Source organism: Mauremys mutica, chromosome 6 (genome assembly GCF_020497125.1).
Source record: "Mauremys mutica isolate MM-2020 ecotype Southern chromosome 6, ASM2049712v1, whole genome shotgun sequence".
Taxonomy (NCBI): Eukaryota; Metazoa; Chordata; order Testudines; family Geoemydidae; genus Mauremys; species Mauremys mutica.
In genome coordinates, this window is record NC_059077.1 from 131,016,970 (window position 1) to 131,159,330 (window position 142,361).

At 52.4% G+C, this 142,361-nt stretch overlaps 2 protein-coding genes across 8 annotated transcripts; one reads left to right on the forward strand and one right to left on the reverse strand.

Annotated features, from left to right (window-relative positions):
• Window positions 1-39,818: 39,818 nt before the first annotated feature.
• On the forward strand, window positions 39,819-76,644 carry HEMGN (hemogen). 7 transcript variants are annotated; one of them, XM_045020332.1, is made up of 4 exons: window positions 39,819-39,999; window positions 71,814-71,904; window positions 74,398-74,636; window positions 76,417-76,644. In XM_045020332.1, exons 1-4 carry the CDS (start codon window positions 39,918-39,920, stop codon window positions 76,524-76,526), a joined length of 522 nt encoding a protein of 173 aa, XP_044876267.1. In that variant the 5' UTR covers window positions 39,819-39,917; the 3' UTR covers window positions 76,527-76,644. The 7 variants fall into 7 exon arrangements, with proteins under 7 accessions (XP_044876267.1, XP_044876269.1, XP_044876272.1 ...); XM_045020334.1 differs by having other exon boundaries at window positions 39,820-39,999; window positions 71,814-71,892; window positions 76,417-76,643; XM_045020337.1 differs by lacking the exons at window positions 71,814-71,904; window positions 74,398-74,636; window positions 76,417-76,644 and adding exons at window positions 49,368-49,402; window positions 49,938-50,050; window positions 51,677-51,865 and having other exon boundaries at window positions 39,874-39,999.
• A 38,224-nt stretch (window positions 76,645-114,868) lies between these two features.
• Window positions 114,869-116,063, reverse strand: FOXE1 (forkhead box E1). The gene has a single exon (XM_045022002.1). It carries the CDS (start codon window positions 115,790-115,792, stop codon window positions 114,869-114,871), a length of 924 nt encoding a protein of 307 aa, XP_044877937.1. The 5' UTR covers window positions 115,793-116,063.
• Between the last annotated feature and the right edge of the window lie 26,298 nt (window positions 116,064-142,361).

Genomic DNA, 142,361 nt, shown 5'->3' on the forward strand with positions numbered 1-142,361 from the left:
AGGGCGTCCAAATAGACGTACAGTTGAATGCCAGTAACTGGGGCATGTGGTAGTTACTGTTAAAAGCAGAGAGTTGGGGAAAGGTGGAATGTGAAAGTGGAGAGAGTAGAGTGCTGACCCTTGTGGGACTCCGTAGATGGGGCAGATGAATTGTCTCTTCAGAGGCAGAGTAAGGCCCAAGGACAGCAGCAGAGAGCCAGGTACCTGCTTGGATAGGAAAACAGCCAGGGTGATGGACTGGGCCAGTGTCCCGGCCATGTTCGTTCACTGCACACACAGGAGTAGGCTGCAAGTGAAACCCTTTTGGAAATATATTGGCGGGTGAGAGAATTCAGCCGCTTTGCCTTTATTGCATTAATAATGCCTCCTTCTGATGTAGCGCGTCTCATCGATGGAGCTCAAAACACTTCACAAAGGAGAGCAGTGTCGTCATCCCCACTGTACAGTTGGGGAAACTGAGGCACGGAGGTTGTTTTATGTGAACAGCGATACATATTGGCAGGTGAAAGAGAGTTGGGAAAGCAGTTGGTGATAAGAGTGATAACAAAGGGTGCAAGGGTGTGGAGATGGGCTCAAGCAGTAGGGGAAAGAAGAGGTCAAGGGAGGCACTGAGTAATGTCAGGCAGTAGCAGGAAGGAGGCCAGTGTGGGAGGCAGACTGCAGTGCTTCAGGGAGGAGATGTGATCAGATAGACCAGGCGTTCTCAAACTTCATTGCACCAAGACAACAAAAATTACTACACGACCCCGGAAGGGGGGACTGAAGCCTGAGCCTGCCCGAGCCTCACCACCGTAGTCGGGGTGTGTGTGTGTGTGTGTGTGAAGGCCAAAGCTGAACAGGCAGGAGGCCTGTAACCTGAGTCCCGCTGCCCCAAAGCAGATTGTGAAGAACTTCAAAAAGATCTCACAAAACTAAGTGATTGGGCAACAAAATGGCAAATGAAATTTAATGTGGATAAATGTAAAGGAGAGCATACCTGTTAAAGTTGAAAGTTAGAAATCTAGATCTTGGAGAAATGACTCTAGCTTTTGGAGGGAAGGGATAGCTCAGTGGTTTGAGCATTGCCCTGTTAAACCCAATGTTGTGAGTTCAATCCTTGAGGGGGCCATCTAGGGATCTGGGGCAAAAATCTGTCTGGGGATTGGTCCTGCTTTGAGCAGGGGGTTGGACTAGATGACCTCCTGAGGTCCCTTCCAACCCTGAGATTCTATGATTCTAAAGTAATGCACATTGGAAAAAATAACCCCAACTATACATACAACATGATGGGGGCTAATTTAGCAACAACGAGTCAGGAAAAAGATCTTGGGGTCATCATGTATAGTTCTCTAAAGATGTCCACGCAGTGTGCAGAGGCAGTCAAAAAAGCAAACAGGATGTTAGGAATCATTAAAAAGGGGATAGAGAATAAGACTGAGAATATATTATTGCCCTTATATAAATCCATGGTACGCCCACATCTCGAATACTGGGTACAGATGTGGTCTCCTCACCTCAAAAAAGATATTCTAGCACTAGAAAAGGTTCAGAAAAGAGCAACTAAAATGATTAGGGGTTTAGAGAGGGTCCCATACGAGGAAAGATTAAAGAGGCTAGGACTCTTCAGCTTGGAAAAGAGAAGACTAAGGGGGGATATGATAGAGGTCTATAAAATCATGAGTGATGTGGAGAAAGTGGATAAGGAAAAGTTATTTACTTATTCCCATAATACAAGAACTAGGGGTCACCAAATGAAATTAATAGGCAACAGGTTTAAAACAAATACAAGGAAGTTCTTCACGCAGCGCACAGTCAACTTGTGGAACTCCTTACCTGAGGAGGTTGTGAAGGCTAGGACTATAACAATGTTTAAAAGGGGACTGGATAAATTCATGGTGGCTAAGTCCATAAATGGCTATTAGCCAGGATGGGTAAGAATGGTGTCCCTAGCCTCTGTTCGTCAGAGGATGGAGATGGATGGCAGGAGAGAGATCACTTGATCATTGCCTGTTAGGTTCACTCCCTCTGGGGCACCTGGCATTGGCCACTGTCAGTAGACAGGATACTGGGCTAGATGGACCTTTGGTCTGACCCGGTACGGCCTTTCTTATGTTCTTATGGTGCTCGGGCTATGGCTTTGGCCCCGGGCCCCAGCAAGTTTAAGCCTGCCCTGATGATCCCATTAAAATGGGGTTGCGACCCACTTTGGGGTCCTGACCCACAGTTTGAGAACCACCGATATAGAGCAATAGACCGCAAAGCCAGAAGGGAACCATTGTGATCGTTATTGTTTATTATTGTAGCACCTAGGAGCCCTAGTCAGGGCCTAGGACCCCATTGTGCTGGGCACGGCACAAATACAGAACTGAAGGACAATCCTTGCCCCAAGCCTGATCAGATGGGAGCTCACATAGGCTTGTTTAAGGTCCGTAATTTGTAGATGTTTGTCCCCGAATGGCTGCGTCAGGACATCTCATTTTCTGTGGGGTCCCCTCCCGGGTCCCCATATCTCTGTCTTTGCACCCCACCCTCAAAGACTCCTTCCAGGTGAGAAGAGCAGATGCAGCTCCTTCTGGAACAAGCCAAACCCTTCTTCATCACTTGGAGTAGCTCTGCAACCAAGGCCCTCACCTGGCTGGAAAATGGGTGTTTGCAATAAAGCTTGACAATTTTGAAATTTATTTTTGTTTACAAATTTCAAAAATGAAATTTTGTTTATCTTTTTTTTTTAAATGTAGAACTTTTTCAGTGTCAATTCTCCCTACCATTTCTCCCTTTCTTCTTTCCTTTTTTCCACTGAAAAGGGGAAAACAAGAAGGAAAAGGGGGGGAAAACAGAATAACAAACTGCACATTTTTAATATTGAGGATTTGTTAAAAGAACAAATTCTTGGAAAAATCTTTTTTTACATGAAAATTTCAGTTTTAGAAAAAAGATCACTTAGAAATGAGAACAATAATTGTTTGAAATATTTCATCAGCTATATTGAGCATGCTGTTGCAGCAGTGTTTCCTGTCTCTGCTCACCAAGGAACAGGGCACCAGGCTGAAATCCTGAACTCAGATACCCCAGACTCGGGTAGTCAATAGGTGGATGATGGGCCAAATCTGGACCGCCAGAAGCTTTTGAATGGATCCAGAAATCTTTTTATTTACTAATTGTTGTTGGGTTTTTTATTATTTTCTCTGGAGTCTGGACCTTGATTATACCTTGACCAAGAAATTTGGACCTTGGCAAAAAATAATTGACTATTCCTGGCCGAGAGGGTGATTTATTACACTACCTTTGGTTGCCAATCCAACCCAATTCTCTTTCCTGTAGTGAAAGACAATGCCAGCAGCCTGCCAGCTAGATCTGGGTGAATTTCTTTGGATGAATAGTTTACTAGCAGTTTCAGTCAAGCAGAAAATTATTGCTTAATTTGATATGAATCCGCTGAATAGTTTTAGGGAAAAAAAAAAAGAGTGAGTGAGTGTCCAACCTTCCTGGCAATAGAGTTACTCTCATGCTCTCTCTAGCCAAATGACTATTCACAGTCATTCATAGTGGCAATTCATAGTCATTCACGTTCAAGTACCTGCTCCACCAAAGGAAAGCAGATTTAAGATTCTGTGATGGTTCTTTATTCAAAAAACAGTGATCAGAACAGTAAGTCATTTTATGCCTTCCATTTTTAGGTAGAAATGGATGGCATGAAATGCCCCAGTGATTGTAAAATGCCTCAACAATTATCACTTCATGTAAGTTCTCAATATTTTCTCTCCTTGACATTGATGCATTTCATGTTTACACACTTGACAGATTTTCATCACAAGTTATGTAAATAGATTACTCAGCCTGATCTTCCTTCGCAAGATCACCAGCACACTGGTTAAGTACCCAGCATGCATCTTTCTCCATCCCATAATATCATCCATATCCCATAATTTTCACACTTTTTTTTTTCAAAATTCCACAAACCCATGCAGCATTTTTTGGTGGTTGCCAACTCTAACAGAAGCATGGAGTCTGCAGAGCTCTGCATTAATCTCATGAATGTTGTAAATACAGAATGTATGATTCTCTTGTATTTGCAGAGTCCCAGGAAGTACCACAGCAATGGGGGACATGATGATTTCTTCAAGGACAGTTTGCTGAGGGACATAGCAAATATCAATTCAGGATGGTTGTTGTGGCATTCACATAGCTGTAGATGGTAGAACGCTGCTTCTGGCCCCGAGAAATGAACACTGAGTAATGGGATTGCATCATAATGCAGGTTTGGTTGATGAGCAGTGGCTGCAGAACTTTTGGATGCAAAAGGCCAGATTCCTGGATCTGCGCACTGGGCTCACCCTAACCCTCCAGGACAGGGATACCAGAACAAGAGCTGCACTGACAGTGGAGAAGCAAGGGGTGATCGCACTGTGGAAACTTACAATGCCGGATTTCTATTAGTCAGTGGGAAATAATTTTGGATTTGGAAAATCTGTTGTGGGAGACGTAGTTATGCCAGTGTGTGAGGCCATTAATCATCTCCTGCTATGTGGGACCGTGACTCTTGCCAATGTGCAGGATATAGTGGATGGATTTGCAGCAATGGGGTTCCTGATCTGCAATGGGGGCCATAGATGGCATGCATATCCCTATTTTTTCACCAGACCACCTTGCCAGAGAGTACATCTACAGAAAAGATTAGTTTTCTATGAAAGCAGCAAAGAGTCCTGTGGCACCTTATAGACTAACAGACGTATTGGAGCATGAGCTTTTGTGGGGGTGAATACCCACTTCTATGGTTAGGCAAGCGGTGGTGGATCACCAGGGATGCTTTACTGACATCAGTGTGGGTTGGTCAGGGGAGAGGTGCATAACGTTCGTAACTCTAAGAACACAGGACTGTTCAGAATGCTGCGATCAGGGACTTTCTTTCCTGACCAGCAGATTACTGGCAATATTAAAATGCCAGTAGTGATCCTGGTGGACCCACCCTACCCCTTGCTCTCCTGGCTCTTGAAGCTGTATGCCAACCACCTCAACAGCACCCAGGGAAGAGTCAACTACTGGCTCAGCTGGTGCAGAATGGCAGTTGAATGTACTTTGGTACAAAGGTTGCAGGCATTGTTTACTCACTAGATTGGACCTCAGTGAGAAAAGTATCCCAATGCTGCTGCTGTGTCCTGCATAATATCTTTGAAGCAAAGGGGGGAAAGATGCTGTCAGGGTTAAGGTGGAGCGGCTGTTGGCTGAGTTTGAACAGCCAGATGCAAGAGCAATTATGAGAGCTCAACATGGAACTATGCAGTTGAGGGAGGCTTTAGAAGAGCACTTTAACAATCAGCCTCAATAGAGTTCCAGGCTGATCAGCTCTCTAGGCCTGGAGCTCTGGGTGCTGTTTGGAATCGTGTCATTCCTGCTGTACGTTTATAAATAGGATGGTGTGTTTTCTGGAAGCAATACATTATATGGAGCTTCCTGTACATTTATAGAAGTTAGACTGTGTGTTTTCCTTGACCTATGAGCTTTGTGGTTGTTACCCAGGGATTTTTTGATGCCAGCTGGCAGAGGGCACAGGGAGTGCATAGGATTTTACAGGAATCCCCTGTGTCGGATAGATACCTACTTCACTAAAGGGGAGTCCTGTGAGGTCTCTACTGAGAGTCAGTTGCCCTCTGGTCCTCATAATCCCTGTGAAATGTATATAAGGATAATATTTAAGGACGAAGTGGGTATTCACCCATGAACGCTCATGCTGCAAAACATCTGTTAATCTATAAGGTGCCACAGGATTCTTTGCTGCTTTTACAGATCCAGACTAACACAGCTACCCCTCTGATATTTAAGGAGTTGTGTTTCTATACTGAAAGTTATATTCTTAAGGCAGGTAACCAGGAGGTGGCATGTCTCAGACAGGTTCCCTTCAGACAAGGGGTAACAGACGCTTATCTCCCTGTCTGGTCATTGTGTATTGTGTCTCTCTCAGTGTATGTCTATTTGCATACTGAGTCAGATGCTGATTAAGAGATTGTGAAATTTACAAAAAAGGGGTATACAGGAAAAATCAGCAGGGGGCATCCTGCTTATGAATAAAGACTGGATTGTTCTGATGTCTGTAGGGTGCAAACAGATCTGGGTTCTTTTACCGAGAAGGCAAGCTGGCAGCATAACTTGTCTCATGAACGGCCACAATCACAGCCAAGCCTGGCTGTAAGACGCTGGAAGGACTTTGGGTGAACTTTGCTTTATAAGACATGAAAGGATCTAATTCAGTAAGTCCAGGCTCTAGAATGTCTGCTATGATTTTACTTTGTGTAACCATTTGCTTCAAATACTTTTACTTGCTACTTCTTGAGTCTTTATACTTCGTTACATCTGTACGTGATTTGACTCTGAACGTATCTAAATGCTGTGTGCATAGGCGGCAGGTTTGTATAATTTTTGGTGGGGCCCAAAATGGTGGTGCCCCCCCGCTCCCGCTCTGTAAGCCGATATAAAATGAAGCTATAACGCGTCAGTGCCACAAGATTACAAGGGTCAATTAAAAGTGGAAAGTCAGAAGCAGCACTTGCCTACTTCAATATACAGTATTATATTTTGTTGCACCTGTTGTGATGAAGTGGGAATGTTCTTAATATTTTCTCTGAATACTTTGTGGGTGCCTCAGTTTCCCCTGCAAGATGCCAACTGAAGGTGTTGGGGACAAAGAGATCAGGTGGCCTCCTTGTCCGGAAGAGACACAGAGGCCAGAGGAGGGAGTGTCAGTTTGGAGCTGGCTGGGGAAATGGGGAGAGACCCAGAACTTGGTTCTGGGCTCCCCACCCCCCAAGATGGACCTGACAGAGGGGTTCTGTTTTCTGTACCAACAAGCTCTGTTTAAACTGTGTTCCCGTCATCTAATAAACCTTCTGTTTTACTGTCTGGCTGAGAGTCACATCTGACTGCGGAGTTGGGGTGCAGGGACCTCTGGTTGCCCCAGGACCAGCCTGGGCAGACTCGCTGTGGAAAGTGCATCATGTGGAAGGGCATGCTGAATGCTCTGAGGTCAGACCCAGGAAAGTGTAAGCTTCTTGCCCTGGAGACAGTATGCTCCAAGAGAGGAGGCTCCCCCAGAGTCCTGACTGGCTTTGTATGGAGTTGTTCCAAAGCATCACAGCATCCCCTTCCACACCTTGCACTTCCCAGAAGTCCGCACAGGCACTGACACTCCCTCCTCCGGCCTTTGTCTCTTTTCCAGGCATTAGGAGGCCACCCGATCTCTCTGTTCTCCAACACCTTCAGTTGGCACCTTGCAGGGGAAACTGATTTGGGAGAAATGAAGTAAAAGCTGCCCAAACCGAGCTTGAGCACTCCTGAATTTTGAGGTGTTCAAATCTGGAAGGCAGGTGCTGGGGGTAGGAGAGGGCTGTGGGCTCCATGGGGGAGCATGGCAGCAACTGTCTGGAGCTGCACGGAGCCAGACACGCTGGTCTGAGTGGCACAGTAAGCGGTTTGGGGGTTGGAGAAGAGGTAGGGAGTTCCGGGGGGCAGTCAAGGGACAAGGAGCAGGGGGGGTTGGATGGGGCAGAGGTTCGAAGGGGCAGTCAGGGGACAGGCAGCAATTGGATAGGCATGGGAGTCCAGGAGGTTTATCAGGGGACAGGTAGGGGGTGCGGTCCTGGGGGGGAAGTTGGGTGGGGTCTCAGGAGGGGGCAGTTGGGGACAAGGAGAAGGGAGGCTTAGATAGGGGGTCGGGTCCCAAGGGGCAGTTAGGGACAGGGGTCTTGGGAGGGGGTAATCGGGGAACAAGGACCAGTGGTGCTTAGATAGGGGGTGGCGGTCCTGGGGGGCAGTTGGGGCAGGAGTCTGGGGAGGGGGCAATCAGCGGCCAGGGGCTGGGATTTAAAGGGCTCTGGGCTGCCTGCAACCGGGGGGGAGCCCAGAGCCTTTTAAATCCCAGCCGCGGCCAGGAATCAGGGCTCTGGGCTGCCCGCTGCGGCGGAGAGCCCAGAGCCCTTTAAATCTCAGCCGCGGCTGGGATTTAAAGTGCTCTGGGCTGCCTGCAACCGCGGGGAGCCCAGAGCCCTCTGATTCCCAGCCGCGGATGGGATGTAAAAGGCTCTGAGCTCCCCGCGGTTGCAGGCAGCCCAGAGCCCTTTAAGTCCCAGTCGTGGCCGGGAATCAGAGGGCTCTGGGCTGCCCGCTGCGGCGGGGAGCCCAGAGCCCTTTAAATTTCAGCCGCGGCTGGGAATCAGAGGGCTCTGGGCTCCCCGCCGCAGCGGGCAGCCCAGAGCCCTCTGATTCCCGGCCGTGGATGGGATGTAAAAGGCTCTGAGCTCCCCGCCGCAGCGGGCAGCCCAGAGCCCTCTGATTCCCGGCCGTGGATGGGATGTAAAAGGCTCTGAGCTCCCCGCCGCAGCGGGCAGCCCAGAGCCCTCTGATTCCTGGCCGCGGCTGGGATGTAAAAGGCTCTGAGCTCCCCGCCGCAGCGGGCATCCCAGAGCCCTCTGATTCCTGGCCGCGGCTGGGATTTAAAGGGCTCTGGGCTCCCCGCGATTGCAGGCAGCCCAGAGCCCTCTGATTCCCGGCGGCGGCTGGGATTTAAAAGGCTCTGGGCTCCCCGCGGTTGCAGGCAGCCCAGAGCCCTCTGATTCCCGGCGGCGGCTGGGATTTAAAAGGCTCTGGGCTCCCCGCGGTTGCAGGCAGCCCAGAGCCCTCTGACTCCCAGCTGGCTGGGATTTAAAGGGCTCTGGGCTGCCGGCAGCGCAGAGCAGGGGAGAAACCTAGCTCCAAATATTGCTGGAGCAGAGCCCCTGTCTGTGAATATTCCTGGGGCTAAAGCCCCAGGAGCCCATATAAGTTGGCGCCCATGGCTGTGTGTTATGCAGAATGATGATCTGAGGTGGAACTGGCAAGCTGGGGTGCCCTGTTTCTTTGGGAGCAGCAAATCTGTGAATACTGTGGGTGTTCAGTGGACCAGGGTCTGGACACTCCAGGGAGACACAGAGGACTCGAGGGCTGGAGTGTCCCAATCTCTGATCTGCAGAGTGACAGATAGGCCTAGAGGGCAGCGCTTGTGTTGCCGGTGGCTGTTATGGAGTTGGGGTGCTGATCCCTGGCAGGCGCAGACAAGGCTTCCTCATGTCAGGGAAGGTGGTAGCAAGGGGCCTCGCTGGCCTGGGAGCCCCCGGGAAGTGTCATAGTGGTGCTGTACAGTGACAAGGACGGTGTTCTTTGGGTACTGCTCTGCATTCTGCACTATGTGTTGTGAACTAATAAAGAAAATTTCATTTTAAGAAATTGTTTTTCTGCACAGTTTTTGCTACTCAGTAATGTGCAAGTAACAGGCAATGGAATGCAAACTTTTAACATAGATTAACGGAACAGAACCTGAAAATTGGCAAGAGGGCAAACATTTCAGTGCACAAATGTAGTCTATTGTGATTCTCACAGGTCAGTGGATGTAAAGCTGTGGTTTTCCTTTCTTTCCCCCGATGTGGAGGGGTAGGGGTACGGATGTGACCCAGGATGCCTACATGGTATGTTGGGGAGCATAGGGAGCTGCCAAGTTCTCTAAGAACTGTAAAGAGTGGAGAGTCCGGACCTATATGTGAACCAGGGTCTGCAGCGTGTGTGTTTGTGCCTGAGCAGACCCATTATGTCCCGGTGCATCTTCCTCTCCAATTCCTGCAGGGCCATTCTCCTGTCTGTTAGGTCTTTCTCCAGGCCATCTGCCTTGTCCGCCCTCCAGGCCCTTTGTTTGTGGTCCAGTGCAGCACTGGCTTGTAGGATGTTACTAAACATACCCTCTCTAGTCCTCGTCAGGGTCAGGGGTGCTGCGGGGGCAGCACTCAAGGCCGCAATGCCAGAAGTTGCTGATGTAGCCTTGGATTTACAGTCACAACAGAAATGGGGATGGGATAGCTCAGTGGTTTGAGCATTGGCCTGCTAAACCCAGGGTTGTGAGGTCAATCCTTGAGGGGGCCATTTAGGGATCTGGGGCAAAAATCTGGCTGGGGATTGGTCCTGCTTTGAGCAGGGGGTGGGACTAGATGACCTCTTGAGGTCCCTTCCGACCCTATGATTCTGTGAAAGGGAAATACACATTTCAAAACTCCCTTCACTTATTTCCACAAGACCATGCCTATGCACATGTCACCTTTGGAGCACCTCTGCGCTGAACGGCTCTCCAGCCCCAGCCATGGTGAGTTGGGCACCAGAGGCAAGGTGGGGGGGAAGGAATTTCAGTTGCATGAAACAATAAAATTTTGGTCCCTACTCCATGGGGGGAAGGCACTGAATATTGGCGCTATTTTCCACAGGCGGTGGTGGTTTTAGCCGATATCTCTTGAGGGTCGCAAAGGCACAGAGAGCACAGCTGCTACTGGTGTCCTGGACTTGCCTGGGCCCATATTTTGTTAGCCTTTTTACTGTAATGGTGCCAGCTGAACTCACTGTACAATGGTGACCTACCGCAGAGGAAGAAATAAGGCCCTCTCCCTAGAAACCTTCGGGAGAGGAACGTAGGAACGGCCATACTGGGTCAGACCAAAGGTCCATCCAGCCATAAGTGCCGACTCTGTAGGTGCTCCAGGGCTGGGGCAGGGTTTGGGGAAGGAGTGGAGTTAGGGTGGGGCTCAGTGGGGGTTGAAAATTAGAAGCCGGCACCTGTCCATCTAGCCCAGTATCCAGTCTTCCAACAGTGGCCAGTGCCAGGTGCTCCAGAGGGAATGAACAGAACAGGCAATCACCAAATGATCCATCCCCTGTCACCCATTGCCAGCTACTGGCAAACGGAGGCTAGGGACACCATCCCTGTCCATCCTGGCTAATAGCCATTGATGGACCTATCCTCCATGAATGTATCTAGTTCTTTTTTGAACTCTGTTATAGTCTGTTATAGTCTTCACAACATCCTCTGGCAAGGAGTTTCACAGGTTGACTGTGCATTGTGTGAGGAAATACTTCCTTTTGTTTGTTTTAAACCTGCTGCCTATTTCATCAAAAGTTTCATCAAGATCTCTCAGGAGGATACAGGGGACATCCCTATGTATATAAACTGCTCAGCATGCTCCCCCTTCCCACAACCCAAGAGGGGAGTGAAAAGCAGATCACCAACTCTACCTCTGTTTGTTTTACTGCTATCTCTTCTTATACAATAAAACAGTGAAAAGTAGATTTGTGCGTCTTGTTAGCTTGGGGATGGGCCATGCGCTATCTTTACATTTAAGTGCTGTAAGGGGAAATGCATGCGTATCCTTATCTGAGGTCCCTTCCCCTTCATTGGGATCATCCCTGTTTGGCTGGTGAAACAGGTAGACTGTGGCTGAGTCTCAAGCAGGTCCTGGCTCACGGCATGGCTGGAGCCCCTTACTATTGTGACGTTGCACTCTATGTGATTTAAAAAAATATGCTAATGAGTGTGAATATAATGTAACTGGAATATGCTTCATGCAAAAGGTCTCTTGTAAGGTATCATTACAAAGCTTATAATCTACTGAGTGTGGTTATCCAATTTGTATGTATGTATTGTGATAGACCCAGGCCAGTTGGGAACAGCAGAGTAGCAGAAGGCAGATATACTGGCCACTGGATTAACAGTTTTCTGTTCCCTGAGTGACCAAAGCAGGGGCTGTTCCAGGCTAATGAGAACACCTGACTCCAATTAACCTGCTAAGAGTCAGGTGAGGCCATTAAGCTAATGTCACCACCTGACTCTAATTAAGGCCCTGCTGGTACTATAAAAAGGGCTCACTCCAGTCAGGCAGGGGAGAGCCAGGGAGCCAGAGGAGAGGAAGTGCGGCTGAAGGGCTGGTTACTGAAGACACCCTCAAACCATCGTTAAGGGAGCCCTAAGGTCAGGGTGAAGAAGGGAGAAGCAGAGAGCTGTGGGGAAGTGGCCCAGGGAAATGTAGCAACTCTGGCAGTGGAAGGTTGGCTGCCAACAGCTGCTGCCATTAGGGTCCCTGGGCCGGAACCCGGAGTAGAGGGCGGGCCTGGGTTCCCCCCAACCCACCACTACAGGAACATGTCCTGGGAGGGGAAGACAGGCCCCTGTCAGGACAGGAGGCTAAACTGTTTTGGTACCAGGTCGTAGGAGCAACAGAGACGGTGGGAGTTCTCTCACCAACCTCCTTGCTGGCCTGTGATGAAAAGGGCTCAGTAGACTGTAACCCTGGCCCTAGAGAGAGAAGGGCTACGTGGAGGGTCACAGTGAGCCCCTGAGGCTAGCGTAAACCGCCTGGAAGCGCGGGACCCACAAGGACAAGGTCAGAGCTCTGCTGCAATATCATTCTTGTATCTGAAACTAGAAATATGAAATATAACTCTGAGGTCCTATTGTAATTGCGCAACATGTGGGCCATTAATGGTGGTTTGGAATCTTGATGGCTCCCATTAACCAGGACAATTGACTGCAGATGGCTCTGTTTACTTGTAAGCCTCTCTGTAGACGTGTGTGCTGGCAAGTGGGCAATGAAGTCTTACAGTGACATGTGATCATGTTACCAGAACTGGAATCCATCTTTAACCTGGTGCCTTTCCATTGAGAAGGAGGGGTGGGAACCCAGAGAGGGACAAAGGATTCCCGCCTTGTGCAAAAGATGTATAAGGGGGTGGAACAGAACAAAGGGGGCTGCAGTCATGAGAAATCCCCTAGCTACCACCTGAGCTGGAACAAGGGCTGTACCAGGGGAAAGGATTGGGCCCTGACTAGGAAGGTGTCCAGTCTGTAAAAGAAACTTATTGAAACATCTCTCAGGGTGAGATTTTATCTGTACTCAGTTGTATTACTGTATTAGGCTTAGATTTGCGTGTTTTATTTTATTTCACTTGGTAATTCACTTTGTTCTGTCTGTTATTACTTGGCACCACTTAAATCCTACTTTTTGTATTTAATAAAATCACTTTTTACTTATTAATTAACCCAGAGTATGTATTAATACCTGGGAGAGCAAACAGCTGTGCATATCTCTGTATCAGTGTTATAGAGGGCGAACAATTTATGAGTTTATGAGGGATAGCTCAGTGGTTTGAGCATTGGCCTGCTAAACCCAGGGTTATGAGTTCAATCCTTGAGGGGGCCACTTAAGGATCTGGGGCAAAAATTGGTCCTGCTAGTGAAGGCAGGGGGCTGGACTCGATGACCTTTCAAGGTCCCTTCCAGTTCTAGGAGATTGGTATATCTCCAATTATTACCTAAGCTTTATACAGGGCAAAACTGATTTATTTTGGGTTTGGACCCCATTGGGAACTGGGCAGCTGGGTGTTGGAGACAGGAGCACTTCTTAAGCTGTTTTCAGTTAAGCCTGCAGCTTTTTGGGGGACGTAGTTCAGACCTGGGTCTGAGTTTGCAGCAGGCTAGCCTGTCTAGCTTAAACCAGGCAGGGCACTGATGTCCCAAGCTGCCACAGAAAATGGGTTCAGGGGTAGTCTCAACACATCAGGTGGCAATCCCAAAAGGGGTTTCTGTGATCCAACCCATCACAACTATATCTCTCCCTCCTCATCCTTGCTATTCACAGCAGGGGTCTCTGTCTCAGGATCCTCCAAGGTATCCACAGTGGTCTGTGGGGTGCTGCTGGAGACTACCCCAAGGATGACATGCAGCTCAGTGTTAAAGTTGGTTGTTGGCCTCCCTGGCCTTGTAGTATGTCTGCCACAGCTCCCACGCAGCACTGCTGCTGGTCCCTGTTGTACCCCTTCACCTGTCTCCCCCAGGCCGTCTTTTCATAGACGTTCATGTTTCTACAGCTGGTCTGTAGCTGTGTTTGCACAGCCTCTTCTCCCCACAGGCGCAGGCGATCAAGAACCTCCTATCTATGGCAGGCAGGAGCATGTCTCGTGCACGGAGTCATGGTCAGTTGGGCAGTTGCATGCAACAAGGGACAGTTGTGAGGTGTGCTTGCCAAGGTGGGCAATCGGGAAAAGGCATTTTAAAATTACAGAGGAGGTTTTAAAGCAGGGGGAGGTGGTTTCTAATCTCCATGATCTCTGAGCAACGGAGTTTACAATTGTGGCCAGAGCGATCACGGTTGCAGGGAATGGGTCATTGTGGGACAGCTTCGGGAGGACTGTTAGTGCTGACACAGGTCATGCAGTGTCTACACTTGCACGGTGTCAACCTCAGTAGGTTGACACCAGAGGTCTCCAACCTTTATATGCCCAAGATCACTTTTTGAATCTAAGGGCAACCCAGGATCTTCCCTGAGGCCCCACCCCTTCCTACCCCCGCTCAATCCACTCCCCCCACCCGTCACTCACTCTCCCCCACTCTCACCAGGCTGGGCTGAGGGGTTCGCAGTGTGGGAGGAGGCTCTGGGATGAGCCTGGGGCAGGGATTTCGGGTGTAGGAGGGGTGATGGGTGCAAGCTCTGCGAGGGAGTTTGGGTATGGGGGGGGGCTCTGGACTGGGACAGTGTTGGGATGCAGGAGGGGGAACAGGGTGCTGGCTCTGGAAGGGGGATCCCTTAGGTAGGGGCTCTGTAAATATGGCCCCTGCCTAAGGACACTGCAGTGCATGCTGGGCGTGCGGGAGCCGACCCGCTCTTGCCTGCTGTCATGGGCAGTGGATGAAGCTGGTTCTTGGGGAGGCAGCTCCCCAGCCCCCCTCTTCTGCCTGGGGCCCCGCCTCACTGTCTCCTTCCTCTCTTTTATATCTTACTAGGAACTGATTTTGCTGGAGGGTTCTCTTAAAACTAGTTCATCAGATAGTCAGAAGTAAAGAAAGGGAAACGTTGTCCAGCTATCTGGAAGGAAAGGGGTGTTGTCCCTTTAAGGGCTTCCTTCAATGGAGTGGGAGGGTGGTGAAGGGAGAAAGGGAAGGACAGGAAGACTTTGGAATAAATTTTTTTTTTAAACTATAGTAGTTAAAATTTAAAATGTGTATTTTAGATAAGGGTGATCTTTCAAAGGATTTATTTAAAAAACTATGTCTGAAGATCCAAGTATTTAAGGCTAAAGATGATTGTGCATTTAGAAATCTATGTAAGGATTTTTTAGAGATGTGATTTTATAATCTTCCCCAACTCACTAATGAAATATTTTTAAAGCAAATTTTAAACTGAAGTCCTGTAGACTAATATGTTCTGACTAAAAATTTTATTAAAGTTAATGTTTAAAATCAAATTTACACAAATTACGAGGGAAGGTACTGTACATCTGGGGTCGGGTTTGGGTTATGGGGGACTGCAAGTATCGGTTACAAGGTTCACGAGGTACATACATATCACATAACCAGCATAGATCCAGATTGGGGTGTGAAGTTTTTAAAGCGAGAGTTTTTAAAGTTGTGCAGTAACGCACAAGTGCCCCACTCCTGAAGAAAGGGGTTAAAAGCAGCCACCTGATTGGGGAGGCAGCCACAGTGGTGGCCAGCTCGGTTAGGGCCCAGCTGGCCCTGATAAGAGGGCTGGGGGCCAGGAGCTGGAGGAGAGAGAAGGGCCTGGCTGCCTGGGAGGAAGGTACCTGGAGCTGGAGCAGTGCTGGAGAACAGGGCAAGGGAGCTGGGGAGCTCCAGCCTGGTAAAACCCCAGGCTGAGGCCTTGGTGAAGGCCTCCAGAGGTACTGGGTCTGCAGAGATATAACCTGGGAATAGGCAAAGGCAGCAGGTCCTAACTCCCTTGCCAGTGAGGAGTGGCCATTACAGACTGTGGGGGCTAGATGGTGACTGGCAGTAGCCATTAAGGCAAGGTGGGTTTAGAGGGTTGGGGGTTCCCCAGGGAGGGGAGACCCAAAGTGTGGGTTTCTGCTGGGGCAGAACCCAGAGGTAAAGGGCACCGGGGTCTGGAAGGGACACGGGGCCAGTGGCAGGTGAGACACCGGCCTGCACAGGGTGCTCCATAGGCTGGGAAAGAGCTAATCTCCAGATGACCAGCAGGAGGCACTGCACCGGTGAGTCGTCGCTTCACTGCAGTCAGTAAATTCAGAAACTGACAGTATCTACCTGGGGTTGGCAAATGCCTGTTAAATGGCTTCATTCCCACTTGAATGGCTCTTTAACTCTTTCAGTGTTGTGCTAATAGGGCTGCCAGGCTGGAGGCTTTTTCACTGTTAAGTACTAGATCCCCTCCATAGTAGGAGTCACCAGGCTGCAGCCGCCAGCTGTGGGAGCCTGCAGGAAGGGTAAGAACAGGGTTAGGAAGAGGCAGGAGGGTGGACACTAAGACCCAGAGGTGCCCCAGATTTTTGGGTGCCCTACACAGCTGCATATGCTGCGTATGCCTAAGGACGGCCCTGCTGCCGTCCCATTGGGAATGTGTTCACGCACAGGGGTGAGCTGCAGACGGTTCGCAACGGTTCGCGCGAACCGTTGGCTAAAATTAGACGCCAGACAGAGAACCGGATGCTAAAGTTCTCTGTCCGGCGTCTAATTTTAGCAAACGGTTCGCGCCAACCGTTGCGAATTCTGCCTCCACCTCCTGCCATGAAGCTCCTCCTGGCTTCTCCTCCCCCACGGCTTCCCGCGAATCAGCTGTCCGCGCGGGAAGCCTGGGAGGGCTGAGAAGCAAGCAGGCTTTCCCGGCCCAGGAAGACGACGCTGAGGTAGGAAACGGGGGGGGGGGGTGTGCCCCGGCCGGTTCCCGGCCGCGGCCCGTCCCCGCCTCCCCGGCCGCGACCCTGCCCGGCCCCCCGGCCCCCCCCCGTCCCCGGGTCCCCCCGCGTTCCCGGCCGCCACCCGGCCGGGCCCCCCCCCCCCGTCCCCGGGTCCCCGCCCGACCCTCACCGGCTGCGGCACGGCCCCGCGTCCCCCCCCCCCGTCCCCGGCCGTGACCCTCCCCGGCCCCGCGTCCCCGACTCCCCCCGAACCCCTCCCCGGCCGCCCGGCTCCGGCCGCACCCTCCCTGGGTCACCGCCCGACCCTCCCTGGCCGCGCCCCCCCCGCCCCCCGCGTTCCCGGCCCCGCGTTCCTGGCCGCGACCCTGACCGGCCCCCCCCATCCCCGGGTCCCCGCCCGACCCTCACCGGCTGCGGCACGGCCCCGCGTCCCCGACCCCCCCCGAACCCCTCCCCGGCCGCCTGGCTCTGGCCGCAACCCCCCCCCTGGCCCTGCCGTGCCCCCACCTACTGGGATGCTCAGCTCTGGACACGGCCCCCCACCTCCAGCCCGGCCTGGCCCCGTGGCTCCAGCCGCCCCTGCTGTTTTGCCAGGGGGCCGGGCTCCGGCAGCGCGGGTCTGGGCATGGCGGCGGCCCCGGCTGCCCGGCTCCAGCTCTGGCCGCAGCCCTCCCTGGCTCCACCCGGCCAGCCACCTGGCTCCGGCCGCTGGGCTCCCGCCGCATCCTCCGGCTCCGGCCGCGCGACTCCTGTCCCGGCTCAGCCACGTCCAGGCAGCGCGGTAAGGGGGCAGGGAGGGGGTGTTGGAGAGAGGGTAGGGGGTGGGGGGGTCAGAGGGCAGGGAACAGGGGGATTGAATGGGGGCAAGGGTCCCGGGGAGCAGTCAGGAAAGAGCAGGGTTGGATGAGGTGGTGGGGGCACTCAGGGACAGAGAGAAGGGGTAGTTGTATGGGGTAGGGGTTCTGGGGGGCCATTGAGAATGAGAGGAGGGGTTGGGTGGCAGCAAGGGGCAGTCAGGGGACAGGGAAGGGGGGGATGGGTCAGGGGTCTCGGAGTGTGTGTGTCAAGGAACATGAGGGGTTGGATGGGGCACGACCCCCCCCCCCGGAGGGGGGGGGAAGGAGGGAACCCGTTGTTAAAATTTTGGAGGGAGGAGGGAACCGGTTGTTAAAAATTTGGCAGCTCATCACTGAGAGATGTGGCTGTTCTTGTATCATCCTCTCCAGTCAGGAATGTGCTTCTTGGTTAGCCAATGCCACTAGTGATAGGCCTCTGCCAAGGCCAGGCCTAGGTTGATTCACAGCCTTTGGTTCATGCCCTTAGTTATGCCTGGGGATCCAGCAGGGCCTACATTCTATCCCACTGAGTGGCAGACATTCTAACAGGTTAGCCATAAATAACGCACTATTAACCCTATATAACCCTCGACTCCTGGGGGAATTCTGCACCACAAAATTAAAAATTCTGCGCACAATATTAAATTCTGCAAAATTTTGTATATTGTATTTGTCAAAATAATACAATAGACTCACACCAGTTTCAATTATTTTGGTAGTTTATTTCAAAATACCTGTCAACAAGTATGTCTGTAACAATACAGACTGAAAAAGATTCAGCAAATGATTTTGACCAATAAATTCTTACTAGGCATATTAATACAGAAATCTGAGTGATAGTTCATTTAAACAATAGGGAACCATATTTCCCACACCCCTTAAAAGCAGTATAAAGGCTTACAGGAGTCGGGGGTAATGGAGGAGCTGAGGGAGAGGGAAGTAGTTGCTGGGAAGGATGCTGGGAGTGAACCTGGAGGGTTGTTGGGTGTGGGTGGGAGACGTATGGAACAGGTTTTTTGGGTGGGGAGGGATAGTTGGGAAGCCTCCTCCATGCAGACCCTGGCTGACCTCTAGCCTCCCCCATTCAGTCAGGCACATCTGCCCTTGTCCCTGTGTCCTTGCACCCCCACTCAACCAATGCGATGTGTCCCTGCATCCCTTCTCCCCAGGCGTTTCTGCACCACCATTCCCATTCATCCCCTGCCCCAGTCTGTCCCCCCCATTAGATTGGGGTTCAGAAGGGCTATGTGATGCCCCCAGCAACCTTGTGTGCCCCACAGTGTCTGTCCCCTCCCATATCCCAGGCCTCCTAACCTGGCTCTGTGGGCAGGGCACTGGGAGGAAAGAAGATGACTGTCTGGAAGTGCTGGTATTTCAGGAAGATCTGAACCCACCATTTATTCAAGTCAAATCCACGATCTCTGCCTGGGTAACTGCAAACAGAGTGCTGCTTTCTCACCCATGCCAGAGCTAGTGTCTGTCCCTGTGACTCATCAGCCTTGGGGGTAGCTGATAGAGAAACTTACCTAGCAGGTTGTAAAAGTCGGCAAGCACTTTGAATGACCTCTCCTACAGCTACAGAGTTAACAGTTAAGATAGTTTTTACATAATAATTAGCGTGGGAGGGAAAGAAACACTTCTGAGTTTTGGAAGATGTCATCAGGGACGGCACAGTTGGCTTGTTTCATCTCGGTCTGCACAAAGGCAAGGCCTTTGTCTCTCTGGGAGAGGTTAGAGAAAGCACTTTTTTGGCATGGTGATAGGGGGTGTTCAACCTGTGTGAATGTAGAATTCCTAGGCCTTGTCAGCACTGGACATTTCCCCAGTTTCACTCATCAGCAGCCAGCTGCAGGTTTGCTGCTCTAATGCAAACTCCTAGTGTAGACAGGAGACCACGGTTCGCACCAGTGCAGCAAGAAAACAGGTGCTGTGGAGAAGGCTGGGGGTTCTCAACAGCATGAGGGAATCCTGCCCCTTGAAGGGACCAGGGGGCTTGACATTTTCAAGGTGGGCTTTGCTGAGCATGAACTCTGTCAAATTGTTTCTTCACACTTTGTGGTGAAGGCCGCAGCATGGAATCAAAAAGGACCAGCAGCGGTAGCTCTTGGCAGAAGGCTCTGGCATAAAGAGCCAAATCCTCTTTGCTTTCCCCACTCAGACTGTTCCACCAAGCCGGGAGAGCCCTCAGGCGAGGAAGGTGAGCAGGACTTGGGCCTGTGCAAAGTCAATTGAAATGAATGGGACTGTTTCCACTGACTTTCCTGCAATGTGGAACGTGCCCTTGGTCTGCACACACGGGGACCCAGATGGAAGCGTGCCTCCTCTTGGCTATGTCTGTTTCCTTGTCTCCTGGCAATGGTGGGGGGATGGTCACAGTGCTGAGCTCACTGTATCCCCAAAGAACAACATTGCATGTTAGAGCCACAGGGGAGAATCCTGAGCTCAGGATCTGAGGGGGCAGTTGAATCTCTGTGAACAAAGGAGGAAGTAGGGGGCTGGCCAGAGCTGTTTCACATACGTCATTGGAGAATCACACAGCAAGCTTAACACACATTTCTGGTTTGTGTGGGAGGCCTTCGATGAGCATCCTGGGGACACTATGGTACAGATTTCGCCCTGGTGTAAACAGACAGAGCCCCACTATTTTCCTTGGAGTTCCACTTGCTTCCCCCAGGGCTGAACCTGACCCAGGAGCCCCAGCTGAACAAAACCAATCAACCAAAATTTCCACGTGAGTTATTTATAGTTTTAGCTCCTCTTGCAACAGAAAGAAAACAAGGCAGCTAAGTCTCTGGCCAGAGTTTCCTTCATATGGCTTAATAGTCACTTAGACCCAAAGTCCGAAACAGCCTCCCAGAGCAATGCTTCCCTCTCCGTTGCTTCTAGTCAGTACAGCCCCCTGAGAAGGGCAAGACCTATGTAAGCATCCTTTGATTGGCTGCCAGGGTAACGAGGCCTACCTGCGTCCACTAGCCCAGACAGGCCAGGAAGAGAGGGCTCTCACCCACTTGCTATTCAGGCATTCCAGACTCGAAGGACCTGGAGAGGCATCAGCAGGGGATGTCATGATAATTGGGCCTACAAATTCCCCCTAATCAATACAGCAGGCACAAAGGTGGTCATGCCTCATCTTGTTCTTTGGCTTAGGGTTTGCTAAACCCTAACTATTTTCAGTAATTCATGTATAGAACTTAGCCATTCTAGAAATGCCCGTCACCTGGTATCTATCATAGAAACCAAACCCCTCGGGGGGTGGGGGGGAGAGCCTTGCAGTCTGACCCAAACCTGAACATAGATAATCCACCTCCTTGCACTGTGGTAGTTATGGGGAGGGGAGCATTCTGCCATTAGCCCGGCCACATCTATGGGGCCAGTAGGTCAGCGTGACTGCGACATTCAGGGGGCTGAGTTTTTCACACCCCATAGCAATGTAGTTAGGTAGAGCTAAATTTTACGTGTAGACCAGGACTCAATCTATTGGGTAGATTAAGGTAGTAATCTTGGGTAGTAAAAGGCATAACAAGATCCAACAGCTGGAAGTCAAAGCTGGGAAAATCCAGACTAGAAATATGGTGCCCATTTTTAACACAGGGTCACTAAACATTGGAACCTAGGTATGTGGTGGATTCTCCCTCACTTAGAGTCTTTCTATCGAGATTGGATTTTTTTTTTTTTTTAATCTGCTCTAGCTCAACCAGAAATGATGGGCTGGATGCAGGCATGACCGGGCAACATTCTCTGCAGGTTTGTAATGGTTCCTTCCGGCCTTCAGGATTCATAGACTATTCAGAGTTTGTTGCTAGGAGCTGCTAGAGGTTTACTTTGGTGGAGCAGTCAGGGTGGGTTCAGAATGTTTCCCCAGCAGAGCCGGAATGGCTTGTTCTGCCCATTGCTGTGTCCTGAATCTGTGCTTTAGATTGGTAAGAAGCAGGTTTTACCAGTTAATGGCTCTATCACTGGTTCCTGTAACATAACCCTTGTGGTTTCCTCTGTGCTGCTAATGACGTGCTCCAGGCCGGTGGCAGTGCCGTATTCCAGGCTGAACGCTGCCCAGGGTGGTGAACAGGGATAGTCCCAGCCCCTGCTAGCCCATAGCGATACAGTGGTGGAGTTCCTGCTGCCAGCTCAAACACGTGCCTGGCTGATTGGTGGGAGTTTTGAACAGAGATTTAATAACTAATAAACAAACAATACGTAGCAATGATGGTGGGTCCCTCCCCGAGAGTTGAGCATCTGAAGCAATGGGTGTCGGTCCCTGTGTTCACACATGGGAAAGCTGAGGCGCACAGGCTAAGGACGCTGCCCAAGGTCACCCAGCTTCCTACGCTGTGCCCTGTACATCTCCTCACCGTGCTTGGCTGCCCCTCAAGGCCCTAATCCAAAGCCCCCTTAAGGCACTGGGAGTCTTTCCATTGATTTCAATGGGCTTTGGATCCAGCCCTGTCATTGTAGGCCAGGGATCCTGAACCTGGGGGTCACAAACAGGAGTCAGGGGCTGTGATCCTGCCTGAAACAAGAGTTCTGAGAGGATGAAATTGCCCAGCCACCTCAGTAGGGTTTTCAGCTTGAAACCTCAAGATGGCAATTTAAATGTCAGCGATTCTGATTGTTTCCCTGCTGATCCTTTCAGCAGAAGCACCCAGCAAATGTGAAGGTCCTGCACTGCCTCCCAGAACATCATCCCCAGCTGCCAAAACCTCCAGCTCCCCCCTGGACAGTTAGGGAGGGCAGGGCAGGGCAGGAGCTGGGGGTGGGAAGGATCAGATGAGAGGGGCTCAGAGACAGGCCCGGGGGAGTGGGGTCAGGGCAGATGTGTGTGCCCACTGGAGCACACTCCCCAATACAGAACCTGAGAGGGAACCCAGCATCCTGGAGTCTTTGCATTCTTCTGCTGTCTGTCAACAAACACCTGAAATCCACTGGCAAAATGTGTGTTTTATCACCCCAGCGTCTGATGCACAAACTCCGCCTTTTGCTGCTGTCGTTACTCTGTTAGCTCAAGTAGCAGAGGTCTTTGCTGTGGCAATCAAGAGCTCAGCCATGTGGATGACCCAAGGTGGGCTCAATGTGGTGACATTTCTCTTTTGGGTTTTTTTTTTGTTTTTTTTAGAAACATTAGGAAATTATATAAAAAGTATCTGAAAAGAACATTATTGAATTTGCAAAGTCAATCATGCCAAAGTGAACATATTTACATTTGCCCATGCAGCCAGAGTTCCGCAGCTGGGGCCATATGATTTGTCCATTAAGCTGTATAAAGTATAGTAATTCACCAATGACTGTGGCTTTACACAGAAAAAAACGTCTTGGATTCCATGATTCTGAAGTTGCAGAATGAAGCTTGCCATGCCCAAGTTATGCTGTGCTAGTTAGAGCAGAGGACAGGTTCCAAGACTGCTGGGTGCTACTCGTTATTGTGCATTGATGACCTTTGTGTGCCTCAGCTAACCCGTCTGCATAATGAGGATAATAATACACAGCTCATGTTACAGCATGCTGAGAGTTCATTCTGATACAGGCTTTGAGAGCCTTGCATGGGAAGTGCTATAAAAGTATAATACACTTTTAACAGTAACATCTGTTTAAAGAGATCAACAGCCATTCCCTCCCCGTCTGAGACTGATGCCCCTGTGTCATAGGGCAGCCGGCTGGTGGATCAGGCCCACATGTTTAAAGTCTGCCAGTTTGGAAGGCTCAGTCCTTTGGCTGTTAAGCTAGTACCTTTGTGGTTTGCTGATAACAGAGATGTTGCTTGGCTCCCCTCATAGGTTCTCAGGAACACTGTCAAGTATCGGGGTAGCCGTGTTAGTCTGTATCCACAAAAACAACAGGGAGTCTGACGAAGTGGGTATTCACCCACGAAAGCTCATGCTCCAATACGTCTGTTAGTCTATAAGGTGCCACAGGACTCTGTTGCTTTTTACAGATCCAGACTGACACGGCCACCCCTCTGATAAAGGAGTCCGGTGGCACCTTAAAGACTAACAGATTTATTTGGGCATAAGCTTTCATGGGTAAAAAACCTCACTTCTTCAGCTGCATGGAGTGAAAATTACAGATGCAGGCATTGTATGAGAAGGGAAGAGAAGAGAAGGGAGTTACCTCACCAGGGTCTTAGTCATTCTTGAGATTTTTCAGCCCCACATTTATGTGCAGATGGATGTTCCCAAATCAAATATATGAAACTTCATAATTGACTGTATTAAATATGTTGTTGTAGCTGTGTTGGTCCCAGGATATTAGAGAGAGAAGGTGGGTGAGGGATCATCTCTTATTGCACCAGTTTCTGTTGCTGAGAGAGAATTGGGCCCTAAATGAGGAAATCCACTCAGCTGCCTCACCCCGGCACGTGTATCTTAACTTGGATGTTAAGAACGGTAGACGAGTTGGAGGGCATGACATTGGGGTGAGCTCGCTAATTCAGATGTTTACTAGTAATACAATGTCGTCTGCGTGAGCTAATGATGCTGTACTGCTCCCCACGGCTGGAAAGATGCTTTGGGGTGAGAAGAAGATGATTATGCCTAAAACACTGGTTAAGTCTACACTTGATTGGTGACCTGTCGATGTGTAATGATGTGGTTCTGAGTGACCTAATAAACCGGTTGGCTGGTTAAGAATAACTGTCCCCTGATCTGAGAAATAGTTTCCAGGGTAAAAATAGACCTGAAAAGAACCCAGCATTAAATTAGTGACTAATGCTCCTTGGAGTCAGTAAAAAAGGGTTAGATTCCATTCTAATATTGGCTACAACATCTATAAACTTGACAGATCTAGTTGGATAGATTTCAGCTTTACAATCTAACTGGCACCTTAGCAAATTCATGACACCGACCCCCTTTCACACTTTACTGGGAGGTGTGAGCATGGGGCAATGGCATCCAGGTTGCAGCCCTGGGAGTAGATCTGCTGTGATTTAGAGCAGGCAGGGGAATGAGGCCTGTTTATCTGAGAGCAGAGGGCCACAGGGCAGGGCAGTAGCCTAGGACTTGGGAGAGTGGCGTTCAAGTCCCTGCTCTCACACAGACTTCCTGTGTGACCTTGGGCAAGTCACTGGGGAGAACAGCCCTGCCCTTTCTCCCAGGGGCCCGGGAGGTGCTCTGCTACAATGGAGATGGAGGCCAGAGGAGAACCTAACAGAGATTTGGCTTCATTTTTTAAAATGGGTCTTTTTCAGTCTAGGGCAGGCCCCCGGCCCTAGGAGTAGAACTCCCTCGGGTCTCTCTGGAACGTGCCTTTGTGACTAGTCCAGAAGAGTCCCCAGGAGGGAAGGTGCAGAGGTGGGGAGAGTAGAATGTCACTACCCCTCCTGAGTCTAGCCTACGCAAATGTGCAGGTATAACCCAACCTTGCACTGCATTTGCTTTTGTAGATGGACTAGAGTGTGGTTATGGACTGAGACTACCTACCTGCACCCCTATCAATGCAAAGAAGGAGGGATACTTCTCGGAGGATGAGGAGTCCACTTGCTCCCATTGACTTTGCTTGGGCCTGAAACCAGCACAGACTCTGAGCCCGCAATGCATAAGAGGCAAAGCAGCACCAACGCTTGCCCTCCTAGCGGTACCCAAAGAGGCAGAGGCCTGGCTTCTGCAAATGCTGGTTCTGAACTTGGAGATAGCTCAGAGCTATGATTTATAGGGCTGGCTGTTTTCATGGTTTATGGGCAGAAGGGAACATTACAGCACCTAGTCTGACCTCTTGTATAACATGGAACAAAGAATTTCACCCTGTTACCCCTGTATTGAGCCCCAAACTTGTTTGTTGGGCTCAGTATGGAGGCGGGGGCTATATTGAACTAACCGCTGTTATGAATTTATGACCCCATAAAAAACCCTTGGTGGGGTTTGAAGGACTGCATCACCAAGAGCCCTGCTTGGAGCTGGGGTGACCTCTGGTGAGCGCCCCAGCATCCATGTAGGTCCTTCTACTGGACTGATGTTTTCTCTGATTCTGAAGGTGAACGCATTCCAATGTGCTTGCTTAGAAGGAGCCATGTGGTAACTTATTACCGCAGGTACGCGGGTCTTAGCCGTCAAAGAGTATGCAGAGCATGGACGCAGGCCTGTTTAGGCAGCCTGAATTTGCAGGGGAACTCACGGTGTAAGCAGGGAGGTGTGCAGCCTGGAAGTATCCCGGGCAGGACGGAGTGAGCTGTGGGCCTTCACCCAAGGCGGTGACAGCTGGGGAGTCAGGAGCCTGAGAGGGACCATGGAGAGGGAACACAGGGGCTGTTGCTCTGAGCTGTGGCAACTCATAGACCAGGGGTTGGCAACCTTTCAGCAGTGCTGTGCCGAGTCTTCATCTATTCACTCTGATTTAAGGTGTCACGTGCCAGTCATACATTTTAACGTTTTTAGAAGGTCTCTTTCTATAAGTCTATAATATATAACTAAACTATTGTTGTATGTAAAGTAAATAAAATTTTTTAAATGTTTAAGAAGCTTCATTTAAAATTAAATTAAAATGCAGACCCCCCCAGACCAGTGGCCAGGACCCAGGCAGTGTGAGTGCCACTGAAAATCAGCTCGCGTGCCGCCTTCAGCACACGTGCCATAGGTTGCCTACCCCTGTCATAGACTATAATCAAATCACTTCTCAATCTTCTTTCTGAGCCCTGGTCTACACTACGAGTTTAGGTCAAATTTAGCAGCGTTAGATTGATTTAACCCTGCACCCGTCCACATGACGAAGTCATTTTTGTCAACTTAAAAGGCTCTTAAAATCAATTTCTGTACTCCTCCCTGACGAGGGGATTAGCACTGAAATCGACATCGCCGGGTTAAATTTGGGGTAGTGTGGATGCAATTCAATGGTATTGGCCTCCAGGAGCTATCCCAGAGTGCTCCATTGTGACCGCTCCGGACAGTGCTCTCAACTCAGATGCACTGGCCAGGTACACAGCAAAAGCCCCTGGAACTTTTGAATTTCATTTCCTGTTTGGCCAGTGTGGCGAGCTCAGCAGCACGGGTGACCATGCAGTCCCAGAATCGCAAAAGAGCTCCAGCATGGACCAAACGGAAGGTACTGGATCTGATCGCTGTTTGGGGAGAGAAATCCGTGCTATCAGAACTCTGTTCCAAAAAATGAAATGCCAAAATAGTTGAAAAAATCTCCAAGGGCATGATGGACAGAGGCTACAACAGGGACCCGCAGCAGTGCCGTGTGGAAACTTAAGGAGCTCAGGCAAGCCTACTGAGAAACCAAAGAGGCAAATGGCCACTCCGGGTCAGAGCCCCAGACATGCCGCTTCTATGATGAGCTGCATGCAGTTCTAGGCGGGGGCCCTACCACTACCCCACACATAAGCAGAGAAACCATTCTCCCCGAGAGCCAGGAATCATTTATCACCCTGGAGCCAATACCCTCCCAAGCGGGCTCATGGACCATGAAGCTGGAGAAGGCAGCTCTGGTGAGTGTACCTTTGTAAATATAATGCATGGTTTAAAAACAGGCGTGTTTAATGATTAATTTGCCCTGAAGACTTGGGATGCATTCACGGCCAGTACAGCCCCTCCTTTTAAATGACCAACCCAACGGGTGCCTGGTATGGGAAAGGGGGGGTGCCATTTCCACATGTTATGAAGGTTGAAGAAGCCGAAAGACTGTGGCTTACCATGGCTGCCTGCAAGCCGAATTCTGTTGCCTGGCCCTGCGTGTGTGATCCCTCACACCAAACCTGCAGGCCCTCAAAATAAGAGGCAAAATGCGACCTTGTACCGAAAGCACACATGCTATGTAATGTTAACAGCTTGGTTCACTGTGAAAGAGTCTACTCGTTCTCTAAAATGTGTCCTTTTAACTACCACTCTCCCATTTTTTCCTCCCACAGCTGCAAATGTTTCAATGCTCCCCCTGTCATCTCTGTCCCAGAGGCTAGCTAGAAAGAAGGTGGAAAAAAATGCACTTGCGATGAAATGTTTTCTGAGCTCATGCAGTCCTCCCGCACTGAAAGAGCTCAGCAGAATGCGTGGAGGCAAACAATGTCAGAGTCCAGGAAAGCAGAAAATGAACGCAAGGAGAGGTGGCGGGAGCAAGAGGAGAGGTGGCAGCAGCACGATGAGAGGAGGCAGGATGCAGTGCTGAGGCTACTGGGGGATAAAACTGATATGCTCCGGTGTCTGGTGGAGCTGCAGGAAAGGCAGCAGGAGCACAGACCGCCACTGCTGCCCCTGTATAACCACCCACCCTCCTCCCCAAGTTCCTTAGTCTCCTCACCCAGACGCCCAAGAACGCAGGGGGGGGCCTCCAGGCACTCAACCACTCCACCCCAGAGGACTGCCCAAGCAACGGAAGGCTGGAATTCAATAAGTTTTGAAGTGCAGTGTGGCCTTGTCCTTCCCACCTCCCGTCATCCACTACCCCACCCAGTGCTTCCCTCCTCCCCCACCCCTCTCAGGCTACCTCGGCAGTTATCCCCTTATTTGTGTGATTAAATTAATAAAGAATACATGATTTTGAAACAGTAATGACTATTTCCTCTGCAAGCAGTGATCAAAGGTGGGGAGGGGCAGTTGGCTTGCAGGGAAGTAGAGTGAACCAAAGGGGCGGGTTTTCATCAAGGAGAAACAAACAGAACTGTCACACCGTAGTCTGGCCAGTCATGAAACTGGTTTTCAAAGCTTCTCTGATGTGCAGTGCACCCTGCTGTGCTCTTCTAACCGCCCTGGTGGCTGACTGTGTGTAATCAGCGGCCAGACGATTTGCCTCAACCTCCCACCCTGCCATAAACGTCTCCCCCTTACTCTCACAGAGATTGTGGAGCACACAGCAAGCAGCAATAACAATTGGAATATTGGTTGTGCTGAGGTCTAACTGAGTCAGTAAACTGAACCAGCACACTTTTAAATGTCCAAATGCACATTCTACCACCATTCTGCACTTGCTCAGCCTATAGTTGAACAGCTCCTGCCTACTGTCCAGGCTGCCTGTGTATGGCTTCATGATCCATGGCATTAAGGGGTAGGCTGGGTCCCCAAGGATAACTATAGGCATTTCAACATCCCCAACAGTTTTCTGGTCTGGGAAGTAAGTCCCTTCCTGCAGCTGTTCAAACAGACCAGAGTTCCTGAAGATGTGAGCGTCATGTACCTTTCCCAGCCATCCCACATTGATATTGGTGAAATGTCCCTTGTGATCCACCAGTGCTTGCAGCACCATTGAAAAGTATCCCTTGAGGTTTATGTACTGGCTGCCAAGGTGGTCTGGACCCAAGATAGGGATATGGGTTCCGTCTATTGCCCCACCACAGTTAGGGAATCCCATTGCAGCAAAGCCATCCACTATGACCTGCGCATTTCCCAGAGTCACTACCCTTGATAGCAGCAGCTCAGTGATCGCATTGGCTACTTGGATCACAGCAGCTCCCACAGTAGATTGATTCCCAACTGACCGGTAGCTGTCTGGCGTTGCAAGCTTCCACAGGGCTATCGCCACTTCTCAACTGTGAGGGCTGCTCTCATCTTGGTATTCTTGCACTTCAGGGCAGGGGAAAGCAAGTCACAAAGTTCCATGAAAGTGCCCTTATGCATGTGAAAGTTTCTCAGTCACTGGGAATCATCCCAGACCTGCAACATGACATGGTCCCACCAGTCTGTGCTCGTTTCCCGGGCCCAGAGTCAGCATTCCACAGCATGAACCTGCCCCATTACCACCATGGTGTCCAAATTGCCAGGGCCCCTGCTTGGAGAGAAGTCTGTGTCCATGTCCTCATCACTATCGTGATCGCACTGTCGTTGCCTCCTCGCCTGCTTTTGCAGGTTCTGGTTCCACACATACTGCAGGATAATGTGTTAGGTGTTTACAATGCTCACAACAGCAGCGGTGAGCTGAGCAGGCTCCATGCTTGCCGTGGTATGGTGTCTGCAGGAGAGCAGAGTTGCAGTGGAAGCGGTGGATGACGATGGGATGCCACGAGAACAGATATTTATACCGAACAACGAGAGGACCTGTGAAGTGGATTCATGGCTCCAGGAGAGCAGAGTTGCAGCGGAAGCAGTGGTTGAATGATGATGGTTAGCAGTCCTACTGCACCGTCTGCTGAAAGCAGTATGGCACTTGCATGGAAAAAAGGTGCTAAATGATTGCCTGCCGTTGCTTTCACGGAGGGAGGGGCGACTGACGACATGTACCCAAAACTACCTGCGACAATGTTTTTGCCCCATCAGGCATTGGGAGCTCAACCCAGGATTCCAATGGGCAGCGGAGACTGCGGGAACTATGGGATAGCTATTCACAGTTACCCACAGTGCAACGCTCCAAAAGTCGATGCTAGTCATGGTACTGTGTAAGCACTTCGCTGACTTAATGCGCTTACTGGGGACAAGCACAATCGACTGTATAAAATCGCTTCCTAAAAATCGACTTCTATAAATTCAACCTAATTTCGTAGTGTTGACATACCCTGACAAACTAAACAGATGGAACTCTTTAAGTCTGTCCCTGTGAGCCACTTTCCATAATCCTTGAATCAATTTTGTCTCTTTTCTGTGCCCTCTCCAATTTAGAATCCGAACACCAGAACGGCACACATTATTCTAGTCTTTGTCTCACCAATGCCACATACAGAAGCAGAATTACCTCCCTTTTCCAACTCCCAGTTCCCGCCACTTACACATCCAAGGGTTACATTAGCCCCTTTGCCACAGCATCACACTGGGAACTCAAATTCAGCTGCTGTGACCACCCCCACATCCTGTTCAGTCACTGCTGTGCAGGATCCAGCCCCCCTTCGGTAGGTCTGGCCTGCATTGTTTCTTGATACATGTCCATGCATTTTATTTAATTCCCTCCCAAAGGGAAAAAAAGTCAAACCAAAAAGCGAAGGCACGGGAAGGGAGGGAAAGGAAAAGAAGGCAGGGAAGGGAAAGGAGAATATCTTGCTTTCCATCCACTAGGAGTTTAACAAAAAGTTTCTAAAATGTTCAACCAAATATTTTCAGATTTGTCTGTGGTCCCTCTTCTCAGAAACGTTACCTGCTCTTTAGCTGCCATGACCTTGCATTTTAAAAATCAGGCTCCCAGCTTGGTGTGTCTGTTTAACCAATGAAATATAATACTGCTATAAGTAATGCTGCTGGCTTGTTGCACGTTTCAGGGTAGGTCTACATTGCAATGGAGTGTAATTGCAGCTGGGAGAGACGTACCCATGAGAGCTTTAATCTAGTCAGTGCGGCTATCCATAGTAATGTAGGCATGGTGGTATGGGCCATTCCCAGAACTCTGAGTATGTACTCATGTTCCTAGCATGTGCCGGGTTCTGTGCTATCACATGCTAGCTAGGTCAAAGCTATCATGGGTAAGCCTACCACAGACTGCAGTTTAGACATACCTTTGGATTGCAGGTTAAATGCTGCTGGACACATTTTTAAGATACTTGTTTTTCTGCGTATGAACTGCAGGCAGGTTTGAATTGTTCCATTATAATAGATTGCATTACAATCCCATTTAGCAGTTCCACTGGAGACAGGCATTGACCATACACATTGTTAGAGACAGAATGTGCAAATCTGAATGGAAAAGTCAAACAAAGGAAGAATTATTTCCCCCGTTTACAGATTGGAAACTGAGGCACAGAGATACATGAGCTGCTCATGAGTCTGGTGCAGCAGGGACTAGAGCTCCTTCATGCCAGTCCAAGGCTGCAACCGCACAGCCTTCCTCCATGGTGCCCTGCTCCTGTTTCTGGAAAACTGGTCACACGTATTTAACACTATGCCTTGAAAAACAATACAACTCCAATCTTAGTAAATAGCAATAGTGAGCAACGTGTAACACCAAGGACCTGTGGCTTTGTAAGGCTGCAGAAATCTCTGTCCCCTCCACATCTGAGTCACTATCTACGTGTTTGGACTGAAATCAGGTGAGCAGGGTGGTCCCATAATGCTTTCAAAGCCTCGGAAAACAGTGCTTTTTATCTTGACAATACATCTTAGTCTTTGTAGATTTTGTGAAGGAGGAGCACAAAGTGTGAATGGCCCTTCTCTTCCAGAGCAGGACTTTGCTTATTCTCAGAGCTGTCTCTATATTCAAGAAACAGAGTTTGGGACATGTCATGACTTACGACCAGATTAACTGGTTTTCTCTGGTTCCTTTGGGCTGCTTCAGATCCATAAAGCAGTCACAGCATTGGCCTAAGTGGCTGGCTAAACTGAGTTTTCAGCTGGTTTGCGTCATGAAAGTGGCTAAGAACACAGCATCACAATGGCGAATCTGGCCCTTGTTGGGATCCTGACACAGAACGACAGTTGAATTTGCTTTCATTAGATTGAAGGGTTGCTGGCGTTGTTTACTCAACAGACTGGATCTCAGTGAGAAAAACATCCCAATGGTTAGAACTGCCTGCTGTGACCTGCATAATATCTATGGGGCAAAGCAGGAAGTCACCGGGGTGGAGGGCAGAGGTGGAGCAGCTGTCTGCCGAGGCTGAACAGCCAGCCACAAGCTATTAGAAGAGCTCAGCGTGGAGCTATGTAGCTGAGGGAGGTCCCCTGAAAGATCATTTTAACAGTGAGTCACAGTAATGTGGTGTGGGCTGGGCTCTGCCTGGTCCTGCAGTTTTGAGGGCTATTAGGTATATTGACAGACAGTGTTATATTCATAGATGTGCTTGCACCAAGCACCACACAATTCCTGTTAATGTTGTGATGCTTCCTGTACATTTATCATTATTGTGTTGTGTTGGTCACTGTTCTCTGAGTTCTCTAGCCCTGCACAGTAACAAGGAGAGGGTTACTTTCAGTAGCACTAGGCACCCTGCAGCACATGTTGTGAAGTAATAAAGATTATTTTTATTTTAAATTATTTCCCCCCAAATAGATTTTTATTGCATACTTACACCAGTGCACAAAACCAACGTGCAATTAAAAAACAAACAACATAAAAACTTCTGATATAAATTAATGGAACTGAACTTAACCAGGGGAAAGAACATTTGTGTCCATTTCAGTTCATTTTGGCTACACACAGTGCCCTGTGAGAGCCAGGGCTGCTGTACGTGAAGCTCTGGTTGTCCATGAGGTGGAACGATCAGGGTAGGATGCTGCCGTGATGCTGTGTGAAACCATGGGGCCCACACCCAGGGGCCTCGGCCAATTTGGGGGTCCCTGCAGGAGCGCTGGAACTCTGGCCCTGCCCCCTGCTCCTCCTCTTTCCCCGGAGGCCCTGGCCAGGCTGGAAGACAGAGCCTGTGGCAGTGTGAGCATATTCCCCCCGCCCTCCCCTGTGCGGAGCTGGCCAGGACGCTCGCCAGAGCCCCCCTCTCTTCCCCCCGACCCACGTGCAGAGCTGGTCCAAGCCCCTCTCCCTCCCCCCCATACGCGGAGCTGGCCCGAATCACTTGCCCAAGCCCCCTTCCTCCCCCATGCAGGGCTGGACCGAGCCCCATTGCTCACACCCCGAGCCCCTTTTTAGCAAAACTAGGCGTTTGTCCCGTTTGCTCTTCCCAGCTGGATCTGTTGGCAAGAGCAAATGGGACAAATGCCCAGTTTTGCCAGAAAAGTTGGGATGTCCAGAACCAAACTGAGACGTATGGTTACCCTAGACCAGGGGGCCTCAAACTTATTTTGGCCACACCCCTCCTTATCCGGTCCACCCCCAGGAGCCGGGCCAGGAGCTGGGGCCTGTGGTGGGGCTGGGACCCACAGTTGGGGGCTGGGAGTGGGGCTGCGGCCAGAAGCAGAGCCAGGGCCAGGCAGGGCTGTGTCAGGGCCAGAGTGGAGTAGGGCTGGGTGGTGCTGACCTGGGCGCTGCTGCACCCCCCCCCCCACCCGAATGTTCCTCTGTGCTCCCCCAGGGGGATGCACCCCAGAGTCTGGGGGCCACCACCCGAGGCCCTGGTAAGAGCCGCTCAGGGAGCCCTGGACGCTCCACCTGCTCTGGATGGGGTACCTGAGAACAGCCCCCAGCCAGTGTCCCTGCCCCCCAGGGTGCACTGCCCAGGGCAGGGGAAGGGTCCAGGGCTCCCCACAGTGGCCCTGGCTCCCCGGGCAGCATTTACCATGGCCCAGCTTCTGGCCAGGCCAGGGGATCGGGCCTTAGAGGAAAGGGGAGGAGCCTGGGGTGGGGCCCCATGGCAGGGGGCCCAAATGTTCTTTGTGCCCGGCGGTGCCCCAGTAAATCCTAATCCGCCTCGGGTGAAACATTGCGGGGTGTATGGAGGGACTAAAATGGAGCTCTCCGCTGATTGAAAAGGGGGCTGAGCCTGTAATTATTGAACATGTAGATCCACAAGCACCTGCAGCATTTGTGTTTTGTCTCATTATGTCCGGATGCCTCTTTCTCTCCAAGCCCTGCACCTTTCTCCTCTCCAATCTTTTCCCCTCTTCACACGGTCTGCACTATTCACCCTCCAGGCCTTCTGTTCACAGTCCGATGTAGCGCTGGCTTGCAGGAGCTCACTCGACATATTCTCCTGTCCTCTTCGTTCTCCCCTGTGTCATGGTCAGGCATTCCCTGGGTGTGGAGGGGGAACCCCTCCAGGCCACAACAGCAGCAGGTACAGAGTGAGTGTGAGTGCAGGGCAATGGACCCTGAAAAGAAGTGATAACCTGGAGAAGGGCTGGCAGTTGGGGCTCTTCCTGGAAACTGTGGGGAGCTGCGAGCACACAGGCCTGCGAGTCCACACCAGCTTGGGAACAGTGGGGAGATATATAGCCATCTCCTTAAGAGCGACCTGGTGCAGGAGCTGTGCAGAGAGAGGGCTGCCATTGGAAAGCTCACTAAAGCACAGCTGATGGCCCAGCTGGAGGAGAAGGATCGCTGGGAGGAGCTGATCTCTGCCTCGGAGGGAAGCAGCCCAGCAGATGCAGCGCTGGCACCGGTGTCTGTCCCGGCTGGGAGGGGTCAGACTGCTGCTGAGAACACTCCGAGGCCCCTCCTACCTATGGCTAGGGGAGGGGCTGGAAGCAGCCCCCGATGAACCCTGGGGGCACCGTGACCCCCCGCGGCCAGCAGGGGATCCTCACGGTGGAGCTCCCCATCGCTGGAATGGGAGAGGGATATGAAACTGAAAGCGCTGGAGCTGGAGGATCGGGAGAAACAGCTGTAGCCTGAACTGAAGTTGGCGAGGCTGAGGAGCAGCGAGCCCCTGGCTGCAGTGAGTGAGGGGGAACCCAGGACTGCATGGAGCTTTGATAAGCGCATCCTGGCCCAGTTTAAGGAAGGGGAGGACGTAGATGAATTCCTGATTGCATTTGAGAAGGCCTGTGGGCTGCAGAGGGTTGACCCTGCAGACAGGCTCCGGTTTCTCACCCCTTACTGGACCCCAAAGCCGTGGGGATGCACAGCCAAATGGAAGGAGTGGAGGCCGGGGACTATGAACTGTGCAAAAAGGCCCTGCTACACAAGTTTGGGATGACTCCCACGGCGAACCAGAAAAAGTTCCGGAGTCAGCGTAACCCCCCTGAGGACACATATCTGGGACTGATCCGCCGAATGGAGGGATATGTCCACAAGTTGGCAGATGGGGCCCCAATCTAAGGAGGACCTGGTTAAACTGATCGTACTGGAGCACCCATCTGAACACTGCATCCGACCTGAGGATATAGTCAGGGGACAAAAAGTCAGTTTGTGGACAGCCCGTCAGGGGGTGGAACGCAGGAGTCCCAGAAGAATAAGCCCACCATGGTGCAGAGAGTCACCCTGGGACCCCCCAAAGGGGGACTGTGCAGAACTCCCTCAAGGGGAACAACTGGTATCAGAACGAAATGACCGGCTCGAGGGGGCCGACGGAACGTGAATTGTTCTTACTGTGACCAGAGAGGCCACATACGGACCCAGTGCCCCAAGCTCAAGGACAGACTGAGCAAATCGAACCCTCACAGGGTTAACTGGGTAGGGACCAGCCGGAGGAGGGGCAGGCTCCCGGGCAGGAGGGGCTGGCAGCTTTCCAACTGCTCAGGAGGGAGGAATCTCCCAGACCAGCTCCTCTGGGGGGCTGGATGCTCCAGACCCAAGGTTCTCAGTTTACCGGGTGGGCGCAGGGTGGTCCCTGTGGAGCAAGTGCCTTGTTCCCCTGGAGGTGGATGGGAGGAAGGTCAATGGATACTGGGACATGGGCGCTGAGGTGACGCTGGCCCGGCCTGAGGTGGTGGCCCCAGATCAGGTGGCTCCTGATACCTACCTGACCCTGATGGGCGTGGGCGGGACCCCATTCAAGGTGCCCGTGGTAAGAGTACATCTGAAATGGGGGGCCAAGAAGGGCCCCAAGGATATGGGGGTGCACTATCATTTGCCCACAGATGTGTTGGGGGGGACGTAGACAATTGGCCAAGCAACCCCCAGAACGCCCTACTCATGACCCTGAGCTGGTGAGGGGCACTATGCCCTGACATTGGGTAGGGTATCTCACCGGACCTGGTGGGGAGGGAGTGCCCCAGGACAAGGCTCAGAGGGGTGGTGGCTTCAGACCCAGCCAGTGACAGGGAGCAGGTCCCCATCCCTTCCCCAGCCGCTGAATTCCAGGCCAAGTTGCAAAAAGATCCCTCCTTGCAGAAGCTAAGGGACCTGGCTGGCCTCAGTGCGGCACAGGTCCTGGGGAAGGGTTGCCAGGAGAGATTCCTGTGGGAGAAAGGATTCCTGTACCAAGAATGGGCTCCCCCAAGGGAAGTGGAGTCATGGGGAAGCAGGAGGCAGCTGGTGGTCCCCCAGAAGTATCGCCACAAGCTACTGTACCTGGCCCATAACATCCCTCTTGCAGGGCACCAGGCAGAGGCTGCTACAGAACTTTTACTGGCCTGGGGTCTTTACTACTGTCCAACAGTACTGTTGATCCTGTGACCCCTGCCAGAGGGTGGGGAAGGCCCGGGACAAGGGGAAAGTGGCTTTGAGACCTTTGCCCATCATAGAGGAGCCTTTTCAGAAGGTGGCTGTGGACATAGTGGGATCTCTCAGAAAGACAACCCGGTCAACAACATTACCCCAAGGCAGTGGCCTTGTCTTCTATCGAAGCAGACTCTGTGGCAAATGCGCTGCTGACCATTTTCAGCCGAGAAGGGTTCCCCAAGGAAGTCTTGACAGACCAGGGATCCAACGTCATGTCGGCCCTGCTCCAGTGCTTGTGGGAGAGATGTGAGGTCTGGCACACCCGGGCCTCAGCATATCACCCCCAGTCCAATGGGCTGGTGGAGAGGTTCAGTGGAACTCTAGGGATGATGCTGAAAACCTTTATGAACCAGCACCCACAGGATTGGGACAAGTACTTACCTCACCTGCTGTTCGTGTACAGGGAAGTGCCCCAGGAATCTACCGGGTTTTCGCCTTTTGAACTGTTATATGGAAGAAGGATAAGGGGGCCCCTGGACCTGATGAGAGATGAATGAGAGGGGAAGGCCACTCCCAATGGAGAATCAGTGGTGGAATATGTCTTGGCCTTCTGAGAGACTTGCTGAGCTCATGGGCTTGGCCAAGGAGAATCTGGCCAGAGCCCAGAGGAAACAGAAGGTCTGGTACGACCGCACAGCGTGGGCCTGTGCCTACGCCACTGGGGAGCAGGTGATGGTTTTCATCCCTGTGAGGAAAAAACAAACTACAAGCTCCCTGGGAAGGATCTTTCAAAGTTGTCAAGCAACTAAATGAGGTAAACTATGTGGTGGAGCTGTCTAACCTGGCACACCACCGCCGGGTGTACCATGTGAATATGATGAAGCCATATTATGACAGGGGGAATGTGGTGTTGGCCGTGTGTGGAGTGGACATTGGGAGGAGCAGGGAGATGACCCTTTAGTAGATCTATTCCCTGAGACAAGAGCTGGCTCCTCCCTGGAAACAATTCCTTTCTCTGATCAGCTAACCCCTGCCCAGCAAGCTGAGATCAGAGAGGTGCTGCATCTGTACAGACAGCTGATTTCCAACCAACCTGGACTCATTAATCTGACTGTCCACTGGGTGGAGACAGGATCACATCCTCCTATAAGATGCTCCCCCTTCTGAGTCACAGGGAAAACTGCTTAGGACCTGGAAAGGGAGGTCAGGGACATGCTGGCTTTGGGGGTGATCCAGCCGTCTTCCAGCCCTTGGGCCTCACTGGTGGTGCTGGTCCCCAAAAAGGACGGGTCGATCTGGTTCTGTGTGGACTATCGGAAGCTTAATGCCATCACCGTGTGTGATGCCTACCCCATGCCCAGGCCTGACGAGCTTCTAGACAAGCTGGGAGGTGCTCGGTACCTTACTACCATGGATCTTACAAAGGGCTACTGGCAAGGTCCAGGCTGAAATCTGCCTTTATCACCCCTCTGGGGCTCTATGACAGGCCTGCACAACATGCGGCCCGAGTGGGCTCACTGTGTGGCCCGCGGGGGGTGACTGGGCAAGCGGCGGGTGAGGGAAGGGGGCTGAAGAGGCAGGCAGACAGTGGCGGGGGGTGAGGAGGTGAGCCGGGGGGGTGGGGGGCTGAGGAGGCGAGTGGGCGGGCAGTGGCTGGGGCTGTGTAGGCAAGCCGGGGGGCTGAGGAGGTGAGCTGCGAGTCGGTGGCTGACCTGTTCTACTCATCTGGTCTGGCTCCCATCCCCTCTCCAAGGGTTGCAGCTGTCTGGAGGTGCTGCTTCCACGCCTTCCTCAGTCACACTTCCTTCATTCAACAGGGCAATTAATTACAAAGTGGGGGGAAGATCTTATTCTACTTCTAGCAAAAAGACATTTTTCTTTTACCTTAATTATACTACCTTAGGGGCCCACTATAACATATTACCAAGGTTCAGTATCGCTGTTTCGGTGGGGCAGCGCTGGGGAAGGAGGGTTTGTTTCCGTGGGGTGGGCGGTGCTGGGGGGGGGAGTATTTCAGGGGGGCTGGGCAGCGCTGGGGGGGTGTTGTGTTTCAGGGGGCTTGGCGGCGCTGGGGGGGGGGTTTCGGCAGGGCCGGGAGGGTTCAGCCCTCAGCTGTTTTCTTTGGAGTAATATGGCCCTTGCTGCTTTACGAGTTGTGCAGGCCTGCTCTATGAGTTTCTGACCCTGCCTTTTGGCCTCAAGGGAGCGCCTGCCACCTTCCAGCATCTAGTGGATCAGCTACTGAGGGGGATGGAGAGTTTTGCTGTCGCCTACATTGATGACATCTGTGTCTTTAGCCAGACCTGGGAGGACCATGTGTCTCAGTTTAAGCAAGTGCTGGACCGACTCCAGGAGGCTGAGCTGACCATAAAAGATGAGAAGTGCAAGGTGGGGATGGCTGAAGGATCTTACCTGGGCCATTGGGTGGGGAGCGGCTGCCTAAAGCCAGAATTAGCCAAGGTGGAGGCGATCAGAGACTGGCCCACTCCCCAAACCAAAAAGCAGGTCCAGGCCTTTATTAGGATGGCGGGGTACTATCGAAGATTCATGCCCCACTTTCCATCACTGGACTATGCAAGAAGTGGAAGCCAGACAAGGTGGTCTGGACCGAGGAGTGTCAGGAGGCTCTCCGGGCGCTGAAGGAGGCTCTGGTCAGTGGCCCAGTTCTGGCAAACCCAGACTTTGACAAGCCCTTTATGGTGTTCACCAACGCCTCAGACACGGGACTGGGGGTGGTGTTGCAGGTTGATGAAAAGGGGGAGAAACACCTCATCATGTACTTGAGCAAGAATTTGTTAGCTCGGGAGCAAAACTTTGTGGCCATAGAGAAGGCATGATATGGGCCCTTAAACTACTGCCATTTCTATTTGGGTGACACTTCACTGTGTACACTGACCACTCTCCCCTGCCCTGGCTACACCAGCTGAAAGGAGCCAACGCCAAGCTCCTGAGGTGGAGCCTGCTCCTGCAGGATTACGATATGGAGGTGGTCCATGGGAAGGGGAGTGCCAACGTGATAGCTGATGTGTTGCCCTGGAGAGGGGGGTCCGAACTTCCCCAGGTCACTGGTCAGAGTGACCCCGCTCAGTTCAGTCTTGAAGTGGGGAAGAGATGTGATGGACTAGGGAGTAGGGGGTATTAACCTGGTAATGTTGCATGAGAGTTTTACTAGTTTACTGTCTGCATTAATACTGATGGTGCTGGGAAATAAGGGTCTGACTTCATTGAGGGATGATACCTGACCTAAAGGATGGTGGCTGCCATTCGTTACCTGAGCCCAGGAGGGGGTTGGGGCCAGGTGACACCTCCTGCCCGGGAAACTGAACAAAGCCTGGAGGAGGGGCTGGGGGAGGCAGCAGGAAGGGGTTTCAGTTTGGAGCTGGCTGGGGGGACAGGGTGGAGGCAGGCCCAGAACTCGGGTCTGGGCTCCCCAACCCCCAAGATGGACCTGACTGAGGGGTCCTGTTTTCTGTAACTACAAGCTCTGTTTTAGACTCTGTTTCTGTCGTCTAATAAACCTTCTGTTTTACCGGCTGGCTGAGAGTCACAGTGAATCACAGGAAGTGGGGGTGCAGGGCCCTGACTCCCCCACACTCTGTGACAGTAGGTACTCCACCTTCCTGAGAGGCAGTCGCTGTGTCAACTACCACAACCCTTGGTAAATAGTTCCAGTGGTTGATTACGCACTGTTAAAAATGTACACACACTTCCTGGGCACAGCTGAGGAATCAGCAGCCCTGAGTTTAAATAAACAGTGGACACATGGCTTTTCCCAGCTCCCCAGAGATAAGCACAAGGCCTTCCCTATAACAGGAGCTGGAAGTGGATCAGAGTATGCACAGCTGTGCTGGAATCACCATGACTGTCCGAATGCTGGGGGCCCTCACGGCTTTGTTCCTTCTCCTTGCTCAGTGTGGTAAGTCTGCTCCTGGTGCGGTGGAACACAGCCTGTGGGGGTGGGGCGTGGGCAGGGCCTTGGGGGGAGGAGGCTGAGTGGGGATGAGCCTTGAGGTGGAACAGGAGGCAAGGCCCCAGTCCAGGCACTGGTGCCCCCCTCCCCTCCCCAGGGAGCTTCTGGCACTCATGCCCAGCCTCCACAAATGCAGGAATCACATGCTCATGTGGACCTTCCTGAAAGATTTGCATGTGGACAAGACTGGCCATTATGAATGGGCTAAGTGGGACGTACCATGCACAAGGGCCAGGCGGACAGTCTCAGGGGGTCATACTGTGCACAGAGGGGCCCTGTGGAGGGGCTGAGGGGGATGTACCAGCTTGGAAAAGAGACGACTAAAGGGGATATGATGGAGGTCTATAAAATCATGACTGGTGTGGAGAAAGTAAATAAGGAAGTGTTATTTACTCCTTCTCATAACACAAGAACTAGGGGTCACCCAATGAAACTAATAGGCAGCAGGTTTAAAACAAACAAAAAGAAGCATTTCTTCACACAACGCACAGTCAACCTGTGGAACTCCTCGCTGGAGGATGTTGTGAAGGTCAAAACTATAATGGGATACAAAAAAGAACTAGATACGTTCATGGAGAATGGGTTCATCAATGGCTATTATCCAGAATGGGCAGGGAGTATGTCCCCAGCCTCTGTTTGCCAGAAGCTGGGAATGGGCGACAGGGGATGGATCACTTTGATGGTCACCTGTTCTGTTCATTCCCTCTGGGACACCTGGCATTGGCCACTGTTGGAAGACAGGACACTGGGCTAGGCGGACCTTTGGTCTGACCCAGTGTGGCCATTCTTCTGTTCTTATCCTGCACAGGGGCCATGTGGATGGCCCGAGCGGGACATAACATGCGCAAGGGCTGTGCTGATGGGCTCCGTGGGATGTGCTGTGCCCCATGGGGCACACTGCACAGGGGCCATGTGGACAGGTTCAGTGGGCCGTACCCTGCTCGGGGGCTCTACTTGTGCACTGTAGGGTGACCCCAGGGTTGCTCCTAGCAGGTCAGGCTTCTGTATCAGATGTAGGCTGACTGCAGAGGTACTTCTCAGAGAGATACACACCCGATGCGTGCACTGTAAGATCCTTTAGTACTGAGGGTATCTTAAATCTGTACACAGCGCCACCTAGTGGTGAAAGAGTATCATACAGATTAGCATTCCGTTACTTCTCCCCTTTAAGTTCTACTTTTCTACCAACTTCAGTATTGACACTGTCTCCGCTGTCTTTGTAGAGCAGTAGGTAGCAGTCTAAGTGTCTCTGGAAGGATTGTACTGTTTTTTAAATTACATAATCCGAATGCATAACAGCTTGGTCATTTGGCTGTCATTTGTTGCAACGACTGTCTGTTGTCAGTCTAGAATCCTTAAGTCGTTGTCCTTCTCTTCTTCTGCATCCACCTGTAGAGTTTGCTCTGATTGTTCTTTCTGAGGAACAAACTATAGATGTCAACAGTTTCTGTGGACCTCTCTATTGTTGGTCTCAATCACATACTATCTGGGCACTGAATTATTTTTCTTCATCACAGCTCGAGTTGTCCATCCTTTTTCTCCACCATATAAATTTGACGTGAATTCGGTCACCAGGTTCTAGACCCAGCAGCTCTTTTGCTGAGTGACGTCTGTTGTAAAAGTGTTCGTTAAGTTCTACTAGCCTTTTTATCCAATATGGCTACTGTCTTCATGGTTGGCCACTTTGGAGATACAGTTCCAGCTTTGGAAAGGAATCTATTTCTGAGCTGTATTCTCACCCCGAGTTGTGCTGCACTATATCCAGTAGCTGCTATTGGTGTTGATCTTCAACTCAGAAGAGCAAGGAATAGATCTTCCTGCTGTAGGATTTTCTTGGCTGTCTTTACAGCTCTCTCAGCCTCTCCATTCACTTGTGGGTAATGTGGGCTGATAGTAATATGATCAAACTCGTATTTCATTCAGAAGGACTTAAATTCTGCTGCAGTGAATTGTGGTCCATTGTCTGTCACTAGTTGTTCTGGAATACTGCCATGAGTAAAAGTGCACTTCACGCAGGCACTGACTTTTGTTTTTGCTGGTGGGTGCTTTTGAAGAGGTGTGTGTATGTTTGAGGGGAGGCTATTTTCAGCATATTTATACACTTCTTTCATATTCTAGTTATTGAATGTGTCTATCATTGCTATTTTACCGACGTAATCATTATTAAAATAGTAATGAATTGCATCATTACATTATAATGAATTACAGTATATTAAAATCATTGCACTCACCTACAAGCTGTCTTCACTAACGTCCCAGTTTAAAGCCATTACTTCTCACAGAGGCTTTCTGGATGAAACTGCCAGCAACACTGTGGCTTGTCGGTGCTCAGTACCAGGTTTACAATGGCACCAATGGTCTGTGGGGCCAGGCCCACACCCAGAAGGTTCCCCAGTGCCTGGACCATGGCCCTGCCTCCTGCTCCATGCCCAAGGCTCCGCCCACGGTTCACTCCTCTCTGCCCCCTCTCCCCTCTTCCCCCCACCATGTGAGCAGCAGGCAGGGCCTTGGGGGAAGAGGCCAAGCGGGGGACAGGGCCTCAGTATGGAGCATGGGCGGGGCTTTGGGGGGGAGAGTCCCAGTAGGGGCGGGGCCTCGGGAGTGGCACGCTGGGAGGGGCCTTAGGGGGGAGAGGCTGAGCAGGGGCAGGGCCTTGAGGTGGAGCAGGGGTGGGTTCATGGTCCGGGAGCTGGGGCCCACACAAGAGGAATCCGGCCCTGTGGGTGCTAAGCACCCCCTATTTTTTTTTTTCAGTGGCTGTCTGAGTCCCGGAGCATCCATAGAGTTGGCGCCTATGGCACTTCAGTTTCTCAATAACACCGTGAATGTTCTATCTTTCGAGTACCTTATTTCTATGTACCTGGACAAATATTCCCCACCAAGCAGGCAATGATGTCCTCTGAATTCACATAGGTCTGCAGCTAGTCTGGTCGGGGTATTTGTATCCTGTCTGGTTCAGAATTGTCTCTTAACTTGATTTGTACTGGATCTCCTTTCAAAAGTCAATGACATCAAATCCCCGGTCGAATTCTTCCACTTTTCTCACTAGGTCTGTCATGGCTCCCATGCTGTGACTGAGAAGGTTGTTGGTCTTTGATCCTTTGATCACATGCAAGCTGAATCACAGCTTGTGTCTTTGTAAGTTGTTTCTGTGGTGAATTGGCCCCTGCCGTTCAGTACAGCGCAGGGCTATTCAGAGCTGTGTGAGGTGACCTCAGCTCCGGGAGGGGTTGCAGGTGATTGTAAATCCCTTCTGAGAGGACTGTGACCTCTGCTCCTGAATCAGTTTTAAAGTCAATGGTCTTGCCATGAATACTCAATTTCACTGTCCAGGCAGGTTCTGTGTTGTCACAAGTTGATTTAGTTGGGTTTGGTCTTGCTTTGAGCAGGGGGTTGGACTAGATGACCTCCTGAGGTCCCTTCCAACCCTGAGATTCTATGATTCTATGATTCTATGAAGTGATAGATCCCAGAAACAATGAATCTCTATTGTCCATAACTCCCTGAGTACCTTGGTGCAGCAAAGAACTGCAAAATGTCCATATTTTGTGCATGTATCTCACCGTGTGCCTCTGGCTGCACATGCACCATCTCCTCAGATATGACTTTTCCGCAGCTTGTGCATGTGGGCTGGGATTTGTCCCTCCATGCCTGGGAGTTTTCTCTCCTGGCCTCAGGGTATTGTGATAATGACTTTTAACATTCAAGTAGCTATTTACAGCTTCTAAACTAGTTTCAGGATATCGCATTCCTGGGTTCAATCCAGTCTAGTGAGGGGTTGTCACCACCTGCCCTGTCACCGTGGGTGCCTCACAATGCTTTGCTGTTGTAGCTCCCAACCTGGGCTGCTCACAAATACCCAAACACCCTGCAGGTCACACCTGAGTGTCTGTGTATAGCTGCAGCCTGCAAGCCACACATCAATCACACTCTGGCTTCCACCAGCCTGGGTTACCACTTGCAGGGTGACCCCAACACAGTCCCAGTCTCAGACTTTCTCCCAAAACGTGGGTTCTGCACAGTCTGGCCCTCTCCTAGACAGTTCAAATATTAGAGGTCTGTTGTCCCTAGAAGGGGTCAATGTACAATGGCTTGCTACTTTAATTGGAGTTACCAAACAATTCAGTTTAACCACAGTACTGTTTTAGTTTGGATTAAGACTAAAACAAGTTTATTTAACTACTAAGAGATTTGAAGTGAGTACAAGTACAGGGCATTAAAGTTAGAAATGAGAAATAAAGATAAAATGCTTCTAGTGCTAAAACTTAACAAACTAGACTTGGTTCAAAGTAAAATTCTTACCACAGGTTCCCAGCAACAGGGCTGGCCAAATTCTCAGGTGAGGATCTGCCCCAAAGGGCTGGTTCCTTTGTCGTCTTAGGTGAGAGAGAGAGAGAGAGAGAGAGAGAGCTGGAGGTGTTTTTTGCCCATCCCTTTAATAGTCCAGTCACCCTTTGAAATGCTTTTCCTGAGGGTCACCCCTACATCAAGCTCCTTCCTGCTGTGAGCATGGAGACAAGGAGTCTCGAGGTAAAAGAGGTTCCATTTTGTTTGCTAAAATGCAGATCAATCAGTTCCTACTCCCCTTAACTGCCAAAGAACGGCCATGTGACTGGGGATGGGCCCATCAACGTTGACACCTGGCTAGAGGTGTCAGCTTGTCCTTTGTCTTTGAGAAACTGGTTTGTTCACCCCCTCCCCAGACTTGTCTGGTAAACACACTTCAGTCGTGATTTCAGCTTACGGTCATAACTTTACACATAATGTTGCTGCACAAATTTCGTCATGGTATTATTGATCAGTGAGTTGTTAAGCATATTGTGTACAAAGATTATTACAATGGTGTGTAGCCTATGAATACAGGGTTGCATTTGGTCACACAGGTTTTTCTGCCCTTTATTCTGCTGTATGACTAGTTCAGACTGCTTTGCTATCTGTATAGCTGTGGCTAGGGTTAAATCTGTCTTCATTTGTAGCTGCTAACCCAATAATCAGCCTGTCTCTGATATTTTCAGATTTTGCAGTTCCAAAATAAGTTTTCAGTCAATGCATGCAGAGCTCTTATAAAACATTCAACGTTTCCCCTTGTTCTTGAATTCTCTGGAGGAAAAATGTGGAATGTGGGGTTAGAGTAACTTGGCACTTGACACAAAGGAATAGTCAGGGAGGGGGACAAGGAGCATCACACCGGTGTGGCAGCAGAGGGTGCTGTGGAGGCATTTGGATTTCTCCTGGAGCTAAAGTTTGTAAAACCGCTATTAGCAGAGAGGGAGGGGAAGGGCCAGGGAGTGGGCCCTGAAACTTGTCCACTGAATTGTCCCCTGAAACTTGTGATTTGCAGGGCCTACTGTAGGATGTAGGCTAGGTCTCAAGCCCCATATGCAAGGGGAGGTTGAGTCTTCTATGCCACTTGCCATGTGTGGCACAACAGGATTGCAGGAGTGAGAGGCGGGTGTCATGCCACTGAACTTAGCAGTAAGTCAGTGTAGAACTGGGGTGATGTGGGGGATCAGGCCTGGAATGCTGTTTGTCAGCTCCTAGTTGGGCTGTTCCTGTTGCTTAAGAACATAAGATACTGGGTCCACCTAGGCACTGTGTGAAGAAATACTCCCTTCTGTTTAAACCTGCTGCCTGTTCATTTTATCTGGTGATGCCTAGTTCTTGTGTTGTGTGAGGGGTAAATAACACTTCCCTGTTCCCTTTCTCCACACCAGTCATGATTCTATTGACTTTTATCATACCCCCCACCCCCCAAGTCATCTCGTTTCTAAGCTGAGCAGCCCCAGTCTTTTTAACCTCGCCTCCGATGGAAGCTGTTCCATGCCCTTAATCATTTTTGTTGCCCCTCTCTGTACTTTTTTCAATTCTAATACATCTTTTTGAGATGGGCTGACCAGAACGGCACACAGTATTCAAGCTGTGGGTGTACCAGGGATTTATAAAGTAGCATCGTGATATTTACCGTCTCGTTATCTATCCCTTTCCTAGTAGTTCCCAACATTGTTAGCTGTTCTGACGCCCGCTGCACATTGAGCAGATCTTTTCCATGCAGTGCGGTGAAGGTGCCCAGCACCTTTGAGACCAGGGAGGCTGGAGACCCAGCCCCAGCCTCAAGTCACTGGGCTCGCAGCCTAGCACAGAAGAGCCCAGCAGCTGAGGAGCAATTGCTGGTGGGGAGGGTTCTGCTGAGCGCGGGTTTAAAGGAGAGATCTAATGGCGAAGGGAGAGTGGGCCCATCCTTGCCTTTGTTTACTGGCTAGTTAGAACAAAGGTGAAGAAATGCAAGTGGCTTTGTCTGGCCTCGGGCCCCGTATCTGTGCAGCTATTACTTGGCTCTGTGGTGGCCCTTAGTATGTTAATCTAAGGAATGATTTGTGTATCTGAATCATACAGTCATAGACTCTAAGGTCAGAAGGGACCATTATGATCATCTAGTCTGACCTCCTGCACAACGCAGGCCACAGAATCTCACCCACCCACTCCTGTAACAAACTCCTAACCTGTGTCTGAGTTATTGAAGTCCTCAAATTGTGGTTTAAAGACCTCAAGCTGCAGAGAATCCTCCAACAAGTGACCCGTGCCCCATGCTGCAGAGGAAGGTGAAAAACCTCCAGGGCCTCTGCCAATCTGCCCTGGAGGAAAATTCCTTCCTGACCCCAAATATGGCGATCAGCTAAACCCTGAGCATGTGGGCAAGACTCACCAGCCAGCACCCAGGAAAGAATTCTCTGTAGTAACTCAGATCCCACCCCATCTAACATCCCATCACAGACCACTGGGCATATTTACCGCTAGTAGTCAAAGACCAATCCCATCATACCATCCCCTCCATAAGCTTATCAAGCTTAGTCTTGAAGCCAGATACGTCTTTTGCCCCCACTACTCCCCTTGGAAGGCTGTTCCAGAACTTCACTCCTCTGATGGTTAGAAACCTTCGTCTAATTTCAAGTCTAAACCTCCTGATGGCCAGTTTATATCCCATGATGCCCAGTGGTGCCCATGATGTGCTTGGCGCTTTCCAAACCCACTGGCTCTGAGGAGCTCACAGTGTATGGGCAGGCAGGCAGGGAGGCCAAGGTTACGGGACAGGGAACAGCAGTCAGCAGTGTAGGTACAAGCCTGCTGCACCTTCGTGGGAGCGCCAGCAGGAAGGCTGTGGGATGGAGTCTGAGCCATGAGCTGAACCAGAACCGAACTGGAACCGGAGAATCAGTCCAAACCAGTATTTTTCTCCATGATCTGGACCCGAACCTGACTCATACTTTTGTCCTGCCTCCTGAACTGGAATGGAACTGAAACAAGTTAGGGTTACTGGTTAAAACAAAGGTTCAGCATTTTTTAGGCTCAATATTTTTAAAAACGACAGTGATGTTATTTGCCTTATAAAACCAGCCAGCAGAATAACAAATGGGCCTGGGATTGCTACCAGACAGGCCCAGCCCGGCCTAGTGAGACAAGCCTGAGGACGGGGGAGGCCAGCTTAGAAGAGTAAGAGGGAAGGGAAGTTTGGGAGCCACCTGCATGAGGCACCACATGGGGCAGCAGGGGCCTCATAGACAGAGGGACCATCTCAGAGGCTCTCCCCGGGGAGAGAAGGGGTGGGCTGCTCCCTGACCCCTTCAAGCCCAAGGACAGAGCTGAAGGCTGCCCAGCCCTTCTCCCTTTAGCCCCCTGCCTCTAACCCCTGGGCAGCTCCTCCCTCCAACTGGCCCACACGAGGCAGGGCCACGTTCCAAACCCACTCCCCACTGGAGTGAGCTGCAGGTCCCAGTCCCAACCCCCTCCCACCTGCCCAGTGCACTGCCTGATCCCCACCCCACCCCGAGCAGGTCTTTCTCTTCCCCCACCTGGCTCGCAGTGGCAGGCTCAGATTAGAGCAAAGCTCAACGGGTAGTGATCAACGGCTCCATGTCTAGTTGGCAGCTGGTATCAAGCGGAGTGCCCCAGGGGTCGGTCCTGGGGCCAGTTTTGTTCAACATCTTTATTGATGATCTGGATGATGGGTTTAATTGCACCCTCAGCAAGTTCGCGGATGACACTAAAATAGGGGGAGAGGTAGATATGCTGGAGGGTAGGGATAGGGTCCATAGTGACCTAGACAAATTAGAGAATTGGCCCAAAAGAAATCTGATGAAGTTTGACAAGGACAAGAGCAGAGTCCTGCACTTAGGAAGGAAGAATCCCATGCACTGCTACAGGCTGGGGACCGAGTGGCTAGGCAGCAGTTCTGGAGAAAAGGACCTGGTGATTACAGTGGACGAGAAGCTGGATATTAGTCAGCAGTGTGCCCTTGTTGCCAAGAAGGCCAATGGCATATTGGGCTGTATTAGAAGGAGCATTGCCAGCAGATCGAGGGATGTGATCATTCCCCTCTATTCAGCACTGGTGAGGCCTCATTTGGAGTACTGTGTCCAGTTTTGGTCCCCCCACTACAGAAACGATGTGGACAAACTGGAGAGAGTCCAGTGGAGGGCAACAAAAATGATTAGGGGGCTGGAGCACATGACTTATGAGGAGAGGCTGAGGGAACTGGGCTTACTTAGTCTGCAGAAGAGAAGAGTGAGGGGGGATTTGATAGAAGGGGGGCTCCAAAGAGGATGGATCTAGACTGTTCTCAGTGGTAGAAGATGACAGAACAAGGAGCAATGGTCTCAAGTTGCAGTGAGGGAGGTTTAGGTTGGATATTAGGAAAAACTTTTTCACTAGTAGGGTGGTGAAGAACTGGAATGGGTTACCTAGGGAGGTGGTGGAATCTCCTTCCTTAGAGGTTTTTAAGGCCCAGCTTGACGAAGCCCTGGCTGGGATGATTTAGTTGGGTTTGGTCCTGCTTTGAGCAGGGGGTTGGACTAGATACCTCCTGAGGGCCCGTCCAACCCTGAGATTCTATGATTCTGTCTGGGAGGCAGCGGTGTATTCTTCTACTGCAGTGACAGCTCTCCACCACGGGGGGCGCTGCTGGGCCTGCCCTATGGCCTCGGTGAGCAGAGCACTGAGCAGCAGAGAGAGAGAATGGGGGGCGGGGAGCGGGGAGCGGGAATGAATTTACTTCTCCTAAGATTGATTGGAACCAGTAACCGAAGGGTTAATTGTTGTGTGTGGCTTGGAGCCGAACCGAACCCGAACACGTGGAGTGCGGCTGAGGCGGGCGGACTCACTGGGTCGGGGTTCACGCTCGGCTCCGAGGCGTGGCTAGCATCCCCCTTCCTCAGCCCCCTAGCGGGGCTATCTCCCCAGTGCCTGGCCTGCCCCTGCCCTCGGAGCGAGACCGGCCTGTCCATTACACTTGGGTTTCATGGGCTTCCTTTCCCTTTCAGGGGCAGGGCCTCGGGAAGGAGGGGTTCCGAGAGCGGTGAGTAGGATCCTGCTGTTCTCTTCTGCCTTGCTCACGTATGGGCCAAGCTCTAGCCAACGCAGGCAGTGGGGAGGGAGTGTGCACAGGGGCCCTCTGTAACTGGGGCGGTGGGGAGAACCAGGGCTGCTAGCGCTGCCAGCCCTAGAGGACCCTCCTTGCCACTGTGGGCAGAGCTGAAAGCACCAGAAGACACAAGCGAGGGGGTTCAGGGAGGGAGGAGGGTTCCCTGACCAGGCTGCCCCATCAGTTCAGTTCAGACAGCCCCTGCCCTGCCACCACCATTCACTTTTCCCACTGCAGACACAGTTCGTGCTGCCCACCCCCCAATTAGTTCCAGGTCCCTGCTGATGCAGGACCCCCTGCCAGAGCTCAGGCACTCGGCCATCCTAGGGAATCCCCACGGGAATCGAGAATAATTCTACCCCACATCCCTGGCACAGTGGAAGTTGTCACCGGCACAGGGGCTCCCTGGTTGCTGCAACTCTAACACAGCAGGAATTAGATCACTCTTGTTTGGCTTCTGTCTTTGCAGCCGGCATGTGAGCACGCTGCCCTGGCACCAGCGTGCCCCTTGAATTACAGTCCTGTCTGCGGGACTGATGGCAACAGCTACAGCAATGAGTGCATGCTCTGCGCGAGGCGAAGGTAAGGTCGCCCTGGCTAGTGCTCACGCACCGCTGAGTCCATGTTGGTGCTGAGAGTGCTTTGCCTAGGGTGACAGCGCAGAGCAGGGCGGGGAAGGAGGTAGGTTTCTCGGGCTGTCCCAACACAACCTAAAGGCAAACGGTGATGTTCCCGAGTGGCTCCTGAGTTGGGGGCCTCTCTAGCACATGGGCAGTTTCATCTCTTGGTGGTAGATTGTGACTCAGGTAAGAACCCCTCTTTGTACCCTGAATCCAGGCTGCCGGGTCCCAGGGCTGCCCAGAGGATTCAGGGGGCCTGGGGTCTTCGGCGGTGGGGGCCCCCCCGCTGCTGAATTGCCGCCGAAGACCCGGAGTGGAAGAGGCTCCGGGGGCCCAGGCCCCGCGAGAGTTTTCCGGGGCCCCTGGAGTGAGTGAAGGACCCCGCTCCAGGGGCCTCAAAAAACTCTCGTGGGGGTCTGGGGCAAATTGCCCCACTTGCCCCCCCCCCCGGGCAGCCCTGCTGGGTCCAGCCACATAGGAGCCAGTGGGGCTACCCCCTCTCTCTCTCCCCCCGCGGGGGAGGGGCTCCAGCCCTCTCTCACTTGCCCGAGTGTCTGCGGTAGGCCAACAGTGAGGGGGTAATCACTTTCTGCAGGTAACGGGAGCATCAGGTCCCAGCAGCTCCTGGGGCAGGGCAGCTGGCATGCTGCCCCTCACTCCGGGCCATGCCCAGAATCATTCTAGCCCCTTTTGGGTACTGTAGTGTTCTAGCCCATTGCAATGGCACACCGACAGCTGATGTAATGCTGCGCATGTGAGGAAGCAGCAACACAACACAACACACTGACTCTGTGAGTTAATCCAGGGCTCTTGCTGAATCCAGCAAGATCAGCTGGGCTGGACTCTAGAAAATCAGAATGGCCCCAAAATGAGAAGGGAGGAGGAGACTTCCCAGCTGGCCCCAATTGCATTGCACTCTTCTGACTGAACTGAGGAAAAACTCTTGGGCTGGATTTTTAAACAAATTAGCAAAATACACAAGGTGCCTTGCCCTTTGCAGTTACCACAATCAGACGCCTGGTCAGTCAGCCATTGGCTCACAGACATTGCACCTCGTCTGCCTGACGGTGGCTGTTCACCGGGAGGGAAATTGTGCTTCTGAAATGGTCAAGTTGCAGGAATGTTTTCAGAGCGGAGTGAGTCCCACTGCAGTTTCCTTGTATTTCCCACTCCAGCATTTTACTACGGTCTCACTGGGCAAAATTCTGCCCTGCTTTACCTCCCATGGAAGCCAATAGCAAACAGACTTGGCTTCACCAGCTTTGAACAGGATGTCAGCAATTTGATTGATTTTTATGTAATTAAACACACAAAAAGCACCACTGTATGCTTAATTTGTACATTAAATTAGCAGCATTAACTTCAAATTGGATAATTGTGCATACAGATAACCAATTATGCATATAACTGGCTACTATGCTAATTCTGTATGCAGTTTAGATATGTAATAATGCACACATTTTGAATGGAAAATTGAACACCGTTTTTAGAAAATCAATCCTTTTTCTATTTGGCTAGACAAAAATCCTAAATGTCACCTAAGGAATATTTTCTAAAACTCTTATTTTCTTATTTTCTGGTATTCTAGAATAACCAAGCAAGATATCCAGATTGTGAAGAATGAAATATGTTAATATTTGGAGCCCTCCAGGACACATTATGAACCACAAGAAAGCTCTGTAATCGATGCTCTGCTCTCTAAGTTGATTCAAAAGAACAAATAATGATCATTTCAGCTTGTTATTCTGAATAATAAAATTAGTATAGGAAGCATTCACAAGAAGCATTTTTATTTGAAACATTTAATTTTATGTGCTGGGAAGACACACATGATCTCCCCAAGAATAGGGTGACCAGATAGCAAGTGTGAAGAATTGGGACGGGGGTGAGGTGGGGAGGTAATAGGAGCCCATATTTTAAAAAGCCCAAAATATCAGGACTGTCCCTATAAAATCGGGACATCTGGTCACCCTACCCAAGAAGAACAATTAAAGTAAGTTCTTGTCTCAGATTCATGGTGTGGATCTCTTATCCATCATATGAATTGTTTTCTTCCCATGTTCTGTTGCTAAGAGGGCCACGCGTGGAACTAACACAGACTACAGAAGGCTTTGAGATCCAGGCATGGACGGCACTATAGAAATGCCAGTTCCTGCCCCGTGGAATGCAGTATAGTTCTGCAGTGTGTCGAAGAGAGAGGAATGCTAGTAAGGGTGTGAAAGGAGAATTTGCCCTTAAGTGGGCTTTTTTCCTTTTGCTAGGGGCCACCCCTCATTGGTGCAAATTATATATAGTAACCAGGGCCGGCTCCAGGGGTTTTGCTGCCCCAAGCAGCGCCCCCTGCCCCCAAAAAGCTGCAATCGCGATCTGCGGCATTTCAGCGGGAGGTCCTTCGCTCCAACCGGGAGGGAGGGACCCTCCGCTGAACTGCCGCTGAATAGCTGGACCTGCTGCCCCTCTCCTGAGTGGCCGCCCCAAACACCTGCTTGCTAAGCTGGTGCCTGGAGCCCACCCTGATAGTAACAATACTTTGTAGGTAATTAAACACCTTTCAGCTAAGGCTCGCCAACTGCTTTACAAACATCAGTCGACCCCTATGACACCCCAAGAGGTAGGGATCACCATTTGACAGCGGATGACAAGGAGAGGGCGATTGACAAGCGCCAAGGAGCACATCAAGTCAGAGGGAGAGCCAGGAACAAAGGCCAGAACCCCCTGATTCCCTGTCCTCTGCTCAAAGCACGAGGGAACACTGCATTCCCAATGTGAAACGACTCCCCCGCAGCAGCTTGTGCACTGAAGTGTTCCTGCAATCGCTCTCGCTTGCTGCTGAGAGGTTGCAGAATAAAATGATACATTTACAATGGAGATGGGCCCAAGCATCAAATTTCACCTTGAGTCAGCCTTGAGATTTGTATGCTTCTGGCTGTAGGGGGGTTGAATTTGGGGCTTCGGCTGTGGCCTGTCTTTAACTGAACACCACTCAGAATGAAAACACACACAGTCTCCCTCCTGAACCTACTGGTGCCACCAGGGGCGGCTCTAGGATTTCCGCCGCCCCAAGCAGGGCGGCGCACTGCGGGGAGTGCTCTGGTCCCGCGGCGCCGGTGGACCTCCCGCAGACGTGCCTGCGGAGGGTCCGCTGGTCCCGCGGCTCCGGTGGACCTCCCGCAGGCATGCCTGCAGATGCTCCACCGGAGCCGCGGGACCAGCGGCCCATCCGCAGGCACGTCTGCGGGAGGTCCACCGGCGCTGCGGGACCAGCGGACCTTCCGCAGGCATGCCTGCGGGAGGTCCGCCGGAGCCGCCTGCCACCCTCCCGCAGGACGCCGCCCCAAGCACGCGCTTGGCGCGCTGGGGTCTGGAGCCGGCCCTGGGTGCCACTCCACTTTCTGCATCACTTTCCCCTCTCCCTCCCAATTGCTGGCACTGGGCCCTCAGTCTGTACACAGAGCAAAATAAACCCATATCACGAGGCTGCGATGTTATTCTACACGCTATGTGGCTGTCACTGCGCCAGAGGCCTGGCCCAGAGCTCCCTGAAACCAGTGGGAAGGCTCGCGTGGGGTTTGCACCGGGGAAAGGTCAGAAAGCAGCCGTAGGGCAGTGGTATGTTTATTGTCTATATTACCTGAGCGCCTAGGAGCCCCACTCCCGGAGCAGCGCAGAGCAATGTGCCAGGCGCTGTACAAAGACAGGCTCTGCCTCAAAGAGCTGACAGTGTATGAATGAGACAAGGCAATGGATGCCTACAGCCAGCCCAGTGGGGAGCACGAGGAATGACGGAGCCAGCAGCGGCCAGTATGATGGGCCGTGGTAGCAGCCGTGCGGCAAGTAGCCTGGGACTGCTAAGCCTATAGTTAGGCCCGAACGTGTGCTGCCTGGTGTGAACTGTGGATTAAGGTTCCTGGGTAAATGCCTTCGCCCTGCCTGTGGCCCAGCTCCCTCGGCAGGGCCGGCGTGCAGCCTGCTGGGCTGGTGCCTGGAGCCGGCCCTGCCAGCGGCACAGCTCCCTCGGCAGGGCCGGCGTGCAGCCTGCTGGGCTGGTGCCTGGAGCCGGCCCTGCCAGCGGCACAGCTCCCTCGGCAGGGCCGGCGTGCAGCCTTCTGGGCTGGTGCCTGGAGCCGGCCCTGCCTGCGGCAGAGCTCCCTCGGCAGGGCCGGCGTGCAGCCTTCTGGGCTGGTGCCTGGAGCCGGCCCTGCCTGCGGCACAGCTCCCTCGGCAGGGCCGGCGTGCTGCCTGCTGGGCTGGTGCCTGGAGCCGGCCCTGCCTGCGGCACAGCTCCCTCGGCAGGGCCGGCGTGCTGCCTGCTGGGCTGGTGCCTGGAGCCGGCCCTGCCTGCGGCACAGCTCCCTCGGCAGGGCCGGCGTGCTGGCTGCTGGGCTGGTGCCTGGAGCCGGCCCTGCCTGCGGCACAGCTCCCTCGGCAGGGCCGGCGTGCAGCCTGCTGGGCTGGTGCCTGGAGCCGGCCCTGCCTGCGGCACAGCTCCCTCGGCAGGGCCGGCGCGCTGGCTGCTGGGCTGGTGCCTGGAGCCGGCCCTGCCTGCGGCACAGCTCCCTCGGCAGGGCCGGCGCGCTGGCTGCTGGGCTGGTGCCTGGAGCCGGCCCTGCCTGCGGCACAGCTCCCTCGGCAGGGCCGGCGCGCTGGCTGCTGGGCTGGTGCCTGGAGCCGGCCCTGCCTGCGGCACAGCTCCCTCGGCAGGGCCGGCGTGCTGCCTGCTGGGCTGGTGCCTGGAGCCGGCCCTGCCTGCGGCACAGCTCCCTCGGCAGGGCCGGCGTGCAGCCTGCTGGGCTGGTGCCTGGAGCCGGCCCTGCCTGTGGCCCAGCTCCCTCGGCAGGGCAGGCGCGCTGGCTGCTGGGCTGGTGCCTGGAGCCGGCCCTGCCAGCGGCACAGCTCTCTCGGCAGGGCCGGCGTGCAGCCTGCTGGGCTGGAGCCTGGAGCCGGCCCTGCCTGCGGCACAGCTCCCTCGGCAGGGCCGGCGCGCTGGCTGCTGGGCTGGTGCCTGGAGCTGGCCCTGCCTGCGGCACAGCTCCCTCGGCAGGGCCGGTGCGCTGGCTGCTGGGCTGGTGCCTGGAGCCGGCCCTGCCTGTGGCACAGCTCCCTCGGCAGGGCCGGCGTGCTACCTGCTGGGCTGGTGCCTGGAGCCGGCCCTGCCTGTGGCACAGCTCTCTCGGCAGGGCCGGCGTGCTGCTTGCTGGGCTGGTGCCTGGAGCCGGCCCTGCCTGCGGCACAGCTCCCTCGGCAGGGCCGGCGCGCTGGCTGCTCAGCTGGTGCCTGGAGCCGGCCCTGCCTGCGGCACAGCTCCCTCGGCAGGGCCGGTGCGCTGGCTGCTGGGCTGGTGCCTGGAGCCAGCCCTGCCTGTGGCACAGCTCCCTCGGCAGGGCCGGCGTGCAGCCTGCTGGGCTGGTGCCTGGAGCCGGCCCTGCCTGTGGCCCAGCTCCCTCGGCAGGGCCGGCGCGCTGGCTGTAGGGGGGTGTTGGACAGGCTGGAGGCTTTTCTTTCAGGGGCTGTTATTATCGCTTTGAAATCACAAGGGGTGACGCCAGACCCCTCATTTAGGCCCTGGCCTGCAAGGGACTGTGCCAGCCAAAAGCAACTGGGGCATCAGAGAGGGAGGAGGAGGGGTGATGAGTCCCCTTGGAGACTTCCAGGAAGACCCCATGTTGCATCTGCTGACAAATCCCTTCGCTAAGGCTGGGGGAGTGGGGCTACAGTCAGGGGGAGGGGGAGCTCTGATGGTCTGCTGGGTGAGGGCGGAGAGGGAATTCCGCTCGCCTTGACTCGGTGTGGGGAACAACCGCTGCCCCAGTGGGGGGCGGGGGGAGGATCAAGACTCTGGCCTCTGGCTCTAGAGATTAGGCCACCAGAGTCCCCAAGCCCTGACCTCGGAGTGGCAGGGTGGAGAAAAGAATTTGGCGATGGGGGAGGTTTGAAGATGCCCCCTGGCCTGACCCTTTTGCTGTTGAAAGCCGTGCACAGCTGAGCACTGCTTCACAGGGAGGCAGCCCTGCCTTAGCTCTCTTTGGGCCGCCAACCCTGGGGGTGAGGAGAGGGACACCACACACACCCTACAGCTAGCTGGGAGTGGGAGGATCAGGTCTCAAGTTTACACCCAAAAGTTCTGGGGTACCCAGGGGCAGATGAGAGCATAACGCTGACAGACCCCGGTCACTGGCAGGTGGGATTGAACCTGGGGTCTCTGGAGCTTAGTGCATGAGCCTCTGCAGCATGAGCAGAGCACCAGCCCCTCAGCTCTGAAGAGAGAAATGACAAGCGAGGGTTGTCAGGTGACGCTGTATGGCTGAAGACTGCATGCTGGCTCGCTAGCAGAGTGCTTGATTTACACACAGGTGAAATATGAGCTAATGGCAGAAATGCCATTCAGGGACTAAACCTAGCCAGGCAATAGGGCCATGGGGTCCCTAAGGGTGCCTGCCCAGCACCCAGTGACACCGATTTCTGTGTGCCAGACATGGCACTTTGCTGCACTAGCCAGGACAAACCTCACTGAATTCAGGTCAAACTGACTGAATTAAGTTTAAGTAGCTTAGACGTTCAGTGTAGTCAAAATGTGAATGGTTGTGTGCTGGTGTGGGATCGTATGGACCATCTGTGTGTGTGTGGGGAGAACATGGCCAGCGTAACCCTTGGGAAGTGCTATGAGCCACAAGGACCAGCTGAACCACTGTGAAGGTTTAAAGTTCAGTGAGTGTCCCAGGATGTGGCTAGGGGGAAGTGTGTGCAAATGTAACTCCTCCAGGTATCCAAGAACGCAGCCTTCTGCTGCTTCGCCCCGAGGATGGGCCCTTTTGTCAGCTGATCACCTGTTCCATGAGGACAGAGCAGTGGCTCTGGTGGTATAAAGAAGTGACTCAGATTCATGGGGTATGTGTTCTGAGCCAAGGCGGTTATGAACTTGTAACCCAGGAGACCCCTGGGTGGGGTTTGAAGACCTTTCCCTGGCCAGGGCCCTTGCTGGAGTTGGGGTGATCATTGATGAGTGCATTAGCAGGTGTGTAGGTTCTTTTATTGTGTGTAACATGCTTTCCCTAGAATGCTTTCACCCTACGACTAAATGTGCTTGCTGAGGCAGAGCTGTGTGGTGCCTTAGCACTGTGGCAGTTACGCCGGGGAGGAGCGAAGTGGGCCAGCTTAGGCCATCTGGCTTGTTGGTCACTCACAGTGCAGGCAGGGAGCTGTGCAGCCTGGAAATACCCCGGTCAAGAGGGAGAGAGACAGATCTCCACCCAAGAGAGAACGGCTGAGAAGCCTGATGTCTAGTGTAGGTGCCCTTGCCAGACTGTAGGGGGGAATATAGGTGCAGTTGCCTGAACTGTGACAATTTACACCTTGAGCTGGAAAAGCAGGGCAAGATTAAGGCAATCTGGGCCCTAGGCACCATGCCAGTGTCTTTCCTGCCCCCCCGCACATCACCCAGGCTCTACCTCTTTAGCCCTACTCCACACCTAGTGCTAGTGTAGAGGAAGGAGATAAGGAAGTGTTGTTTACTCCTTCTCATAAACACAAGAACTAGGGGTCACCCAATGACATTAACAGGCAGCAGGTTTAAAACAAATAAAAGGAAGTTCTTTTTCACGCAGCGCACAGTCACCCTGTGGAACTCCTTGCCAGAGGATGTTGTGATGGCCAAGACCATAACAGGGTTCACAAAAGAACTAGATAAGTCCATGGAGGACAGGTCCATCAGTTTGCCAGAAGCTGGGAATGGGCGACAGGGGATGGATCACTTGATGGTTACCTGTTCTGTTCATTCCCTCAGGGGCACCTGGCATTGGCCACTGTTGGAAGACAGGATACTGGGCTAGATGGACCTTTGGTCTGACCCAGTGTGGCCGTTCTTATGTCCTACCCCCACACCATAGCCTCCTTCATGTGAGGGTGTCATTCCCGCCCAAGGAGACAGAGGCAGTGGCACGGGGCCTCCTTCTCACCCCAGTGTGGCAGCAGGGCCACCCCAGTAGTTACCCTATGTGACGTTATTGATATAATCTGGGACCATATAGAACATGGTTGCAAGGTCCCGTAGTGGCACCAAATCTTATGTAAAGAGGGTTATATAAGGTGTCTTAGACCAGGTTATGGGTTGCTGGTTATGATTATGCTGTCTGTATGCATGTGTCATTTTGTAGTTGAAGTTATGAATATTGGCTCTATACTGTCTGTATTTCAAACTTAGGCTGTGCTTCTGGGTGACATCCCAGACAAGATGGTGTTAGCTTTGTCTAGCCTGCTTGATGGCCCATTAAGGACCATCAGCTACACAATTGACCCATGGAGAGAAGGCAGATACACCTTGTAACTCAGCAAATATGCAGGGACTGGCCCATGTGACTCCAGACTCCATTTTGTTATAATTTTCCACAGTAAGGACAAAGAAGTTCTTACACCTGGAAAAGCCTATAAAAGGCCTCATCTCCATCTTGTCTTCAATCCTTCTTCATACCTCTGGAGGGAATTTGCTACAAACTGAAGCTCTGAACAAAGGACTGAATGACCCATCTCAGCGGGGGATGTACTCCAGAGACTTGATTTGAACCTGCAGTTTATTCTATCACTGCTACAAGCCTGAACCAAGAACTTTGCCATTACTGTATGTAATTGATTCCATTTAACCAATACTAGCTCTCATCTCTACCTTCTTCCCTTTGTGAATAAACCTTTAGATTTTAGATTCTAAAGGATTGGCAACAGCGTGATTTGTGGGTAAGATCTGACTTGTATATTGACCTGGGTCTGGGGCTTGATCCTGTGGGATCAAGAGAACCTTTTTCCTTTATTGCGGTCTTGGTTTTCATAACCATTCATCCCCATAACGAGTGGCAATGGTGGTGATACTGGGAAACTGGAGTGTCTAAGGCCTGGTCTACACTAGGAGTTTATGTCGAATTTAGCAGCGTTAATTCGACTTAACCGTGCACCCGTCCACACCAGGAAGCTAATTAGTTCGACCTAGAGGGCTCTTTAGTTCGAATTCTGTACTCCTCCCCGACGAGGGGAGTAGCGCTAAATTCGACATGGCTATGTCGAATTAGGCTATGTGTGGATGGAAATCGACCTTAGTAGCTCCGGGAGCTATCCCACAGTGCACCACTCTGTTGACGCTCTGGACAGCAGTCCGAGCTTGGATGTTCTGACCAGCCACACAGGAAATGCCCAGGGAAAATTTGACACGCTCCGGCACCTTGTGGATGTTCTGCAGGACCGCAGGCAGGAGGACAGAGCCCCCCTGCACTGTATCTGCAACCGCCCTCCCCTGCCACAAAGTCCCAAACCCCCCTCACCCAAAGTAACAAGAAGGAGGGGCGACAGGGGCCGTGAAAACTGTCACTGCACCCCTGCAGAGTGCACAAATACAAGAAGGCTCTTATTCCCTAAATGTTGAGAAGTCCTTCCCTTCCTGGCTCACCGAAGCCCCAATCCCAGTTTCATCCCCTAACTGTGTAGTTGATTATTAAAAGTAGTTTGCTGTTAATTACTATTTTCATCAAGTTTTTCTACAGAAGACTGTCTGTGAAGGGCGGGGGAACGGGGTTGTTAATTGCATAGGACAGTCACCTTTACCAGGGTACAGACACGGGGGCAGGATCAACAGCAGGTCACACACACAGTGCAGTCAGTAGGCACCCTGGTCGGTCTGGGAGGTGTTTTCCATGTTCTGTGTGGGTGGGGGGTACGTGCCTTTGTGGCATGGGAGGGCGGTTACAGATCTTATGCAGCGGTCCTTGTCCCGGACCACAGAGCCACGCAGCAGGGGAATCCGTAACCGTCCTCCCCCGCCACAAGGTCACGTAGCCCCCGCACACAGAGTCCCGAAAAGGAGGGATGGCAGGCTCCGTTGAAACAACCAGTCTGGCACTGCAGACCGCTCTAGGAGCAGGAGCCTGTCATTCCTCGAGTGTAGAAGCGGTGTTAACATCACTGCACACCCTACCCACCACAGTCTGTGTCCCTGTTTCAACCCTTTAACGCGAATTCATTAATAAAGAAAACGTTGTTAATTAACAATGTTCCATTAACTTTATTTTTAAACGTGTGTTGGAAGGGGGGAAATGTGGTGAACGGGGTATGTAACCGCAGAAGAAAGTCAACAGTAACTGAAGCAGGGGCAGGTTCAGCTTCTCTGTAAAGAAACTGAACAGTCACAGGTTACTCTGCTCGCTGAGGAACCTAGCTTTCAAAGCCTCCCGGATGCACAGCGCTTCCCGCTGGGCTCTTCTAATCGCACGGGTGTCTGGCTGAGCGTAATCAGCAGCCAGGCGATTTGCCTCAACCTCCCATCCCGCCATAAAGGTCTCCCCCTTGCTCTCACAGCGATTGTGGAGCACAGAGCAAGCTGCAATAACAATGGGGATATTGGTTTCGCTGAGATCTGAGCGAGTCAGTAAGCTCCTCCATCTCCCCTTGAGACGTCCAAAAGCACGTTGAATGATGACAGTTACCCAAGACCACCCTCGACACATTTTTCCCCCCAGCATGCATTGTGGGGAAATCCCAGAATTCCAATGGGCAGCGGGGACTGCGGGAACTGTGGGATAGCTTCCCACAGTGCACCGCTTCCAATGTCGACGCTTGCCCCGTTAGTGTGGACTCACAAAGTCGAATTAGTGTCCTTAGTGTGGACACACACATTCGACTTTGTAAGGTCGATTCCACAAATTCGAATTAAGTTAAATCGAACTAATCTGGTAGTGTAGACATACCCTAAGGGAATTGCTTGTGTGACTTGTGGTTAGCCAGTGGGATGAGGCCAAAGTCCTCTTTGTCTGGCTGGTTTGGTTTGCCTTAGAGGTGGAAAAACCCCAGCCTTGGGCTGTAACTGCCCTGTTTTAAGCGATTTGTCCTGAATTGGCACTCTCAGTTGGGGCCTGCCAGAACTGCATCGTCACACCCTACCATGAGGCTGCAGCTGCTTAAGTGAGTGTGTGGGTGGGTGAATAGGGGATGCTGCTGCAGTCATCCTCTCCTGCCTCCCAGTGACTCCTGTCGGGTGGCTGGGCCCCCGAGTTGGTGGGGCTGCCGTTAACAGTCCATGGAGGGGCGTGCCATTGGACTCTTGCAGCTAGTCAAAGGCTCAGGGGTGGAAAGGTTTTATCGCCTGGGTTTGCAATGTCATCCAGTAACATTCTGCAGAGCCAAGGCTCGTTTATCATGCTTCAGCAGGCTGCAGGAGAACGAGCACATCTCCCCCCAGTGCATGAAAAGGAAGCCCAGCCAGGCCCTAATATGAGCATCTCAGGTTACTCAGCAGTTTTGCAACACACAGACTGTTCCAGAGCCGTCAGTCAAACCTCAGCTGCTGGCCAACACAGCCAGCCCTGCAAAATGTTTAACACGATTATTGTGACAAGAATCCCCAGAGACGATTTCTCCTGTCTAAGTGGAGTGTACAGTCCTGCACGTGGGCCCCGAGGCACAACTTTGTACAGCTACGGTTTCAGCAGGGCCTGCTTTAGACTAGAATACCACCGCCGCCGCCACGTAGGCCTCAGAAGGTATTGAGCCACCTAACTCCCATTGAAACCCATAGGAGCTGGGCACCTCAGTACCCTTCAGGACTGGGGCCCAGGGCATGCACAGCGCGACAGAGCTAACGCTGGCCCAGGGCCCCACTGCAAGGAAGAGGCAGGAGCCTGCCACCATTGCAGCCCATGTTACTAACGTCGGGGGCTTTGGACCAGGCCCCGTGACTAGGGCAAGGGCCAGGAAGCATCCTGCTTGTCTCAGTGTTAGGGGAACAGAGAAATCCCTCGTGTGCATCATGTGCTCGCCCTGTCTGGCACGTGGGACCCCCGTCAGGCCCACGTGCCATTCATCTTCCCCTGCTGGTGCCATCTGGGATGGGTCTCCGTGGCTGCATGCTGCACACACTTGCCCTTCTGTTCCTACGGTGCCAGCTGGTTCCTAGGCAGCTCCATGACAGGCCTCATCAGGCGCTCGCAGTGCCCAGGGCGCCTCAAGCATTGGTTCTCACCTCTAGCCAACAGGGTGCCCCTTTCCTTCCACACACCCCTTGGAGCAACCCAACGGGGCTAGATGTGAGGCACTGGGGAATCCCTGGTGCAGAGTCATCCTCTTGAAACACCTGGGGATGATTCCTGCCCTCGTTTCCAGATTTCATATCACCATAAAACCAGATATATACCCTATGAAACAAGACCCACCCCTTGCCCCCACGTCCCTCCAGCCACTACCTTCAGAACTGGAACCAAGCCCTGGATGTAGGGCTCGGCAGACCCTCCAGCCCCCTTGGCCCATCACCGGTGCAGAACATTGCCTAGAGGAAGCAGACACTTCACACAGTTAGGGGACGGTTTTCTCGTTTCAACTGAAGCTTCGTCTCATCTCAGGCAGTAGCTGCCTGTGATTTAAGGATGGTGTCCTGGACTGCAGTCTGTGGCCCTTATCCTGCAAGCACTGTCACATGGTTTTATGTGCAGGACTGTCTAATAAGAATGGCTTACTGGGGGTTGCCTCAAGGGTGCTGGGACAACTCGTATAGTGGGGGTGCTGAGAGCCATTGAACCCTGTATATGATGGCAACCACTTCCAGCCAGGGGTCCTGCAGCACCCCCCACTCCCCTAGTTCCAGCACCTATGGGTTGCCTAGAAGGCTGCTGGGCCCAGATCCAAGGCTCACAAGCATGACAAGAAATTGCACAGAAGGCCTGACTTGCCGATACCGTCCACCGAGCCGCATACCCCTTCCAGATTGGCACCACCAACATCAAAGGCACTCTGAGTTCTGAGGGAGTCCTCTGTTCCGGCTCCAGTTCAGACTGTAGCGCATGTACCATTGACTGTGGGGAGGCTGGAGTCGGCCCCCAAGCCTCATGAACTCTTTGCCATGGAGGTGTGAGGTCTCCATGTGCAGTCACTACCTAAGAGGGTACGCTCGCCCACGTTCCAGCGGCACCACCCTTTGAACCAGGCTCTGACTTCTCAGCATCGGAGGACTTTGAAGGGGCACAGGGTTTGTCACTCCCATACCATCCATATGACTATCCAAAGGTTCTGCCGACTCAGTGGCAGTGCCCTAGCAAAGGAGTTGTTGTTACCTCACTCCTGGGGGCCCTTCGCAGCAAACGTCAGATCCACCTTGTTTGCCGTACAGGGATCCTGGACCCAGTATCCACCGTCAGAACCTTCCTGCTCAGCTCAGGAGGAGTCCCCCAACCTGCCTCTTCAACTGTCATAGAATAGGCATTCAAATCCGGTATTGGAGGAAGAACCACATAAGCCCAACTCCAACAACACTGCCGGTACCAGAGCAGTTCCCTTCCTTGTCACCAGACATCTCAGTGTTTTTGGCTCCCTCCTGGCCTCGGATGACTGCCGCCAGTTTCAGGACCTATTGCACAGAGTGATGAGCACCACCACCTCCCACTGGAGGAGGAACTGGACAAACAGCACCAGCTGCTTGATGTCTTGCAAGCCTCAGTTCCGTCCAGAGTGGCTCTACCGATTAACACCACCATTCTTCAACCAGCTCCGACTGTCTGGCACACTTCGGCCACTTGTGCATAGGCGCGGGAAGTAGGGGAGCTGCAGGAGACCCAGCTTTTATGCAGAGCCGCTGGCCCTGCCCCTGGGGCTCCACTCCCCGGCTCGGGTCCCAGGGGCCGGCCCCGCACCCCACTTCTCGGTGCCTTTGCACACGGGGCCCTGCTCCCAGCACTTCGCTCCCCAGTCCCACACCCGGGGCTTGGGTCCTAGCCGCTGGCCCCGTGCCTGGGGCCCTGTGCCTGGGGCCACCCCCTGCTCCCAGGCCTCTGCTCCCGGGGCCCCACGCCCAGCCCCCCCGCTCCCAGGGCTCCACTCCCGGGGCCCCGCTCCTGGCCCCATAGCTGGGGCTCTGCTCCTGGCCCAGCACATGGGGTCCCGGCTGCCAGCCCCTGTCCCGGGCTCCGCTCCTGGCCCCACCCCCACCCCCAGCTGTGGCCACAGCCTCAGCCCCTTGACCCCTGTCTGGGTCCCGCCATCCCGGAGACACAGCTCTACTCCCAGGCTCAGCCTGGGGGCAGGGGGGCGCGGATGGGGTAAGGGGGCAGGCTTTCAGCACACCCAATACTAAAAACATTCCAGTGCCACTGCACTTGCGCCCCCACCCTCAAGGGGGCGGAGAAGAGGTACGCGGTACCTGCAAGGGGGTCTGAGTTTCTGTTCTCTCGCCCCCCACTCAATTTCCTCATCATACAGGTGGCCAGGGAGTGAGCCTGACAAGACCATGCACGCTCCACGTTGGCGGAAAAAGAAGTCAAGCAACTGGAGTGTTATCACCCACCACTGACGCACTGATTCAGCACTCCTCAATTCTTCCATCAGCGGCCCTCTGAGCCGCCTCACAAATGACAGAAGACCCAACAGCCCCGTTCTCCAGGTTCATCTCCACAGCCTTTGGCATCTCATACGCAGTCTTTGCAGAAGTGATATTTCTGAGTGCATCTAGAGCGCTGGCACCCACCTTGTCTCATGCCACACACCCTCCCCACCCCCTTCAGGGGGCATCTTCTTACCCGCTTGGAGTGCAGTAACCGGCAAGTGGGTCCTGGATGTCATTCAACATGGCCATACGATCGAGTTCACAATGCTACCTCCCTCACGTCCCCCGGCCACACCTCAGGGACCACGCTCAGGGCCATGTCCTTGTGATGTTGCACTGCATAGGATTTATGAAAATATGCTAATGAGTGTGAATATAATGTAACTGGAATATTCTTCATGCAAAAGGTCTCTTGTAAGGTATCATTACAAAGCTTATAATCTACTGAGTGTGATCATCCCATTTGTATACATGTATCATTCTTCTATCTGGAGCTAGAAATATGAAATGTAACTCTGAGGGCCTATTGTAATTATGCAAAGTGTGGGCCATTAATGGTGGTTTTGGAATCTTGATGGCTCCCATTAACCAGGACAATTGACTGTGGCTCTGTTTGTTTGCAGGCCTTCCTGTGAGTCAGGCTGGGAGGAATGAAGGTTTGTCACCTAGTACTGTCTGGAACCCATCTTAAACCTGGTGTTTTTCCATTCTGAAGGAGGCATGGGGACCCAGAGAGACAAAAGATTCCCGCCTTGTGCCAAAGCTATAAAAGGGGGTGAAACAGAACAAAGGGGGGTGCAGTTATGAGAAATCCCCTAGCTACCACCTGAGCTAACAAGAACTGTACCAGGGAAAGGATTGGGCTCAGACTAGGAAGGAGTCCAATCTATGAAAGAAGCTTATTGAAACATCTCTGAGGGTGAGAGTTTATCTGGATTCAGAGTCCTGTGGCACCTTATAGACTAACAAATGTATTGGAGCATGAGCTTTCGTAGGTGAATACCCACTTCATCAGACGCAAGCTTATGCTCCAATACGTCTGCTAGTCTATAAGGTGCCACAGGACTCTGTCGCTTTTTACAGATCCAGACTAACACGGCCACCCCTCTGATATCTAGATTCAGTTTTCTACTGTATTAGGCGTGGACTTGCATGTTTTTGTTTTATTTTGCTTGGTAACTTGCTTTGTTCTGTCTGTTATTACTTGGGAACACTTAAATCCTCCTTTTTATATTGAACAAACTCATTTTTTTGCTTATTAATTAACCCAGAGTAAGTGATTAATGCCTGGGGGAGCAAACAGCTGTGCAAACCTCTCTATCCGTGTTATAGAGGGCAGACAATTTATGAGTTTACCCTGTATAAGCTTTATATAGAGTAAAATGGATTTATCTGGGGTTTGGATCCCATTAGGAGCTGGGTATCTGGGTGACAGAGACAGGAGTGCTTCTTAAGCTGTTTTCAGTTAAGTCTGCAGCTGTGGAGGACGTGGTTCAGACCTGGGTCTGTGTTGCAGCAGGCTAGTGTGTCTGGCTCAACAAGGCAGGGTTCCGGAGTCCCAAGCTGGCAGGGAAAACGGGCTCAGAGGTAGTCTCAGCACATCAGGTGGCAGTTCCCAAGGGGGTCTCTGTGACCCAACCTGTCACGGTCCTCACCTCAGAAGTGGACTCTCTGCTGCAAAGCTGAGTGATAGAACCTGTTCCTACAACCTATCAGGGTGCAGGGTTCTATTCCATCTAGTTCCCAAGAAGACGGGTGGGTGGAGACTGATCTTAGACCTCAGTCCTCTCAACCACTTCATATGCAAGCCAAAGTTTAGTATGGTCACCCTAGCAACCATCATAACTTTGCTATAAAAAAGCATGTGGTTTACAGCTCTCGATATACAGAACGCTTACTTTCACATGGATATCCATGCTATCCACAGGCATTTGAGCTTCATGGCAGAAACTCAACACATCCAATACATGGTTCTACCTTTCGGATTCACCACTGCTCCATGGGTCTTCACCAAAGATCCCTCGATAGTGGTGGCCCACCTTCAGCATCAAGAGGTCCTTATATTCCCTTATCTCAGCAACTGACTGAGAGCAGCGTGATCCAAAGAGGAGGCTCAAGCCTCAATCTCCATGCCACTCACACTCCTCTCCTCCCTGGGGATGAGCATAAACATCAGAAAATTGACTTTGGATCCCAAACAATCCCTAGAATTCATTGGGGCCCACATCAATGTGGTCTTCACACGCACCTGTCTACCAGAGGACAGGTTCCAGAGACCCTACAAGAATGGATGGTCTCCACCGCCAGTTCTTCTGTTCCAGACAGGGCTTACCTTTCCCTTCTTGGCCACTTGGTGGCCTGCCCGCATGTTACCGCCTTCGTTCATGTTCACTTTCACTGCCTGCAACTGTGGCTCCAGAGGGCCTATTCTCCTATACCATGGATTTCCTACTGACAGTTCCCCCACAAGGTTCTCTCCTCCCTCCAATGGCAGATGGCCCCAGGTCAGGTCTGCACTGGGATACCCTTCCTCCCATCCTCTGCACAGACCTAAGTGTTTTGCTGGGTTGGGGCCTTGAGCAGCACCGAGGGCACAAAATGGTGCTGAGCGGGTGTCACCAACATTCTCACAAAGTGGGCCGTGTACTGGGAGAGGCACCAGGCACAGGCTTGTGGAGAACTGACAGCTCGGAAAGCAGGAGCTTCATGGGAGGCTGGTCCCAGCCACAAAAGTCTTTCTCGTTGGGCAAAGCTGGTTGTCTTTAAACGCTCTACCCCAGGGATTTGAGATGCACAAGTGTCCTCGTGCTGAAGGCCTGTGGCCACTTATGTCCCACTTAAGACCTCAAATGAGAGCCCGCTGCCTGGGGCACTGCCTCCTTTGTGTTGGGCTTGCTGCCAGTTGATGCGAGAGGCAGGAGGGCAAGTAGAAGGGGCTGCTTAGCTCCCTCCCCCGCCACTTATTAAACACCAGGGTCTCTACACTTGACAGCATCAGCTGCTCTTAAGTTCCTGTTTGAGGAGTACCAGTCGTGAAGAAGCACACTCACATTCCTTTGCAGCAAGGCGACAGGACATGAGCCCAGGCTCCCCCAGCTCTGTGACATGATAAGGAGAACAGCAGTACCAGACCAGTGGCCAGGCCAGATAAGCCATGGTGAGTGGGCGGGCTGTGTTGGTCTCTAACTACTCCTTTGCAGTATGTAGCCCAAGTAACTCCTGAGGCCCTTACTGCACAGCAAAGCTGTTTTTGGTTAAAACCCAGAACCCCAGCAACAAACTGCAAAGAAAAATGGAGGGCTTAGAAAAGGACCATCCTTACTCGGAATCTTCCCAGCAGCCTCCACCAGCCAGAGAGGAATACACGGTGCCAGGTAACATTACAAAGTTAATGTCATGACTGGGTGGAACGGGAGCTTGTTATAGTCTAATGCATCACTAGACGTCTTAGCAGAAAAGAGATACAATTGCAACATAAAAAAAAAGAGTTAAATGATCAAAACTATGTACGTAAGCTACGGAAGATGCTTGGTATACAGAGTATGGAAGAAACAGATGATTGCCCTGCACAAAATAACAATCAGGTTATTGTTTTCGTTGTCACAAAGGGTACAAGCATTTGGAAATGCTTCTCAGAGTGGTCAGAATCCTGAGCCATTACAAATACCCAGTAGGGTTATATAGAATGTTATGCCTCTTTGATTTGGCCTTTACTTTGTGCATCGATGTTCTTTTGTTAAAGAATATGGGCATTTTGCATCAGGTTTCTGTCCTGTGAGTGAGGTGGTCAATGCAAAGCACTGCCATGTGCGGTGAAACCCATCTAAGTTATTGCTTTTACCTGCAGACTTGCTTGGAAGCAGGTGTGTAGCAAAACCTCTGCAGGGGAAGGGTTTGTAAGCATGCAGCTGAAATCAGAGATCCTAGGGTATTTTAAGCAACAAGACAGTTTGCCATTCCAGTTTAAACAAGCCCCACACAATCAATAGGTGGACTCCATACACCAGACTTCAAATGCCAACATACAGAGACTGTGGCTAATAGAATGCATGCAAACCCTAGTCCGTCAGTTTATCAGCCTTTCAGAACTCTCTCGTAATAACAAAAAAAACAGGCTGGAAGTCTCGAACTGATCAGTCAAAATAATTTGCTTAGGCTGGTGTGTAAAGGTGGCACAGGTTTTATTGTACTTAGCCTAGAATATTTTTCTCAGGGTTAGTTTGTTTCTCAGCAAGTTTTGACAGGCCCTTAGCTCACAAAAAGAAATAAGAGTTGATCTCTGTTACACATGCAAAGTACAACATGCATCAGTAGCTAAATGCATCCTGGTTTAATAACCATCAGTGAATTCATCCTGTCAGTCCTGTGAGCATCCTTCTACCATTCGACATAGCCAATCTCCTTCTCAGCAAATCTCCTGCTGCTTTACTATTTGGCAGATGACAGGTTCTCCACTGATCACTGCAAGCCATGGCAGGTCACTAAAAGAATTCCTTTGGCGGGGGCATTGTTATTAGGGATTGTCAATATGGCATTTTTATACCTTTAGAACGTGATATTTCACAACATTCCTGTGCTGAGCATTAAGGGCCGCCTCTGCCATTGTATATGACTACCAGGCTCCAGCACACACCCCTTACTACATATTGCTCTCTTTCTAGTACACATTGTGAATCACACTGTAATCTCCCACCCTTTCCCTGTCTTGTCTGTTTAGATTGTGAGCTTCTCATGGATGGGGATTGTCTCTTACTGGGTCTCTAAAGCGCCCAGCATGAGGAGGCCTTCAGGCATTACTGTAATAATAATAATTCTGTAGCCTGGTGCTCAGCTCAGTGTGGGATCCAAAGCACATGAAAGAAGCATTCCCAGAGTTAATTTCCCATCATTGCCTCCTGTTTAGGGTTACAGATCCAGAGACGGCTATTCTTGGCTTAGCACCAGTCAGGAGATGCTGGTTCTATTCCCAGAACAGTCAGATTCCTTGTGACCAAGTCACTTTGCCTGTCGCTGCTAAATTCGACCTAAACTCATAGTGTAGACCAGGGCTCAGTTTCTCCATTTGGTGATAACTCTTCCTGGTTCTCCCAGGGCTCGTTTGGGAAGCTTAATGCATTAACGTGCTTTGCGGCCGTTGGCTGGAAGGTGTCATTATTTCGAACAGTTGTCTGTATTTAGTTTAGTGTGTGTTCAGGAATGCTGTTGTGCCGGACTGTTTGAAATTATGGAAGTCACAACTCATTTATTCTTTTAATGTATCTTTTACATGCCTCATTCCTCACTCCCGACTCCATGCCGTCCCTCGCTAGAGCTGGTGCAGAAATGTGTTATATTCTGCCTGCATGGCCCAGCTGCGGCCAGGAGTCTCAGCCAAGGAGTATGCTAGCAGCTCTGCCCTGAGCCTTGTTTACGGTGCACTGAGGCATAGGGAGGGAGAAACAAGGCATGTACGTACAGACCAAGTTACCGCAACTCGGTGTTCCTAGTGGACAGGTGTCCGTACCACAAGGATAACTTTGGGGCCGAGCCTCAGGAGGTCGGAGTGGAAATCATGGCCCCAGTGAAGTCAATAGGAGTTTTGTCATTGACAGCAGCCCTGAGTTCTGTCCCCAGCGCCACCATTGGCCAGCCATGTGACACTGGGCAAGTCACTGAGGCCAAAACCACCAGACCACAGAGGCAGAGAGGAGTAATTCATGAATGGGTGATGTGCCCAGCCCTCTGCCCGCTTCAGCCTTTCACACAGGGTTAATGGGGGTCTTGTGCTGGACCCTGCGCTGAAGGGAACTGTGCCCTCCTTTCTGCAAACAGCCTTCAGCCCATGGAGTCACGCTGGGTGTGTCTGCACTGCAGTTAGACGCCTGCAGCTGGCCTCTTGGGACGGTCCCATCTTGCAGGGTCCTAGAGCCCAGACTCCAGACCAAGCCTGAACATCACAATGAAACAGCCCCTTTGCTCGAGGCAGCCGGCATGGGCCAGCCAGCCGCAGGTGTCTAACTGCGGGGCAGACACACCCTGTGGCTGGCATTATTCCCTGCAGTGAGTGCTTGGCCCTGTCAGACAGGAACGTTCCTGGTCCCTGACGGGCTGGCTGAAACCCATTAGGCCTCAATCCTGCCAGGTGCCAAGCACTCCCACCCCACTCCAACAGAGCCCGGGAACTCATTCCTGACTGAGCCTCTCCCTGCCCTCATCGTGACCGCTCGCCCCCTGAGCGCTCCGAGTGCGTTCCCGTACTGTCAGATCCAGGCCAGGGTGCATCGCCTCTCGCAGGATCTGGCCCTTCCACAGGAGAGGAGCTGATGAGAAGAGCCACAGGCGAGCACCTACTGCAGATTGTCAGATAGTGATCCCTGGCTCTTCTCACTAGTAGCTCTCAAAGCACTTTGTAGAGGAGGTCAGCGTCATTACCCCCATATTACAGATGGGAAGTAAGAACGGCTACACTGGGTCAGACCAAAGGTCCATCTAGCCCAGTATCCTGTCTACCGACAGTGGCCAATGCCAGGTGCCTGTTCTGTTCCCTTTGAGGCAATCAGCGAGTGATCCATCCCCTGTTGTCCACTCCTAGCTTTGGCAGCCAGAGGCAAGGGACACCCAGAGCATGGGATTACATCCCTGACCACCTGGCTAATAGCCCCTGATGAACTCCCCTCCATGAATTTCTCATTCTTTTTTGAATGCAGTTCAGAGAGGCTTCCCCCGGGTCACCCAGCAGATTAGAATTCAGGTCTGATGAGTCCCAGGCCACTAGGCCACAATGAATACTCAGTGTAGGCAAAACTGGATGAACCTTGGGATTCATGAATACCTGGCAGCTCTCCAAGTACAGATGAGCAACGAATACATGAGCCTTCAAATAGCAGCAAATTCAGCTCTGAGGGAGGTAAAGCCACGTGTCCAGGCCCACTCGGAGCCGAGGGAGCCAAGCGTGGGACTCACAGACAAGGGACGGGAAAGACAGAATGACACCCTGCCAATCCAACAGGCTTTGGGTTAACAGCCTGCAGGCTTTCCAACTAGCTGCTCTGCGAAGATTTAATGGGAGACAATGTTCTGGATGCAGCACCCGCTGCTGCCCTGTGGGAGCTATTGTCCGAGAAGCTGAGCATGCCCAGTCCATGCCCAAAGCCCGTCTGCTTTCATTAAAGTGTTATCTGCAGCATGAGGGATGCGATCACTTGCCCCTTATCTGCAGCTTCTAGGGCACTGCTGTCCCGGGTGTTATTTACATGATAGCTCGCTGTCTGGCTGAGGTGACTCCCTTCCACTAGCAGGCCCCACCCCAGGGTGCTCCCGCTCGACTCACCTTGCTGTGTCCCTGTCATCGCCAGGGCTAGTCTTCAGTCATGACACCACATTGACCATTGGTCTGTTCTTGTAGGGGCCATCACGCACCGCCTGAGAGACCGAGAGCTGCTGCGGAAGAGGAAAGCAGAGGCACAGGAGAAAGATACTGCCCAGTGGGTTCTGGGGTAAATCATACTTACACCCAGGGGAATTTCGTCATAGCGACAGGGAAGCACCCCTTGTACACAGGGAACGGCCATGCACTACACTGTGACTCGGTCTATGTGCTCACATGGGGTGGGTGGAAGAAGAACCCCTCTGCACTGTTATGGGGAGTCCCCTCTGGCAGAGCGGGAAGTGGGCAGAGCCGGGGGTCCGATCCAGCATGGCTGACCTGGTGCTGAGTGTGAGAGAGACCAGCCCCTGCTGAGATCCGCGGGGCTGTCACTCTGCTCCAAGGGCTGCTTGTGGGATGATGCCGCCTACGCACCAGCCCGGCTCAGGGAAGGGCCCAGTGGCCAAGTCTAGCCCTGTCCCTTTGCACATGTGCAGTGGTAAGTGCAATGAACGCCGCTACGCACTACTGCCCAGGGGAGGAGCCATGGATCCAAAGCTTCCGCTGGTCAAACATTCACACACGTCCTGGTGAGCTCAGGGATCACTGAGAGCACGTGGGAGAAACCAACCCACTGCCCAAGGCAGCCATGAGGTTTTACCCAGCATGCCGCACGCAATGGGCTATTCTGCAGGGGGTGGCCGGCTCAATACTAGCCCCAGGCTCCCTCATGCAGACACATCCCTCCGCCAGCCCCAGTCCCCTGCCAGCCCCCAGCTAGGACTTGATACACAGTAGCCTCCTCATCTGCCCTCTAGTTCCCACTGACCCAGACACCCCAGCACCATCCCCACCTCCTCTGGTGCCCCAGACACCCTCCAGCCTCCCCACCCCTCCACCTGCCCCAGCCTCAGAGCTGCCAAGTGGTGTGCAGCTCCATGCCCTATCTCCCACCGCTGCTCCAGGCAGAGTGAATTGACCATAAGATGGCAGTTATTGTGATACACGGATTGTGCGTATGCAAAGTAGCTCATTAAATAATTTGCATAAACTGTCAGACATGGAGCCACACAAAACTTGGCAGCTGTGAGAGACCTTGGGCAGGGAGAGGGAATTGTGATTCGGGGTGGGCGTGTGTCATGCTGCCTCTCAGAGCTGCTCCTGCTCCCTTGCTCTGGCCTGGGCCATCTAGCCCTACCTCCGGTGACCACAACATCACAGCTCAGGGCACCTGCACCCACTGTAGCTCCCAGCTTCCCAGCCATCCTTCTCCCTCCTGACCAGACTGCACAGCTCTCTGCCTACACTGGGAGATCCCCAGCAGTCTGGCTGCCTACGCAGCCGGCTTGACTTTTCTCCTCAGAGACAGCAAATGGTAATTGCCACAGTTAAGTTACTACACGGCTCTGCCTAAGCAAGCACATTTATTCTTAAGGTGAAAGCATTCCAGGGAAAAGAGGCAAAGAATCTCCACACATGCCAGTGAGCTCACCAGAGATCACCCTGACTCCAGCTAGTCCTTCAAACCCCACTGGCTGGTTTTCCTGCAGTCACAACTTCACCCCAGCTTCAGTTCAGAACAAGCCCTCTCAGTCTCATGCCGTCTCAGGAGGCTAAATTCCTTCCAACTCTTCCCTAAGGATTGGGGTGGCCCCTGGGACCAGAGGGCCAGTCTGTTTGCTGGACAGGAAGAAGGCCCTGAGTCAGTTTAAACTCAGGATAGTTAACCCGAAATCCTTTCTTTGGTGGCAGGTCCCTGGAGAATCCAGCTTGAACCAGTATACGTGAGCCTCTCTGCAGGTGGTGGTACCTCTCCGGAGGCGTGACTTTGCCCACTCACCTGCTGGCAAGACAGTTGGCTTTAGGCATGAGCCCCTATTACCCAGGCAAGCTCAGAAGTCACCAGCTGTAAGGGATAGCTCAGTGGTTTGAGAATTGGCCTGCTAAACCCAGGGTTGTGAGTTCAATCCCTGAGGGGGCCACTTAGGGATCAGGGGCAAAAATTGGTCCTGCTAGTGAAGGCAGGGGGCTGGACTCAATGACCTTTCAAGGTCCCTTCCAGTTCTAGGAGATTGGTATATCTCCAATTATTACCTTTATGTTGGCCGTGGTGCATTATTTTCCCAGGCAGTGATTTCTCTCCCAGAATAGCAAGTTTGTCCATATCTATGTTACAAAGGGGAGAGGCACTAATGCCCAGACCAGGTCTAACTACAGACTTGTGCCAGCGTCGCTGTACGTGTGATCTGTGATGGATGCAGCTGTGCCAGCCAAAGCCCCTAGTGCAGCCAGCTCTAGCAGCGGAACTGTACTTTTGCCAGTGGAGTTTAGTTTGCTTGGGCTGGGCTGGGCTGGGCTGGCGGAGAAGTGAGCACACAAGGGGAGAAGAGGAGTGGCTGGAATAAGCTACACCAGCACTAGTGCTGAGCTCTACTGGCTTGGTTGTGCCCTCAGTGGGAGTTCTTTGCCAGTAGAGCTCAGCAGAACAGCTACACTGACAAAGCTCTCTTTGCGTCGGGGAATCCAACACCCAGCTCACACTGAAAGTGCCTGGCAGCCTTTGTGCCTGGCCGGGCTGTCCCCGGTTCACGGCGCTGTGTGAGATGCTGTCATGTTCCGACAGAGCGCGAGGTACGAGCAAAGGGCCAAAGAGGGGCCGAGGAGCTGGGAGAAGAAGAGGGCGACAGCAGGGTACAGAGCCAGAGCCTCAGCCTGAAGTGCAAGAGGAGGTGGAGAAGGAGCCCCCAGAGAAAGCACAGGCCTCTCCAGGGCACCATGAGGAGGAGCCCGCCCTGTCTGTGGCTCAAGAGCTGTTTGGTGGGACTCAGCAGGAGGTGGTGGAGGATACTCTGCATCCAGCAGGTAAGCGGTTAGAGACCCTCGGAGATCAGAGCATATTCCCAGAGAACTCTCCCCTGGGTGCATCCTTGGGGAGGAGAGGAACTGCCCAGCCAGGCAGTGGAGCCGTGACTGGCTAGCTGCAGAGCCTCTTCCTCGCTCAAGCCTGCATTTGTACACAGCAGCGACAGATACAGCAACCTCCTGGCACCCCGCTTGCTGAGCCAGTCTGTTCCAAACGGCAACCCCTGGGAAGGGACTCAGGGACCCGCCGCTGAATTGCTGCCGATTGTGGTAGAGCTGCGCCCCTCCGCTTTGCGCGCCCGAGGCCAGTGCCTCACTCGCCTCGCCCTTGTTACGGCCCTGCCAAAGCTTCTCCCCATGGGTGCCCCATGGGACAGCTACAGAGATAACAGGGTCCCTGTATTACCTGGGCCTCTTCCTGGCTCGCAAGGAACTCACTGGGACTTAGTGCTATCGACATCAGGCCGTTCATGTTTATTCCACAGGGGGCTACCTGGAGATTAGGCTGATATTCCTAGAGGTGGCTATGGGATTTGGGTGCCATTTCCCATTGACATTGATGGAAATTGAACATCCACCTCCCCTGGAGGCTTTGAAACCATCCCCTTAGGGCCAGTGTGTCAGAGGTGCTGGGTGCCTGCTACGCCCATTGACCTCCATTGGAGTCCAGAAACCCTGAGGCCCCAATCCTGCATCAAGATCCCATGTGCAGGGCCCCACTGACCTCCCAGGTCTCTGTTTGGGGGCAGTGCTCCCCCCTGCAGAGTTCATTGCAGGCTGGGCCTGTGCACATGATCCTTCGATACAAAGGAAATGTCTGTGTGACCAGAGGCCAGTATCTTATTTGCTACTGCTACGCAGGGTCACCCAGCCCACACCTTAAAAATCCTGAGTCAGGCCCCCCCAAATCAGTGCACGTAGAAACACAAGGTGTCATGGGATCCACTCACCCTTGCAGAGCCTCCACCACTTTGCTATGGGAATTAGCGGGTTTCAGAGCTGATACTCCCTCCTGTTGGTTCCTTGGCCCGTGGTCCCCCTCTTTCTCTAGCACACAGTGTGCGGCTTCTTCAGGACTCAGTCTTCCGGTCAGGTCACTATAGTCCCCCTGTTCCAGGGTAACAAAAGCTCTGCAGACAACAGTCCTAGGCAGTCAGAGCTCCACTGCCTGGTCCGTGCCACTTCCCTAGTGGCTGGTAGGGGAACCTGGGCCCACCCACTTCTCCAGGTTCCAGCCCAGGGACACTACCTGCGACTGTGGTCTGCCTTCCCTCAGGCCCTGTTGCTCTTTTCCTGAACACCTTCCTACCTCTGAGCTCGACTTGCTGGTTCCCCCGCTCTCTGGGTTTGCCAGTCCAAACCCCCTCCTCCCAGGCAGTAACTGTAGACTACACTCCACAGAGCCAAACACACATACCTTAACCTTCTCCCAGGGCAGGACTGCAGACGACTTTCTCCATAGCCCCCTTTCTGCTGCCAACTTCCTGGCTTTATTAACCCGGCCCAGCTCCTCCCCCAGCAGGACTTCCTCAGCAATTAGACTTTAGCAATCCCTGGCTCTCTCCAGGGGCAAGTTTTGGCCTAATTTACCCCTTCTGGCTTTGCGTGTGGAGGACACCCCCTCACAAAGAGCTAGGACCCTTTCCTTTTTTTTTTTTCTTTTTTTTTTTTTTAAATAAAAGCCAAGATTCTCAAGTGATCACGATTCCAGCGGCTGGGGAGTTAAGGAAAATTCTGTGACACTCAACATGGAAATGGGTTTTCCCTTTCTCTTTTACAGAGCATGGGGAAGAACCAAAGTCAGAAGAAGCAGGAACATCAGAGGCTTTGAATATCCCTCTGGAAAATGACCATACAGATAATGGATACTACCCCTCAGTTTTATTTTGATCTTTTTTTCCTTCCCATTGCTTTGGGCAAAGTCCAGCCACTGTAGAATGATTTAGATCTGCTATTCCCGTGTGAGCAATAAAAACTAAACACTTGCACCATCGTCTCCCATCACGGCTATTTTGCCTACCTGGGAATACTGGGGAAATCTGTTCATTCCCCCTCCCCTTACCCCCCAGCCAAAAAAAATATTATCCCTGTAAATCTCAGCAGCTGCATGCTCAGGACTATAGCACAGACCTTGGGCATTCGCTTCCAGCCCCCTCCCTTCCCCCGATCCCCCTGCTGCTCTTCCCCAGCAGCCCCTACACCCGCTGAAGTCCGCAGGTTTCCATGGCAGAGCCCATTTCTGGATTGGGCCTTGCAACATAGACTTAGATCGCAGGCCGCACTGAAGAGCCAGCTCTTTATCCAGCTTTCCAGCCGCTGCTGAACATGTAACTACAGCGTAGCTTCACGTGATGCTCCCAGACAGACCCAGGGAGAGGCGCGTGCCGGCGTTTAATGGACTGTCCCGCCAGCTGTGGTATTTCTCTCTAGCGGTGATGAATCTTAGGCCTTTCCAAAGCCTCTTCACTTTGATCTGTATTTTGTATTTTTCCTTTGTGGCCCCTCATCTGCTCCCCGCAGCCCCTTCGCAGACCACGAGGGAGGGAATCTGTGTCGAGCTTTCACCTTTCACTTGTCAAACTCACTCAGACACTCCCTCTTTAGCTGCTTTGCATAAACCGGGCACCTTGGACGTGGCTTCCTGTGCCGACAGCGCTGGGAGCACACAGGTAAGGCCAGGGAAAGGATAAGGAATGCACAATGCTGTGTTTCTAGCCAACCAAAACTGAAACTGTCCTTTAATCAGTGTCTGGATCACAGGGAGGATGTCGCTTCCCCCCACCGAGCATTTTGCTGGGCACATATCTCCACATCCCATGGCTAAAGACAGCCATGGATCCCATGCTTACTGCTGTGCTGAAGAAGGCTAGAGGCTGGCAATTTCTTATTCCAGGCCTACGTGTTATAACGGGGATAAAGGGTTGTCCAGGCAGGGTGGTCAGTGCCTTGCAGGACTGAGCCCAGAATGGACTCAACTAAGTGGATGCTGCAGAATGGGCCCCGTTCTCAGGGGTGCTGAGCTCCATTGGCTTAAACAAGAGTTGTAGGTTCTCAGCATCTCTGAAATCAGGCATTGGGGCCAAATTCTTCATACTTGGGTGCCCAGAGATAGCCAGGTTGAGGGCCTCCTCCAGCTCCCACTGAACTCGACGGAAAGTCTTCTCCTGAGCTCCGTGGATACTGGCCTCATTTTCAGAGATGGGAGCCTCTGCAGCCACATTGAGTTGCTCAGGAACTGTGGGGTCTCAGCATGTCTGGAACTGGGCTGGGTTTATAGGGGCACCTACCTGTAGGCCTGTCAGTGCCTTAGTGAGACTGCAACTCCGTAGCCAAACGATGTGTTCAGAAGGCCAAGGAGATTTTGGCTAAAATACATGTCAGCTCTGGATACTGTTACAAACTCATTTGCACACAGACTCTGGTGTGAGCGAGTGGCCAGTTAACAGTGCATTACAAGGGCAGGCTACAATGTGCTGTGTGCCCCGGGCTAGCCCCACCAATCTCTCCTGCCCCTCTCCTGAGTCTGTCTCTGTGCCAAGCTCAAGCCTCCCTTCTGGTCCCTGCCAGCTCCAGGGCTCGGTGGATGTCTAGGACGCCTAGCTTTGCTTCTGACCAGATGGACCCCTTAGCCCCTGCCACTCCAGTGTGCCGGCCCTTGGCTCCCCATGGCAGGTGGAGCCATGTAGGGTTGGTCCAAGATCCCTCTACCCTGGCAGTACAAAGAGATCTTAGTGGGCCCAGAGGATCGACTCCATACGCCCGGCAGCCTAGTGATTAGCCCGGATCAGGCCCTTGCATTCAGCTTAGCAGAACTATGGCCTGTTTCCAGTGGGCGTGGATCTTTTACTAAATTAATCAAAACATTTGCTGTGCCAGGAGACCTAGTCATGTAAATGTGTTTCCTTCTATGTCTCGCTCTGCCCTATCGCACTGCCAGCGACTGCTTTACAATCCCCTGGCTACTGAACTCCAGTGTGACAATATTGCCACAGGTGCTAGGGTGGAGTCGACAAGAAGTTTGAAAGCAGAAGCCAAGTGGCTGTTCCTGATAATTTCCAACTGAAAGCTCCCACTTTGCCATTACAGCCCTGAGTGCAGTAGATGGCTAGCCACAGAGTGCGCTTAGAAAGGAGCACACTTTCCCCTTGGCACACTGCCTTATTCATGGAGTCGCCTGATGAGATAAGCGAGGATTGTACCAGAGTTATCTGTAAGAGTCAGATGCATCAGGTTTCTTTCCACCTAGCCTAGGACAATATTTTTGCCTTCACATGTGTGCCCAAATCTGATGGGAGCTAGGCTGTGCAATGCAGGACACCGGTCTCTTGCATTTGCTATATCAGGGATATTTTTTCATAAAACTCCGTTGAAAATGCCAAGAAGCCATTACCTAGCACAGCCCTGATGTCAGACACCCCCTGAGAGCTTTCTGACGTCCCTGCAGGGTGCATAGGAACACACTTCTCCACGAGAGTGATTAAAATGAGAGCGCTACAGAGAGAGAGAGACGTCACTAAATACAACAGCCCCAGTCCTACTGTGCCATGTAGGTCCCACAGTGCCAGGTAGAGTTCAGCTGGCCTGGGCTGCATGGCTCGGGGGTTGTACCAGGCTGGCACTAGTATAAGATCTGGAACTGTTACCCTTAATCATTGGTTCTCTCCCAGCCCAGGTATGTGGCGACAGAGCTACGCTGCTAGGAGCTGGCTGTTTGGCAGCTTGTGTGACGTGCGTTAGTGGTGTGGTGCCATGTTGCTTGTGGACAGATGGCTCCGCGGAGCAGAGGCCCAAGGCAGGATCACAAGGCTGCTGCGCTCCCCATGAGAGGGGCTCCCTTCATCTCAGACTGGGTGCCAAGCACTGGGGGCAATGCCCTGGCCATGCTGTACCTGTGCAGAGCTGGAGAGACCGGAGCAGTAGTGACACTGAATCTGCTATCAGCAAAACAGGTGCTTTAGTACCCAGGCCAAGCCTGGGTTGCTGTGAGCAGTGTGTTCCCAGGCAGGAGCTAAGGTTACTAGGGGAGGAAAGTCCATGTCACCAGGGACACTGGAGGCAAGGGGAATCCTATTCGAACAGGAAAGCAAAATCCCACTGCTGGCACTGAGACATCCTCCGACCCAGAAAGCTGTGCAGCCCCAGGCTGTTCCCAGGGGTGAGACAGTGAAAGCAAGTCAGTACCTTGGCTCCCACGGCAAAGACTGGAGACAGGATTTGGAAAAGCTCACAGAGCTCCTTCAAACCCAGCTCATGTCAGCTTTTCGCTGGAAAGCCATCCCCCTGCCAGCCCAGAACGCTCGCCTTCCCCGAGGTACAGGCAGCCTGGCTGAGCTGGAGGCCACACCCGCGCCGGCCCAGAACACTCGCCTTCCCCGAGGTACAGGCAGCCTGGCTGAGCTGGAGGCCACACCCGCGCCGGCCCAGAACACTCGCCCTCCCCGAGATACAGGCAGCCCGGCTGAGCTGGAGGTCACCCCCTGCCGGCCCAGAACGCTCGCCTTCCCCGAGGTACAGGCAGCCCAACTGAGCTGGAGGCCACACCCGCGCCGGCCCAGAACACTCGCCTTCCCCGAGGTACAGGCAGCCTGGCTGAGCTGGAGGTCACCCCCTGCCGGCCCAGAACGCTCGCCTTCCCCGAGGTACAGGCAGTCTGGCTGAGCTGGAGGCCACTCCCTGCCGGCCCAGAACGCTCGCCTTCCCCGAGGTACAGGCAGTCTGGCTGAGCTGGAGGCCACTCCCTGCCGGCCCAGAACGCTCGCCTTCCCCGAGCTACAGGCAGTCTGGCTGAGCTGGAGGCCACTCCCTGCCGGCCCAGAACGCTCGCCTTCCCCGAGCTACAGGCAGCCCGGCTGAGCTGGAGGTCACCCCCTGCCGGCCCAGAACGCTCGCCTTCCCCGAGGTACAGGCAGCCCAACTGAGCTGGAGGCCACACCCGTGCCGGCCCAGAACACTCGCCTTCCCTGAGGTACAGGCAGCCTGGCTGAGCTGGAGGTCACCCGCTGCCGGCCCAGAACACTCGCCTTCCCCGATGTACAGACAGCCCGGCTGAGCTGGAGGCCACACCCGCGCCGGCCCAGAGTACAGAGCAATTTCAAATTGACTTTTCTACTATGCCATAGTTACCATTTTTAGTGTACTGCACTAGAATTCGCCTAGGCACAAGCAACATAAACTATCAACTATTTTTTTAACTAATGAAATCATTGTCTAAACCATAAATACTTTCAAAGAGCTGTTCCTTAGTCACCACGAGCATTGTTAGTAACAGAGACCAAGATTTTCAAAGCTAGGCTCCTAAATCCATAGTCAGGTCTGACTCGCACGAGTGCTGAGCATCCATTAGATGCTGTTAATATCTGTAAGCAGAGTCAGGATGAGCGCTACCCTGACATTTGGTGGTGAATTATGGTGAGTGTGGAAAAGAATTTCAGGAGCTGATCTTGTTTTCATAGGCACACCCACCCTGCCTGGCATAGCCCACGGCAGCCCAAAATGGTCACTTTGATAGCTGTGGGTTCCTCAATTTCTCCGTTATTGGGGCAGGAGGAATAAAGTGTTGTTAGCCTGATTATGTGAATGAGGGACTATGAACCTGTTTTATGACAGAGGATCTCACCATCAATGAAGTAGCACTCGCTAGACAAGGGACATGGGTTCCAAAACCCAGTGAATTGAGAGTAGTTGGGGACTGGTGTGTGTATCTGATGGTCTGGGTCCCCCTTTGAGAGTCTAGAACACCAAATGCATCTTCTTCTCTCTCCACTGTTGAAGAGAAGAGAAGAGAAGAGAAGAGCTAATTTTGATTCTATTAGGAATCCATCTAGAGGCTGCTGAGCTGAATTCATTTTGGGCCAATGGTGCACCAGCACTGGGGCTCCCCTACTACAAGCTGAAATCACTAAAAGAGCTAAACTGACTGAGCTGAGTCCTGAAGATATATGGCTAAGCAGCTGGCAGAGCGGAGCAGTTTGCAGCACGGTTGGAGCAGCCCATGGAACAGTGAGCGGAGCAGTTTGCGGGGACGGCTGGAGCGGCTCACGGGTCGGCTGGAGGAGCGGCCCAGCTGGTGGAGTGGAGCAGGTTGTGGTGAAGGCTGCAGCAGAACCCCATGGAGAGGCAGGGCAGTTGGCCCCAGCCCACGTAAGGTGCCTCCTTAACACCCTGTGTGCCCCCCCATTTCCACCCAGGCTGGGGGGGCGGGGTAAACTCTGCAGATAAACTTTTGAACTCTGGGGCGGCACTGACCAGGGACAGAGACTTTTGGGTTGTTGGACTTTGGGGTGATTGGACTTAAGACCCTGAGGGGAAAAAGACACTGCCAAAACTTACTTGGCGGGTCTTTTGCTCATGGTTTGTGTTATGAATCCTGTTTGTGGTGTTTCCCCAATATGATGCCACATTGTTTCCCTCTTTTATTAAAAGGATTTTGCTTCACTCAGACTCCGTGCTTGCGAGTGGGGAAGTATTGCCTCCTAGAGGTACCCAGGGGTGGTGGTAGGTAATTGTCCCAGGTCACTGGGTGGGGGCTCGAGCTGGTTTTGCATTGCGTTATTGAAACAGAACCCCTGGATACTGAACCCGGCCCTTGTTGCTGCCAACTCAGAGGGGCAGAAGGGTGACATATCAATGAAGTGCCACACTTTCAACAATGAAATCTCTTACTTAGGTCTGAATACGGACTTGGAAGACAAACTAATGCGCATTAGGTGCCTAAATACATTTGAGGATCTGGGCCTAACATTGCAAATCTTGGCCATACTCAAATTCATTCACTTAAGAGGGAAATGAGTCAAAATGGTGAATTTAAATCTTTTTACACTCCGTGTTTTAGGTCCCCTCCAGCAGTGAGACCTGTGCCTACGTGGATATCATTGCAGGATAGAGGATTTCATGGCTGTAATTAAATTATTTACTAGTTCCATACCAGACAGTTTTAGGAAGTGACAGAACACATATTGTCCTTTGATTATCTGTCATGAGGAAGCCTTTTCTCTTAACTGTTATATTAATTATTAACAATGATTTATAGTCTGGCTCTAAAATGTTCACCTCCTATGTAGGTTGTGTGGACAACTGCTTTCACCTAGTCAGTAAACAGGATTATCTTGCTTAGGCTTATTCTGACATGTCGCTACAAAATGTTTGTTGATTTTCCGTTCAGAGAATCCTCATGAATCTAGCTGTAAACGCTGGGTCAAACAAAGAGTGATCGGGCTGTAAGCAAACACAAAGAGAACAATGGCAAAGGCAAAGAGACTGGAGTTTGTAATTTGATACAGTTCAAAATTTCCCCGCTCCTTAAAAGTCCCTTCTGAAAGTCAGCAGCATGTCCAGGATCAGACATCAGGAATTCATCCTCCCCATTACTTCACACCTCTCGTGCTCCACGGCGGGTCAGTGAGTGACACAAGCCATCAAAGCGGGTGACAAGTGCCCAAGAGTGGAATACCTTGCTTTTACTCAAATAGTATTTTGAATGACAAAACCTGTCTGCAGGATGTTCGCTCACTGTGAATTAAATAAGCCATTTTAAAAGAAAGTGAACAGGGGAAAATGCACCACACGCAACTATTAGCCCCTCCTCAGGCATCGGCAGGGTTTAGACTGTCATGTCCTAGCACAGACCTCTGTGACTTGAGCTGAAGGAGCCACTTGTTTCTAGTCCGGGTCACTCCCTAGAGGGGGAGTGCACACGCTTTGCCAGTGGGTTGATTTAAAGACCCTGGGGCTCCCAGCCACAGCCGGTGCACCAGGGACTTTAAATTTTGAGAGGCCCCGCCTCTTCCAGTTGAGGCCACGCCCTCTCAGGACTCCCGCAGTACCGGTAAGTCCTGTAAGTTACTTTCACCCCGGCAAGAGGGGAGTGTGGGGTGGGCACAGATGCGGCAGAGTGCTCAGGGCCGTGATGCACTGTACCTGGGGGTTCTGATCGATGTGAGTGGCAGAGGGGATAGACTGGGGCACACGCCATTGCCTGGTGCCTTCACCAGCCTGCCCCTGGAGCGGGGCTAAGTGTGTGCACACATGGAGCCTCCAGAGACCGATGGGTGGAGCGCGGAGTCGGTGAGAGGGGCAGATATGCACCAGGTCACTGGGGGCCTCATCACCTCTCTCCCAGCCTCAGATCCCCAAAGCCCCAGGGCAGGAGGCGGTGGTGGCACATGCGGGCTCTAGTTGTCTCTAGACGATAGTGAGCGGAGAGGTGCCACATGACAGCCCTGGCCAGAATCCAAACTGCAGGCAGCCCCCCAAAACCTCCCGTCCCACTGAGCATGCAACCCCCGTCACCCCTGCTTCACCCACAGGCCCCTCCTCCTGCCCCCAGTGTCTCTGTGCTCTCAGGGGTCATGGCACTCAAGCTAGGGAGCTCCAGCACAAGCAGCTACCAGCACAGGCTCCTCCGTCCAGCCCAGCGCCCCCACTCCGAGAGCCCACGGGCTGGAACCACTGCAGGAGGGCAGCAGAGAAGCCCCATCTCCTGAGACTCTAGCCCGTGGGGTGCAGAGAGGAGGACACGGCCCAGGGATGGACTCTTACTCTGCCGCCCTGCCCAAGAGGGTGGGGCTGATAAAGGCACTAGGCTGGTGTCCAGCCTGGTTACAGCCGAAGGGACAGGCAGCTCAGGCCTGCACAGGGGCACAGTGAGCTCAGCAGCAGCAGCTAGAAGTGGGAGGTGGAATGCACATGGCTGCGTGCGCCCACACACACACACACACGTGCATCCCCCTGGCCAAGCTGTTCAAAAGTGACTGGTGGTTTGGGGTGCCACTTCCTGACAGTCACCTGAAAGGCGTTGGTCTCCCCAGGGCTGAAACAAGCTCTCGCTCTTCCCCGTGGCAGGAGGCTGGGGTTTGGAATCAGGCTGCTGCCGCCAGCTTGCTAAAGTGGGTGGGACAGGGATTTGCCATGCTCCCTCCCTCCCACCCCATTCCTAGCACCTTCCATGGTACAGCCCTGCTGAGAACACAGCTTCCATAATCCTAATGCCGGAACGGCCCGCTCAAGTCTCGCTGCCCAATTCCCTCCCACACAAAGGCTTGGCCCTTCCTGGGGCAAACAAGGGCAGCTCAAGGACTGGGCTGAGAGAGGATCGTTTGAGGACATGCAGGCAGCCTTTGCGGCAGTAAAATCCCACAGCAGAACTACCTCCCGACAGGACACTTTCCATTGCATCCGGCTGGACGCACTGGCTGCTCCCGAACTGCCCGGCTCCCTTCTGGATTAACTGCTGTGTGCAGTCTGGAGGTGCTTTGGTACGACTCATGTCACATGGCACGCCTGGCCCTTCAAAGGTCTGTCTCTTGCAGAATTGCATAATACTGGGCAGCGCTATGGGTGACAGCCACTCCAGCACCTTGCTCTGAATTAGTGAATGCATTTGGCACCCGTGCCAGCAGCGACACCTAGTGGAAACATCAATAATTGTGATCGTACGTACGCATGTTTGAGTTCATATAACTAAAACACCGTGTTTGCCAACAACCTTGCAGTAGCTATTGGCAGGATGCAGCCATCCCCTAAAGACCTACTCAGAGCACAGCTCGCCATAGTATTTGATGCTGTGCGCGATCTGGGCAATGTGAATGTTCCTAGTATTCTGCGGCTTTCGCTAGCTGTGCCCATATTTTGAGGTGGGGTAGGGGGATGGGGCATTTGCTCATACTTAAGGGCGGTCTCACCAATCTACGTGGTCCATGTGCTGCATTTTATGCCAGCTTGGTTCTGCTCCTGGTATGGCACGTTGAGTCTTCGCAGTGAACTCAGCTCCCACGAAAGCTTATGCCCAAATCAATCTGTCAGTCTCCAAGGTGCCACCAGACTCCTCATTGTTTTTGTGGATACAGACTAACACGGCTCCCCCTGATACTGGAGCTACACTAACTACGCTGCTGGCCCCCCCATGCTGCGCTCCCTCGCCGGCTGCTGGCTGGCCCCTTCACGCTGCTCCCACCAGCGCCGCTCCACCGCTCTGGCTACAAGGGAGCAGGGAAGGCTGAGCGGCTGCTGCTGTGATCAGTGGACGGAGGAAGCACATGTGATGTGATAGCAGCCCCCGCCCTGGGCCGTGACCCTTCACCAGTCAGGCCACTAGCTGACAGGGCACATCCGCTGCCCCCCTGCCCCCTCTCTGGGCAGCCTGCGGGGGCTGGTGGAGAGGGGCCCTGGGAGCACATACAGTGTGGTGCGGGGTGAGTGTGCTGCCGACAGCAATTCTAGGCCCCAGGGCAGATCAGTCATGGGGCCCCCTGCCCCCTCCATTCATCAGGGCCACAAGCCCCCCGCCCAGAGAAGCCCCGCGCGCTGCTTCCCCCACCCCCCACCAGAGGAGCCCTGGGCTGGCCACAGTCCCATCCCCCACCTGCCCAGAGGAGCCCCAGGGCAGCCGTGCCGACCCAACCTGCTCTGGAAAAAGCTGCAGTGTCTCTTGATTCAAAGACACTTTTGATTCACCAAGGGCAAGTCACGCCTGACCAACCTGATTGCCTTCTATGATGAGATAACCGGCTCTGTGGATGAGGGGAAAGCAGTGGACGTGCTATTTCTGGACTTTAGCAAAGCTTTTGATACAGTCTCCCACAGTATTCTTGCCAGCAAGTTAAAGAAGTATGGGCTGGATGAATGGATTCTAAGGTGGATAGAAAGCTGACTAGATTCTCAGGCTCAACGGGTAGTGATCAATGGCTCCATGTCTAGCTGGCAGCTGGTATCAAGCGGAGTCGCCCCATGGATCGGTCCTGGGGCTGGTTTTGTTCAATATCTTTATTGATTATCTGGATGATGGGATTAATTGCACCCTCAGAAAGTTTGCAGATGACACTAAGCTGGGGGGAGAGGTAGATATGCTGGAGGGTAGGGATAGGGTCCAGACAAATTGGAGGATTGGGCCAAAAGAAATCTGATGAGGTTCAACAAGGACAAGTGCAGAGTCCTGCACTTAGGAAGGAAGAATCCCATGCACCGCTACAGGCTGGAGCAGCAGTTCTGGAGAAAAGGACCTAGTGATTACAGTGGACGAGAAGCTGGATATGAGTCAGCAGTGGGCCCTTGTTGCCAAGAAGGCCAATGGCATATTGGGCTGCATTAGTAGGAGCATTGTCAACAGATCGAGGGAAGTGATTATTCCCCTCTATTCAGCACGGGTGAGGCCACACCTGGAGTAATGCATCCAGTTTTGGTCCCCCCACTACAGAAACGATGTGGACAAATTGGAGAGAGTCCAGTGGAGGGCAATGAAAATTATTAGGGGGCTTTGGCACATGACATATGAGGAGAGGCTGAGGGAACTGGGGTTATTTAGTCTGCAGAAGAGAAAAGTGAGGGAGGGGGGATTTGATAGCAGCCTTCAACTACCTGAAGGGGGGTTCCAAAGAGGATGGATCTAGGCTGTTCTCAGTGGTAGCAGATGACAGAACAAGGAGCAATGGTCTCAAGTTGCAGTAGGGGAGGTTTAGGTTGGATATTAGGAAACACTATTTCACTAGGAGGGTGGTGAAGCACTGGAATGGGTTACCTAGGGACGTGTGGAATCTCCATCCTTAGAGGTTTTTAAGGCCCAGCTTGACAAAGCCCTGGTTGGGATGATTTAGTTGGGGATTGGTCCTGCTTTGAGCAGGGGGTGGGACTAGATACCTCCTGAGGTCCCTTCCAACCCTGATATTGGTATGCCCCATGCAGGTTCTGGGGCAGCTGAGGCAGTGGTATTTCCTACTCCGCTGCTTCAGCCATCCCAGAACCTGCATGGGGCATATCAAAGCATCTTTGAATCAAGAGACGCTTTTTCCCAGAACAGGCAGAGCTACCATGGCAGCAGCCAGGGCCCCCGGGCCCTTTTAAATCACCTGGGCCCCTGGGCAATTGCCCCCTCTGCCCCGCACCCTATAGGCAGGCCTGGCCAGCAGGGAGAAGAGGACCCCTCCCCCAGAGCTCACTCCTGCTGGTGGGGAGAAGGCTGGGGGGAATTCCTCCTCTGGCCCCAGCCCTGAGGCAGCCTGCCTGCACCCCAAACTCCTCATTCCCCCCCCCCGCCACATTGTGCAACGTAGGGAAACTGTTAAACGCTTTCTGTTTCCAGTCCATTTTTACATTATTTTCAAAAATATATATAAGCTTACAAAGCAGGTGGGGGGCGGGACTTGGACCCTTTCTCGGCACCGCCAAAAATGATACAAAACTTGGTGCCCGTGGCTGTGTAAAGGAGGCGGGGCACTAACCGCTTGGGTGCCTCCAAGCGGCAGGGTGCAGTACACAGGCCTTTCTCACCCTGGTGCCCCCTGAAGGCTGCTAGCCGACCCTGGCTGGTATTCAGCAGCTTAGCCCTCTGGCTGAGTGAACCCCCCCCCCCCCCCAGGGCACTACAGAGTCCAAGAGAGAACCAGTCTATTTGTCATTGCTAGCATCATCCGGATCTAGGCCCTTGAAATTCAGCTCTTTGTTCAGGCTCCCAAATAAGCCCTGTCCCATTCTTGGGGTTGACACCACTTTGCCGTGGCTGGTAGGGGAGTTCCAGCCACCATGCACTGCCATCTCCATCCCTTTGCTACTGTATCCCGGGGCCTCTTCCTACCAGCCCTTTTATCGCCAGACCAGCACCCCCAGCTCGTTCTCTCTCTGCACGCCCAGCTGTGTAAGTCCAGCCAGCCGGCCGGCCGCGAGCTCGCTCGCCTCCCCCTTCCTAGAGAGCCGCCCCCTTGGCATCCTCTGGCGCCAGCTGGGAACTGACCTGCTGCAGCCAGGCAGCTCCTCTTATCTGGTCCAGCCGGGCCCTGATTGGCTGTTGCTAGCCCCTCTAGCCCTTGGAAGACCAGATCTCTCTGATTTCCAAAATGGCTGCTCTGGAGAGTCCTCTCTAGGCAAGCTTGGAGGACCCACCTTCACTGCTCTTTTCCTCTCTGCTTGCTGCTTCTTGGGGTTGAATGCCATAGGCCCGCAGGGATGTCATGACCCACAGGCCTCGAACCCGGGTCCACAGGCACAGCCATGCTGGAACCCTCCACTTGGCCACCTCCTGACCCAGGACCTATGAATCCCAGCCCCAGTTTGAGGCTCCACCTCCAACACCCCAGTGCCAGCATCCCAGAGCAGTTGCTTGGCCTGCTGGTCCTACTTAAGCCAGCAGCAGGAACAGGAAACTGTCTGAACAACTGGGATCCACTCTGTTCTGGACTGTAGACCTTATGTCTCCTGTGCCTGGCTGCACAGACATGCCGACGGACAGCGTAGATTGGAATAACACCTAGAGCCCAGGAAGCACTGAGGGCTCAAATGCCTCCACCTTCCTGCTCTCAGCATCCCACGGATGTCACTAGGAGTGGTGCTGGGCTCCATTTCTCTGTCCTCTCAAAGAGAGCTCTAGGGAGGACAACCACATCCCGTCTCCTTATTGCACTGCCCCAGCAGAAACTCAGGCAAGGGCTGGTACAAAAACTCCTTCGGGGTGACGTGCATGCTGAGGGACAGGAGGAGGCTGTACATGTCCTAGGCCCTTGCACAAGATGTGCTGAGAGTAGGAAGGCTCCTTGTCCTCTCCTGTCCTGCACATGTGGGCCAGGGGCAGAGACGGTCTGGCCATAAGTGTGTGGAGTTTTCTAAACTCTTTGACTCAGTGCGTGAGGTCTCAGCCCTGCCAGCCAGCACAGGTGGGGGGAGGCACAAAGCTGGCTCCAAGCCACTTTTGGAGCTTCCCAGTCTTGAGGCCATTTTGTGCTGCACAAGCAGAGCAGCCTCGGGGCTGCTCTGCATTATAGTACTTGCCAGTGGCCTGCAGTATGCCGGGCCTGGGGAGGGAGTGTAGGATTTGCTACAGCAGCTTTATGCCACCTGGAGATTTCCCCATGCCAGGGGAATCCTCAGCCTCAGCTGTCTGTTTTGGTCAGGTCTGTGTCACGTGATGTAATGAAATTTTTGCAGACAAATGCACAAGGACTCTGTGTATTTGTACAAACAATAGGAAGTGGAGATCAGTGAGGGTCTGTTGTGCTTTGCTGGCTAATCCAGTCTTCTCTTTATGCACGTCTGCATCATAGTCACCACCCTCACTGCCTTGCTGCTCAGGCATTTGTTAATTGGAAGGTTTTCTCTTAATACAAACCACAAACCAAGTCAAGACGAAGCTGCTAGCTAATCATGTATTCTCTGGCTCGCTATTTTAGCCCACAGCCATCAGATGGCACTAGTAGAACACTCAGTGAGCACTAACCCTGTCTTACTAGGGCCGGGTCTACACCTAAAACTTAGGTCAACTTAGCTATGTCCTTCACCCCCTTGAGAAATGTAGACAAGCCAACCTAAGCCCCAGTGTAGACACAATTAAGTCAATGGAGGAATTCTTACATTGACCTTGCTATTGCCTCTTCAGGGGTGGATTCACTACAGTGATGCAACCCCCCCGTCTGTCGCTGTAGTAAGGGTCTGCACTACAGTGCTCCTGCAGCGCATCCCTGGAACACTTTGGAAGAGGACTGCAGAATATCTCTGTGATACCTCCCAGGGTCCCCAGGGATGCGAGGCACCAGGCCACTACCTGCCCTTAGCGGGAAGCAGTCTTGTCTGTGCCTACTGTGGTTCAGCTCCCTGAAACCACCAGCCTCTGTCCTCACAAGCCTGGCTCCCAGATCTCTGCAGGCCGCACTGTCTCCATGCAGACTAACACTAGGTACACACCAATCCGAGTCCTCAGAGCACTCCCTGCAGGCCCTGGCCTGTCAGTGGACACTCACAGTAATTACCAGGGAAGCTGTGCCCAAAAAGACAGTGTGCACACAGCTTGACTGGTACAACTCAGGGTTGGTACAACCCTTTATAACAGCACAGCACTGGAATCTGCTTATAGTGAAAACAACTATGAGTTTATTAACAAAGATTAAGGTTTAAGAGCTACTGAGAAAGGATAATGAGTGGAAAGAGAAGTGGTTCCACATATAACACAAAATGGAAAATGCAGTCCTACATCTATTACTAATGGTATCTGTCATAACTATGAGGGGAGGGGTAACAGCCCTCCTGTGTACAATACTATAAAATCCCTCCTGGCCAGAGGCACCAAAATCCTTTTACCTGCAAAGGGTTAAGAAGCTCAGGTAACCTGGCTGACACCTGACCCAAAGGACCATAAGGGGACAAGAGACTTTCAAATCTTGGTGTGGGGGGAGGCTTGTGTCTGTGCTCTTTGTTTTGGGGGTTGTTCGCTCTTGGGACTAAGAGGGACCAAACATCAATCCAGGCTCTCCAAATCTTCTGAACAAGTCTCTGATATTTCAAAATTGTAAGTAACAGTCAGGCCAGGCGGGTTAGTTTATCTTTGTTTTTCTCAACTTGTGAATGTTCCCTTGCTAGAGGGTTTATCCCTGTTTTGTTGTAACTTTGAACCTAAGGCTAGAGGGGGTTCCTCTGGGCTCTTTGAATCTGATTACCCTGTAAAGTTATTTTCCATCCTGATTTTACAGAGATGATTTTTACCTTTTCTTTTTAATAACACCCTTCTTTTAAGAACCCGACTGATTTTTCCATTGTCCAAAGATCCAAGGGTTTGGGTCTTTGATCACGTTGTAACCAATTGGTTAGGAGATTATTCTCAAACCTCCCCAGGAAAGAGGATGTAAGGGCTTGGGGGGATATTTTGGGGGAAGAGGAACTCCAAGTGGTCCTTTCCCTGTTTCTTGTTAAAGCACTTGGTGGTGGCAGCGTACTAGGTTTTAACCTAAGCTGGTAGGAATAAGCTTAGGGGGCTTTCATGCGGGTCCCCACATCTGTACCCTAGAGTTCAGCATGGGGAAGGAACCTTGACAACATCATTCCTATTTTATAAAGTAGATTTTCTCCCAAGGATTCAGGTTTTGACAGCTGATTTTCAGTCAAAATTAGGATCCAAGTTTTCATTAATATCCCCATGTCCTACAAAAGGCTTTTTGCTTCTCCTCTGCACTAGATTTATGGCTTATTACAACAATCTCTAACCCATTACCCCCACTTTTTGTCCTATGGCTGCACAGGCATTAATGGGCCACTCTACCTTGAATGGTCCCTTCAAATATGTGCTAACTACTCATGCTAACCAATGTGTTCCACTGGCATTTAGCTGTGATGTTCAGGGTACCTTTCCCTGACCTGCGGAAGAGCTTCATGTGTCTCAAAAGCTTGTCTCTCTCACCAACAGAAGTTGGTCCAATAAACGATATTACCTCATCCACCTTGTCTCTAATATCCTGGGACCGACATGGCTACAACACCACTGCATATAAGGTTTTCTTTACTTTATCAAAACCTTCCTGACGAGCCTTTGCCCAAACACTTTCATTTGGCTTTGGCTTTTTGCACAAGTCTGTGATTGCAGACACAATATCACTAAAACTGCCTGCCGATCTCTGGTAATAGTTAACCAAACCTACGAAAGACTGGACTTGTTTTTTGCTCTGGACCATGGGCCAGTTACCAATAGCATCTACTTTCCAGGGATCGGGAGAAATTCGCCCCTCGCCCAGTATCCTATGTAAGGAACTTTGGCAGCTCCCATTTTGCGCTTTGACCCCTTTACTGTGAGACCCACATCTCTGAGTTCCATGTCAAGCCTGGAATCACTCTCCACAGAGATTCCATGGCACAGTTTGCTTCATTTAAGATTTTTACTTCATTTGATTCTATGCTTTCTTCAGGGATGAGCTCCCAAAATCCTAATAACCGGTTCCCTACCGGGTCCTCGGTGGCACTTCGGCGGTGGGGGGTCTTCACTCGCTCCGGGTTTTCAGTGGCATTTCGGTGGCGGGTCCTTCACCCAGAGTGAGTGAAGACACCCCCCCTCCCCTGCCGCTGAAGTGCCACTGAAGACCTGGTAGGAGACCGCGCAGTGAGTACAAGCCCCACGTGCCTGTCTCCCCCCCATCTGACCCCAACCCACGTTCTGCCCCCGACTGCCCCCCTCAGAACCCACAACCCATCAACCCCCCCCCGCTCCTTGTCCCCTGACCACCCCCTCCCGAGACCCCCCACCCTAACTGACCCCCAGGACCCCACCCCCTACCCAACTCACCCTGCTCCCTGTCCCCTGACTGCCCCGACCCCATCCACCACCACCCCAACAGACCCCGGAACTCCCACACCTACCCAACCCCCCCTCATTCCCCGTCCCCTGACCGCCCCCCCCAGAACCTCCACCCCCTCCAACCGCTCCCTGCCCCTTATCCAACCCCTCCTCCCAGCCCCGGCCCGGCCCCCTTACCATGCTGCTCAAAGTGGCAGGAGCTGCCCAGAGCGCTGGCGCCAGCGGCATGGTGCACTCCGGCTCTGCGGGGGGTGGGTGGGAGCAGGGGAGGGGCCCGGGGACCCTCCCCAGCTGGGAGCTCAGGCGGGCAGGACAGGACGGTCCCGCGGACCGGATGTGGCCTGTGGTCCGGAGTTTGCCCACCCAACAGCCCCTTTAATAACCGGTTCTACACCGGCTTCTACATTAACAACTGGTTCTTGCGAACTGGTGCGAACCGGCTCCAGCTCACCACTGCATATAGTGCCACTCCCCCACGAGCACGACTTGTTCTGACCTTCCGATATATTTTGTGCCCTGGTATTACTGTGTCCCACTGATTATCCTCATTCCACCAAGTTTCTGTGATGCCTCTTGTATCAATATCCTCATTTAATACCAGGCACTCTAGTTCACTTATCTTGTTATTTAGACTTCTAGCATTTGTATATAAGCACTTTAAGAACTTGTCACTTTTTAGCAGTCTGCCATTACATGATGTGATTGAATGGGACTCTTTTTCATTTGACTGTTTCTCATCAGAGCCTACCCGTATTTTATCTTCCATCCTCTCCTCCTTACTAGGACATAGAGAATCTCCATTAGTAGAACCTCCCATAAGGGATGTCTTTGTCCAAACCACGTGCTCCTCCGCACCTGTCGGGTTTCCCCAGCCCTTAGTTTAAAAACTGCTCAACGCCCCTTTTCATTTTAAGTGCCAGAAGTTGGGTTCCATTTTTGTTTAGGTGGAGACCATCCTTCCTGTATAGGCTGCCCCTTTTTCAGAAGTTTCCCACAGTTCCCAAATGTTTTTTATGATATCACCACAAATTGCTACATATTGCAATAGCTACAATATTAAGCCCATGCAAAATCTTGTAATCTGTTTAACACTTGATTAATGAGCCTCTGCAAAGTAACTCCTGCATTAATGAACCCAAAAGGTAACACTTTGTACTCACAAAGTCCCATATCAGTAATGAAAGTAGTTTTTCTCCATGCTTTGCTGTTTAAAGGTATTTTCCAATAGCCTTTAACCAACCTAGGTACTTTGCCTTGCCTCAGGTATCGAACACGTCACCCATTCTGGGCAGAGGATAGTATTCAGGTACTGTGACAGCAACCGTATAGTCCCAGCTCCCTTAGGAACCATAACAACTAGTGAGGCGCAGGAACTGTCCCACTCGAATATCTCCATTTCCAACATACTGGGTATTTCTTTACGAATCTGCTCCTGCCTTTCTCCAGTGGTTTGGGAGGCTCTACTCGGGGCAGGCTGAGTCCCAGCACCAATGCGAGACCATCTTCTGAGTCAAACCTGGCATACTAGAGACCTGCTTGTTTCTTTGCAGCACAGCTGACATTTCTGCCCTTTCAGTCTGTTAACTCTGTACGTATCTCACTGCCCTCTATGGCAGTCAACCAACAGCTCAAGGAGGGAAGCTCTCTCAGAATCCTCCTGCACACAACAAATCATATTTACAATGGCTCCTCTATGGAGAGAGGCTTTAAGCCTACTGACATGCATCACTTGTGAAGCAACTTTGCTGTGGCATTGCTGAGTCTTATGAGGAACCTCAGTCACACTCTCAGCACCCTCGGAAGGTCTCTCCCATGAGTTTTACATTTTGTACCTTTTTGCTGGGCAAAACCCCCACATCAAATGAGCGTTCACAGGTGTAGCCCAGGCAGTGAGTACACACCCACACAGCACTGACACTTACACAGTATGGAGACGATAAAAGGGTAAGGAACTGACCACAGGAATGCAAGAGACCTATAGGCCTAGGCCTACAAGAATAGCTTAGCCGTTAGCATAGGTATAAGCAGGGCTGTCAAGCAATTAAAAAAATTAATCGTGATTAATCATGTGATTAAAAAAATTGTGATTAATCGTGTGATTAATTGCATTGTTAAATACAATAGAATACCATTCATTTAAATATTTTTGGATGTTTTCTACATTTTCAAATATATTGATTTCAATGACAACACAGAATACAAAGTGTACAGTGCTCACTTTATTTTATTACAAATATTTGCAGTGTAAAAAACAAAAGAAATAGTATTTTTCAATTCCCCTATTACAAGTACTGTAATGCAATCGCTTTATCATGAAAGTTGAACTTAGAAATGTAGAATTATGTACAAATAATAACTGCATTCAAAAATAAAACAATGTAAAACTTTAGAGCCTGAAGTCAGAGGTGAAAGTAAGCTGGTACGGTACGGTACGGTACGGTGCGCCGTGCCAGACCGGACTGGCTTCCCCAGGCTGGCGATTTAAAGGGCCCAGCGCTCCCTGCACTGGCTGGAGTCCAGGGCCCTTTAAATCACCTCCCAAGCCCAGCTGCCGGAGCCCCGGAGGCAGGGCTCTGGGGGTGATTTAAAGGGCCCATGGCTCCTGCCACTGCGGGGAGCCCCAGCCCTTTAAATCCACACGGGAGCCCTGCTGCTGCTACCCCAGGGCTCCGGCAGCAGGGCTCGGGTGGTGTTTTAAAGGGTCCGGGGCTCCTCGCAGCAGCCAGAGCCCCTGATCCTTTAAATCCCCACGCTGCTACCTCGGGGCTCCAGCAGCAGGGCTTGGGCGGCGATTTAAAGGGTCAGGGGCTCCCCGCCGCTGGAGCCCTAGGCCCTTTAAATTGCTGCCTGAGCCCGGCTGCCAAAGCCCCGGGGTAGTGGCGACAGGGCTCCATCGGTGATTTAAAGGGCCCGGAGCTCCACTGTGGTAGTGGCAGCCAGAGCTCCGGGCCCTTTAAATCACCCAAGCCCCAGGACTCCCAGCCACCTCTGCAGCTGGTAGTTCCGGGGGTGATTTAAAGGACCTGGGACTCCCAGCTGCAGCCGGAGCCCTGGGGCCTTTAAATCTTGATTTAAAGGTCCTGCTTCTTCCGGTTGAGGCCACGCCTCTTCCAGTTGAGGCCACGCCCCTGCTCAGGACTCCGGCATACCGGTAAGTCCTTTAACTTACTTTCACCCCTGCCTGGAGTCCTCTCAGTCCTACTTCTTGTTCAGCCAATCGCTCAGACAAACAAGTTTGGTTACAATTTGCAGGAGATAATGCTGCCTGCTTCTTGTTTACAATGTCACCTGAAAGTGAGAACAGATGTTCGCATGGCACTGTTGTAGCCAGTGTCGCAAGATATTTACCTGCCAGATGCGCTAAAGATTCATACGTCCCTTCATGCTTCAACCACCATTCCAGAGGACATGCGTCAATGCTGACGACAGGTTCTGCTCGATAACGATCCAAAGCAGTGTGGACTGGCGCATGTTCATTTTCATCATCTGAGTCAGATGTCACCAGCAGAAGGTTAATTTTCTTTTTTGGTGGTTCAGGTTCTATCATTTCTGCATCAGAGTGTTGCTCTTTTAAGTCTTCTCAAAGCATGCTCCACACCTTGTCCCTCTCAGATTTTGGAAGGCACTTCAGATTCTTAAACCTTGGGTCGAGTGCTGTAGCTATTTTTAGAACTCTCACATTGGTACCTTCTTTGCATTTTGAGAAATCTGCTGTAAAATTGTTCTTAAAATGAATATGTGCTGGGTCATCATCCGAGACTGCTATAACATGAAATATATGGTGGAACATAGGTAAAACAGAACAGGAGACATACAATTCTCTCCCATGGAGTTCAGTCACAAATTTAATTAATGCATTATTTTTTTAACTAGCATCATCAGCATGGAAGAAGAATGTCCTCTGGAATGGTGGTCGAAGCATGAAGGGGCATATGAATGTTTAGTATATCTGGCACGTAAATCTGGCCAGCTACAAAAGTGCCAGGCGAACAGCTGTTCTCACTTTCAGGTAACATTGTAAATAAGAAGCAGGCAGCATTATCTCCAATAAATGTAAATAAACTTGTTTGTCTTAGTGATTGGCTGAATAAGAAGTAGGACTGAGTGGACTTGTAGGTTCAAAAGTTTTACATTGTTTTGAGTGCAGTTATGTAACAAAAAAAATCTACATTTGTAAGTTAAGCTTTCACAATAAAGAGATTGCACTACAGTGCTTGTATGAGGTGAACTTCCCATGGGAAGGAGACTCTGGAAAAATTCCACCACGATTTCAACAGCTTTCACCCCACCATCAACCTCAGTCTGGAGCAATCTACATGGGAGGTCCACTTCCTAGACATCACAGTGCAAATAAGTGATGGTCATGTTAACACCACCCTATACCGAAAACCCACTGACCGCTATGCCTACCTTCATGCCTCCAGCTTCCATCCCGGGCACACCACAAGATCCATTGTCTACATCCAAGCACTGAGGTACAACCGCATCTGCTCCAACACCTCAGACAGAGACCAACACCTACAAAATCTTCACCAAGCAGTCTCAAGACTACAATACCCGCACGAGGAAATACGGAAACAGATCAACAGGGCCAGACGTGTACCCAGAAGCCTCCTTCTGCAAAACAAACCCAAGAAAGAAACCAACAGAACTCCCCCGGCCATCACATACAGTCCCCAGCTAAAACCCCTCCAACGCATCATCAGGGATCTACAACCCATCCTGGACAATGATCCCTCACTCTCACAGGCCTTGGGTGGCAGGCCAGTCCTTGCCCACAGACAACCCGCCAACCTGAAGCATATTCTCACCAGTAACTGCACACTGCACCATAGTAACTCAAACTCAGGAACCAATCCATGCAACAAACCTCGATGCCAACTCTGCCCACATATCTACACCAGCGACACCATCACAGGACCTAACCAGATCTGCCACACCATCACCGGTTCATTCACCTGCACGTCCACCAATGTAATATATGCCATCATATGCCAGCAATGCCCTTCTGCTATGTACGTCGGCCAAACTGGACAGTGCCTACATGAAAGGATAAATGGACACAAATCAGATATTAGGAATAGCAATATACAAAAACCTGTAGGAGAACACTTCAACCTCCCTGGCCACACAATAGCAGATTTAAAGGTAGCCATCCTGCAGCAAAAAAACTTCAGGACCAGACTCCAAAGAGAAACTGCTGAGCTTCAGTTCATCTGCAAATTTGACACCATCAGCTCAGGATTAAACAAAGACTGTGAATGGCTTGCCAACTACAGAACCAGTTTCTCCTCCCTTGGTTTTCACACCTCAACTGCTAGAAGAGGGCCTCATCCTCCCTGATTGAACTAACCTCATTATCTCTAGCCTGCTTCTTGCTTGCATATATATACCTGCCCCTGGAAATTTCCACTACATGCATCCGACGAAGTGAGTATTCACCCACGAAAGCTCATGCTCCAATACGTCTGTTAGTCTATAAGGTGCCACAGGACTCTTTGCTGCTTGAATAATACTATTTCTTTTATCATTTTTATAGTGCAAATATTTGTAATAAAAATATAAAGTGAGCACTGTGCACTTTGTATTCTGTGTTGTAATAGAAACCAATATATTTGAAAATGTAGAAAAACATCTACAAATATTTAATAAGTTTCAGTTGGTATTCTATTGTTTAACAGTGCGATTAATCGCAATTTTTTTTTAATCGGGATTAATTTTTTTTTAGTTAATCGCGTGAGTTAACTGCAATTAATCAAGAGCCCTAAGTATAAGGCTTACAGCCTAAGTAGCTGTAGTTACTTAATCACACTCACTCATGCCCATCACCCCAATCGGGATATGGGCCGCCAACCACAGATCTCCAGAGTCTTCTATCCTGGGCCATTCGCTCTAGCTGGTTCCAGGTATAGCCCATTTTTTTGCTATCAGCCTGAAGGTCGCGTTGCCAGGTATTTCTTGGATGGCCTCTTTTCCGCTTGCCTTGGGGGTTCCACCGCAGTGCCTGTCTGGTGATGTTGGTTGGCTGCTTGCGTAGTGTATGTCCTATCCAGCCCCACCTTCTCCTTCTAATTTCTTCCTCTGCTGGGAGTTGACGGGTCCTCTCCAAGAGGTGGATGTTACTGATGGTGTCTGGCCAGCAGATCTGGAGAATCCTTCTGAGGCAGCTATTAATGAAGGTCTGGATCTTCCTGGTGCTTGTTTTGGTTGTCCTCCAGGTTTCAGCTCCATACAGTAGGACTGATTTCACGTTGGAGTTGAACAGTCGAATCTTTATTGCCGAAGACAGCTCTCTGGAGCTCCAGATGTTCTTGAGCTGTAAGAAGGCTGCTCTTGCCTTACCAATCCTTACTTTGATGTCTGCGTCTGTGCCACCCTGCTGGTCGATGATGCTACCTAGGTAGGTGAAGGACTGCACTTCTTCCATTCAGTGTGACTGGGTCGTTGCTGATGGAATTGATCCTAAGGATCTTGGTCTTGTCCTTGTGGATGTTGAGGCCAACCTGTGATGACGTGGCTGCCACTACGTTGGTCTTCTCCTGCATCTGCTGTTTACTGTGCGAAAGGAGTGCAAGGTCGTCGGCAAAGTCCAGGTCATCAAGCTGGGTCCACAATGACCACTGGATTCCGTTCCTACGCTCATAAGTGGATGTCTTCATAATCCAATCGATGACGAGAAGAAAGAGAAGTGGTGACAACAAGCATCCTTGTCTGACTCCGGTTCGCACCTGGAAGCTGTTTGTGAGCTGCCCTCCATGGATCACTCTACAGTGTATGCCATCGTATGAATTCTTGATCAGATTGACCACCTTTGCTGGGATGCCATAGTGCCAAAGGAGCTTCCAGAGGGTCTCTCGATCCATGCTATCGAACGCTTTCTCATAGTCAACAAAGTTGATGTACAACGAGGAGTTCCACTCCATAGACTGCTCAACTATGATGCGGAGCGTTGCTATCTGGTCCGTGCATGATCTGTTCTGCCAGAAACCTGCCTGTTCATCGTAGCTGTGGATCGACGGCATCCTTCATTCTCTCTAAGAGGACTCGGTTGAAGACCTTCCCCGGCACCGACAGGAGTGTGATTCCTCTATAGTTGGCACAGTTGCTGAGGTCTCCTTTCCTGGGGATTTTGATGAGGTATCCCTCTTTCCAGTCAACCGGAATCACTTCTTCTTCCCATATCTTCTCAAAGAGGGGGTACAGCATTTCCACTGAAGCATCCAGGTCTGCTTTCAGGGCCTCTGCTGGGATATTGTCAGGTCCAGCCGCCTTCCTGTTCTTCATCATGGTGATGGCTTTTCTGATCTCGTCTCTGGTTGGTTTATCGCAATTGATTGGGAGGTCCTTGTTGGCTGGGTCGATGTCTGGTGGATTTGGTGATGCTGGTCTGTTCAGGAGTTCCTCAAAGTGCTCCGCCCATCTGTTCATCTGTTGTTCTATTCCTGTTATAGACTTTCCCTGCTTGTCTTTAACGGGACGTTCTGGCTTGCTGAACTTTCCAGACAGTCGCTTGGTGGTATCGTACAGCTGTTTCATGTTGCCGCTGTATGCTGCCTGCTCTGCTTCTGCTGCCAGTCCATCCACATAATCTCTCTTATCCTTCCTAATATTCCTCTTCACTGCTCTGTGGGCTTCAGCATACTCTTTTTGAGCTTTGGCCTTTGCTGCTCTAGTCCTGCTGTTGTTGACTGCTGCCTTCTTCTTCTTTCTGTCTTCTATCTTAGTCAAGGTCTCTGTTGTGATCCACTCTTTCTGCTGGTGTTTCTTAATTCCAAGCACTTCCTGGCATGCTGACCTAAGTGTCTCTCTCACTTTCTGCCATCTGTTGAGTACACTGTCTTCCTCTTCCTCAGACCGATCCTGTAGTACTGAAAACTTATTCTTTAGCGTCAATCCAAAATCTTCCTGGGTCTTATGGTCCTTCAGAAGGCTGACGTTGTACTTCGCTCTTCTGTCTGACGCGTCTATCCAGTTCTTCTTCAGCTTCAGCTTCAATCTGGCCACCACTAAGTGATGGTCGGACGCCACGTCTGCTCCTCTTCTAACTCTAACGTCCTGCAAGGATCTTCTGAACTTCTTGCTAATGCAGACATGGTCGATCTGGTTTTCAGTCATGCCTGCTGGCGATACCCAGGTACTCTTGTGGATCCGCTTGTGAGGAAAGATGCTGCCTCATATGACCAGGTTATTAAGTGCACACAGATCCACAAATCTCTCTCCATTCTCACTCATCTCTCCCAGAGCGTGGGTCCCCATGACTTGTTCGTATCCTGTGTTATCAGGTCCAATTTTGGCATTAAAGTCTCCCATAAGGATGGTAATGTCTTTGTCTGGGAGAGTCTCTAATATTTTCTGGAGTCTGTTGTAAAAGTAGTCTTTGTCCTCCTCTTCACTGTCATTGGTTGGAGCGTAGCACTGAACAACATTCATCTTAATCCTCTTCATTTTAGTTCTGAAGGATGCTGTGATGATCCTGGGACCATGTGCCTCCCAACCAATCAGTGCTCTCTGTGCCTGCTTGGACATCATGAAACCTACTCCCTGTGTGTGGGGTGCGTCGCTCTCTTCATGTTCTGAATACAGCAACAGCTCTCTTGTCAACAGTCGTCTCTGTCCAGCTTGCGTCCATCTTGTCTTGCTAATGCCTAGTAGGGTCAGGTTGTTGCTCCTCATCTCTGCTGCAACCTGCGCCGTCTTTCCTGACTCGTACATGGTCCTCACGTTCCATGTGCCGATGGTAATCCTCCTGGTTGTAAGAAGGGTGATCGGCTTAGTGGCTTCCTTGCGGCTTTCACCACCCAGCGTCATGCGTCTTCGAGTTAAAGACCCTTCTTTTTCCAGGCTAAAAGTCTCTGTTAACTCTATTGTTGGCGTTTCTGTAGCAAGCTGATTTTTACGGGGTGGAGTTGCTAGCCCCACGCTCAACCCTCCTCCTTTACCCTGACTTGGCCCCAAAGGACCTCTCTGGTGGAGTTTAGTTACTTAATAAGTTAGGATAAGTGAGTAAACGAATGTGACTATAAGTCACAAGATGGCATTAGAAGTGGTGCAGATGGCTGACAGGTAACCGCAAGAAGACAGTTTGTACCAGTTTAGGGTATTTTTGGAGGGGAATATTAGTAGATGTTAACTGCACCTAAGTATGGTAATCCAACAGACGTATATGTTAATGAGTTTAACCTAATGAATATACTAATCTAGAGGACAAGGACACCCCAACATGATGAGGGTGAGGAAGTTAAGATTTGGTAAGGAGGGAAGAGCAATGCGTACATTTGCATGAGGGACATCGAGGCCTACAGAACATCTGGTCTCTAGTGCAGCCATTGGAGTGCTGCATTGGCAATACTGGAGCCAGCCTAGGACCTGTCTCAGTCTCTAGAGCCCCTCAAGGATAGTGGGAGGACAGATGTGTAATTGTGGGGGTTGCTCTCACAGTGTTGTACTACCTCACTTTGCTTGTTTGGATTGTTTGACTTATTGGACTGATCATTGTAATAATAAAACTTTTAGTTACTTCCCCGAGTGTGACTGTTGTGGTGGTTGTGTCCCATCGGGCTCCCACAGCAGTAATTCTGATAACCCTGACCTTGATCTTGGGACAAGATGCTACCAAATTACAGAGTGTTAATTGGGGAAACCAAATTAATACCTTACTCAATAGATCAGGCAACACAGGAATTGTGATCATACCTGATATGGACAGGAGTGGGTCTGACCTAGTGGGCAGAGCAGGCATCCAGGGTGGGGAATGAAACCAAGGGTCAGCACCAGAGTCTCCTGCCAGTTACTGGAGCCAGGGGTCAAGCCAGAGACAGCGTCAGAAGTTGGAGGCTGGGGTCGGAACCAGGACTGGCAACACATGATTGGAGGCGAGGGGTAAGGGCAGGAATTGGAGGAGATGCAAGGATCAAGCACAGAGCAGGAGCATGGTGGGAATAGGAGCAAAGGCGGCGGTGAGGCAGCCTCCTTCTGGCTTAAATAGCATGGTTGTACCAATCGGTGGAGCCGGGTGACCCTCCAATCAGGGCTCCCGTGGGTAGTGTTTTGGCTACGGCTATAGTCCTACTAGCTCCTCTGCAGCAGGTTTCAGCAGACACTGGGTGGAGACCAGGATGCAGCAGCTGTTTGGGGCCTCCCAGGCTTGGGTTCGAGAGCTGGAACATCACAATATCATGCTTCCTGTACTGCTTGGCTTTAGTGAGGTTCATTTAAACCTCCTCCATCATAGGCTCTAAATCTTTACCTATTCGGTCACTGTCCCCCTCTGTCTCAGTGCCGCCTTCCCGTGAGATCCAGAGGACCTCTCTCCTTACTCCCCATACAGGAGGTCAAATGGGGCAAACGCAATGGGCTTTGGGGCACCTCACAAGCAATTAATGACTAGGGGAGCATTTCATCCCAGTCACTTGTCCCTCTCATTTGCATATACCCCAACATAGTTTTTGGAGTCCTATTGAACCTTTCAACTAAACTGTCTCCAGGTGATGTGGGGCAGATCTCAGCTGTTTTACCCCACACATTTAATTTAAAGGGAAATTTAAAAGTACAGTCACAAAAGTGAGATGCCTGCAAGCTGCATAGAAACATTTAAATAAGATGCAATATAGGCTCAAATTAAATATGTACCCCAAATTAAAAAACATAGTAAGAGACCCAAAAAAGTGCCACCATGGCTAAACAACAAAGTAAAAGAAGTGGTTAGAGGCCAGAAGGCATCCTTTAAAAATTGGAAGTCAAATCCTATTGAGGAAAATAGAAAGGAGCAAACACTCTGGAAAGTCAAGTGTAAAAGTATAATTAGACAGGCCAAGAAAGAATTTGAAGAACAACTAGCAAAAGACACATAAACTAACATAAAATTTATTACATAAAATGGTACATTTTATGGTACATAATTTTTTTTAAGTCCATCAGAAGAAGGAAGACTGCCAAACAACCAGTGGGGCCACTGGATGATTGAGATGCTAAAGGAGCACTCAAGGACAATAAGGCCATTTTGGAGAAACTAAAAGAATTCTTTGAATTGGTCTTCACTGCAGAGGATATGAGGGAGATTCCTACACCTGAGCCATTCTTTTTAGGTGACATATCTGAAGAACTGTACCACATAGAGGCATCACTAGAGGAGGTTTTGGAACAAATTGATAAACTAAACAGTAATAAGTCACCAGGACCAGATGGGATTCACCCAAGAGTTCTGCAGGAACTCAAATGTGATATTGCAGAACTACTAACCGTAGTCTGTAACCTATCATTTAAATCAGCTTCTGTACCAGATGGCTGGAGGATAGCTAATATAACACCAATTTTTAAAAAGGCTTCAGAGGTGATCCTGGCAATTACAGGCAAGTACGTCTGACTTCAGTACCTGGCAAACTGGTGGACACTATAATAAAGAACAGAATTATCAGATTTAACCAACCAACTGCACCAAGTGCAAACTCCTCAGGCACTTTACCAGCCTTAACACAGAGTCATGGACAGTCCCCGGGGTGCTCCAGTCTGTCTTGCCACCCAGGTGAGCATACCTCTGTGACAGATGGCCCCTTACAGCAAGAATCACAGCAATATTCAGGTTATTTCTAATCCCAAAGGACCAGTCACTTACCTCAGCTCAGTTGTGCCTTAGATCTCATACCAAGGACAATGTTTGTAGCCAACCCTATAATAAACTATATACAGATTTATTAAATAGGAAAAGGAAACTAGAGAATTATTTACAAAGTTAAAGGAAACAGAGACACATGAATGAGTTACAATCTTAGGTTTCAAAAGGTAACAGAGGCTTCTGGCACATCTGCAAGCTCTATTTGACTGTTAGGGCTAACCCAGGCTCAGTGGCTGGGGATCTCCTGCTTTTGCCTAGAAACACCTTGCATCCCACCCCAGAATTCCAGCAGCATAGAGCTCCTTAATCCCTTTGGTTTGGGGTTTTTATCCCCCTCCTGCCATGTGCTCATACTCAGCGGATGAGAGGGGTCCACTTGCATGACTCATGTTCGGGGAGGAGAGTGGAATAAGAAGAAGAGCTGTAGTCCTTTTGCTGATGGTTTCTTACTCCAGATGTAGGGAGTTCCCAGCTGTAAGCCCCACCCCTAGCCTGTCTGGTATTGATGGGTCTCCGCTTTCGGAAGGGGCGTAACAATTTCTGCAGAAGAGCGCTCTTCACACTCATTAACGTCCCTCTCCTGCATGGCAGTTCAGACAGTCACAGAGGCTCTCACGACACCCGCTCCAATATTACATGACCACGTGGAACACGGATATTACAAGTGAGATGAATTCATCCAGCAACTCCCAACTCTCAATAGAGCCTAACCCAAAACTCTTGATAATACTGATTTTATTGATATGAACCCACGAGTGAGTCAAGCGGATTCCAGTTCTGCATCTGTCAGTGTCCAGTAGAGACAGGGGGACCTTGGCAGGAGCTGGCCCCTGGCCTGCTGGTGTCACAGGTCTATCCAAGGTCACACAAGAAGCCTGTGGTAGAACCAGGAACTGAATCCCAATCTCCTGAATCCCAGTGCAGTGCCCAAGACCATCAGCATATGGATGGACAGACGGACGGCTGCCAGCTCTTTTGCTGGGTGGTACACGCTGGCGCACATCCAATGGCATTCCTGGAGTTGTGTTTTCTCACTCTCAGGGTAATTACTTCAATTACTCTAAAACGCATTTGCTAAAAAGCATTTTTGTTCAAGTGCATGACTCATCTGTCCTGCCTTGTGGAGGGGTTAAGGAAAGTTGTTTATATTAATTGAAGCCAGTTTGTTATTAAGTGGAAAAAAAGTTCAGACCTTCTGTTTCTTGTCATTATATCTGCGCAGTTGCAGGCCCAGGCAGGCCTCCCCTGGGAAAGGCAAATCTCCTCTCCCTTGCACAAGGTCATGTGTCCCTGCTGGGTGGAGGCAAGATTCTCTAGCAATTCTACACTGCTGTGTTCACAGGAGCGAGCAGGCCAGTACTGTGACAGCAGGGGGGAAGGGGGCTTGCTTTTTGACTTCTGTTTTTATTAATTTGCACTCAGATGCAATTTATCACCAGGCAAAAATTTAATTAATGCTGGAGTTCAGGGGGCTGCCTCATTTCCCTAGGTGCCCAACATGGGCCTGATCCTGCACTCACTGTCATCAGCGGCAGCTTTTCCAGAAAGCTCAAAGGGCGCAGGCTCCGACCCCGCTGTGCCTTAGCAGTGTGCACCTGTAAAATGGGCATATGCTTCTGTTGCGCATCCACACTTGTGGCGCATGCAGGATACAATATCTGCATTTTCTCATGGAGGCAAAATGCATAAATATGGGCACAAATGCAGGACTTCCATATGCAGAGGTTGCAACTACAATTTAGGCAACAATTATTATTTTTTAATGTGGCCCTTAGAATCAAATCCTGTGTTAGACCTAGGTTAACCCATCAAAACTACTGGTCTGTTGACTGCAAGATTCTTGGGGTGGGGCCATGGCACCATAAGTGTTTATACAGCACCTAGCACAGCACGTGCCTCATCCTAATTCAGGCATCCAGCTGCTACTCTGACATAATTCTTTAATGCTAATGCATATAAACTGGGCAGGGGCATGCCATCGATGTATGCAACACATGCATTGTATGGCCCAGAATTAAAACTTGGTTCACCTGGCTGCAGATTGAACCCCTTGGATGATTCTCTCGGGCCCCTGAAAGCATATGGAGGATGCCATTTCGTGGAACATCACTGAAAAGGCATGCAAGTGTTGAACTGAATACCTCAGGTTTTAATGGGGCCTTGCCATTATGTAAGTACAGAAGGGAGCATCTCTCTTTGCATGACTCAACAATTCAATAATTACTGAGACATCAGGCCATTGTACGTTCTGGCAGTTGATTAGATTAAATGCACTATAGATGTTTAACATAGTTCTTTGAAGTTTGCATTCGGATACTATGCATCTACTAAAACTTCACATGTGCAAATAAGATCAATTAGACTCTAGCTATATGGAAACATTGTTGAGTTCTTGAGATGAGTTGATCTACTCATAGAAGACTAACAAGGCAGGCCAGTGTAGAGCTCAGTACCCAAGGCATGCAAGTGTAGGGATGAATCATCCCTGGTAGAACGGAGCTATTTTTTTATCTGCCACCTACAAAGTTGCTGCAATGTCACTGCACGCCCCTGACAATGAGGCACGGGGCTACTCATCTGCATTGATTTGCTGTTATGCATATTCAGGATTATTTGGTGGTCCTGACATTGATGGAAACTTTCTAGGAGATCCTTGTTTCTTCTAGATTGTATTCCCATCAGTCTTGAGGAAAATAAGAATAGTTCTCTGAGAACGAAGGCCCTGCTCCTGCAAACACTTACACAAAGGCTTCACCTTCACCCAACGTGTTCGAAGTCACTAAGGGCCTCACATGAACAGCCACGTATTTGCAGGCTCAGGGCCTCAGGGTATGTCTACATTACAGTAAAAGACGCCCGGCACAGCCGCAGCTGGTCCAGGTCACCTGACTGGGGCTTGGGCTGCAGGGCTATAAAATTGCAGTATGGCTGTTCGGGCTCAAGCTGCGAGTTGGACTCTGAGACCCTGCGAGGGGGCGGGCTTCAGAGCCTGGGCTCCAGCTGGAGCCCAAACATCCACACTGGAATTCTGTATCCCTGCTGGAGCCCCACAAGGCCAAGCCAGCTGCCCTGGGCTTTGAGACTCGGTGCCGCTGGGTTTTTATCACAGTGTGGACGTCCCCGAAGTGCTATTCGTCTACTGACAGGGTATTTGGAGGAGACTGAGCACATGCTGCTGCCGCTCACTGCACATTACATGATGCTAATTGTGTCTGCTCACCTTGGGATGCTGAACTGAAAGGTACCTTCCGCAGACAAACGAGTTATGTGGCTTGGATCTCTTAATCCCACAGAAACAAGCAAACCCTAAGAGGGGAGATGAACATTTGTCCCAATGGTAAGTGGGCACTTTCCTTTCTGTTAGTTTGGGTTTCTGGGTAATCTTGGTGTATTTTCTGTTGAGTTCAGCTCATGGAATTAGGCGTTTCCTTCTGCAGGGTAGAGACACAAGGATTCTCAGGAGAAGCTGCCACAATTCCTGTGCCCCACCTCTCTGCCAGCCAAGGAAAAAGGACCTGGGGAGCAACTCAGAAGTCGCCTAATAAGGATGCACTTAGCTAGCACAGAGAAGAATTTTACCCTTATTTAACAACACTTAGTTAAGCAGCTTCGAGGCTGCATTACAGATGTTGGCAAATAGAAATTAAGGGTATATCTTCCTATGTGCTTCAACTGAACAGAATAATAATAAGAAATACTGTCATTGCAGATGTCAAGTATCAGAGGGGTAGCCGTGTTAGTCTGGATCTGTAAAAGCAGCAAAGAGTCCTGTGGCACCTTATAGACTAACAGACGTTTTGGAGCATGAGCTTTCGTGGGTGAATACCCACTTCGTCGGATGCAGATGTGTTTGTTTCAGTGCTTTGAGTTAATCTAGAGGTAGGTAACCTGGGGGAAAGCTTGATTAGTTCAACTGGCATAAACACCGCCTCACGCGGTCTAGGCTTGGCACAGTGCAGAGACACTGAGTGCTGAGCTGATGCACGCACACACTCACACACATCCACATGGAGACACACATGTTCTCTCACATACACACACCTCCACATGCACACAAATATGCACACACACTCACATACACGTGCATGTGCACACACACGTGCTCACGCACACACATGCACGTGTGAACATGCACTCACACACTCAGGCACACATGCACACACACACTCACACACATGCATGTACACGCTCATGTGCACACACACACTCACACGCGCCCATGCACACACATACACACGTACACACACACGCTCTCTCACACACACATGCTCACATGCATGTGCACACACACACACAAACCTTTTACCTTCGCTAAACTTTCTCTTGGTTCCAAGTGCCACCACTGCCATGATCTGTCCCTTCACACTTGTGCTGTCCAACCTTTTCAGAGTGAGGCCAGGCCCATTATTTCCAAAAGCCGAGTTGCCGCAGTCAGTGCCCTGGGGCAGATTCCCTGGCTGGCCTGCCCCCCTTTGTGCTGCCCAGGTGGTGCAGAACCCCCCCCCCCCACCCACACACACAGGCCCCTGTGGGGGAGTCTGCCTGCGTAGGGAAGTCCCCACCAGCGGAGCGGGGCCCTACGTGTCCTCCCCTACAGCTCCTGGCGCCAGAGGCATATTGGGGCAGGACGGGAGGCCTGGGGCGTGCTGTGCTCAGCTGTCTCCAGATGGCAGGTGGCCCTGGCCAGCTGGAATAAGTTAGAGCAGCCCCTGGGTTCAAGCCCAGTCTGGGGCAGAGACCTGGGGAGTGTGGCTGGCTGTTTGCTCTCAGCGTCTCTTTCCCGCTGCCCAGAGTGGTTGCGTGGGGAAGGGGAGCCAGCCTGCACTAGGGGCTCCCATAGGCTCAGGCAGAGCCAGTGGAGCTCCTGTATCCTGCTCTCCCTGAGGCTTCTGCAGCCCATGGAGCAGCCAGCTGCTTTCTGCCCCTCTAGGGCAGTGCAACAGGCGGCCAGTGGGGGCGCCGGTGAGCAGCTGCAGCAGGCAAGGGACAGGGGTTCTGGGCTCCCCGGGGGAGCCACCCCCGCACTCTGCAGTGACACTCTGACGCCATGGGGCGTGGCACATACTCGGGGGCCACCGGGGTCCCCCCCGCCCCGGCAGGTTGGACGCTGCTGTTCTAGACCCTTCGTTGTCTAGCCCCCAAGACTGGTTATAAGTCAGCTCGAGGCAAACCCAGCTCTCTAAAGCCCTGGGCAGGTCCTTAGCTGGGTCAGTGGGCACAGCGCAGCTGACTCACTTGCGGAGCCTCGGGCCTTTTAATGCACAAGGAGGGCAACCTGCAGCCAGCTGATACCCCGCCCCCTTCCAGTGTTCCCAGCAATCCGAGTGAAGGCTCCCGCCAGCGCGTGCACCCAGGGAGCAGCAGGCCCCGGCCGGGTTGCGGGGCGAGCAATGGCCAGGCTCTTGCAGCCGCCCTGGTGTCTATGCCGAGGGCTCCACACGCCCCGAGCCGGGCACCTGACGTCACTTCGTTAAACCCTCCTGGCCAAATTCTCCCGCAGCCCACAGGTGACTGACAGGGGGGCTCAGACCTCTGGGGTTCGCTCCGGATTGCACCCCTGGGTCACTGGGCTGTTACCATTGATCGCAGGCCGGCGGGAGGGGCATGGGCAGGCCGGGCCAGCACCGAGACAGGGACGGGTTTTCATTTCACCGCCAAGCCTGAAAACCCAGGGGGGGGGGTTACTTTGAACTGAATCAAAACCAAAACCAACCCCCTTTTCCCCAAAATGTTCCCTTGATTGAAAAGTAAATAAGCGTTTTAAATAATCATTTCAGGGCAAATGAAATGGTTTGTTCAACCCAAACCCAAATATTTTGCTTCAATTTTGAGCATTTGGAAAGGTTGTTGACTGTTTAAAATAAAACCAAAGGAGATGTTTAACTGGAGTCTTCCTGAACCAGGAAACCGAAATATTGTTCCAAAATATCAAACGCGAAACGTTCTGCTTTGTTTCGTGATTATTTTGTAGGTTAGTGATTTGGCAAAAGGGACACTCAGAGAACATGGCCAGGCTGCCCCAGCTGGATTGATTGATTGAGCCAGACACAAGTTTGTACAAAGCACGTGCAGGTTTTCCGGAGTAAGGACTAGACCAGGCCTGCAGAACATGCAGCCCACGGAGCCTCACTGTGCGGCCCACGGGGGGATTCTGAATCCACCCCACACAGCGCTCTGCGGGCAGCCCAGAGCCCTTTGAATCCCAGCCACGGCCAGGAGTCAGAGGGCTCTGGGCTGCCTGCAGCTGCGGGGAGCCCAGAGCCCTTTAAATCTCAGCAGCGGTGGCGGGCAATCAAAGAGCTCTGGGCTGCCCGTAGCCACGGGGAGTCCAGAGCCCTTTAAATCTCAGCCGTGGCCAGGAGTCAGAGGGCTCTGGGTTGGCCGTAGCTGCGGGGAGCCCAGAGCCCTTTAAATTCCAGCCTCGGCGGGGAATCAAAGGGCTCTGTGCTGCCCGCAGTGGAGGGCAGCCCAGAGCCCTTTGAATCCCGGCCTGCGGCCACTGATTGCCCCCTCCACGGACCCCTGCCCTAACTGCCCCCCAGGACCCCCACCACCTATCTAACACAGCTGGTCCTTGACTCCTGATATCCCTCTCCCAGGACCCCACCCCCTATCTAAGCGCCGCTGCTCCTTGTCCCCTGATCACCCCCTCCCGAGACCCCTGCCCCTAACTGCTCCTTGGGACCCCAGCCCCTATCTAAGCCTCCCTTCTCCTTGTCCCCAACTGCCCCCTCCTGAGACCCCCCCAACTTCCCCCCTAGGACCCCACCCCCTACCTGTCCCCTGACAAACCCCTGGGACTCCCATGCCTATCCAACCGCTGCCTGTCCCCTGACTGCCCCCCTGAACCTCCGCCCCATCCAACCCCCCCTGCTCCCTGTCCCTTGACTGCCCCCTGGAACTCCCTACCCCTTCTCCAACCCCCCAGCCCCCTTACCGTGCCACTCAGACCAGCGTGTCTGGCTCCATGCAGCTCCAGACACGTTGCTGCCATGCTCCCCCATGGAGCCCACAGGATCCCCCCCGACCCCCTCAGCACCTGCCTTCCAGATTTGAACACCTCAAAATTCAGGAGTGCTCAAGCTCAGTTTGGGCAGCTGTTACTTCATTTCTCCCAAATCAAATATACTGATCCACTGTAACTTGCTGTAGAAAAGGTAGGATAAAATTGAGCAATAAATGCTTATTAGCACTGGAATTGCTATTTTCAACAGCCATTGCCTTTGTTTAAAAGGAAGACAGTGATATTGCATTGGCAAATTCCCCAGAGAAAGAAAGAGTGGAACAAAAGAATAATAAAGGCACCTCAACTTTTCCTCATTTGTGGAGGACAGTCTTATAATATGCATCCAGATATCCTCCAATCACACTAGCTGAAAATTGTTCCACTTTACTGCAGCTCTGTAACCATATGGGAACCAAGCCTGTCTGTGTTTTGTCCACATCCAAAATTCCTGCTGAATGACCTGCCCTGGGAGCGAGTTACCAGTGACCCAGGGCTGGGGAGGCAGGAGGTGTGTGGGGGGGGCACTGGTGGGGAGGAGCCCAGGGCTGGGGCAGCAGCAGGGTCGGGGGAGGGCACTGGTGGGGAGGAAAGGGGGAAGCCCAGCGCTGGGGCAGCAGGGGGTGTGGGTCAGTGGGGGGAGAGGCCAGGACTGGGGCAGCAGGGGGGTACAGGGGGGAGCCCAGGGCTGGGACGGGGGGCAGCCAAGTTTTTTTTGCTTGTGGGCAGCAAAAAACCTAGAGCCGGCCCTGCCGGGTTCCCCCAGCCGCCGGAGCCCCGGGCCCTTTAATTTGCCCCTGAGGGCTCCCAGCCACCTCTTCAGCTGGGAGCCCCTCCTTGATTTAAAATCAAAACCTCCCCACCCCCAACCTTCCTTTTTGGCCCACAGCTGTTTTGGTGGGGCGGCGCTGGGGAAGGAGGGTTTGTTTCTGCAGGGCTGGGCGGCCCTGGGGCGGGGTGTTTCTGCGGGGCCGGGAGGTTTCGGCCCTCGGCTGTTTTCTTTGGAGGAATGTGGCCCTCGCCGCTTTATGAGTTGTGCAGGCCTGGGCTAGACAATTCATGTGCCAATTAGCGCCGAGTTTACCCACTTGAAGTAAACAAGAATTGTACATCGCCGCCCCGTTCACTTCTCCAGGCTCCTCCCGCGGCTTTGCGGCCCGCGCGGTTTTAAATCCTCCCGGCCCGGCTGCCCGTCCCCACACGCGGCCTAGCGGTGTAACACCGGCGGTGGGGACGCGCTTCCCCCAGGGCTGGGATCAACCCGAGCACGGCTGCAGAGAGTGGCACCGGGCCTTGGCGTGCGGCATTTCCTGAGCCGGAATATCAGCCTCTCCCTCGCCCTCCTTGGGATCAGCAGTACCGGGATCTCAAACCCTTTTCCTCCCGGGGCCCGATCTACCCCCCAACGCACGTGCGAACTCAACACACGTGGCCCGCGACCACTAAGGGGCCGGTGTTTGCAGAGGAAGCTCTGGCTGCACTACAGCCGCTCTGGACTGTGCGCCTATAAATATTAGGGTCAATCAAGGTACGGAAACCACCTCCTCTCTCTTTGGGGGGCCTGGGCTTTCTCTCACACATGATACTGTATTTTTACCTTCCTAGCCGTGAAGCATTTCAGATATGGGTAAGATTTTCAAGCGCGGCTGGGTGCCCACTTCAATGTGCTGTAAAGGGGGCTGGTTTTCAGAAAACTGCTGGGCACTTGCTCCCTGAACATCAGGGTCTCCGGTTGAGCAAAACACCATTTTCAGAGACAAATGCCCCAAACAGAAAAGGGCTGGATCCAGCACTCCTTGCTCAGGGAGTTGTGATAGTCACGTCAATGGGCCCACTCCAGCGAGTAAGAGTTTGGGGGGTGGCGTCCATATTCTGCCCGCATCCCTTGTGCACGCAAATCACCCCCTGAACTCCAGGGGGGCGTTGTGTGCCGGAACCCAGTACCCGCCCCTCTGAGAGCAGAGCCTGGTTTCAATGGGGCTGCTCAGCTGAACGGAGTAACTCGGGGCGCCCCTAGGATCAGGATCAGGCCCTTTGGGTGAAGAACAATTTGCGGCCGGGGCCGGAAGACTGGGGGCTGGACATATTCATTCCAAATACCAGGGTTCATTCAGAACAGGCTTTGCTGCCCCGCACATTGCAAACCAGCCGCTTGGTGCTGGATGCCAGGGACAGTTCGGGGAAAAGCCCCCCAAGACCCATTGACCGGTGTGGGCTTGCGGCAAAACGAACCAGGAAAACACAAACGCAGAGGCCTGGCCCCGCGGGCAGCGCCCGACATGCTAAGCCGGAACGGGACCCAGCCTGCCGCGGGACCGTGGGAAGCCTCTTCTCGGCTCTGGGCCTCAGTTTCCTTCCCCTATCTGTGAAGGGAAAGTGCTACTGGCGTCTCCCCCGGCTGGACACTCGGGCCCATGCGGGGATGGGCGGCTTCTTTCACTTTAGCTTAGGCCCTTTCCCACGCCACAAACTACACTGAAACCAGTTGTACACCGCACTCCGGGCACCCAGCTGGGGTGACACCTGTACAGCCACAGCGTTGTACTTCACCTCCCTTAGCTTACACCAGTAGCACTTCCCCGTGTAGACACGGCAGCGAGTGTGTGTGTGTGTGTGTGTGTGTGTGTGTGTGTGTGTGTGTGTGTGTGTGTGTGTGTGTGTGTGTGTGTGTGTGTGTGTGTGTCGGGGGGTACTGTAGCCCGACCTGCCTGTGCAGCGCCTAGCGCAAAGCGGCGCCTCTCACCGAGGCAAACACCCAGTCCGGCCGCGTTAGTAAAACCTTGCTCCCAAAAGGCTTCGTCTCCGGCCCCGAGTTCCCAGCTCACCGGCGGTTTCACTAATCAGACCGGAGAGGAGAACGCGCTGGCTGCGGCCGGGGGAGGCGTCTCGCTGGAACGTCATCCGGGAGCTGAACCACCCCCGAGGGCTCTGAGGACGCAGCTGCCCCGGGAGCTCGCACGGCCCCTGCCCTGCGAGGAGCGGAGCGGAGCGCTGATCCGGGGCACACAGCGGCCCGCGAATGAGCCCGGGGCTGGGGGGTTAAGCCCTTGCCCAAGACCCGCGAAGAGAACTGGAAACCCCACGCGGTGCTGCCGGCAGAGCCATTTATTGGGGTGACACGTCCAAGGCCGCTAGGCACAGAACCGCGGACACCCCCCGCCCGTCTCTGGGATCCGGAGGAAACGGGAGTCAATCAGTGTCCGGGCCAGCAGGACTTCGTGGTTCACGTGGAGATGGGTCTTGTGCCGGCAGAGCTCGGGCCGCTGCGTTCTCAGCGCTGCCCGCACGGCGCAGGGCCCGGGGGCAGAGAGGCAGCGGGAGGCCGGCGATGTGGGGAACAGGCCCCGCGCCCCATCGCTCCCCACGCGGGGCGAGTCCGGAGCCAGTCCCGGGCGCACGCAAAGGGGACCCGCGCTGACTGCTCGCCGTGTCCCGGGCCGCGGCCGGGGCTTTGCCACACGTCGGTCTCGCTGTCCCCCGAGGCCCTGCGCGGCCGCTCTGCCCAAGGCCCCGCTCCCTGCTCCTCACTCCCGGCCGCGCGGCTCCGTCCCCCCGCCGAGCGCTCCGGCGCCAGCCCGGGCCCTTCACACGGCCGGGACGAACCTCTCCGCGGCGCCGGGGTAGGGCGCGGGGCGCAGGTAGGCGCCGGGGCCGGGGCCGTAGCCGGGGGACATGCGGCCGTAGAAGTCCCGGCTGTCGCCGCCCAGCGGGGGCGAGGCGGCCAGGGCCAGGCGGCCGGGCGGGTACAGCGGGCCGCTGCCCTGCGGGTAGGGCGCCGGGGGGAGCGGCAGCGGCGCGCCGGGCCCCGCGTACGGGTAGGGGACGGCGCAGCCCGGGCTGGCGTAGGCGGCTCCCCCGAAGGCGCAGGAGCTGGCGGGCGCCGGGGCCAGCTCGGGGCTGAGCGGGCGGCCGGGCTGCGGGGCGAGCTGGGCGCCGGGCGGCCCCCCGGGGCTGAAGAGGCGGCGCGGGGCGGGCGGCGCGGCGGGGTAGCCGGCGGTGGCGGCGGCGGGCGGCCCGAAGGGCGCGTCGGGCGCGGGGCCCGGGTAGGTGGCCAGGTCGCTGCGCTTGAAACGCTTCCTCCGGCGCAGGAAGCTGCCGCTCTCGAACATGTCGCGGGCCGCCGGGTCCAGCGCCCAGTAGCTGCCCTTGCCCGGGCGGCCCGGCTCCCGCGGCACCTTGACGAAGCAGTCGTTGAGGGTCAGGTTGTGGCGGATGCTGTTCTGCCACTTGCGCGGCCCGTCGCGGTAGAAGGGGAAGCGCTCGGTGATGAAGCGGTAGATGCCGCCCAGCGGGAGCCGCCGCTCCGGGGCGTGCGCGATGGCCATGGCGATGAGGGCGATGTAGCTGTACGGGGGCTTGCCGCGCTGCACCGGCCGCTTGCGCCGCCGGCCCGCGCCCCGCGCCCCCGCCTCGGGGGGCCCCGGCTCCGCCTTCACCAGGGGCATGAGCAGGAGGCCGGGCTCGGCGGGGCTGGCCCCGCACAGGGGCTGCTGGCTCTCCGCGGTCATCCCCGCCCGGCCGGCCGGCCCCTGGCGCAAGCTCCGCTCCGGGGCTCCCGAAGCCGGCGGCTCAGTCCAGGAGGGGCGCGGTGCCCGGGCGCGGCGCAGGAACTCACTGCTGGTGGGCGCGGGGGAGGCTCGCTCTGCGGGCCGCCCGGGGCAGGGAGGTCGGGGACTCCAGACCCGGGGCTGCGGGAGCTGCTGCCCCCATCACCAGGAACTTGTGCCCGGCTGGCCGCTGGGCAGGGAGCCCGGGGCGGAGGGCGCCGCAGCTCCCGGCGCGCAGGTAACCGCGCCGGCCCGGCAAAGGAGGGGTGGGGGCGGGACTCCCTCCTTTTATGCCGCCTGCTGAGCCGCGATCTCCGGCTCCTTCTGTGCCTGCCGTACCTGGGCAGCCGGCACTCCCACCTGCCGGGCCACCGCCTCCGCCCCCCGCGCCTTAAAGAGACAGGCCGGGCCCGGGGCGCAGCCTCCCTGGCGCACCTGCAGGAAGGGGCTGACCTGTCCAGAGCCCTGGCAGCCGGGGGGAGGGGGATGCCCGAGCCCTTCCCCCGCCTCCCCCTGACTCCGGGGCTCCAGAGTCGGGAATGCGCGCAGCGCAGGAGAGGAGCCGCCAGCCCGAAAAGCAGAGCGCCCCTGCCCGCTCTCAGGCTCGGGAGCCCGGCGGCAGCGTGCGCTCCGGAGAAGCGCTGGAGCGGAGCCAGGCGGGGTCTCCGCCTAGCTCTCTCCAGGGTCAGCGCAAGGCGCCAGAAGAGGGGCGCACTGGGCTGGGGAGAGGCACCCGGAGCCCGCCAGGCGCCAGGACATCGTGCCCAGGGCTCCCTCACTGCTCTGGCCAGCGCCTTCCTGGAGTGGGGGCCCAGGGCTGTAACCCTGAAATAGCGCCTTGTGCCCTGGAGCGCCGCCCCCCACCCCGTCTGGGGCGTGCATCGCCGGGGATCGGACCCCTACAATCGGCCTCGGGTCCCCTGCGGCGGGCGCCTCCTTGGAGAGAGGGGCCCGCGCGTTCTCCTGGGTTTGCGCAGCGCCTGGCACGGCGGGAGGGGGGGGGGCGGCCAATCACAACAGCAGCAACGTGAACGAAACATGAACGATAAGCGCCTCGATGCGCCCCCTACTCGGCTCCGGGCCCCACCGGCCGGTAGCGGTAAAACTCCGCACGCGGCGAGCGAATCACACAGCAACGGAGCCCGCGGCCGCGCGAGGCCCCGGTCCGGCTCGCTAGGGGCTGGGCTGGGATTTGTGCGGAGCAGGAGGAGCGCGGAACCCGGGGCCGAACCCGTGTCCAAACGGGGAGATCGACAGAGGAGCGGGCTGGTCGTGTTCAGGCGGACGCCGGGTGTCCAGTGCGTTTCAATTGCAATGAGTGAAAGTGACCAGCGTCTAAACTGTTCTGTCTGCGGCCTGTAACCGAGTTCCTCCAGAGCTGAAACGCGGAGCCCCGTCTGGGGTGTGTGTGTGTGTGTGTGTGTGTACGCGGCGGTGTCTCTAGCTCCTGCGCCCAGCGGATGCAGGCACCAGAGGCACAAGCTGGGTGAGGAATTATCTTTTATTGAACCAACTTACTCCTCAGAACGTCTGTTCTGTTCTAGTCTTGTTCACTAGCAGCAGTTGCTCCAATCCCAGCGGTTATCTCACCCAGCCTGTCTCCCTGATGGCCTGGGACCAACATCGCTCCAACACCACTGTGTGTGCACGCACAGGGCTGCCTGTCGCCAAACGCTGCCTGGGCACCCAGAATTCTAGCTCCATGCGCCTCATTTAGACTCGCGGCCAGGCCATCTGTGTTTGGATCCCCGTTCTCACACCATTTCATCGGGGTTTGCACTTTTCTTAGAGATTTGCCAACGGGGCTTTTAGAGACTTCTCTGTACTAAATTAAATTAAATAAAAAAATTAAAGCACGTGCCATCCCATTCAATGTAGTTTAACCCCCCAGGTAATAAACCAGAGAACAACCCGGACCAAACGCTCCTCTTTATTTTATGCTTTCAAAATACACAGACAGTCTAGTCCAGGGGTCGGCAGCCTTTCAGCAGTGCTGTGCCCAGTCTTCATGTAGAGACACTAATTAAAGGCTTCGCGGGCCGGGAATGCATTTGAACGGTTTTTAGAAGGTCTCTCTCTAAGTCTATACTATAGAACCAAACTACTGTTATATGTAAAGTAAACAAGGTTTTCAGAATCTTTCAGAAGCTTTATTTAAAATTAAATTAAAATGCAGATCTTATCAGTTTAGTGTGATCCTTGCCCTGGCTTTTCCTTGCTGAGTTTTCCAATGTCTGGTGGCGCCTATTTAGATACTTTAAGCTGCACACGGGCTTCTGAGTGATCAGTTGATAACCGGCTGGCAGGAGGTCAGCGGCTGGAACCCCAGATCGGCAGCTGAGGTGAGTGGAGCTGGCGGCTGGTAGGGCTGAGCAGGGCTGGAAGCCTGGACCCTGTCTGGCAGGGGCCTGCGCTGGAAGCAAGGTGAGTGGGGCTGCGGCGGGGAGCCCGGCTGGCAAGGGGCCAGCAGCCGGAACCCCAGAGCAGCGGGGGGCTGAGCGGCTCAGCCCACCCAGCTCTGGGGTTTCAGGGGTGGGCTGAGCGTCTCCGCCCGCCCCGCTCTGAGGTTTCAGCCACCGGCTCCTGCCAGCCGGGGTCTCAGCCCACTGCCAGCCTGGGGATCCTTCCCCCAGGCCATCAGCTGGCGCTGAGTGGGACCAGCGGTGGGACCCCGGGTGGCAAGGGGCCAGCCGCGGGAACCCCAGGGCAGCGGTGGGCTGAGTGGCTCAGCCCGCCCCACGTGCCAACAGAAATCGGCTCGCGTGCCACCTGTAACCCACGAAAGCTTACGCTCAAATAAATTTGTTAGTCCCTAAGGTGCCCCAAGGACTCCTGTTCTTTTTGCAGATACAGACTAACACGGCTGCTACTCTGAAAACTATTTCACTAAGAGGGTGGTGAAGCACTCAGAGGTGAAAGTAAGCCGGTCCGGTCCGGTCCGGTGTAACGGCAAGAGCCAGTACATCGTGCCAGACCGCACCAGCTTCCGCGGTGGGTATTTAAAGGGCTCTGGGCTCCCTGCCGCAGCAGGCAGCCCAGAGCCCTTTGAATCCCGCCCGCAGCTCCGGTGGCTTGGCTGGGGCCAGGATTTAAAGGGCTCAGAGCTCCCCGCAGCGGCAGGAGCTCTGGGCTGTCATAAACAGATGGTTAAGGGTTAATGTCTCTTTTACCTGTAAAGGGTTAAGAAGCTCAGTAAACCTGGCTGACACCTGACCAGAGGACCAATGAGGGGACAAGAGACTTTCAAATCTTGGTGGAGGGAAGTCTTTGTTTTGGGGGTTGTTCATTCTCGGGACTGAGAGGGACCAGATGTCAATCCAGGCTCTCCAAATCTTTCTGAATCAGTCTTATGTTTCAAACTTGTAAGTAACTAGCCAGGTGAGGCGTGTTAGTCTTATGTTTGTTTTCTCAACCTGTAAATGTTTCTTTTGCTGGAAGGATTTTTACCTCTGTTTGCAGTAACTTTGAATCTAAGGCTGCGGGGGGGGGGGGGGTGTCCCTCTGGTCTCTATGAATCTGAGTACCCTGTAAAGCATTTTCCATCCTGATTTTACAGAGATAATTTTTATCTTTTCTTTCTTTAATTAAAAGCTTTCTTTTTAAGAAACTGATTGATTTTTCCTTGTTTTAAGACCCAAGGGGATTGGGTCTGAACTCACCAGGGACTGGTGGGGGGGAAAATGAGGGGGGATGGTTAATTCCTCTTTGTTTTAAGATCCAAGGAGTTTGGATCTGTGTGAAGCCTCTCAAGGCAACCCAGGGAGGGGAAAGTCTGGGGGAAAGGAGGGGGGATGGTTAATTTCTCCTAGTTTTAAGATCCAAGGAGTTCCCCAGGGAAGGTTTTGGGGGGACAGAAAGTGCGCCAGACACTGATCTCTGGCTGGTGGCAGTGTTACCACATCTAAGCTAGGAATTGAGCTTAGAAGGGTCCATGCAGGTCCCCACATTTGTACCCTAAAGTTCAGAGTCGGGGAGGAAACCTTGACATGGGCCCTTTAAATCCCGGCCCCAGCCTGGCACGGCTCGGGGTTCCCCACAGCCGCGGGAGCTCTGGGCCCTTTAAATCCGAGCCCGGCTGCCGGAGCTGCGGTGGGGATTTAAAGGGCCCAGAGCTCCACGGCGGCTGGAGCCCCAGGCCCTTTAATTTGCCCCTGAGCCCTAGGGGCTCCCAGCCACCTCTGCAGCTGGGAGCCCCGGGTTGATTTAAAGGCCCTGGGTCTCCCAGCCACAGCCAATGCCCCACGGCCTTTAATCTTGAGGCCCCGCCTCTTCCAGATGAGGCCACGCCCCCTCAGGACTCCCGCAGCACCCGTAAGTCCTGTAAATTACTTTCACCCCTGGAAGCACTGGAATCAGGGCAGGATTAACCTTTTGTGGGCCTGGTGCCAAACATATTTGTGGGCCCTCATGGGGGCAGTGGAGCCTGGCGTGGGGAGGTCAGTCCCCAGAGTGAGGGGCCAGCCAGGGCATTGGGGCATGGCCGGGGCGGCCCCACTCCGCCCAGGCCAGTGCAAGGGCACTATTTACAAACCCGCAGTTGCCAGATGCACAATGGCCTCCCCGGCCCTGTGCTGCCAGCATGTCCCTTCCCCTCGGGGGTGGGCCCATGTCATGTCACACAGCCCCCCCGCCCAACACTGGAACACCCCTCCCCCCAATCCCTATGGCCAAAGCCTCTCCAGACCCACTATGCCCAGCACCTCCCCCAGGCCCTGCCACAAATTCACAGTGCCCTGCACAGCACCCCACACAGAACCCCCACTCCCTAGTGCCCCAAGACACAGAGGTCTTCTCCACCCCCTCCCAGCCCAGCACTCTCCCCCCCAGGCCCTCTAGAGACCCACTCCCCCGTGCCCTGCCTCCTGGGCCCACTCACTGGCCACCAGCGTCCCGGGGGGGAGGGGAGGAATCACTCCGGCCCCTCGGGAGTGGCGCAACCAGCCAGGCCAGGGCCTGCCCCCCCGAGGTCTCTCAGGACCCACTTGCCTGAAAGGGCCCAGCCACAGCCCGGCCACTGATCCTCCCCGCAACTGGCCGAGACTGGCCAGGCTACTGCATCAGTCCCAGGCAGCTCAGCTCCAGGGAGACAGGTGGAGCCCCACAGGTGGTGGGAAGCAGAGACTGCCCGGAGCCGGAGGTGCACTGGGGTCTGGCCAGGAGGCAGAGAGAAGCCAGGGGTGGAGCGGCGCCCTGGGCTGGCTGGCGGGCAGGCAAAGAGGAGCAAGCGGTGGGCACTGTTAGGGGGGAGTTAGCGGGCTGGTGGGGTGCAAGCAGAGCAGGCTGGGGCCCTGTCTGAGCATGGGCCCGGCTCCATGGTGCCACTGGCACCATTGTAAACCCGGCACTGACTGGAATGGGTTCCCTAGGGAGGTGGTGGAATCTCCTTCCTTAGAGGTGTTTAAGGTCAGGCTTGACAAAGCCCTGGCTGGGATGATTTAGTTGGGTTGGTCCTGCTTTGAGCAGGGGGTTGGACTAGATACCTCCTGAGGTCCCTCCCAACCCTGAGATTCTGTGAGTCCAGGGTGAGTGTAGTGAAAACAGGCCCTGGTCTGTGCACAGCCTCGGGCGCCCCTGCAGGCAGGCAGGGGAGGTTCGTGTTCTGCCAGCGAAGGGAAAGGCTGCAGGCTAAAAGCCAGGCGCGGTTCCGCTCGCACAGACTGGGAAGGGAACTAGTCCAAATCCAGTTCTACACAACACCCCCCCGTTCGCTTGTCTCTTCCCGCAGCGCCACGTGTCCGGAGCAGTGATCCAGGCGCCCGGAGCCTCTGCGCGAAATAACCCCGCGTTGGCACGGGGCGCCGGAGGCCCGGCCAGTGCCGGTGGCTCCAGTTAGGCAGGGGGGCTGGAGAAAGGTCCTCGCCCAGCCTGGCCAGTTCCAGTGGTTCCCTTGGTGCCTTTGCCGTTCCCAAGCAGGGGGAGTCAGTTGTTAGCTGCCCTTAGCCCAGGCCCTGGCCAAACACGGCTGCAGTCTAGCTCGGGGCAGGATGGCCTGGCTCTCTGGTCAGCTGTTACACCGCAGCGTGACTGCCGGGATCTGCCTGTGCCCCACTTGCAGCACCCCGTAACCCCGCCCGCACCGTCGGGGATTGCCCCAGCCTGCCTGCAAACCCAGCCCCGCTTCCGACGTGCCCGGCGGGACCTGCTCCCCGGGGAGCCAGGCGCTAACCCAGCGCTCCGCTGCGCGCAGGGGGAAGGCGGGGAGCAGCGCCCCAGCCATTGGAGCCGAGGAAGCCAGGTTCTCGGCCCTGCCCATCCTGGGGAGTAGCCAGGAGAGGAGCGCCCCCAGAGCCTGCAATGAAGTGGGTCTGGCCCTGCGTGAGGGCCAGCGGTGTAGACCCAGGGCCGGCTGCGGGGCCATGGGGCAGAGGCAGATTATTTTGCCCGGTTACATTTGGCGGCTCAGTAAGTGAAACGGGAGTGTTTATTCAGGGCTACAGTAGCAGCATTTCCATTCGCCCAAGGCGAGCAAATAACAGTTCTAGAACGAGTAACCCCGGCGGGAGAAGAGACCCGGAAACCCGACGTGCCTGTCCGTTCATTCCCGTGCCCCCGAGAGCGACCGATGCACTGCTTGTGATGGGTAGCCTGGCCATCACCTGGAGATGCGGTGTGATTGGTGATCACCACAGAAAGGCTAGAAATTCAATGAGGAAATTTGTTATAATATAATTATAGTGCATAAACCAAGGACAATAACAATAACAGTAATACTGTACATTCTTCTGCTGTTTTCTAATCTCCGAGACCCCAACTTCTGTTTTAAAAGTCAGTTACATCCAGAGAAAGGACTGGAATAATGCACCTTCCTAATTCCACAAGTGATTTTCTCCTGTGGCGTTCACACGCTTTACTGACAAACTACGATTTACTCTAGCAGTGCGAGGACAAGACATCTGGGGGACCTGTGCTGGGGCCAGCACCTCCGCCTGCAGCCAAAACTGCTGACCACAGAGACTTTATGAATGGCACCATTAGACAAGGGAGGAAGAGCTTTGCCTGACTCTCAGAGCCCATCTTTGCAAGGCTGGCAATCATGGGAAAACCCCAACAATTTATAACTTTTAGGTAGAGCAAATCTGATACGGGAATCATTGAGCAAGTTTAAATATGGGACCCTGCCAGGTCATTTGACAAAGTCACCGGTGAGAATATAATATTTGGCTAGACACCCAAATACTCATTTGATAGAAACCAATTGCTACTCAGATTGTAAATCTTTGGGGCACTGACAGTCTTTTTGTTCTGTGTCTGTACAGCTCCTAGCACAATGAGGATGGTCCAGGGCTAGAGCTCTTAGGTGCTCCCACAACACAAACAATGCTATATAATAATAATAATGTATACACGGCTTCAAGAACTCTGCCTGCAATTATAGTAATTGCACATGGAAAAGTGGTGCTGTTTTGCATGAATTCTTGCACATGCTCCTTGGCCTCTCTCTACTGAAAATCTAGGTCTGAAAATTCCATCCGAACTTTCTGATTCCAGAAAGCACCCAGATATTATCCTAGAGTATCCAACATCTCCCTCCTTGTTCTACTGGAATTAAGGACAAAACTACATTGACATCAATTGTCAGAGAGCTCAAATGCAGGTAGGAAGCTCTCCGGTACCTTTGAAACACCTGACATTGATATAGAATCATAGAATCTCAGGGTTGGAAGGGACCTCAGGAGGTATCTAGTCCAACCCCCTGCTCAAAGCAGGATCAAACCCAACTAAATCATCCCAGCCAGGGATGTCAAGCCTGACCTTAAAAACCTCTAAGGAAGGAGATTCCACCACCTCCCTAGGTAACCCATTCCAGTGCTTCACCACCCTACTAGTGAAAAAGTTTTTCCTAATGTCCAACCTAAACCTCCCCCTCTGCAACTTGAGACCATTACTCCTTGTTCTGTCATCTTCTACCACTGAGAACAGTCTAGATCCATCCTCTTTGGAACCCCCTTTCAGGTAGTTGAAAGCAGCTATCAAATCCCCCCTCATTCTTCTCTTCTGCAGGCTAAACAATCTCAGTTTCCTCAGCCTCTCCTCATAAGTCATGTGCTCCAGCCCCCTAATCATTTTTGTTGCCCTCCGCTGGACTCTCTCCAATTTATCCACATCCTTCTTGTAGTGTGGGGCCCAAAAGTGGACACAGTACTCCAGATGAGGCCTCACCAGTGCTGAGTAGAGGGGAATGATCACATCCCTCGATCTGCTGGAAATGCCCCTACTTATACAACCCAAAATGCCATTAGCCTTCTTGGCAACAAGGGCACACTGTTGACTCATATTCAGCTTTTCGTCCACCGTAACCCCTAGGTCCCTTTCTGCAGAACTGCTGCCCAGCCATTCGGTCCCTAGTCTGTAGCAGTGCATGCGATTCTTCCATCCTAAATGCAGGACTCTGCACTTGTCCTTGTTGAATCTCATCAGGTTTCTTTTGCCCAATCCTCTAATTTGTCTAGGTCCCTCTGTATCCTATCCCTACCCTCCAGCGTATCAACCACTCCTCCCAGTTTAGTGTCATCTGCAAACTTGCTAAGGGTGCAGTCCACACCATCCTCCAGATCGTTAATGAAGATATTGATATATGCCCTGCTGTCCACCATGATCCTGTAAGGCCCAATGCTGAGCACATTGAAGTCAAGGGTAATGTGCCATTGCCTTCATGGGAGCAAGATCAAGTCCTTAGGTGGCTCATCTTACCTGTAACATTATAACTTTGTATGTAGCGCAGCTTCCTTTCCTTTGGGAGCTAAAACAGCCCCAGAGACGAATAGGAGTCGATCTTTGTGTTCTGAGGGTGGCAGCACATCTGCTAGGATCTGCCCTCTGCCTTTTGCGTAGCTGGGTGCATAGATAAATGTGTCTTTGGGCAGGGGTTCTCTGTCATTGCTTCCGGGAAATGTGCTCAATGTTTCATTCATATCCAGGCCCAGGAGTGTCTTTTGCTGTGTCTACCACATGCCTCTTCTTGGCTGGCTAAGTCTAAGGGTGTTCATGGATGTTCAGGAATACGTGCTCAGTTCACTATTGTTAGTCCCTTGTCCAATCAGGGAGCAAAAATACCACCACATGACTCAGTAGTAAACACACATATGCATACACCAGCCACCCACCCCTCCACCTCTCCATCGTTACTTGAGGGGCTGTTGCAGTTGGACATAGCCAGAGATGGGAGATAAAAAGGGTGACGTTTAGATCAAGATGGGACATCTTTCTAAAGGATCTGCTCTAGCTCAGCCATAAGTTCTGAGCCTGATGCAGGAATCAGCGGTTGAGGGTCTTAGGCCTTAAAATCTATCAAACAATAAAGGGGATGCAGCTGGGTGTAACCCAAGGATTGGGCCCTTATTTAAAAAAAACACCTTGTCTCTCCTCCAAGGTAACTGTGTTGGGGGAAGAGATTAATTTTTTTAAAAGAGAACAAAAAGACAAATGCTTTTAGCTATGATTCATCTGTACTAGGTCTGTTGACTTAACAAACAGGATGAACTATCTTTTGTTGATTAAAGACTTGGAGGTCATTTTTTTAATGTGACAGAAAATATGCTAAATTTGGATCAGTGCTGGCCACAATAAACACACTAGAGTATTTAATTCTGCATCTTTGACAAATAAAGTTTTGAAAAATTAATCTGAGACAACATTTTTCCATCCAAATTTCTCAGTTTAAATAATGTGTGTGCCAAGATCTGCAGTCCTCAATTGAGCAAAACTGGAGTTGACTTTCAGGATCAGGACCTGCAGAATTTAGCCGTATATTTCTGCATTTGTGGCTGTCATCCCCCAGCCTCTGCAGAGGGGCACTCATTGGTTCTACTACATATAAATGAATCATTCTAGCCAGAACAACACGTTTTTGGAACTCCGAGTTGTAGACATAATTTCCACACATGGAAAGGTTCAACCTCTTTGGGCCCGATTGCCTTTACACTACTCCAGTTTTACAAGTGAGATCCATGGAGTTATGTGGTGTGAATCTGCAGTAACCTGGTGGGGAGCCAGGCTCTATATTTGTTATTGAGGGTTTAAATTTTTTTGCTTAGAATCTAAAATGTCGCAGACTCTGTCCCTTTGCTGTTTACCAATAGTGGCTACAAATATGGACCCACAGAGGACAAATCCTGCTCCTCTCACTCTCTCAAGCAGGCCCGGTGAGGAAGAAAAACCATCCTAGTGCACAACCTAAGCCCTGCCTCAGGGCAGTGGGAGGAGACAGCCGCAGCGGGAGCCGCCATGAGCATGGAAAGTCTTGTTCGCCGTATAAGCCTTGTTCGCTACACGTAGCCAGCACAGAGGGCTGTGATGGGAACAGGCTGGAAGATGGTCCTCAGGATGCCCATTTATCTGCACCTGGTGGCTTTAGCACCTCACACAAATGATGCAGAGTCTGCAGGGTGTGTGTGTGTGCATGCATTCAGGGATGTCTGGCTGTGTGGAAGGCCCAGAGCCTGGCTTTGGGTAGGTCAAGTAGATTTCACCTCAACAACCTCCTCCCCACTTCCTCTCTGCCCAGAACCTGCTTGCTGGTCTCTGTGTGGGTGAAATGGCCTTCACTCTGAGGCAATACACTGAGAGAGGTTTGGCATCACTATTAGTAATAGCGCATACTAACCCTTCATTACTCCTAGACAATACACCATTCATCCATTATCCTGGTAACTCAAATCACCACATTTAAGCAGCAGATTAAATTTATTAAATAACTATGGAAACTCACAGCCAGTGATTGCTTTATCTATGACTATGAAAGACGTTGAACAACAAAACACCACAACAGACAACAGCATGGGCAGCACAAATAGGAGCTAAGGACTGAACACATCTCTCAGTCCTAGAATTATGTCCCTTTATCGAGAGGAACCCACTGAGTGTAGATTCAACACTGGAAGTGGCTTTGTCTTCTGTTAATATTGTTTCTACCACTGAAAAGTGACAAGGGCAGGGTCTTGCCAAGTGTTGCTATTTTGTGAACAGAAGCTACGCAAATCCATCACGCGCATCACGCCTGACTCTGGCAGGGAATAGGCAAAGCATTTTAATGCTCTCTTTGGAAACTGAAAATTGCTTGCTATGCTTGATTGCAGGCCTGGTGAGTTTTGCATCACTGCTGTTCCACCCGTGGCACTATATGTCAGCTCCTCATGAAAATCTCCAGGCCGGCATCTTTGAATAGCTCCTAGGCTGCCAGCATGAGAAGAGGCTCTTTATATTTTGCCTATCAAATCACCAGTTGGTCTGTCTGTTTACAGGTTAGTAAAGTTTAATTCCATAATAATATTAACAAATCAGTGACCCAGTCCAGCTTTTCTTGGAAGTTCTGCCTGGGTAAGGAGTGCTGGCTTGAGCACAGTAGCAGAAATTCACTACTTCGCAGAGAGCCTGTACCAGCCTATACACCATTTCAGTCCTGCTTAGTGGGGCAAGGAACATTGCAATAATAGACCTTAACAAAGGCTATTGATAGATACGCTCGGAGCTAACTTCACACAGTGAGACAGCATTCATAACCGATCTCCTTATGCTCCCAGGGGATTGTCAGTTCAGAACAATGCCCTTTGGGTTATAATATCCATCAGCTACTTTCCAGAGACTGATGGACTGTCTTCTGACTGAGCATGTAGGAATCTGTGCTGCAAACCATGATGGTTTTCAGGAAGACTTGGAAGGAACCTCTGGAGCACTTTTCAGCAGCATTTCAAGAGGTGCTAATGACAGGTGTGAGTATGGATCCAAACAGACATTGCTAAGGGTACAGAGAAATGAAATCTCAGGTATTTTCATGGAGCAGAAAGAAAAGGCAATGACCCAGGCAATGATGGAGGCTAAATTTCCTACCAACAAGAGAGTAGAGAAGTCTTTATAGGGCTTCCTCCACCTCACAAACAAGGAACACTCCCACGCCATTTTTCAGAGAAGAGCCCCCACTTGAACACTTACATAACACTTCATATTTTCATAGCACTTTACAAACATCAATTCATCTAAATATATTGAGCTGACAGAGGCTATGATGCAGTTAGTTGGTGGATTTGATAATAAATATCTCAAGAGACTTACCTAAGGCCTTTAGATAGCAGAGATGAGAGACCTGGGGATGAGAAGACAAGATCTACACCCTTCTCAGGGTGGGCCCATCATATACATGCAGAGAAGTAGGATCCTAACAGCAAGTGTTGACTAGAGGCCAGATGGAAGAAAGCACGGTGGGAAGCCAAAGTTGGACAGATTTCTCAGTGACACAGTGAAGGCCGAAACTGATTGGAATGAGAGGTGAACAGAAGTAAGATAATCAGTGTGGCCAACCTCAAAAGTTTGAGTTAGGCCTCTCACAAAATCATGTGATTGGCCCAACAATTATGAGATTTTATTTTAAAACAATTAAATCACATCCTTTGACTTCTGATTTTTGAAAAAAAAAGAAAAAACCCTCCCGCCCCCTGCTTGTGTGAGGCAATTCCAGAGCAGCCGGCTCTGGCAGATTTGTCCCCAGGAAGGCTCCAGCCTCAGGAGCTCTCTCCTTAGCAGCACCCTGAGGTATCCAATCCCTCATGGGCACTAATCTTATTTGAGATTAAGGCTGCTTTCTGGATGTTTAAATGTATTAAACCAAGTTCTAGGCTTTGTCAGCCCCACCTCAATGAAGATGGTGCCCCAGAGTCCCATATTTGCCCTTCCCTCCAGCCCTGCATCAACCTTGCCCATGTAGCTCCATGTCAGTCTTGCATGGCACCAGCCCCACATCTGCTGCCCCCTGCGCTACAGTCCTGCCAGGCCTGATGTTGTAGGGAGGGAGAAGGGACCAGACTGACCCATTGCTCACAGGAGGGGAGCCCACATCCATGGCCACCTGTCACCTCCCAACAGACTCCTGGGACACATCACCCACACAGCATAACTCTTCTACACCCCTGCTATGAACAATGTGTCCCCACTTAGCTATCTCGCACTCTGGCTACTCATATGCAAACCACCCACACTCTCTGTATTCGCCAGCTACAGAGCCAAAGAGCCTCCTGCACTTCACCCTCCTGTTTCTGAACCAGACGCAGCATCTTGCTTGCTTTCCATGCTCCATAGGCAGACCAAAGACCAGGCCATATCCCTACTTCAGCCAAGAGATTGCAACACTTTCCTATCATACCCTCTCCGTCGCTCTTTCTTTTCCACATCAGTTCACTGTAAACCTGCCTTGTCCTGCCTTAATTTGCAGACTAGAGACACCACAATCTTAATCCCACTTTAACAAATGCTGGGGAATGACTAAAGGTTTTCAACCTCCAAGCACTTTTCAGTAGCATGATAGTGCTACTCCAGTAATATGTTAGGGGTTGTGGAGGGGTTCGGCTGGGGGTCGTCCCTCTCTGGGGCGGCTGGGAGCCAGGCCACCTCACTTCTTAGGTCTGGGGAGCTGGGGCGTTAGCCTGGTGGGGCAGTAAACAGTTCAGGGCTCAGGCCCTCAGGCAGGGGCTGAGCACAGAGTTCAATACCAAGCCCAGGCTCCTGGTCCTGAGCGTCGGGGCGAGGGGGAGATGCCACCCGTGAGTGGGGTGGCAGGGGGGACGCAGGCCCACCCACTCCTCTGCGTCCCAGCCCGGGGCCCTAGACAAATGAGAGGATTGGGCCAAAAGAAATCTGATGAGGTTCAACAAGGACAAGTGCAGAGTCCTGCATTTAGGACGGGAGAGTCCCATGCACTGCTACAGACTAGGGACCGAATGGCTGGGCAGCAGTTCTGCAGAAAAGGACCTAGGGGTTACGGTGGACGAAAAGCTGAATATGAGTCAACAGTGTGCCCTTGTTGCCAAGAAGGCTAACGGCATTTTGGGTTGTATAAGTAGGGGCATTTCCAGCAGATCGAGGGATGTGATCATTCCCCTCTATTCAGCACTGGTGAGGCCTCATCTGGAGTACTGTGTCCAGTTTTGGGCCCCACACTACAAGAAGGATGTGGATAAATTGGAGAGAGTCCAGTGGAGGGCAACAAAAATGCTTAGGGGGCTGGAGCACATGACTTATGAGGAGAGGCTGAGGGAACTGGGATTGTTTAGTCTGCAGAAGAGAAGAATGAGGGGGGATTTGATAGCTGCTTTCAACTACCTGAAAGGGGGTTCCAAAGAGGATGGATCTAGACTGTTCTCAGTGGTAGCAGATGACAGAACAAGGAGTAATGGTCTCAAGTTGCAGAGGGGGAAGTTTAGGTTGGACATTAGGAAAAACTTTTTCACTAGGAGGGTGGTGAAGCACTGGAATGGGTTACCTAGGGAGGTGGTGGAATCTCCTTCCTTAGAGGTTTTTAAGGTCAGGCTTGACAAAGCCCTGTCTGGGATGATTTAGTTGGGTTTGGTCCTGCTTTGAGCAGGGGGTTGGACTAGATGACCTCCTGAGGTACCTTCCAACCCTGAGATTCTATGATTCTATGATAACACAGTGACATTGGCTCTGGGGGTGCCACAGCCAGACTAGAGTCAGCTGCCCCTGGGCTACTTCCGACCTCCTCCTCTAGCAGTACCTGAATCTGGTCGGCGTCCTTCACGGCATCGAGCACCATGGGCTCCTCGGGGTACTCCATGAGCGGTAAGCTGGGCAGCTCCTTTGGGTCCCTTTGCACCGGTCGGCCTACTAGCTTCGTCGGCGTCTGGCCTCCACGGGTATGGGCAGTCCTCGGGGCGGTCACAGGCGGCAGGAGACTCCCCAGCGGGAGCTAGGACACCAGCTTCCAGTCTCTCCGGCGGCCAGGCAGCTTTTATACTTCCTGTCCTGCGCTTTGACCTCTGGGGGGCGGGCGCAGGCTCCAGTGGCTCCACCCACTTTGGCACCCGGAGGGGCTCGTCCCTCTCTGGAGCGGCTGGGAGCCAGGCTGCCTCACTACAGGGGTTTATATTAGTGCCCATCACTGAGGTATCTGAGCATCCTCTAGATTGGCAGTGATGTTCTAGATGCGCTTTATGTAACCTGTGGCTTTTCTCCCTTTTTGGGTTAAAGGAAACTGCTTGGAGTAGGGATGGTGTGTGATGGTGGGGGCAGCATGAAGCAGAGCACACTGCTGCACATGATGGAAAAGCATTACCAGTGAGGCAGGCTGGTTAGGGACTTTAAGCCCATAGAACTAAAAATAGCTGGAATTACAAAGACAGAATATGCTAAATAGCCCCTTTAGGTATTTGGAAAACAAAATTTAAAACAGAAATGGTTAGAGCCTGTTGGAAAATGGGGAACAAAAACTGTGAAAACTTTCACAAACAGTTCATTTCAATTTTTGTGTGAAAATTGTGGTTTTGTCAACATTTTCTGGCCAGCTCTATAAATACTGGGATATGATGGACAAATCCCACCATCCTTACTGGAGCAGAGCTCCCATGGAAGTCAGTTTGCTTAAGTAAGGACCACACCATTTGGTCCTAAATGAGGAAAAGTGGTTATTGCACGTGCTCAGTAACTCTTCTTCTTTTGACCAACTGTACAGCTTTTTGGCCAGATCTTCATCTGGCATGTCTCTCTTGGTATTGACACCTCCTCATCAATTATTGGGAGTAGACTACATCCAGCCTGCTAAACTGGCCTTCAACATTGGTTCTCCACTTGTAAGGTAACTCCTTCTCTTCACGTGCCAATATATATTTATGCCTGTATCTGTAATTTTCACCCCATGCATCGGAAGAAGTGGGTTTTTTACCCATGAAAGCTTATGCCCAAATAAATCTTAGTCTTTAAGGCGCCACCGGGCACCCCGTTGCTTTTGAGGACTTCTTTTGAAGCCAATGGATCTGTCACAATTTATGCCAGCAGAGAATCTGCCCCTTTACTTTTTAATATGCACATGCTCTATATGTGTATAATCCAATTAGTATATTTGTTAGAAAGAGTTCTTCTGTGTGCTGGGTGCATTTTCAAATAGCAAGGTGAGTTTTAAGAGACTGACTGTCTGCCTTAATTCTGAGCATCCCAATTTTAGTTCTATTGTCACTCCTTCATTTTATTAGGATTTAAACATCTTTTCATTTTTGATATTTGTCCATCAAAGACTGTGCCATATTTTTTGGTGTAGAGCAAGAAAATGCATTGTTAAGCAGGGTTATCGCCATAATAGAGATCTGTTGAAGTGATCTTCACCGTATGGTTCACCTATGAGTTCCACTCCAGTCATCTCACATCCCGTCATAGCAAAGAAATAGGGAAATGACCCAAGAACACAGGCAAAATGATTTCTAAAAATACCAGCTGCTCAGATCTCATTCCTCTCACCTGGCTTCAGTAGTTTTGCTTATTCAGGTTATGTTTCTTTCAATGCAAATCACAGATTTGGCAGATGATAGACCATTATTCACAGCAATAATTTATTTAAGAACTCATAACTGTTATTAGTGGTGCAATTGTCATCCACAAAAACTGGGACCCTGTAATACCAGGGTACAAAATATATGGGAATGACAGAGTAGGTTGTGCTAGTGGGGGCATGACACTATTTAGAATCATAGGACTGGAAGGGACCTCAAGAGCTCATCTAGTCCAGTCCCCTGCACTCATGGCCGGACTAAGTATTATCTAGACCATCCCTGACAGGTGTTTGTCTAACCTGCTCTTAGAAATCTCCAATGATGGAGATTCCACAACCTCCCTAGGCAATTTATTCCAGTACTTAACCACCCTGACAGTTAGGAAGTTTTTCCTAATGTCCAACCTAAACCTTCTTTGCTGTAATTTAAGACCATTGCTTCTTGTCCTAACCTCAGAGGTTAAGAACAACAATTTTTCTCCCTCCTCCTTGTAACAACCTTTTATCTACTTGAAAACGGTTATCATGTCCCCCCTCAGTCTTCTCTTTTCAAGACTAAACAAACCCATTTTTTTCAATTTTCCCTCATAGGTCATATTTTCTAGACCTTTAATCATTTTTGTTGCTCTTCTCTGGACTTTCTCCAATTTGTCCACATCTTTCCTGAAATATGGCGCCCAGAACTGGACACAATAATCCACTTGAGGCCTAATCAGCATGGAGCAGAGCAGAAGAATTACTTCTCGTGTCTTGCTTACAACATTCCTGCTAATATATCCCAGAATGATGTTTGCTTTTTTTGCAACAGTGTTACATTGTTGACTCATATTTAGCTTGTGGTCCACTAAGACCCCCAGATCCCTTTCTGTGGTACTCCTTCCTAGGCAGTCATTTCCCATTTTGTATGTGTGCAACTGATTGTTCCTTCCTAAGTGGAGTACTTTGCATTGTCCATATTGAATTTCATCCTATTTGCTTCAGATCATTTCTCCAGTTTGTCCAGATCATTTTGAATTTTAACCATATCCTCCACAGCACTTGCAACCCCTCTCAGCTTGGTATTGTCCACAAACTTTATAAGTGTGCTCTCTATGCCATTATTTAAATCATTGATGAAGATATTGAACAGAACTGGAACCAGAACTGATCCCTGCGGGACCCCACTCGTTATGCCCTTCCAGCATGACTGTGAACCACTGATAAACTACTCTCTGGGAATGGTTTTCCAACCAGTTTTGCACCCACCTTATGGTATTTCACTATGTGAAAGAAAACATAGCATCAAATATAGTAAAAAAAGTTAAATGAATCAAACCGTACCATAGAATCTCTATGGATAAAAATTCCAAAGAGTATAGCAGTAGGAATATATTACCGACCACCTGAGCAGGATGTTGATGGTGAAATACTCAGGGAGATTAGAGAAGCTTTAAAAACAACAACTCATTAATAATGGGGATTTCAACTGTCCCCATATTGACTGGGAACATGTCACCACAGGACAGGATGCAGAGATAAAGTTTCTAGACACCATTAATAACTGCTTGTTGGAGCAGCTAGTCCTGGAACCCACAAGGGGAGGCAATTCTTGATTTAGTCCTAGGTGGAGCACAAGATGTGGCCCAAGAGATGAATATAAAGGAACTGCTTTATATATATATAAGTGACCAGACAGGAAAATGAATTCAAATTTTCCCGGGTCATTTCCTGTGTGGCTGGTCAGAGAATCCAAGCTCCGACTGCTGTCCAGAGCGTCAACAGAGTGGTGCAGTGTGGGATAGCTCCCGGAGCTACTAAGTTCGATTTGCATCCACACCTAGCCTAATTCGAGCTAGCCATGTCGAATTTAGCGTTTAATTCGAATTTAATTCGAACTAGAGGGCTCTTTAGTTCGAATTCGGTACTCCACCCCGACAGGTGGAGTACCGAATTCGAACTAAAGAGCCCTCTAGTTCGAATTAAATGGCTTCCTGGTGTGGACGGTTGAGCGGTTAGTTCGAATTAACGCTGCTAAATTCGAATTAAAGTCCTAGTGTAGACCAGGCCTGAGTCTGCTTACTGCAGGTGGTGCCTTCTCCTGGCTGTCCTAGGGATTAGCTCTACCAGGCATTGCACTCCTTTCTGGAGGTGTCATCTCCCACCCTGTCTCACCCTGCGGCCCCTCTCGCTCCAGGAACCACAGCTACTCTTCATGACTAGGTCCTCCAGTTGGATCATCGTATGTATTCCCCTTCCAGGGGTGATGTAACGAAGTATTTCCTGAACAAACCATGCCAGTCAGCCGGCTGTCCTCCGCCTGGTCTGTGCCACATCCCCAGTGCCTGGGCCCACCCTCTACTGCAGGTTCCAGCTCAGGGCCCCTCCGATCAAAGAGCCTAGGCCTGCACTGACCTACCTTGCTGCTTTCCCCTTGCACTTTTCCCTACTTTCCTGGCTTCCCCCCTTCCTGGTCTCACCAGCCTCCCAACTCCCTCCTCTCAGGGAGTGACTGCAGCCTATTTCCCTGCAGCCCCTTTCTGCTGGCTGTTCTCTGGCTTTATGGAAGTCCTGCCTGTTCCCAGTGGTGTAGCCAGGTTCTAACATCACGGGGAGCGAACACATAAAAAAAGGCGCCACCCGACATACCAAATTACTAATTACATCTGCTCCCTCCCACTTTCTGCCCCCCTCAGAATCCCCAACACCCCCCTGCTCCTTGTCCCCTGACTGCCCCCTCCTGAGACCCCCCCACCCTAACTGCCCCCCTAGGACCCTCATCCACACCCCTGCTCCCAGACAGACTGCCAGGACTCCCACACCTATCCAACCACTCCCCGCCCCCTGACAGGACCCCCAATATACACCGAGACACACCCCGTAATCCAAAGTGTGGGGGGGGGGGCGAGGGACCACACACGGCTCCTGCCATTGAAGGTACATGGGCAGCTGCTTCTGCCCTAGCACCTGGATTTAGTGTTTAGCCAGAAGCCTTTGCGAGCAGGCAGCGGGATACTGCTAGCAAAGGGAGCGTTTGATTTTTAGAGTCTGATCCAAACAGACCCAGCAGAGAACACAACAGCGCTGCCTCTGCCATCCAGCACAGAGCCCATAAACAAGAGAGGCAGAGATGTGCTTCATACAGTGCATGGGGTGGAGATCTGCAGTCAGAATAGGTCTGCTCGTTTCACACCCCCCCAAGGCCCCATCCCACCTCTTCTCTGCCTCCTCTCCCCAGGTGAGCATGCTGTGGCCCACCCTCCTGCTGGCAAACAGCTGATTGAAACAGCTGATCGGTGGCAGGGAGGGGGAGGGCAGAACGGAGTAAGCTCTGAGAGGAGGCTGGGGAGGGGGAGTTTGGCTGCCCTACTGCAGCAGGAGCCTCAGTGCCAGGAGCACCAAGCTTCTGCCCCCCGAAGGAGAGAGCAGGGGGGCGGAGAAGAGTGGCTCTGGCCGGGGCCCCCTGGAGTGTGGGCCCGGCCCCATGGTGCCAGGGGCTGCATGGCAAATCCGCTACTGGCTGCAGGCAGCACCAGAGCAGTGCCAAGCTCTGAAGAGGATGAGAAGCCCAGTGGGAGAGAAATGCCCAGTGCCCACTGGTATTCGCCGGCAGTTGGGTGTCAGAGGCCCTGAAGGAGGCACAGATGCTTGCTGGGAGTTGTGTCTCTGATGGCCTGAGGCCCCTGTGAAAATCACAGCGCATGTGCCTCCTTCTTCTCTGCCTGCCCCATGCCCACCTCCCACCAGGGAAAGGGCTGGGAAGGGAGAGGCAGATCAGTGCTCCTCTTCCTCCTTTCCCACCCATCCCGTGTCCAGGGGCCATGCAGAACTGGCCCTGTGATCAAGGATGATTGGCATTAGCACCTGTTCTCTATGCCAGCCATCCAATCGGCATTCCCGAGCCAGGGCCATATGGGAAGCAGCAATGGGCTTACTGTGCAGCAAGGCAGTGGCTAGGGCTGCCAACTTTCTACTCGCACAAAACCAAACACCCTCGCCCTGCCCCACCCTTATCTGAGGCCCCGCTCCCACTCACTCCATCCACCCTCTCTCTGTCTCTCGCTCTCCCCACCCTCATGCACTTGGTCATTTTCACCAGGCTGGCTCAGAGGGTTGGGGTGTGGGAGTGGGTGAGGGCTCCAGCTAGGGGTGCCAGCTCCAGGGTAGGGCTGGAGATGAGGGATATGGGGTGCAGGAGGGGGCTCTGGGCTGGGATTGAGGGGTTCGGAGGGCAGGAGGGGGATCAGAGCTGGGGCAGGGGATTGGGGGTCAGGGGTTCAGGGTCCAGGCAGCACTTACCTCAAGCAGCTCCCGGAAGCAGCAGCATGTCTCCCCTCCAGCTCCTATGTGGAGGCGGGGCCAGGCGGCTCTTCACCCTGCCCTGTCTGCAGGTGCCGCCCCCGCATCTCCCATTGGCTGAGGTTCCTGGCCAATGGGAGCTGCAGAGCTGGTCCCTGGGGCGGAGACAGTGCAGGGAGCCCCCTGGCTGCCCCTACAGGTAGGAGCCGGAGGGAGACATGCCACTGCTTCCAGGAGCTGAGCGGAGCCACGGCTGGTAGGCAGCCTGCCTTAGTCCTGTGGTGCCGCCAACCGGACTTTTAACAGCCTGGTCAGCAGTGCTGACTGGAGCCGCCAGGGTCCCTTTTTGACCAGGTGTTCCGCTTGAAAACCGGACACCTGGCAACCCTAGCAGAGGTGGATTAATGCATGGGCCCCAGCCAATTTGGAGGTCCCCCCAGGAGTGCCGGAATCTGAGTAGAAATTGGGGCAGTACCGGCACTGGAACTGTGGGCCCACCCCCTGCTTCTCCTCTTCCCCCCAAAAGCCCCGACCCCTGACCAGGCCAGAAGATGGAGCCAGGCTGTGGTAAGAGCTGCCCAGGGAGCCCAGGCTGCTGTGGGGAGCCCCGGAGCCTGCACCTGCTCTGGCGGGGGATTGGGGTGCCCCAGAGCAGCCTCCGGCCCGTATCCCTGCTCCCTGGGACACCCTGTCCAGGGCAGGTGGAGGGTCCAGTGCTCCCCACAGCAGCCTGGGCTCCCTAGGCAGCTCTTACCAGGGCCAGGCCAGGGGTGGGGCCTCCGGGGGAAGAGGAGGGCTCTGGGGCAAGCACGGGGCTAAGGAAGAGGCTGGTACCATTAGCAGGGTCTGTGCTTTGCAGTGGGGGAGCTGCTCACCTTAGCACAGCCCCTGCCGCGCCTGCCTGAGGCCACTACGCCCATGTTAAAAAGTGGGCAGGCCTGGCCCTCCCCCTCTTACAAGTTTCTAACTCTCAGGGTGGTTCAGCTCTGGAACAGGTTTCTGAGGGAGGTGGTGGAACCCCAGCACTGGAGTCTTTTCAGAACAGGCGGGACAAACAACTTGATCCTGCCTCAGTGCAGGGGTTGGACTTGATGACCTCTCAGGGTCCCTTCTGGCCCTACATGTCTATGGTTCTGTGATTTGATGGCCAGGCCCCAGGAGAACACAGAGGGAGAGGAGACTGGCTGTAACACACACCGAAATTCAGGCCATCCCCTCGGCAGCCACCAAACGACGCTGGAGAGAGGCAGGAGAGGATCACGGCTGGAGATACAGGAACTTGTTCTGTCAGGGCAAGAGTACATCTAAAGGCTGCATCAGCACAGCTGCACTGCTGTAGCATTTTAATGAAGACGCTGATGAGAGAGAGCTCACACATCGGCGGAGTTAACCCCCCCCCCCAAGAGGCAGTAACTGTGTTGGCGGGAGAAGCTCTCCCAGCGACATGGCGCTGGGCGTTAGGTCAGTAGAACCTCGTCACTCAGGGCAATATAGATCTGTGGCACAGACCAGACCTCAGTCACCGACAGGCAGCACAGCCTGCCAAACACCCAGGGCCAGGATAGGGAGTGGCCTGAAGGGCTGGAAACAAGGGAAAGGAACAAGTCAATAAGCCCTTGGCAGGGGCTTTGTATGAGCTAAGCAGCTAGATGTCAGCACTGGGTGTCCCTAGCCATCTCCACGGGCCTCCTGGTAATGAGAGAGCAGGGGAGAGATGGTCACCCAGGGCTTTCCTAGGGCACTTTGTGGTCAAGGATGTTCTGAGAGAGAACCAGTGATGTCTTCTGCATGCGCACCCACACACACACAGACTGTACACACAGTTATGCATACCACACACACACTATACACACAGCCACGCACATCCCCCCCCAAAAATGCACACAGTCACCCACTACCCATCTACCCGAACTATACACACAGAGAAACTAAACACACAGACACACACCATACACGCTACACACAAACACAGCCTATAGACACACACACCACAGACACATAAACTATCACACACACACACTGTAAACACAAAGAGAGAGACTGTAGACACACACACTTTACACAGTCACACACGCACACACACACTCACACACCCCTTTACATGTGTTGCAATAACTGTGCCTATGAATTTACCCTAATTGTGATTTTAACAGTAAAAAAGGAGTAACAGTGTATAAAACCTTTACAATAACCTACAACAACAAGTGTTGCTGAAAAAAGGTATGAAAGGGAGACAGAAAAACTGAATTAGCCAAAGGAAAACGCCTCCTGATGTACCTCAAGGATTGTAAACCAAGGGAGCGTGGGATCAGAAATCAGTGAGCCAAGATCGGTGTGTTGGAAAGGAGGCCTTATTGGTGGACAGGATATGACGGGCTGTTCCGCCGACCACTCCCCTTCTTTTACAGCGAGAGACTTTGGGGAGAAAACATGGTTCCTGGAGCAAGCTTCACCATCCTGGCTGCTACCCCACCACTCTGCCCCCCAATCCCGAGGGATGTCCTGGCCAGACAGGGCCAGAGAGAGGGACTCACCCAGGTGATACTGATGCCAGCAGCAGCTCCAGCTGAATGCCGGCCATCACCAGGGATGTGTGTGAGATTGTGCCCCCACCCCGCCACCGCAACACGTCCTTTTCCTCCCTTCCCTTATGTCTTCTTTCCAACTTCTTTCCTTTTTCCTTCAGTCTCACTAGGGTCTGGCTTAGCCAGCCAAGACTGCGTATTTTGTAGCGCTGCTGTAGGCTGTGACCGGGGAGGCAGCTACAGCCCAGTGCTGGTGCAAGTTTGTCATGTCTGGTCTCGCAGTTCCTGCTCAGACCCAGTGCCATGCCTGTGTTTATCCAGCAGGGAGGCTGCAGGTGAGAATCAGCACCAGAGACAGATGCTGCTTTTTCTGTCTACTGTTCCTCTCTCTCCCCTTTTGTGTGTGTTGGTCTTGTTTTGTTTTCTAGGAAACAGGACTGGAATTTAATAACACCAGCACCAATGACCACTCCAGCCCAGTGCCCCTAACTTCTCTTCTTCCCCAAAAGACCAGTTATCAGAATCCTTAAAACTGACTTCAAGACTGTCAAACAAAGGGGTTTTTCCTTCTAAAAACTCTCCAGTTCCCAGGGAAGGGAAGAAAGAGGGCTGCTGTAAAGTCTGAAGTCCAGGCTTTCATGTGTACAGGTGAAAGGCTTTAGCTATTTTTCCTTCTTTTCTATATCTTCAATAAAAGGGTTTGTAATGGTGTGTTTCCCATGCACTAAAGCAGGCTAACATCTCTGCATGCCAAGCCCCGGAGCTTGTTGAACTCTGTTTAATGCCGGACAGTGACTGGGTGGTGTGAACACCTTTGGCCCATACGTTCCATCTAAATTACTACAATACTCTACAAGCACACGACTAATCGCACATACACAACACACACATTCAGGCACACCACACTATCCATGGGCACACACCATTCAGATATGTTTGCCTACACATGCAACACTCTCCACAAACACAAATACACACTGTACACATGTGCACACCCTATACACCTACCTACACACAGACACAGAGTTGGTCAAAGAGCTCAGAGCTTTGGCTGTATGTTGAGTTCTGGGCACTTTGGGCATCCAGCCTTTATTTAGATGAGTAAGCAGGAGCTGAGCTTTCGGGGGCACCTAGCCCTGTATGCAGCATGTAGGGTGTGTGCCAGGCCACGGACTTGGCCAGTTAGTTGAAAGTATCGGGAGAAACCCCGAAGGTAGCATGAAGTCTCCATTGCTGTAGGACTAATATTAGAATTGCTGAGCAACAGGCAACCAGCTACGTGCTGCCAGCAGGGCTGTGCAACAGCCAGGCAAGCCAGTGCCAGGCAGAGGCCTTTCTTTACTGGCTGGAGGAGGTGGGGTGGCCCCTGCTCAGTGCAGGAGGTGTTTTGTTCCTGTCACTTGTAATACATCTCCATTGTTCGGGGAGTGTCAATTCTTTCTCTAAAACTAGTCCGGGCAACACCAACCAGGAGGACTGAGAAGGAAGAGTTAGTCCTGGGGGAGTGACTCATTTTGGTGCTGGGATTGGCAGAAAGAGGTGGTGGGGATGAGAAGTTCAGGTAAAACAAAGGGGAGCGGAGCCTGTAGTAAAACTCTGTGGTTTGGAGCTTGACAGTAACTGCTGCACAATCAAAGTTTGAAAAAACCCAACAAATTGCTATAGTCAAAACCTTGGCAGTGGCTATTGCAGCTCAGTGTTTCTGCCTGTTCTTGCACAGACAGGCGCTTTCCCACACGAGCTGATTCTCATTGGCCAGGTCTACACTACCATGTCGCCACCCACTGAGTGAGGTAAGTAGGCATTTGCCTAGCCACTCTTCAAGAGGCGCGCTATAGTGGCCCAGATGCATTGGTGCAGCAGAGCGGCTGTAGTGCTGCTAGGGTAGACCAGCCCCTTGTCACCACACAGGAAGGGAGACCCCCTTTTACAGAAACAGGTCAGACAATGATATTAGTCAGTGGCATTGAGACAATGTTCACGTGAGTCAAGTCTGCTCCGAGACGGCTGGAAGGCCCAAGGTCTGAGGTACTTTGGCACCTATCTGCCTCCTAAGGCTCCTAAATCCACTGTTTAGGCACCAGGGCCACTTTCAAAACAGCCACTTGGCTGCCACCTATCTCAATAGGTTCCTACGTCCCTGCTGGTCTGCGTTTGCTGTGCTGATGCTGCCTCACCGCTAACAAGCAGCTCAGAAGCTCGCCCCAGCCCAAGCCTGGGAGACCCCGAAGCTGGATTCTCCAGCCAGCTTGGCAGCGGGGCCCCGCCTGTCGGCGTGCTGCGAGGGCCGGCTCTAGGCACCAGCAAAACAAGCAGGTGCTGGGGGTAGCATTGTGCCCATCCTTTTCTTTTTTTTTTAACTCACTTCCTCCCCTCTCACAACCCTGCAGAAGTGGAGCCAGGGAGCAGCTGGGGATCCAGCATGGGAGCTGAGAACCCACGGGACCCTGGGAGCTGAATGACCTGCCCTGGGAGCGAGTTACCCGTGACCCTGCGACAGCAGGAGGGGGCAGTGCTGGGGTGAGCCCAGTGCTGGGGTGGCAGGGGTGTGGGTCTGGGTGTGGAGGGAGAACCCAGGGCTGGGGCAGCAGGGGAGTGCGGGGGGGGGAGGGAGCCCAGGGCTGGGGTGGGGGCAGCCAAAATTATTTTTTGCTTGGGGCAGCAAAAAACCTAGAGCCGGCCCTGCGTGCGGCGCCCACCCGGCAGCAGGAGGGCGGGGTGCAGGCCACCACTGTGGGAAGCAGCACAACACAGGCACAGGACAGCTGGGAGACCCGGACACGTACGGCAAGCAGGAGGGGGCACAGGTGCTGGAATCAGAGGTGCTGGGGAGGTAGCCGCACCCCTGGGCTTGAAGTGGTTTCCATCATACGTCGCTTTTACAGTTTGGCTCAATGGCTCTCGGTGCCCCCACTGTACACACGCTCCAGCCCCCCAGGAGAGATCTGGAGTGTGAGCAGAGGGCGGGGGGTGTTTCAGCTGCCAAGGCAGGGGCTACCTAACTCCAGGAGAGGGCTCATGGCGGAGGACCCTGAGCAGAGCGAGGGGCCTCTCTCTTGCCCCCACCATTAACCTTTGGCCATGATGAAAACGGATCATTTAATCCTGCTCTGTGCTCTCTGGCTCACCGTCCGTTCTTTATCCAGGCCAATGCTTTGCCTCTCACCCCCTGGCTCTGCAGCCTTTGTAGCAGCCTTTTGTGCTGGACCTTGGCCAGGCTTCTGGGAATCTAAATAAATGATGGCCTCTGGTTCTCCTTTTCTCCACTACTTCAGTGACATGTTCAAAGACTTCTCAGAGGTGGGTGAGGCACAGTTTTCCTGTGCAGAATCCAGGCTGGCTGGACCCTATCAGATCATTCCAAGTGTTTGGTTCTTCTATTCTGAAGATCATTTCAATTAATGTAACAGGCACAGATGGAAACTCATTGGGCTATAGCTCCATGGCTCACCCCTTGAGTCTGTTT

Coding starts and splice junctions, on each gene's coding strand:
- HEMGN (XM_045020332.1), top strand. CDS start 39,918: ATGCACAGCTGTGCTGGAATCACCATGACTGTCCGAATGCTGGGGGCC. Junction 71,905..74,397: donor ACTGCCCAGTGGGTTCTGGG/GTAAATCATACT, acceptor ATGTTCCGACAG/AGCGCGAGGTACGAGCAAAG. Junction 74,637..76,416: donor GGATACTCTGCATCCAGCAG/GTAAGCGGTTAG, acceptor TCTCTTTTACAG/AGCATGGGGAAGAACCAAAG.
- FOXE1 (XM_045022002.1), bottom strand. CDS start 115,792: ATGACCGCGGAGAGCCAGCAGCCCCTGTGCGGGGCCAGCCCCGCCGAG.